At 35.0% G+C, this 141,499-nt stretch overlaps 13 protein-coding genes across 20 annotated transcripts in view; 11 read left to right on the top strand and 2 right to left on the bottom strand.

Annotated features, from left to right (window-relative positions):
* Positions 1–7,369, top strand: part of LOC145613205 (very-long-chain aldehyde decarbonylase CER1-like) — a 10,210-nt gene extending 2,841 nt beyond the window's left edge. The window contains exons 4-11 of the mRNA XM_081668267.1: positions 78–300; positions 521–896; positions 995–1,102; positions 1,202–1,242; positions 6,190–6,349; positions 6,434–6,535; positions 6,786–6,959; positions 7,064–7,369. Of these exons, the coding sequence (XP_081524393.1) occupies positions 78–300; positions 521–896; positions 995–1,102; positions 1,202–1,242; positions 6,190–6,349; positions 6,434–6,535; positions 6,786–6,959; positions 7,064–7,231 (1,352 nt within the window). The 3' untranslated portion in view covers positions 7,232–7,369. The remainder of the gene's footprint in view (positions 1–77; positions 301–520; positions 897–994; positions 1,103–1,201; positions 1,243–6,189; positions 6,350–6,433; positions 6,536–6,785; positions 6,960–7,063) is intronic.
* Positions 7,370–13,763: 6,394 nt separating this feature from the next.
* Positions 13,764–17,770, top strand: LOC145613142 (very-long-chain aldehyde decarbonylase CER1-like). Its single transcript, XM_081668207.1, has 10 exons — positions 13,764–13,898; positions 14,525–14,745; positions 14,887–15,119; positions 15,267–15,486; positions 15,632–16,007; positions 16,115–16,222; positions 16,337–16,537; positions 16,635–16,748; positions 17,239–17,412; positions 17,567–17,770. Exons 1-10 carry the CDS (start codon positions 13,839–13,841, stop codon positions 17,729–17,731), a joined length of 1,872 nt encoding a protein of 623 aa, XP_081524333.1. The 5' UTR covers positions 13,764–13,838; the 3' UTR covers positions 17,732–17,770.
* An 8,620-nt stretch (positions 17,771–26,390) lies between these two features.
* Positions 26,391–32,289, top strand: LOC145615206 (very-long-chain aldehyde decarbonylase CER1-like). Its single transcript, XM_081670275.1, has 10 exons — positions 26,391–26,550; positions 27,389–27,609; positions 29,729–29,961; positions 30,077–30,296; positions 30,395–30,770; positions 30,921–31,028; positions 31,122–31,322; positions 31,459–31,560; positions 31,680–31,853; positions 31,946–32,289. The coding sequence occupies exons 1-10, from the start codon at positions 26,491–26,493 to the stop codon at positions 32,117–32,119; spliced, it is 1,869 nt and encodes a 622-aa protein (XP_081526401.1). The 5' UTR covers positions 26,391–26,490; the 3' UTR covers positions 32,120–32,289.
* A 1,241-nt stretch (positions 32,290–33,530) lies between these two features.
* LOC145613530 (transcription initiation factor TFIID subunit 5-like) lies at positions 33,531–41,407 on the top strand. 2 transcript variants are annotated; one of them, XM_081668650.1, is made up of 19 exons: positions 33,531–33,870; positions 35,843–35,924; positions 36,489–36,567; positions 36,688–36,785; positions 36,890–36,946; positions 37,425–37,512; positions 37,625–37,734; positions 38,437–38,547; positions 38,633–38,778; positions 38,926–39,036; positions 39,144–39,213; positions 39,299–39,338; positions 39,445–39,609; positions 39,724–39,800; positions 39,989–40,105; positions 40,297–40,562; positions 40,672–40,767; positions 40,868–40,940; positions 41,038–41,407. In XM_081668650.1, the coding sequence occupies exons 1-19, from the start codon at positions 33,692–33,694 to the stop codon at positions 41,089–41,091; spliced, it is 2,019 nt and encodes a 672-aa protein (XP_081524776.1). In that variant the 5' UTR covers positions 33,531–33,691; the 3' UTR covers positions 41,092–41,407. The 2 variants fall into 2 exon arrangements, with proteins under 2 accessions (XP_081524776.1, XP_081524777.1); XM_081668651.1 differs by having other exon boundaries at positions 33,532–33,870; positions 38,437–38,544.
* An 8,284-nt stretch (positions 41,408–49,691) lies between these two features.
* On the bottom strand, positions 49,692–50,582 carry LOC145613558 (uncharacterized). The gene has a single exon (XM_081668671.1). The coding sequence runs from the start codon at positions 50,580–50,582 to the stop codon at positions 49,692–49,694; it is 891 nt and encodes a 296-aa protein (XP_081524797.1).
* Positions 50,583–73,591: 23,009 nt separating this feature from the next.
* On the top strand, positions 73,592–89,040 carry LOC145613101 (NAD-dependent malic enzyme, mitochondrial-like). The gene is made up of 19 exons (XM_081668157.1): positions 73,592–73,916; positions 75,032–75,128; positions 75,649–75,767; positions 76,529–76,696; positions 77,266–77,394; positions 78,148–78,208; positions 79,321–79,424; positions 79,518–79,601; positions 81,031–81,137; positions 82,100–82,211; positions 82,767–82,880; positions 83,298–83,363; positions 86,587–86,659; positions 86,766–86,852; positions 86,991–87,045; positions 87,125–87,196; positions 88,022–88,084; positions 88,165–88,279; positions 88,549–89,040. The coding sequence occupies exons 1-19, from the start codon at positions 73,746–73,748 to the stop codon at positions 88,615–88,617; spliced, it is 1,866 nt and encodes a 621-aa protein (XP_081524283.1). The 5' UTR covers positions 73,592–73,745; the 3' UTR covers positions 88,618–89,040.
* A 1,483-nt stretch (positions 89,041–90,523) lies between these two features.
* LOC145613306 (phragmoplastin DRP1E) lies at positions 90,524–96,822 on the top strand. Its single transcript, XM_081668388.1, has 15 exons — positions 90,524–90,817; positions 90,900–90,963; positions 91,058–91,165; positions 91,882–91,983; positions 92,097–92,147; positions 92,253–92,314; positions 92,898–92,988; positions 93,085–93,149; positions 94,206–94,400; positions 94,502–94,621; positions 94,708–94,778; positions 95,139–95,364; positions 95,519–95,569; positions 95,662–96,033; positions 96,457–96,822. The coding sequence occupies exons 1-15, from the start codon at positions 90,677–90,679 to the stop codon at positions 96,583–96,585; spliced, it is 1,848 nt and encodes a 615-aa protein (XP_081524514.1). The 5' UTR covers positions 90,524–90,676; the 3' UTR covers positions 96,586–96,822.
* Positions 96,823–96,990: 168 nt separating this feature from the next.
* Positions 96,991–101,877, bottom strand: LOC145613307 (UPF0481 protein At3g47200-like). 3 transcript variants are annotated; one of them, XM_081668390.1, is made up of 3 exons: positions 101,518–101,877; positions 100,509–100,933; positions 96,991–98,069 (listed from the first exon to the last, which is right to left on the bottom strand). In XM_081668390.1, exons 2-3 carry the CDS (start codon positions 100,927–100,929, stop codon positions 97,003–97,005), a joined length of 1,488 nt encoding a protein of 495 aa, XP_081524516.1. In that variant the 5' UTR covers positions 100,930–100,933; positions 101,518–101,877; the 3' UTR covers positions 96,991–97,002. The 3 variants fall into 3 exon arrangements, with proteins under 3 accessions (XP_081524516.1, XP_081524518.1, XP_081524515.1); XM_081668392.1 differs by lacking the exon at positions 101,518–101,877 and having other exon boundaries at positions 96,991–98,060; positions 100,509–101,288; XM_081668389.1 differs by lacking the exon at positions 101,518–101,877 and having other exon boundaries at positions 100,509–101,287.
* A 3,100-nt stretch (positions 101,878–104,977) lies between these two features.
* Positions 104,978–107,018, top strand: LOC145613557 (UPF0481 protein At3g47200-like). The gene is made up of 2 exons (XM_081668670.1): positions 104,978–105,374; positions 105,437–107,018. Exons 1-2 carry the CDS (start codon positions 105,042–105,044, stop codon positions 106,601–106,603), a joined length of 1,500 nt encoding a protein of 499 aa, XP_081524796.1. The 5' UTR covers positions 104,978–105,041; the 3' UTR covers positions 106,604–107,018.
* Positions 107,019–108,618: 1,600 nt separating this feature from the next.
* Positions 108,619–120,277, top strand: LOC145614529 (uncharacterized). Of its 5 annotated transcripts, none has more exons than XM_081669585.1 (15): positions 108,619–108,768; positions 108,901–109,005; positions 109,214–109,353; positions 109,453–109,573; positions 109,667–109,731; positions 109,832–109,945; positions 110,949–111,023; positions 111,150–111,188; positions 111,819–111,890; positions 112,600–112,713; positions 117,808–117,879; positions 117,970–118,006; positions 118,988–119,100; positions 119,315–119,521; positions 119,737–120,277. In XM_081669585.1, the coding sequence occupies exons 2-15, from the start codon at positions 108,924–108,926 to the stop codon at positions 119,827–119,829; spliced, it is 1,344 nt and encodes a 447-aa protein (XP_081525711.1). In that variant the 5' UTR covers positions 108,619–108,768; positions 108,901–108,923; the 3' UTR covers positions 119,830–120,277. The 5 variants fall into 5 exon arrangements, with proteins under 5 accessions (XP_081525711.1, XP_081525713.1, XP_081525710.1 ...); XM_081669587.1 differs by having other exon boundaries at positions 109,217–109,353; positions 119,737–120,275; XM_081669584.1 differs by having other exon boundaries at positions 108,623–108,768; positions 108,889–109,005.
* A 556-nt stretch (positions 120,278–120,833) lies between these two features.
* LOC145615049 (signal recognition particle 9 kDa protein) lies at positions 120,834–123,620 on the top strand. Its single transcript, XM_081670127.1, has 4 exons — positions 120,834–121,016; positions 121,130–121,198; positions 122,716–122,809; positions 123,165–123,620. Exons 1-4 carry the CDS (start codon positions 120,945–120,947, stop codon positions 123,239–123,241), a joined length of 312 nt encoding a protein of 103 aa, XP_081526253.1. The 5' UTR covers positions 120,834–120,944; the 3' UTR covers positions 123,242–123,620.
* A 6,803-nt stretch (positions 123,621–130,423) lies between these two features.
* On the top strand, positions 130,424–136,075 carry LOC145613556 (uncharacterized). The gene is made up of 9 exons (XM_081668669.1): positions 130,424–130,427; positions 130,559–130,649; positions 130,735–130,799; positions 130,894–130,965; positions 131,079–131,150; positions 131,251–131,322; positions 131,429–131,494; positions 131,580–132,461; positions 132,750–136,075. The coding sequence occupies exons 1-9, from the start codon at positions 130,424–130,426 to the stop codon at positions 136,073–136,075; spliced, it is 4,650 nt and encodes a 1,549-aa protein (XP_081524795.1).
* Positions 136,076–140,057: 3,982 nt separating this feature from the next.
* LOC145615679 (uncharacterized) lies at positions 140,058–141,165 on the top strand. The gene is made up of 2 exons (XM_081670737.1): positions 140,058–140,149; positions 140,425–141,165. The coding sequence occupies exons 1-2, from the start codon at positions 140,069–140,071 to the stop codon at positions 141,037–141,039; spliced, it is 696 nt and encodes a 231-aa protein (XP_081526863.1). The 5' UTR covers positions 140,058–140,068; the 3' UTR covers positions 141,040–141,165.
* The last annotated feature ends 334 nt before the right edge of the window (positions 141,166–141,499 follow it).

Raw genomic sequence — 141,499 nt, 5'->3', positions numbered from 1 at the left:
TTAGTATGTACTTACATATTTATGATTTTTTTTTTTTTTTCAATTTTTATGTGTTCATTGGTAATTGTTGTGTGCAGCGGTGATTCATCCATTTGGTGAGCACATTGTATACTTCATTCTCTTTGCCATACCAATGGTAACAACTGCTATATTTACTCAAACGGGCTCTGTAGTTTCCCTGTCCATCTATGTCACTTACATTGACTTGATGAACAACATGGGTCACTGCAATTTCGAGGTTGTCCCTAAATGGGCGTTCACCATATTTCCTCCACTCAAGTATCTCATGTACACCCCATCGTAAGTCTTTCTCGACTCTAATTAAAAAAAATCAGTACGCCTTAGACATTTTTCATTCTAGTTGTCACAATCCTAATTTAGCTGTCACATTACTAGTTCAAATTACACTATTAACGTGACAAACTGACAACTATTTTAGTGTCATTTTACTTTTATCAACGGCCTCACTCTTATTTTTATTGATTACATCAGTTTGATCATAATTTCTGTGGTGTTACAGGTTTCATTCTCTGCATCACACTCAATTTAGGACAAACTACTCACTCTTCATGCCATTCTATGACTACATCTATGGAACTATGGACAAATCGACGGATACTCTGTACGAAACTTCTCTTAAGAAGCCAGAGGATGTGCCAGAAGCTGTGCATCTTACTCATCTGACAACACCAGAATCAGTCTACCAACTTAGGCTAGGATTTGCTGGTCTTGCCTCGAACCCCCTGAAATCCAAATGGTATCTATGGCTCATGTGGCCTGTTACGTTATGGTCCATGATTTCGGCATGGATATATGGTAGTACATTTATCATCGAAAAAAATACCTTTAAGAAGATCAAGGCACAATCATGGGCTGTACCACGATACAAGATACACGTAAGTAGTTCAATTCGTTTTATGTACACACAGATATTAAGTTGATAGTTAGCCCCTATAAAAAATTGGTTGAAATTGGTTGTATTTGTTGGCTGTAGTATCGTTTACAATGGCAGCGAGAGGCTATTAACAAGTTGATTGAAGAAGCCATACTCGAGGCAGAGGAAAAAGGGATAAAAGTAGTGAGCTTAGGACTTTTGAATCAGGCAAGTTTACTTATGATTCTGTTATCTTCTGTTATTGGTGTTATATAAAACCAATGCATATATAGCTAACTACTTATCTTATGATCACTGTTGTTTTAGGGGGAGCATTTCAATAGAAACGGCGAAATTTACTTGGAAAGGTATTGGGATCATTATATCCTTGTAAATAGTTTTTATTACCCTTAGTTTATTTAGTGCTTTGGGCTTGTATATTATATTTTGTCTTGTAATTAAAGGCCCATGTGTTGTACTTTTAGGTTGTAATATATTAGCCTTCTACCGACATAGAAAGAAAAGAGAACATTTTCTATTTCTCTACATGGTATCAGGCCATTGCGGCTAGGGCAAATTTTTTTTTTTTTTTTTTTTTCTCTTCTCTATGGCAGAAGGAGACAAGAACAAAGATGCTGAGCGAATTAGCACTACTTCTCCTTATTATCTTGGATCAAATGATGGTCCAGGAAACATCATTACTCCTATTGTTTTTCGTGGGAATAACTATGAGGAATGGTCGAGATCAATTCGGCTTTCTCTAATGTCTAGGCGGAAGTTTGAGTTTCTTGACGGGTCGATCGAGAAACCAACAAATACAAAGCATCTTGTTGATTGGCGATGTGTACAAGCTACGCTAGTACAATGGATCTTAAACACAATTGATCCTTCGGTGAAGAAAACGATTCCTTACTTTGAGGAGGGTAAGCCCTTGTGGGATGTTTTGAAGCGTCGTTTTGATGTTGGCAATGGACCAAGGAAGCAACAACTTAAGGCAGCCTTGGCAGAGTGCAAGCAATCTAATACAATGTCTGTGGCTGATTACTTTGGTATGCTACAGCCTCTTTGGGATGAGTTGGCTACATACAATCCCCCTCCGACGTGCAAATGCGGTAAGTGTACTTGTGACTTGGGTGAGCAGTTTCTGGCTCGTTTGAATGAGGATCGTTTCCATGATTTCTTGTATGGAATCAATGAAGAGTTATTTGGTACAGTGAGGTCCAACCTCTTGGCACAAGACCCACTTCCATCCCTTGATCGTGCTTATCAAGCAATGTTGCAGGAAGAAAGACTAAAATCTTCTTCTCGGGTAAAGGCCGAACGTGATGATGTGATGACTCTTGCTGTAAAATCACACCCTCAATCTCGAGGTATGAATCGCTCTACTTATAAAGAAAAATCTGATTTATTGTGCTCATATTGTCATAAAAATGGGCACCTAGTTGCTAAATGTTTTGTCAAGAATGGGTATCCCGAGTGGTGGGGTGATCGTCCTCGTGGTGGTAAAGGTGTGGGACGTGCAGTGGTTAGTGACAGAGGGGATAGTGGAGGTGATGGCACTGGACAACACTCTTCTGGTTTGTCTATTGGTCAAGGACGTGGTGCTGCAGAGGTGTATGCTGTTGGGGCAGCATCATCGTCGTCTTCGAATACATCAGGTGCTCCAGCATTTCCAGGGATGACAACTTCTCAATGGCAAACTTTCCTTGACATGCTTGGTAATGCAAATAAATCAACTGATGATCGATTAATTGGTGAGTCCTCTAATACTTGGATAATTGATACGGGGGCCTCTAATCATGTAACGGGTAATCTTAATCTATTGACCAATGTGACAGAGATGACGGAGTGTCCAATTGGACTCCCTGATGGTAAGAAGGCAAGTTCATCAAAATGTGGCAAAGTGCATTTGGGTCATGGTTTGACCCTTGATAATGTATTATATGTTCCAAAATTGAATTGCAACTTAATTTCTGTGACCCATCTTGCTGATGATATAAATTGTGTTGTACAATTTGCTAAAAATTTGTGCATTATACAGGACCGCATTACCAGGACCCTGATTGGAGTCGGTGAACGACGGGATGGACTCTACTACTTTCGTGATGTTCCAAATATTCGAGCTTTAAGTGTGGATGGGAAGATATCTTCGGAGTTGTGGCATCAAAGATTGGGACATCCCTCCGATAAAGTAGTTCGGTCTCTTCCCTTTATTGCTAGTTCTGGTTATGTATGTGATAAGGCATGTAATGTTTGTCATCAAGCTAAACAAACTAGAAACCCTTTTCCTATTAGTGATAGTAGGGCAAATCATTGTTTTGAAATGATACATTGTGACCTTTGGGGGCCATATCGTACCCCTTCATCTTGTGGTGCTAAATATTTTTTGACTCTTGTCGATGATTATTCTAGAGCTGTTTGGGTTATTTTGTTGATCAATAAAACCGAGGTTTATCAAATGTTTACATCTTTTTTTGCCATGATTAGTAGACAATTTAATGCCAAAGTGAAATTTGTTCGGAGTGATAATGGTACAGAATTTAATTGTATGAAGGGTTATTTTGCCGAACATGGAATCTTATTTCAAACATCTTGTGTAGATACCCCTCAACAAAATGGTAGAGTTGAACGAAAACACCGTCATATTTTAAATGTGGGACGTGCTTTGCGTTTTCAAGGTCATTTACCTATCGAATTTTGGGGGGAATGTATTTTGGCAGCAGGGTATCTAATAAATCGTACTCCATCTAGTTTGCTTGACTATAAAACTCCTTATGAAATCTTGTTTGGTACTCCACCCTCTTATGCCGAATTACGTGTTTTTGGGTCATTATGTTATGCTCATAATCACAAATCAAAGGGTGATAAGTTTAGTAGTCGGAGTAGGCGATGTGTTTTTGTGGGATACCCTCATGGTAAGAAAGGATGGAAATTATTTGATATTGATACGGGTGATTATTTTGTTTCTCGTGATGTTAAGTTTTATGAGCATGAATTTCCTTATGCCACTGTGTTGAGTAAACAAGAACATGATCATGTTATTAGTCCTTTGATTGGAACTGTTGATGATGACTTTGCATATGAACCTATTGCTTTTGATGATTTAAGTCATGATAATGCAAATGCACGTGGGCCACATATTGATGAGCAAGTTCATGTTGATAATAATGGGCATATTAATGATTATCATGATCAAAATATTGATGAGGGGGGTGCACTTAGTATTGAAAATGTGGGTGATATTAGTGGAGAGGTAACTAATGGTTTGGGTGGCAATATTGCTGCCACGGAGATGGTAGGCAGTACAGGGGGCTGGCAGCCTATAAATAGTGAAAAGGGGATTACAAAGTCAGTAGAGGAGGTGTTGAAAGAGGCGCCTAAGGAGGGTGATTTAGGTCGTGGTTTAAGGACTAAGAATCGGTCGGTGAAGCTACGTGATTATGTTGTTAAAACTGTGAGAAAAGTGAGTCCATCCTCGTCCGCAAGTTCATCGTCTTCATGTCATTCCTCAGGTATGCCTTATCCTATAGCACATTTTGTAAATTGTGACCGATTTTCTTTGGGGCACAAAAATTTTCTTGCAGCTGTGACAACAGGTTGTGAGCCTCGTTCTTTCAAGGAAGCTATGAAAGACCCAGATTGGCGTGTTTCTATGCAAAAAGAAATTCAAGCTCTAGAAGATAATGGGACATGGAGTATGGAGACCCTTCCTCCCGGGAAGCGTGCTCTAGGTAGTAGATGGGTCTACAAGGTGAAATATCACTCTGACGGTAGAATTGAGCGACTTAAGTCGCGCTTGGTAGTGTTTGGTAACCATCAGGTAGAGGGTATTGATTACACTGATACTTTCGCTCCTGTGGCCAAAATGGTTACTATTCGTACTTTTCTCGCCGTAGCTGCAGCAAAGAATTGGGAGTTACATCAGATGGATGTACATAATGCTTTTTTGCATGGGGACCTCTCAGAAGAGGTGTATATGAAATTACCTCCAGGATTTTCAGGTGGAAATTCAAACCAAGTGTGTAGACTACGGAAATCATTGTATGGGTTGAAGCAGGCACCTAGGTGTTGGTTCTCCAAATTGGCAACATCTTTGAAGAAATATGGTTTTCGTCAGTCTTATTCTGACTATTCCTTGTTTACTCTTCATCGGGGTAAGGTTCAAATTAATGTTCTTGTTTATGTGGATGATTTGATAATTTCTGGAAATAATTCCGCTGCTCTTTCAGATTTTAAGAATTATTTGAGCTCTTGCTTCCATATGAAAGATCTAGGAGTGCTTAAGTATTTTTTGGGTATTGAGGTGGCTCGTAATCAGGAGGGTATTTTTCTTTGTCAGCGAAAATACACTCTTGATATCATTTCTGAGGCTGGGATGTTAGGGGCTAAACCAGCAAGTTTTCCAATGGAACAGAACCATCAATTAGGTCGTAGTGTGAGTCCATTGTTGGTGGATGTTGAGAAATATAGGCGTTTGGTGGGTAGACTTATTTATCTTGCTTTCACTCGCCCAGATTTGGCTTTTTCTGTACATATTTTGTCTCAATTTTTGAATGAACCACGTCAAGATCATTGGGAAGCAGCTTTACGTGTGGTCCGATACTTGAAGGGGACTCCTGGTCAAGGGATTCTTCTTCGTTCGGATAGTGATCTTTGCTTATCTGGTTGGTGTGACTCAGATTGGGCAAGTTGTCCACTTACTCGACGATCGGTTTCTGGTTGGTTGGTTTTTCTTGGCCGTTCCCCTATTTCATGGAAGACTAAGAAACAAGTGACTGTTTCTCGATCCTCGGCTGAGGCCGAGTACCGTTCTATGGCAGCAGCGACATGTGAGCTTAAGTGGCTCAAAGGTTTATTGGATAGTCTCGGAGTTCGGCACCCTCGTGCCATGGCCTTGTATTGCGATAGTCAGTCTGCTCTTTATCTTGCCAAAAATCCCGTTTTTCATGAAAGAACAAAGCATATTGAAGTAGATTGTCACTTCTTACGGGATGCTATTATGGATGGCACTATTAGCACCTCTCATGTTTCTACGAAATTGCAATTAGCGGATATTTTTACTAAAGCTTTGGGTAAGCAACAATTTGATTTTCTTCTTAACAAGTTGGGCATTTTTGATTTGCATGCTCCAACTTGAGGGAGGGTATTGGGATCATTATATCCTTGTAAATAGTTTTTATTACCCTTAGTTTATTTAGTGCTTTGGGCTTGTATATTATATTTTGTCTTGTAATTAAAGGCCCATGTGTTGTACTTTTAGGTTGTAATATATTAGCCTTCTACCGACATAGAAAGAAAAGAGAACATAATTAAAGGCACCCTAAGCTCAAAGTGAAAGTGGTAGATGGTAGTAGCTTAGCTGTTGCGGTGGTGCTTAATAGTATCCCAGTGGGAACTTCTCAAGTTCTGTTTAGAGGTCGGCTCTCAAAGGTTGCTTATTCAGTTGTCTCCGCGCTTTGTCACAAGGGCATCCAGGTAACTACACTGATCTTACATGATAAATTTCAGAGCAAATGTATCATATTACTGTATAACCTATGCTTTTCATTCCATACTCAGGTTACTACCATCAAAAAGGCTGAATATGAAAAACTTAAAATGTTTCTGACTACTGAAGATAGCACCAATTTGGCCCTTTCAGCAAAAGGTTACGATCAGAAGGTAGTTTTTTTGCTTATTCAGTAGCTTATTAAATTGATTTTTTCATTGTATCAGTAATTGATTGGATGTTTTACTTTCAGCCTTTCAAATAAAAACTACTTGTATGTAGAAATATAGCGAAAACAACTTTTAAAGATAATGAGCTAGCCAATTGACATGGTTTAAGGCTCTTGTATTGGGCTAAAAGGGTTGAATTCTGTTTTAATTTTCTTATTAAGGGACGAAGGGAGTAATTTTTCTGTGAATGCAGGTATGGTTAGTAGGAGAAGATTTGACAGAAATCGAGCAGTCTAAGGCGTCGAAGGGAACTATAATAATCCCCTTCTCTCAATTCCCTCCCAAGAAAAAAAGGAAAGACTGCTTCTATCTCAACACACCATCATTAGTTGCTCCTAAATCTTTTGGAAACTTGCATTCTTGTGAGGTTTGTACATTATTTTTCACATCTCATTCAATTGAATTTGACATACTAATTGAAGTCCGATCCATTTACTCATTATTAGTCCATGTTTTTACTTGTGTAAGCAGAATTGGCTGCCAAGAAGGGTGATTAGCGCGTGGCGTGTGGCTGGGATAGTACATGCCCTAGAAGGATGGAATGTACATGAATGTGGTGATAGGGTCTTCGACGCAGACAAGATTTGGGAAGCTTGCCTTCAACATGGATTTCGGCCTTCCGCCTTTATCCCTGCTTAGTGCTTAGTTGGTTTAGTTGTGATAAATTGCTACTAGTGTTTTATGCATATGAATTTTAATTAAGATGAACAAGCTCAGGAGGTCCATTTCCTGTCCTTCAGAATTTGTCAAGGTTTGATATGTATTTATGTTGTGAGTTGTGAGTTGTGATTTGTGAGAGTAAGAAGATCTTTGCTAGCTAGGGTAATTTAATTTCTCTGTATGTTTGATTATTGTAAGCAGTAACTAAGAAGGGTTTTATTATTAGTTTGATCTTTGCCCATTTGGTAGCTCCTGATTAAAAAAAAAAAAAAAGAAAAAAGAAAAAAAAAAAAGAAAAAAAGAAGGGTTTTATGTTCCTTTTTTTATTTATTTTTTTTTTTTTTTTTTGAGGAAAGGGTTTTATGTTCCATAGTTGTGTTGGTGTGTGTAATCAACTCGGAAAATCTGTGTAAAAAAAAAAAAAAAAAAAAAAAAAAACTCGGAAAATCGTCTACATGTAAGGCTTTGTTTGGTTGGACAACTTAATATAATAACTACTTTCACAAAAAAATTAACCCGTATATTGAATGGGCTATATACTAGTAGTTAATATTAATATGTGAAGTAGTGCTACTTTTTTTTTTTGATGGGAAGTGAAATAGTGCTACTAGTTTAGTAGATTAAACGAAAAAATAAACACAAACATATTAATCACAATTAACTTAATTCCCGGTTATAAAGTCTCCCTTCTCTAATCAAAATCATAATGTCAAGGGGTTCAATTATTTCAATTATCCAAACTATATAATTGGTGAGTTGTAATCTTATTAAACGCAATCCATGTGTCCAAAATTACTTACTATTAGTAGTTATCACGCTGATAGTATAATTTCAAAGTAATATATAACCTTGAACCCGCATCAATTTGATCCATTCAGAAATGAGTTACAATATTATAAGGTATTTTATTCGGAATTAGATTAAATCGATTGTTAGCTAGCTAGGGATCGGATCAAATTAAATGGACGAACTAATATATACCAAGTACATTGCACCTTTTATACAGGTATGGTTAGTTGAAGACGATTTGAGTGAAGGTGAGCAATCCATGGCATCGAAAGGCACACTATTTTCGCGCAATTTCCACCCTAGAAAACTAGGAAAGATTGTTTAATTTGACTGCTCCAGCTATTTGGCTCCCAAATCTTTTGGTAACATGCATTCTTGTGAGGTTCGTTGCACAAAACATATCGCGATTTTTTGTTAAATTATTGATGTACATCCGCTACATTCAACTAAAACCCGTTTTTTTTGTATGTGTTAGAATTGGTTGCCAAGAAGGGTGATGAGTGCACCACGAGTAGCCGGAATAGTGCATGCCTTATTGCCTTAGAAGGGTGAAACACCAACGAATGTGGTGATAAGACCTTCGACATAGACAAAGTTTGGGAAGCTTCCCTTCGACATGGATTTCGCTCATTCTTGACACTTTCCTAATAAACAATTAATTAGCTTATTTTGAATGTGTTGTGTTTTCATCATTTATGCCTACCCATATTAGTTAATTATATGTGCTCTTATGTCAGTTATGACGATCTATCCTTAGCTATATATGGGATCTATCTAATTATTGTTATTTTAAAATCTATACATAAACTATAAAAGAAGAAGTAATTACAAATCTATTGTGTGTAAACTAAATTGGGATACTCCGTTACTTTTTGTCTACTTTTGTTTTAAGAGGATTGAGTAGTGTACATTATGTATATATGCATCTTTCAATATAATATAAGATTTGGTTTCAATATATATATATATATATATAATATAAGATTTACTAAATCAAGGGTCAAAAATCAAAATCATTATCGTATGCGTTTTTATACCAATACATCAAAGTGGTACTCGTATAAACAAAGGACCCTAATCAGACTTTAATTATCATGATATTTTTGTGAGCGAGACACTTAAAAACCAAATTTGATACATCGAAGTGGTATAAACAACTTTTATGTTATGTATGTATGTACAACGTAGTTACATGTATTAGACAACGAAATATATAGTATCTACTCCGTATCTATTAACCCAAGGGGGGCCGGACCGACCCCTTGCCAGCCCAGCAAAAGTCTGTCATTGGGCTTAGTGGTACAACCCTGGCCTATTTCAAATTAAAGAGACCAAATTTGTCCCTAACAATTCATTTTTGTGGGGTTTATTTATGATAGTAAATCATCAACTTGAAGAATATAGCGTGTCAAATTTGCAACATGCATGTTTAATTAGGGGAAAGTGGAATTATTACTTGATTTGGAAATTCAATATTCATGTTCATGCATATTAAAGGCATATTATTTGTTTTAACCCTAAATAATTGCCTAACTGCAAATTAAAGGCAATATGGTTTGGGTCGGTTAAATAATGGCTCGACTGTCTTAAAATCAATATTTGATATTTATATCATTTGCAACCCCAATAACACAATTCGAACAAACTTACACCTAAAATGTTAGTACAACCGCCCTTCTAAAGGACACTCAAAGGACTATAACCAAATTTCAAATATCATCATTGAAGTTGACAATCTCGTAGTCATCAGCGTAGTAAAAGGTCTTGAATCCCCAATAAAAATTATAATTTGTCATTATTAATAGATCAATAAAGCCATCGACGATTGGATATCAATAAATTTTATAAGATCTTATCCATAGATCATGTAAATATGTAATAGCCAACTACTCAGCCGATTATTAATAGTGATCAAATGCATCGGCCGAGTAATCCATTCAAGAGAAGGGCCTCCTTGCGTAAATATAATTTCTTATATATCATTAAAAAAAAAGGTTATAGATATTAAAACATGTACAAGTACAACATAAAGTCTAAGAAAATGGCAGGTGAGGATTAGGTCCCAATCAAATAGTTACCTTTTATAAATTTATGTCACTGTTTATTCTAATTATTATTGCCTTTTATATGTATCACCTAATTATCTACGTGGGGTTACATGCATGGCTAGCTATAAAGACAATAAATTATCATGCAGTACTACGTCCTAGTCAGTAACTTTAAATGCAAACAAAAACCAAAAAAAAAACACACTTTTCGGTTATGTACTCCATAGTAAATAAATATTTACCAACATATATTAGAAAATTTGAATGTATTTTGCTTCCATAGTAATTTAATTTGCTTATGTACTCCATAGTAAATAAACATTTACCAACATATATTGGAAAATATGATAAGCTAAATTATATGTTTAATTTGTTTGTTTGTAACTTGTTTCAAACTCGTTCAAAAATAAATATACCCGATGTTGACCCTTATGAGGTTTTGATGATGATACTAAGAATTGAGCAAACTTCCTTTTAATAAGGATTTTCTAGTGTTGTGATGTTGGCAGGTTCAGTAAGCGTAGAGCGCTGAAGTAGGAACTGGAACAAAGGAACTTTAGAAGATCCATGAGGACAAGTAATGAACAGAAGATGAGTTCCAGCAATGGAACTTCCCGAAGTTTCTCAACAGGAACTTCAAACGGGTTGTAACGACCTGGTTCTGGTGTAATGATGGGGCAAGCCTCAACAATCAAGGATCAACACAAAGATCAAGATATCAACCGAAGAAGATGGACTTCATGACTTATAGTTGTGTAAAAGATAAGTTTGTTTTCGTAGGATGATGTAAACATATAAATGATTGATATGCATGGAACTTATTAGAAATCAGATAAAGCTTGGCAAACTAATTAATTCGTAAAAGATAATTATAAGTTTTATGAAAAAGTACTTAATTGATTTTATCTTATAAAATCTGGTTTAACTTGGTTTTATCTTTTTCATAAAATTCTATCTTTTAACAAAAACAAATTTGATAAAATTTGGTTTTCATAAAAACGAATTTGAATCTGTTTGGATTCGGTTTTAAAAAGGATAAGATCAGGTTTGTGTTTGATCTATCTTATTTGCGAAAACCCTAGTTTGAGAAGCTGAGGAACTCCTATAAATATAGAAGTATTTCAGCTTAGCAAAATGAGAGTTTTAAGCGTGAAAACCACTTAGTGCTTAAGAGTAAGTTTGCCAAAGGTTTAAGCTTTATCATTTTGATTTCGGGTTTCATGTGTAGCTTTCCATTTATGTGTTAGAGTGTATTTTTGAGTTGTAATTGGTTTTGGGGTGAGATCGTGAATTCTTTTAAATTCACACAAGTGTATGAGTTTGAATTCTCTAAAATTCGAGTGGTAGCTGTGAGTGCACAGTGAGTGAAAGGTACCTGAGAAGTGTCTTGGGTCACCTAGGAAGTGTCCTGGGTAAGGGGAGAAAAAGGGTCCTGAGAAGTATCTTAGGTCTGGTAGGAAGTGTCCTATCATAGAGTCAAGTGTCCGTGGTGGAACTTGCAAAGCAAAGGTCTGTGTAATAGGTTGTACTAGGAGAGTTGCCTATTATAGTGGAATTTGTTTATAAGTCCCAATAGGGCCGAGGTTTTACTTCCAGTTAGGCACTGGATGGTTTCCTCGTAAAACTTGCTATGTGCTTAAGTTTTCTTTACGTTTTAATTGTTTATTTCCGCTTAAGTTCCGCGATTGGAACCTACTACTATTCACCCCCCCTCTCGTAGTAATTCATCTAAACTAACACCCGAACTTCCACTCTTCACTACGATTTTTTGCTACCATGATTTGCATGTACATAATTGTATGTACATTATATTGTATGTACATGCTTGATCGATCTAAACTCGATCCAAGCAAGCCAACCTTGAGTTATTGAATGAAACCACGATTATGGAAGTACCACGTATTAACGTATATCTAACAAGCAAGCTCATCTCTAACAGAAAATTTATTAGGTACGGCCAAATATAGGTGATAGTCTGATTATCATATTATATGCATGCTCTGAAGCTTCATGCACATGTCGAAATAATCCAATTAGTCTATTAGCTGTTTGTTTACACTTTGTGCTTTATTTCAAGTATAATTACTTGTAGTAATTTCATAATTTGTGTTAGTTATCTTTCTTATCAATCATAACAAATATCATACAAGTGTACACTGCCTACTAGTCTACCACTATGTTGTGGTCCAAAATACACGTGGAAAGCAATTACTACACCATATATTAATATTTTACCTGTTTTTATTAAATTTTTGCCTTGAAAATATCCTTATTATCATTTATTTTCGATCATTTAAGTTTTAATTATGCTCAATTACTATTAGATACAACAAATATCGGATCTAAATATCAGATCTAAGTACGATAGTTGGAAGAATTTGTGAGACTTTTCATGTGGGATATTTATATCTTTTTATAGAAAAAGACAAATGTTTGTTTAAGAGTTTAATTTGGTTACGCAAAGAGGACTAAAAAGGCCCAAACAAGAAACAAAAGTGCTCCCTCCGTTTGTTTTTGTTTGAGATATTTTATGACAAATCAAAACATATTTTTTTGGTGAGATCTCATTAAATTTGTGTTTTCAAATATTTAATTTTTATGATATATAGTTGGAGATATATGTAATATAATATCGTAGTATTAAAAAGCAAATATATATATATATATATATATATATATATATATATATATATATATATATATATATATATATATATATATATATATATCAAATAAAGTAGTATAAGTAGAATATATAGCGAAAGAGGGTAACATGTTTAAAAGACTTACTTTAACAAAAATAACAATCGTTAAAATAAAAAGAATAGTAAGAGTAGTCGAAAAGTTCTTGAAAAAACCTAGAATCTAAGGTTCAAAATCGAATTGGAACAAAATCGATTAGAATGAAAAATTGGAATCATACATTTTAGTGTAGCAAGGATCGGACCCAAAATTTTTCCAGCAATGTGTCTTTGGTTCGGGTTTGTCATTTAAAATTTTAGAATTTTTTATCAGTACTTAAGTATCTTTAATTTTAATGTGATATTATCCTGTACTCAACAAAAAAGCCAATGATGGAAAAAAAAAGTAACATTTTCAAGTTAAATATTTTATAACGATGTTTCAAAAATAAAATTTTATAACGAAATTGAGTGTAATAAATAATGCATAACTTTAAGCTAGCTTTACTAATTTTATTGTTTAAGGAAACCGAGTCATTGGCCTAAATGGGAGTTTTAATTTTGATTTCACTTGATTTTTACTTATTCGAACTTATATGAACTTATTAGAACTTATTTTAGTTGTAATGAACTTGGATATGTAACCCTTATTATCAAAACTTATTTTTTAGTGAATTAAATTTATTATAACTTAAACGAGTTTATCATAACTTAACTACTAGTGAAAATAAGGTAAACAAAATAGGTTCTTAGAGCCAAATTTTCTAATAATGAAATTATGTTGAAAGACCAAAAATATCAAAGCGGAATTTCTCATATAGTAAGGTACGAATAAAATTTTGCACACCCTTACCTGCCCAATTTACTCACATCAAGACTAAAGGCCAAGAGATGAACGTACAACCCAACCTTTAATTACAGCATTGCCTATCTCTATATATAGCTAGTGCTCTTGTGCTAGTATCATCTATAGTCTATACATCGTGCCTTATTATTGTTTATAACGACTAACATTGTCGTACGTCTGGAGAAATAAATCGTGTATTACATTGAGAGAAAAATAGTAGTATGGCATATACTCCTGGTTTCCTTACGCACTGGCCATGGGAGCCTCTTGGCAACTTCAAGGTTTCTCTCGTTCTTTAATTAGTTTCTCCCTTCATTCTAACACTTAATTTTTATTATTTAATATGGCGTTTATATTTTGTATATATCACTTGTATATGTCTAGTAGCTACTAGCTAGGTTATCTTGCATGAATTTGCATGCTACTGTTGAAACAATAATAATCTCATTTTGAAAATTAACTTAATTGTTGCTTGTTTTTATTGTTTATAATTATGATAGAGGCTAGGCCATGTCAAGTAAAAAAAATTAACGATTGAGATTGAAGAGGCCATAATGCAGGATGGAGTGGCTTGCCATTCACTTCATTTTCGAAAAACATTTTATACGAAGTATATGTTTTGGGGTCTTATACTGTCAATTTATTGATTGAGGTTATACGAAAAGAGAACTTTTGATCTCCTCATTAATGTAAAAATTAACCTAATACGACATGTTTATCTTGTGGTGAAGGGAATATATCTTTAATTTGGATGAAAATGACCCCTCTCCTATTCTTAGATTCATTTTTTCTTGTACATTAACGAATGATAATTATCTTTTTGAATTGTGGTAACCTTAGCCAAATTAATTATGTTGCTGCTTAGTTACTAACATTATGTTGGTTGTGTTGTTTGTGTGTGATGAAGTATATATTAGTGGCACCAGGTGTGATTCACAGCATATACTTATACGTAATAAAATCAGAGAATCGAAGCCTTTTTTACCTTATCATCTTCCCATTTATGCTATGGAGGATGCTTCACAATCAGATATGGATCAGTTTGTCACGCTATCGAACAGCTAAAGGCAAGAATTTGATTATCGATAGGAGCCTCGACTTTGAACAAGTAGACAGGGAAAGAAATTGGTACGTATTATTATTCATGTTCATACAAATAATCTGATGAAATCATACCTACCATGCATTATATATATATACTCGATATTGAATACCACCTTTTTTAATTAATTAGCTAATCTTGAATAATGAAATTGTTCAATATATCAGGGATGACCAAATTCTGTTAAATTGGATCATACTTTACGTAGCATATTGGAGTTGGGACGCGGTAAAGCAACCGCCCTTCTGGAGATTGGATGGCCTCATTCAAATGTTCTTACTTCATACCGGTCCTGTTGAATTCCTCTACTACTGGCTACACCGAGCATTGCATCATCACTACCTCTACTCGCGCTACCACTCCCATCACCATTCTTCTGTCGTGACTGAGCCCATTACATGTAAGTTACATGTGCAACACACTATAATATGTCATTTCTCTATCGATAATGTTATGTATGTTTAAAAATTCTACAAAACTCCTAAAATAGACAATATATATGTCTATTATATGATACCTTAGCTTATATGATTTATTTGTTTTACAGCGGTCATTCATCCCTTTGCTGAGCACGTAGCATACTTCACTCTTTTCTCAATACCATTGCTAACGGCATCATTCACTCGAACTCACTCAATGGTTGCCGCGGGTGTCTATATTACTTACATCGATGTGATGAACAATTTGGGTCATTGCAACTTCGAGATCATTCCTAAATCGGTGTTTACCATATTTCCTCCTCTCAAATATCTCATGTACACTCCCTCGTAAGTACGATGTTTATCTAAACTCTATCGATATATATATATAGCTTCTCGATGAGTAGTCTAATCTAAAACAGTATTTGTACACATCTTCTTCTCGAGACCTTCTAATTATACTCCTAATTTTATGATTATTACAATATAATAGGTATCACTCTTTGCATCACACCCATTTCAAGACGAATTACTCTCTTTTTATGCCATTCTATGACTACCTCTACGGAACAATGGACGAGTCCACGGATTCTGTTTACGAAACGTCTCTCAATAAGCCGGAAGATGTTCCTAATGTTGTCCACCTTACACACCTAACAACATTGCAGTCAGTCTACCAATTAGGGCTAGGATTTGCATCCCTTGCATCAAGGCCACTTAACTCAAATTGGTACTTGTGGCTCATGTGGCCTGTCACATTGTGGTCCTTATTCGTCACATGGGTCCATGGCCGAGCATTTATCGTCGAAAAAAACACCTTCCAAGAACTCAAGTCACAGTCCTGGGCTATACCGCGGTACAAAAAACAAGTAAGTTGTAAGGAACAGAAATTTCGCCTCAATCATTAGCTTAAGCTTTTGGTTGAGTTAATCATTTGAAAAAACTATTTAACTAACATATTTAGTGTATGTATTAGTATCAATTACAATGGCAAAGAGAAGCAATAAACAATTTGATCGAAGAAGCCATACTAGAAGCCGATAATAAGGGAATTAAAGTAGTGAGCCTTGGACTATTAAACCAGGTAAGTCATGATTATCATCTAAGCTAGTCCTTGTTACGTTCAATAATATATCCCTTCTAAATTATTAAGGTCTTTGAGATCGAGCTAATTTTAATTAACTTCCCGTTTCTTCAGGGAGAGTTCTTAAATAAAAACGGCGAACTATACTTGGAAAGGCACCCTAAGCTTAAAGTAAAAGTGGTAGATGGTAGCAGCTTAGCTGTCGCGGTGGTGCTTAATAGCATACCTAAGGGAACTTCCAAGGTTCTCTTTAGAGGTAGCCTCTCTAAGGTTGCTTATTACATTGTATCCGCGCTATGTGACAAGGGCATCAAGGTAATATTCCGATCCAGCCGGCTTGTTTAGGATCTTCATAGCTTTATTTCCCCTATGTTTGGGTTTTACATCCATGCTTTTTACATCTTATATTCAGGTAACCACCATAAGGAAGGATGAACATGAGAAGCTTAAGGCGAAATTTGATCTAATGAATGAAGATAGCACCAATTTGATATTTTCATCATCAAAGAGTTACAATAATTATAAGGTAGATTTTGGCTCTTAGATTCTATTGCAATGTGAAGAATTTAAGCTTTCCAACATAATATTATAGCTATTGATATCAAAATTAATACGAGTATGTAATTAAATCAAGATTTAGAAATTATATAGAGACGAATCATAAAATGTCTCATTTCACATTATTCCTTTTTCTAGAGTATAGATCATTTATAAGATGATCAAAAGGATATAAATAAATTTATGAATATTACAAAAATCCAAATGTTAAATTACTTATGAAATGGGGAAAAAAAATAATTTGATATATAGGCTATCACTAGACATGGTTATTAAACGACACCGACTCGGCCCTTTCAAAATCCAGGCCTAATTATTAGCCTATTACATCATAAGATTACATATTAGTTGTGAAATGACCAAACATTCATTACTGATGTTAACTTGAAAGCACCCTTAATTGTGAAAGAGTAATTCTAATTGGAAGAATGTATTAATTGCACCTATTTTTTATAAAGGTATGGTTAGTTGGAGAAGATTTGACGAAAGGTGAGCAATCCATGGCATCGAAAGGCACACTATTTATTCCATTTTCGCAATTTCCACCCAACAAAACTAGGAAGGATTGTTTCTATTTGACTGCTCCAGCTATGTTGGCTCCCAAATCTTTTGGTAACTTGCATTCTTGTGAGGTTCGTTGCACAAAATTTATCGCGATTTTTTTTTTTTATTTAATCACTTATGTACATCCGCCTATATAGGCCCTCCGTCCCTAAATTAGGGACGGAGGGAGTATATACTTTAATTTCTCTAACCAAAATAAACCCTTTCTTTTTCGTACATTAGAATTGGTTGCCAAGAAGGGTGATGAGTGCGTCGCGAGTAGCCGGAATAGTACATGCTTTAGAAGGGTGGAACGCTAGCGAATGTGGTGATAAAATTTTCGACCTAGACAAAGTTTGGGAAGCATCCCTTCGATATGGATTTCGACCTTTTCTAAGTTGTAATTAGTTACTTAAGCTCAATCGTACAATGTTAAACGGTTCTTCATTCCTTTTTGTTGCAACGTTTTTTTTTTTTTTTTTTTTTTTTGGAAAGTTTAAAAATACTACAGTACTCCGTATGTATTTGCAACAATACTTTATTTGTTTCTCCCCTTTTTATGAATTACTCTAAACCTCTGCTCATCACAAATATATTTTAATTTACTTTTTTCTACCCTTTTTATAAATTGGGCATTGTTCATTGTAATTAAAATAAGATTTGTTTCTCTCTCTCTTTATTTTTATTTTTTTTAATCCAATACTTGTGACACTATTATGTAATGAATATACTATCAAATAATAATTTGTAGATCAAAGTTATAAATTACTTTGCTTTTATTTATTAACATATTTAATTATGTGTTGTATTATGGTAAGGAAAATAGGAAATACTAGGAGACTCTCCTCATGAGGGGAACTCCTGATAAATTATTAATAATAATCAATATATTTATGCCATGAATATTCATTTTAACCTCCACAACTTTACATATTATTGTGTCATTTGAAGCAATCGTTGGAAATTATATTCCATAAAAATAAAAATAAATAAATAAGTAAAACAAACATATATCAAACGGGATTAATTTAGTACTACACAAGAGATAATCTCCACTTCACAGACTCTCAATCTCCCCTATCTTACCTGTCAAAAAATAAAAAAAAATCTCCCCTATCTTAGCCCACCAACGCAATTCTAAACTTCATGACTTGGGTAGTTGGGTGTTATGTAGAATGCCAACATTGGCACCCTATATCTGATTGTTCAACAATGTATCAAACTAGGCCATAGCCCGGCCCACATGCTAAGAGAAGCGGGTGTCTTATGTCTAATTTCACTATTGCTAAAAGAAATAATAATAAATATATGGAAAATTTGACAATTACCACCTTATGTTATGTCCATTTTAGCAATTACCACCTTGTATTTTTTATTTTGAAAATTACCACCTTCTATTTTCAAAAACATCAAAAGTTACCACCTTCTTGCCCCTTAACTACCACGTGACGTCATTTTGGGCTCATTCTTTCCCTTTCTTCTCTATTTTCCTCACATTTCTCATTCCTAACTCGATTCTCATCCCCCCTTTCACTTCTTTTCCCCCAAACAATAAAAAACACTTCAATTCACTCCTCCAAATCAAAATTGATGAACACTTATTGGTGGTTTGGGGGAAAAAAAAGTGAAAGGGGAGATGAGAATCCAAATAGGAATGAAAAATGTGAGGGAAATAGGGAGGAAAGGGAAAGAATGGGCCTAAAATGACGTCACGTGATAGTTGGGGGGCAAGAAGGTGGTAACTTTTGATGTTTTTGAAAATAGAAGGTGGTAATTTTCAAAAAAAAAAAAATACAAGGCGGTAATTGCTAAAATGGCCATAACAGAAGGTAGTAATTGTCAAAATTTCCTAAATAAATAAATAAATAATTCACATATATTAGTTAAATCGGCAGGTTTTATGTGAGGCCGGTTGACACACACACCAAAACACTGATTTGGTAATCCCTGATCAAGTAATCCCTGACCGATCGAGCAACCCCTAACTGATCGGGTAATTCATGACCGATCAAGTACCTCCTGACTGATCGAGTAATCAATGACCAATCAAGTAACATCTAACCAAGTAACCTCGGCCACACAGTGTGTTCAGCTACATATGTATGTAACTTTGTGTAGCTCAATTAATCAAGATATGAAGTAGTAAAATTTTCGAAGTTTTTCTTCCATATATAACTTCCAATATCAATATATATATAGATATAGGCTAAACTGTTAGTTTTGCATCTCTACTTCTAGAAAGAGATCAGATAAGCTTAAGATATCGAGAATTATTTCCTAGGTCCGAAAGTGAGCACTTGCCTACAACTTCATCCATCCATGAGCTATTGAGCTCGTGCGGGTGGCACATTACGCATCACTCGTGCATGTCTCAATAATATATAGATGCATCAATTAATTAAGTTCAATTAGAGTAAGTTGCTAAAATCTAGCCAGGCTTAAATGCGTTTTGACATTCATGCGCAATAGCATGATAATTACTACTCGTACTAGCTTAGTATCTACCTTATCTTGCTTCCCATCGGCATCAATGATCATAATCTCTTGTGTTGTATCACTCGTACGTTACGTAGTTGCGTGCTATGCCGTGAAGTTTATTATAATTGTATCTGATTTAGACATAATTGTTTTTTTTTTCACCCTTTAGGCTAATCCGAATTCGAGGATCAGTTTTGGGTGGTTAGGTTCCAGTCCCCTCCCAATTGTTGTTGCGGGGGATCAAACACGGGTCCTCCCTACCAAGTGTAGTCCCAATCACCACAACACTAACAACCAATTGGTTATCTAGACAAAATTGTGAGTGTACATATAGCTTAACTCCTATATATCATCGATTTGTGTTTTTGGTGTTTAGAGAGCCATAAGGAAGGGGGTGAGAATCGATTCCAAGATCTCTTGAAATTGAAAGGGAAACTCTAATCACTTGAGTTATCCTTCACTCTCATATATCATCAATTTGTTTCCTTTCTTTGTCTAACCATTTAAGATTAGCTTTGTCCTTTTGTTAGGATTAGTTTCCGTTTAATATTTATTACTTCGTACTTGTGAATTGAACATCGCTAGTGACAATGTCACATACGACAAATTCTTTATACTTAACGTATTCAATAATTTTAGAAATTTCTATAACATTCTAAGATTTCTAGTGTATGATTGTATATATGTATAGGTACATAGGTAATATAGTCCAATAAAAATATTAGAGTACATGTATATTTAGTGATTATAATTAATTAAATAGCCCCGTGTATATGATTTTGTACCAATTATACTTGGAACAAAATTATTTTATCAAAGGGAGCTTTTCATATGCAAAGAAGTGAAATAAAGGAGCATGCATGTAGAAAAGATGTTTAATTTATTAATTAATACACGTCTAACCAAATCCCACGACATAAATTACTATTCAAATAAAAAAAAAAAAAAAAAAGACACACACACAAATTGTGCTTATATATGTATAAAATATAGTCGAAAAGCAATTATACTAGGAGATCATACGAAAACAAACTACAGATTTTGGTCATTGGTAGTTGGTAAGCATGCATTTTGCACCACAATTTGTGATAGTGGGATTGGTTTATTTAGAACTTTAAAAGTTTACAACCCCTAATTTAAAGTCGGCATACTAAGAAATTAAGTTATATGTTATTGTCTAAATTTATGTAACATAACAACTTTTTCTAATACTAGTAAGATTATAGTGTGATTAATAATAAATCAAGGCGGTGGGAATACTAAGCTATAGTTTGATACTCTTTCCGCCTCTTTCTGTTGTTCCTTTTAACTTTATGCATTTTAAAAACTCTTTTTGTTTTCATACCGGATGTACCATGTCAATTTCATAATGTAAGAGTAACTTTATTGCGTGGATTTAGGTTTGGTAAGCTGAGGTTTACGCATCATGTAAAAGTAGGGTTGAAAAATCAGTGCAATGTACATTTTGTTTTGAATCAATCAATCAATACCTTAATCCCATAACTATTGAATATCGATGAGTAAGAATTTATGGTGATTTGAGTGAGATTTTTTATGTCGTTAAACAAGCATATTCAAATTAAATTAAAGATATCATGATTATCAGAATATCATTCAATGATAGGGAAAATTCTCTCTAAATTTATTACTTGTATTATCAGAAGCAACCCAATGATGTTATTTCTAATAATATTGAAATAAAATTAAATAAATTCTCTGTTTCATTACTTGATTACTATGATGAGTACTATCTGATTTAAACCAACAAATCACGTTCAAAAATTGGTCTAATTGAAACCTAGCCATGAAAATTGATTACTACAACATATATGTATGGCCCATATGTCTTGCTAACATAATGTTTGTATACATGATTTTCAAAATGAAATAAATTGTTAGTATATATGTGTCTCATTGCCTTTCACCCCTTTTCAATTTGGTCCCCCTTTTTTTCCACATACAAAAATCAAGATTGGATTTAATTTTACCTTATTTACGCTAATAAGCTAAGCTCGTTTTTTTTTTTTTTTTTTTTTGAATAACTTATCATGTTTCATTTCAATTTGCAATATAAACAAGACAATAAAAGAAAGTAGTTATATCTTCCCGGACTCTATTTAAAAAAATTATTCTCACTTTCTATTTAAGTTTGTTTGATAAAGTAAGTTCCTCGCTTTATAAGGAATATTTTGAGTACACTCGGTAATTAAATAGACAATAAATAAATTCGACCAACCTTATAATAAATGTAGAAGAATGGTATTTCATAAAAATGGGCGATAAATATTAATATCATGAAGTAATTTATGTTGTAGTCGCAAGACTCTAAAGTCACAAGTCTCACAACCCCCACATTCATGATGATCCCATGTACTATAAAAGGTGGATCATAATAAGTGTGTGGTAATAATGCATTAGTACATCATTCATAAATCATAATGTAAATTCAAAATAATGTAATAATGTAATAATGCTATTAGAGGGGAAAAAATACGGTATAGCAGCAAATTTATATTAGTGGGGGCCTGTGATTGTGAATTTCTTAAGCAATATAATTAATGCATATGGTCAAATTGTCAGCTAGGATTATTAAAGAGTCGTAAATTAAATTGAGAAAGAGCCTTAGCCAATTGATATTTTGATGTTTACTAACAAGATCTATCATCACTATGTATATTAATATACGAACGAAGTATTCATATAAATATATATAGAATACGACGTGATGATGAATGATGACCTAAAGCTATACCATAATTCATCGCAAAATAATATTTTCAGTAACAAGAAATTTTTGACAACAAAGTGAAAGAAATTAAAGCTCGTTTATCAATTATTATCAAATTTTTCATAATTTTAAACCAAAGTATCATCACAGTAAGTTATTAGTAACAAACTAACAGCCACGCACTCTATTTAATTACTTCCATTACCATGTAATTTTTAGGCTTTTCTTTTAAAAAAAATAATGTTTTAAAAATAAATTGGATAGCATTTTTCAAGAACCTTTGTAGTGCGACTGGACAATACATATATTAAACGTGGGCCCGGGCCGCACCCGCAAACCAAGAGAGAGAGAATCCGCTTCACAAGTCTAAGGGGGTTCCATCCCAAAATCATATGGCAATAGGAGGAGTAGCTCCTTAGCCTTATAAATTATTTAACTCTTCTTCTTTTATCAATGTGGGACTCTTACATGTGGTACCAGTTGAGAGGTTTATTCTTCAACAAAATATCACAATACTAATTGGAGGAATTCTAGGACTCTAACTAATAAGGGCATATCCATCCATTCACTTTTACCGCACTTGGAAAAAAAATGTCATAACACGCGTTGGTATTTCATTGTACTTTAGATGGTACATATCATCGTGATACCAACTACCTTATTCAGTGATACCAACAAATGCAAATTTTTTTTGTTAATATCGATATAATTTGTCGTTGCTATCATATGAAATACCAACGTGTGTTATTAGAGTCATAAATGATAAAATGAATAAGATCAAAACAAATACGGTAATTGTGCTTTTGAGCAGTACAGCGAGCTAGACAAAAACTTAATAATTAAGGTCAAAACTCATAAGTACATGAACATGATAAAATCAAGCTCCTTAAGTGATTGAGTATAGTCAAAATTGAACACCTTCATATATATATATCTTGCTTGCTTGAATCTGTATAGTGTATGCATTTGTTCATTTTCATTTTTGTATGTAAGCTCCTTCTCATTTATTTACAAATCATTCAAAAATCAAACTAAAAAAGAAGCAAGCTCAATCTAGCTAGCATTCTAAACCATAAAAGCAAGTGATGTACCAGTAAAAACAAATAAATAAATAAATAAAAAAAAAATCAAAATCACAAGATAGGCCACCTCATTTAATTTATTAAGCTTGATTGGAGCTCAACTCGAGTTTGATCTCAAACAAATAATTGAGCAGATGGTCCAAACCACGAGTTGAACTCGTTATGTGTAACTCGAATCCACTCAAAGGTTATTAGCACATTATATTGGGTTTGGCCGACCCTACGCAACTTTGCAAAAGGGTGGTAAAAATGTCATTTTAAAGGGGAGGCAGTAGCATTTGCGCGGACGCACAAATTAAACAGGAGCGTCTGCGCAAAGGGGAAACTGAGACTTGCACAACCGTGCAAAATTCCTCCGCCCCAATTTTTTTGCCTTGGGGAGTAATCTAAGGGGTTTAGAATCTTTATGTTTAAAAAAAAAAAAAAAAAAAACCATTGAGTTTTAGGTTTCATTTAGCAAATTAAGCCATGCATTTTAGGCTCCTTGTATATTTCTCTTGTTCATTGTGTGTTTTTGTTTATTTTCTTTATCACTTCTCTCATATATTATTATTCATTGCTCTTGTTCCGCACAAATCAAACCCTATACCGCTATTTCATAACAAATTTTAAATAAGATATCTAAGACTAACAATATATTTATTTGATTGAATGGTCTCTAGGTTCGTTGTTAATTTTAGCTAGAGTTGTGCAATTTACAACAAAGCATTTACTTCTCATCTCATTTCAAGTTAAGACATTACAACGAGTTTGAAAACAAATAAAAATGTATGTATTCAATTTAAGCTTACAAATGATTGTTTTCATTCAATCAATATTATCCTTTACAAAACCTTCTTAAGGAATTCAATTTAGCTACCCGCATTTTCAATACAGATAATTAAATTTTCATTAAAGTCAATCCTAAAACTTAAATAACACATATAATCTCTAGTAATTTCGAGTTCCTCAAAAAGAGACGGTATTGTACAAAACCCTAGTCAAATTTCTATGACGTGGTATGTACAATCTCTAGTGATAATCTAATTCATTAGTCATCTACATGCATAATAGTTGCATTATTGTCTTGAATTATTGAGTTAGAGTCCACTGAAACAGCTTACTTATTAATTGGCATCGCAATTGAATTGTGAACATATCATTATTCAATTGAATTAAGAGGCTAAGCTGCTATCTGCTAGGCTGCTGGTTGTTTGTAGTTGCATACCATTAATACTGCGGTATTTCTCTCGGTCAATACCTTTTTTATAGGTAAGAATCGTAAGATATATAGTCATGCATATTACCAAGTACAATTGTGATTTAGTGGTCCACAATACAAGTGCTAGCTATAAGTACAAAGTACTCCATATTATTTTCGCCTTTTGATATCTCACCTTGGCCGTTAATTTCTCTACCGTGTCTTTATATCATCCGTGTAAAAGTGGTGGAAAAGTTAAAATGGTCAAGAATAATGCCACGTAGGTGTAAGAATTATGATGTACGGAGTACTACTATAGATAAAGTAAATGATAATAAGTAGTGCAAGAAACTAAATATTGTCAGGTACTTAAATGAGACTATATAAAGTTAAAAAAATAAAAATAATTTATCGGAGTAGAAATTAGTAAAAGAAAATGAAAGGGAAAAAAAAAAATTATTGTACTAAGCAGAATTAAGGGAAGGTGAACTAATCATAATACGGAGCATATTCTAAGAGTATAATGAATAAGATGCATATAATTTTAAATCAATTTCGCAATACAAAGTCGACTGCTATAATATGTATACGGTAATTTGAAAATTCTAGTCATTATAATTTTATAGTATTATATTTTTTTTTTATAGATTACATACAACTTATATAAATTATTTAGAGTGAACAAGCAAGTTCATTAATTTCTAGTCCTTTTTCAATAAAATATCGAATTATTGCTATGTATGGCATAGGAACTTAAATTAAAGTCTAATACGTATAAGAGAGGAAGCCAGCACCTACGTGTCAGTTAACGGTTTGTCATTCGACTGATTTAGGTTGTTGCAACCCTAGTAGGTCTCGGGCTTTATGGTGAAAATGACGGCGTCGTTTTGCCCATGAGTTGGCCCGTATATTTAATCGATCTTACACGTACTCCAATTCGTATTAATAAACCTACATATGTAATTTGAAGATAATGTTGATTAATATTTTTTTTGTTCCATTTTAGTTGTAATGTTGGCTTCTTTCAATAATGTCAATGTGTAATTTAAACAAAATTTAATATCTAACAATAAATAGGTATAAAAAAAACTTGATATTCAATACTTGTATTATAAATATATACATCCAGAGATTTGAGACAAATCTAACAAGTTTGCACATAATTATATATTGTCGTATTATTTGTACTACTATATGTTTTCAGATTTTCAAATGTGGACAAATGAAACAAATGAAAAGTGTATTTGAATAGCGCTAATTAAGAATCTATTTTGTTCAGTTCACTTTATTTTCACTCATTTTAATTCTAATAAGTTTAGATAAGTTCAATTCAGAATAAATAAATGTTAATAAGTATAAATAAGTTATGTAAAATTCAAATAAGTGAAAATTAGATAAATATAACACACCCTAAATTTAAAATATTGCAATTAAAAGCAAGTAGTAAAAGTCGAAAGTAAATACATTATATTGGTGCTGTTGTAAAGAAAAAAAAAAAAAAAAAAAAAAAAAAAAAAAAACATGATATTGGTTAGGAGTATTAAATAAGTTTAGGCAAATTCATGGCCTATATATAGTGGTCTTGCATTAGCAAGTTTTATTTTGTGTCTCAAGTCTTATAACTTTATTGGTAATATAATATATAGTTTAGGGAGAGAAAGAAATATATATTTTAGAGAGAGAAAGAGAGAATTATATTATGGCATATACCCCTGGTATTCTTACGCATTGGCCATGGGAGCCTCTTGGTAGCTTCAAGGTTTCTCTCTCTTTCTCGTCTTTTTTCTGCTATTTCTTACTTGCATGGATTTGCATGAGCTGGTATAACGCCCAAATTTTGTGATCTTAATATACACGATTATACATATATTGTCATTGTATTGTACAAGTTTCTATTACCATAATTTTATATGTGGCTGGCTACACCGTATAGCCGAAGTTACTCTAGTTACTCAATTAGGGGTTACTCGATTTACTCGTTCAGGGGTTACTTAAAGGGTTCAATCATACTCGATTTTTTGTACGCATTATTTCAGTCTTGTTTTAGAAGAAAAAACTTGCATTGTTGATCGTATGTACTTTTTTGGAGGTTGTGAGAAGGTCAAGTAACATGTTGTCATATCGTATTAAATTGTTATTACCACTGTATTAAACAACAATAATTTCACAGTTTAATAACTTTGTTTTGCAAATATCATTTATATAATGCATATATAGTTTCAGAGGTAGAAATTATAATGGGTTTTCCTTTATATAATAATTTTCAATAATGCCTGGCTAATAAAATAATAATAGTGCATCTTTCAAATAGTTAAATAGTGAAAAAAAATGGATCCACTAACAGTGAATTGTGTTTCAAATAATGTAGTAGTAAGTACTTCTGGTAATTAATTAAGTGTACCTCTATCATATATCTTGTCTATTATATTTTGGGAATTAAAAAAAAAAAAAAAAAAGATCGAAACTTGATCTTCAATCGAGTCTCCATTCTTATTTAAATGCTCGTGTAATTTGAGTCATGAATAAGTTAGCTTATATATCTAATTTGAATTTGGTGCTCACAAAATGGTTGATTTTACTTTATTGCTTGGCAAAAGTATATTGTAGTGGCACCTTTTGTGGTACACAGCATATACTTATATGTAGTAGGAGCAGAAGAGAGAAATCTAGCGTACTTTGCTATACTCCCATTCATGCTATGGAGGATGCTTCACAACCAAATTTGGATCACCATTTCGCGGCATCGAACAGCCAAAGGCAACAACCTTATTCTTGATAAGAGCCTCGAATTCGAACAAGTTGATAGGGAAAGAAATTGGTACGTATACATACATATACATAAATTTATTACAAATTTACGACTCGAAAAATCAATCTTCACTATCTTCCCTTTCTCACTTAGCTTCTATAATTTCTAAATGTTGAATAATATCCTTCTAAGTGTGTGAAAGTTCGTTATAATTACTAGTAGTTGGTATGGGAGTTTGACAGAGTTAAATTCAATTTAATCAATCACGGGTGGGTGCACGAGTAGTTTTTTGTTTGTCTCATTTGTCTTTTTACATGCAATTATATCAGAAATATACTCTGTTGTATACATGTGTCATATTAGTGATTTAAATGTACGTGCTCTTAAGTGTAATTTGCAAAATTATACGAGTATGTTTGTTCTTAAGAGGAGACGAAATAATGGTCCCCAAACTTTGATGGCCTAATGGGCAAAAGGGTGTGTATACCTCGTGATGATGATACATTATCTTGCCACTCTTTGACAGCCTTGAAGATAATCTTCAATTCTTGAACATGATGTGCTAGGATTTTTGGTACCACAACCGATCGATAATATTTTGACAAATTAAATGAACCGATTTAGTTAGTATACACTGAGTTGTAATCTCTAAATGACCTGTTTAAGATACCAATTTTTTTTTTTAAATAAACCTTTACTTGTACTCCGTAGAACATTAGATTAACTAATGATCAAAAATTCAAAATTGTACATTAAAATAGCTATTTAAGAAAATATGAAACATTCAAATTAAATACAGAGATTTCTTAAAGAACCTCATTCGTTAGACTAAACCAAAAAAGTGGGGGAAAATAGGTCCTAGATTTCTTAAAGTATCCATTATGAGATTTATGACTTCAAAAATATGTCCCTATATATCAGACCAGTTAGATAAAAGTATCCTTTACGAGATTTATTATGAGTAGTTGACTACCGATCATTTAATCTATAGTTGTTGACAAAGATAGCGAATAAAATTGTTTCTAACAAGTTTGTGAAAATAACTCAATTCAAGCTTGCATTATACGTTGTATATAGTTGGGGATTCACCTTATAACCTTGAGGTCAGTAAGTCATCATTAAAGGTGAGGATCTCTGGCCTTATTCTTTCTCCTTCTTTTAAGTGTCTAATAACTTTCAAATACTGAATCGATTAATCGTGAGGTTTGAAATCTAGTCAGGGTCGTCGTCTTCGATCTTTAGAGTGTCGACCAAACACTACACTAGTTGACAACTTGACAATCAATACTACGAACCTGATTTTGTCTATAAATGCTTTGATGTGGAACTTTAGTGGCCTGGACTAATAGACACTACGAGCAACTATAGTACATACCCCCTTTTTAATTTTTTTTGGCGACCGTCCTTCTTGGTGGGAAATTGAGAGCTTGGATTTTCCTATCTTAATCATCATTACTTCAGATTAAATCTTGTTCGCTTGATCTGATCTAATTCGATGTGATATAATTTAATAAAATTCACTTGTTTATTTAACTTGAATGAAATTGAACATACGGAGTACCTTTTGCCTATTGCTTAAAAGTTGGACTGAACATATATATATACATATACCCTCTGTGGTATATACAAGTATATGGGTACAACCGTACAAGTCTACGTGGACCATCCAATCCGTTGTAATTGGATTTTAGAACCCGAGTTAATTAAGGTTAACGAATTGATCACAAAAGATTATTTTGATCAAGGAGAGGTTTGAAGGAAGGGATGAAGAGTGACCAATATATAGGTCAATGGTCAGTAAAAATTAAAGAGTTCATCTAAGGGTAAGATGAGTAGTTCCATAAAATATTCAACAACAGAAAAAATTAAACAATTACTTGGTGACTCATCATAAGACCTGTGAACAAATCTTGTGTACATTTTTATGTCCTTTAAGTTGTCCCAACCCAAAAAAAGAAAAAAAAAAAGAAAAAAAAAAACATGTTAAGGTCAAAAAATAATTCTTCTAATTGCATGTATTACTCATAATTTTAATTTACATATTTCTTTGATAAAACATAAAACATAATCCTGGACCTCAATCGCTTTTGGTTGAGATGATCCTTTAACATTCTTGTTACATGCATAACATCACATACCATACTTGAAAAATAAAAATTGAACCATTGTTGTATGTTGAATAATATAGGGATGATCAGATACTGCTGAATGGGATCTTGTTTTATGTTGGCTATTTGGCGCTAAAAACTGCAAAAAACTTGCCCCTTTGGAGAACTGATGGTCTAATTCATATGTTCCTGATTCATGCTGGTCCTGTCGAGTTTCTCTATTACTGGTTCCATCGCGCTCTCCACCATCACTACCTCTACTCGCGCTACCACTCCCATCACCATACTTCCATTGTGACCGAGCCCATTACTTGTAAGCCATATCATTACTTACATTTTTACTTGTAACACATCATATATTATGTATGTACATGTACATTTGTGATTATTTTCTCATTTAATTTTTCATTGTTGATTGTTGTATGCAGCGGTGATTCATCCATTTGCTGAGCATATAGTATACTTCATTCTCTTTGCCATTCCAATACTATTTTCAGTAATAACTCGAACCAGCTCTATAGTTTCCATAACAATTTATGCTACTTACATTGACTTGATGAACAATATGGGTCATTGCAACTTCGAGGTTGTTCCTAAATGGTTGTTTACCATATTTCCTCCCCTCAAGTATCTAATGTACACTCCCTCGTAAGTGTATTTTACCTCTATCGACGTAAAATCAGTATAAACTTCGAGGTTGTACCTAGATGGATGCTAATACATGTCTGTATTTGGTGTGGTAACAGGTTTCACTCTCTGCATCATACTCAGTTTAGGACAAACTACTCACTTTTCATGCCATTTTATGACTATATCTATGGAACTATGGACAAGTCCACGGATACTCTATACGAAACTTCTCTTAAGAAGCCGGATGATGTTCCTGATGTTGTTCATCTTACTCATCTGACAACACCACAGTCTGTTTACCAAATTAGGTTGGGATTTGCTGGTCTTGCCTCGAATCCTCTGACCTCGACATGGTACCTCTGGCTCATGTGGCCTCTTACACTATGGTCTATGATCTTGACATGGATATATGGCCAAACATTCATCGTTGAAAGAAATACCTTTAAGAAGCTTAAGGCTCAGTCATGGGCTGTACCGCGCTACAGGATACATGTAAGTATATTACCATTCTACAACAGGATGTATGTCAGTTTTTATGTTTTCACAGGAAATGAAAGTTCTTAACTCCCTACAAAATTATGTCTATTTTTTTATGTTGAAAGCGAAAACAAATTGATTTTGCCTGTCTTTGTTGGCTTGTAGTATCTTTTACAATGGCAACGAGCTGCTATTAACAAGTTGATCGAAGAAGCCATACTAGAGGCAGAGGAGAAGGGGATCAAAGTAGTGAGCCTCGGACTTTTAAATCAGGCAAGCGAAAAAATTCAATCATTCTTTCCCTAATAGTCTTGTTAAATATAAAAAAGCTAGCTAACTTCTATCTTGTGATTTATGTTCCTTCAGGGAGACAATTTTAACAAATATGGTGAAATTTACTTGGAAAGGCATCCTAAGCTCAAAGTGAAAGTGGTTGATGGTAGCAGCTTAGCTGTCGCGGTGGTCCTTAACAACATCCCAACAGGAACAACTCAAGTTCTGTTTAGGGGTAGGCTCACTAAGGTTGCTTATTCCATTGTCACCGCGCTGTGCCACAAGGGCATCCAGGTAACAATCTCATAACATTGGGACCATAACAAACCTATCAAGTAGCAATACCGGACCATGTACCTTCAAATTATTTCACCTTGATAAAGTACTTGTATTGGTGATATTAACCTTATGCCTTTAATGTATTATTTAGGTTGTTACCATCAGACAGGCTGAATATGAGAAGCTTAAAAAGACAATGACAGCAGAGGATGGCGAGAATCTGTCTCTTTCAGCAAAAGGCTGCAATGAGCAGGTAATACAAGGGGAAAAAAAAACACCATCAAATTAATTTTAACTTCATGATGTTATGGACTAATAATACAATTGTACAAAATATGCATGATGTTTTACTAGTGTTCTTATTTGATGCAGGTATGGTTAGTAGGAGACGATTTGTCAGAAATCGAGCAGTCAATGGCATCGAAGGGAACTATAATGATTCCCTACTCTCAGTTTCCTCCCAAGAAAACAAGGAAAGACTGCTCCTACTTGAACACTCCATCGATGGTGGCACCTACGTCTTTTGGAAACTTGCATTGTTGCGAGGTTTGTTCTGTTTTCCAATTTATTGAGTCATATATATTCTAAGTTAAGTCCTTATTCCTAAAAATTGCTCTTGTTTTTGCTTGTGTGAGCAGAACTGGCTGCCAAGGAGGGTGATTAGCGCGTGGCGTGTGGCCGGAATTGTACATGCCTTAGAAGGATGGAATGTAAACGAATGTGGTGATGAGCTCTTCGACGTAGACAAAATCTGGAAAGCTTCCCTTGAACATGGATTTCGCCCTTCCCCTGACCCCTGCTTAGTTAAGTAGTGAAAGCATTCTATAATGCTATAAGCATATGATTGATTATGAAATGAAGAAGCTAGCTGAAGTTCTATTTTATAATTTTGTCATTCAGAACTTGGCAATATGTGCTACTTTAATGTTGTTGTGACTTGAAATTCTTATCCAGTTAAATTGGATTCTCTGGATTTGGTTTATATATATCTATATATACACAAATACTATATTATTTTTTTTTTTTTAAATGTTGATTATGCTATTTGGTCTTTGATTGTTGTAAATCAGCTTAACTTGTGAATATACTAGCTGCATTTGCTCGTAATACGTATTTTTTTTTTAAAAAAATTGATTTATAAATAAAATGTCATATGACAATCTACAAACAAATTTGTATCTAATATATACATAACAATTGAATCAAATGAAAGTATTCTTTCAACAAAATTACGATCATTGTTGCAAATCATACATTTTTCATACTCTTTTTCATATTGATGTAATTTACAAACTTTTTCGACAAGAGAAATCTATCGATCTGTTGTAGCCGTGAAGAAAATTTTCGTCGGATTCACCTCATTGTAATTGAATGATTAACCTTTTTTTTGATCTCGCTCAATTTTTTTTTTTTTTCATTTTTTCCCCAAACTTGATATTGTTTTAGATTTTTTTGTTCCCAAACTAGATATTGTCCTGTTAAAAAAAAAATTTAAAAAAATTGATACTGTCTATTGATACAATATGATTTACAATATTCAATCATACGCCCTAATTTGACTACCAAGAATATTGTTATAGCTCATGTCGATTTTTCAAAAACAAATAGTATGCACACGCCTGGTCATGTGGCGATCCATGTCATGTCAAGCCAAGGGTTGAGTCGTGGACTAGGCCTAGCCAGCCCCTAACTCACCATATCAAACTGGATATTAGAGGTGTCAAAAACTGATCCAAAATAAAACCGATTCAGCTTTCGACTCATATTAACACAATAATTTAACGTGACTCAACATTAAAATAGACTCATTCATCTCGTCAAAAAAAAAGACTCATTCAATTCGATCAAATCCGACATGACGTCACTTAGGGCCTGTTCACATTTACTGAAATGAACTGATTGAAGCTGAACTGAACTGATTGAAGATGAATTGAACTAAACTGAATTGAGCTTAAATGAATATTTTATGAGAGAAGAAAATTAAGAGCGGAACTGAACTGAACTGATTGGAGCTGAACTGAACTGATTGGAGCTGAATTGAACTGATTGGAGCTGAACTGAACTGAAATTAAGTTGGAGTGAACAGATCCTTAATCCTACCCAAATATCCGAATGGACACTTCTAGACACAATCCGCAACCATCATTAACAACAATCTAGATCTAAAAATCCACGAAGTCTTACACAGTCCAAGCCCAAAACCCTTTATATTTGATCATCTTCTTCCCTCTTTCGCTACTCTACTTTTTCATACAGTACTTTCACTCCTTCAACTACTGGAAAATTTCGCAATTCGCCAATTTCAAGTTGAATCTGCAATTGATTTTCCAATCAATCAATCAATCGAAAGAATAAACCTGGTAGCATTAATCTAAGCAGTAACAATGGACGTAGAATTGATAGACAAAACAGTGTTGGAGTATTTGCAGAAGAAAGGTTTCAAGCAAACTGAAATCGCTTTTCAAGAAGAACAACAACAGCAGCAGCAACAATCGAAGAATTCTTCGTCGAATTCTCATACTGACCTAGATGTGGCTAAGCTCATTCTAACCTTTACTTCCGAGTACTTTCTCTCTCCTCTAAATTATAGTTTTTTTTGGTATTATTTTTTGAATTTCTGTTTATTTGAGCTTAATTTTGTTAATTTTGGTGATTTTTGGGGTTTGGGAATTTGGGTTTTAATTGATGAGCAGTTTGCGCTTGATTTTAGGTTTAGGGCATATTTAGAATTTTTGGAATTTGAATTCTTGTGAATTTTTGTTACATTGTTAGTGTGTAAGTTTAGAATTTTCTATGGGTTGAAGATAATTGTTAAGGTAAATGTATGTTTGAGCGAGTTGGCTATGAATGATAAATTTACATACTACATTACATACCTTCATTTGGGATGAATAATCTTTGTTGATGACGGCTGGAGGTGATGTATTTTGGTTCACGGAGCCGATCCCATCCTTTTCGGCTTAAGGATTTGATAATGTTGTTGAAATTATGGTGTTAGGGGTAAAGAATCATATAGCCTTTTTTTTTTCTTGTGATGAGAGGGGTTTTTTAATTGATCCTTGATCCAATATGCGACAATCTTTCATTACTTGGATAGATTGTCATTGGCTCCATTGAAATTTATAATTAAGAATGGCTTCCTGCAAAGGATTGTAGAACTAGACAAACAAGACATGTTTAGATTAAAGGTAATGTGAGTAAGAAAATGAAGGTAAGTAATGGCGATGATTAATGATATGAGGTGGTGGTTATGGCAATAAGGTAGTGTTAGTATAAAACGAGGGAAGGATCTTACTCCCAGTCTTTTATTGTTTGCAACATTTAATTCAAACATGTTGCAAACAATTAGGGACAGAAGGATTAGGGTTTATTATCTTCACCCTAAGATTACTATTATCCTCCATATGAGTGTACCAATTTTCCTTTCTCCTTTTTCTATAGCACCTCTATAGCTCTATTACATCATCATTCTTGCAACCACCTCTTCTCACCTTCTCTTACCTAGCTTGACTTTTATTACCCCATAATGCATTACCTTCAATCCAAGTATGTCGTCAAGGTTTTAAGACATAATGTGAAAAGCCGAAAACTATTTATGAGTTTGAAAAGGGTACTTGATGCTCTAGGAAAGATGATAACAAGCTTTAGTGTTGAGTTGAGTGGCATGTTGCAACTAGTTGATGCCCTAGCAAAGACAGTAGTGAAAAGTTGCTTCTCAATGATATCAATGCCCCCCACCCTGGGTCCCTGGTCTTGCCATTTTTAGTTTTGCAGAGTCAAACTATGCATTAACAATAAAGAACCAGTAATGCAACAGGCAATATTCCGATTCATTGCCCTGATGTTGCTAGGATATAACCAGCTTTCCTAATCTTAGGATGAGATGAACTACTGGAGAATCACAGTGGCAAATAAAGTGATGCTAAAATTACTAAATTAGTATATTGTGGAACATCTAGGAGGTTTTAAGTTGTGTATGCAGCTTTTCTTCCACCATTAGACACATGGCATCTGACATGTCAAAGATATAAAATGAAACTAGCATCAATTATCTATTTGATATGTCAAGATAAGTAATTCACATCTCTGAGTTTGATTCCTTGGGGCAAAATGAAACCTGATTGCAGATGGATGTTACTCACACCCAATCCCCCATGCCTTTCTGTTAGAGAGGGGGCAGGATCCTGAAATTTTGTCTTGTGGTGGTGGATGACTCTATATTGACAACTGTTTTAACATTAAAAACCTTTTTTCAGCCAAGTGTCCCTTTCTTCTTGTCATTTTCATTCCTATAGGATGAATGATCTTTAGAAAATGTTTAGCCCCATTTTGCTGTGAGTTACTCCGTACATAGATTAGGCCAAGCTTGGAATCCATGTGAAATTGAGGTGATGATACATGTTATATGATGAGCATAAAATTTCTGCTATTTTTCTTCCAATATGTTTACATTTATTCAAATGATATTTTTTTATTCGGTAAAAAAGAAAATGACTTCACATGTAATATGTATGCTTGGTTTTTGTGCTTGTCAGGTCAGAGAGCCTTCCTGCACAATATCATGATGGGTACAGTAAGCTTAGATCATGGGCTCACAATTCCCTAGATTTATACAAGGTGATTCTTGCCTGGTTTTTACTTTGCTTGAAATTTTTGCAATTTATCTGGATTAATAAAATTACCTGTGCATTATATTTATGACATTTTTTTTAGATATTTTCTGCTGTTGTACTTTTAGAGGTGGTAAATGTTGTAACCCATCTAATAGCAAGATGGGGTTCCACAATGAAGTCATAATGTAGGTAGGATCCTTCCAAGATTAGGTCTTTTCCTTCTTCTTTTTGGTGTGTGTTGGGGGAGGGGGGTGTTGAGAGGATTGGAAATTTGGCGAGTTGGGTGGTTTCCTGCTTGTATGTCAATAAATTCTTATGGGTGGATACATGCAGAGTTGCAGAGATTGCTACCCTTCAACTTGAACTTTAACCAATTAATTCCCTTGTACTTGCTCCAAGTAGCAGACTAGTAGTTTGGGATTTTTAAAGTTGAACTCTCTGAGGTGTCTTTTTTCATTCTATTCCTCTCTCCCCCACCCCCCGAAAAAAAAAGAGAAGACTTCTTGAAAAGATGTTATGTAAAGAGAAGGCTTACTCTCTTTTTGTCCTTTGTTCTTTTTCTGGACAGCATGAATTGCTTCGAGTGCTTTATCCAGTATTTATCCATTGTTTCATGGATCTTGTTGCAAGGGGCCATCTACAAGAAGGTGAGATGTCAAATTGTCAACTAATCTTCATAATTTCTTGAGTTGCTCAGTGCTTCTTGTTTGAAGAATTCCCCAAATGGTGCCTAGTTTTTTTTTAATTTATGTTTTTTTTTTCTACAGCCCGTAATTTCTTCATTACCTTCCGCGAAGATCATGAAACTATGCATCAGAGAGATCTGCAGAAGCTCGAAGGAGTTCTATCACCCTCTCATTTGGAGGTTAACTGCTGTTTTAAACCTTTCAAACTAAACGTTCAGTTTTTGAACTTTTCTATGTTTATGAAATTTTTCTCTTTTTTTTTTGCCTTTGATCCCCTGTTCAGGAGATGGAGTTTGCCCACACTTTAAGGCAGAGCAAAGTAAACATCAAGATCTGTCAGGTTCTTTTTTGACTTCTTTAAAGGAAAGATTACTTGCATAGGTTTTTCTCTGTGTTACCAGTAAGCAGCTCATAGATGTTTTTTGCATAGGAGGATCACCATCCTACCCTCCCTCCTTGCATGATTTATGAAGGCATTAATTTTTAGCTACGTAGTGCAATAGTTTTGAAGTTAATCACATACTAGAAAGAAATATGTTGTTTGTTCCTGCCCTTATTTTTAAAGTTCTCCAGTAGACTCTTTGCCTCTACTGCATTGGTTTTCAGTAAAATAAGTTATTTTTTATTAACTTAAATTAATTTAAACTGATATTAAATCATGTCCTGCCACCCATGTTTTAAATTATCAATAGCATTTTACCCTTTATATTTTATTTTTCCCATTTACACTTTATTAACATTATGATCAACAATTTCTCATACATGGCCAATTAATTTAGATAAATTGGTTGAATATTGGTTTCAAACTTTTCCTGCAGTACTCGTACGAGCTTCTCCTCCAGTATCTGCATAACACTCGGTCTATTACAATGCTTGGAGTTATAAATGAGCATATCAACTTCCAAGGTGCAACTTTATTCTGTTTTTACTTATTTATTTATTTATTTATTTTTTAAAATAAATTTCCCTTTCTACACATTTGATGACATATCTGGGGCATTTGCATGTTGATTCACAGTTTGCCCTGGTCAGCCTGGTTCAATATCAGATGACGCTGACGCGGTGACTCTGGTTGATGGTGGCCAAGATGCAGCAAATTTAATAAATCAAAAAGAAATCCTGTGGGGGGTAAGATCCTAAGATATCAAGTTCATTGTCACATACAGTTCATAATTTTATGATGCTAAAGTTATGAACACCAGTCTATTCTCTACTGGTTCCCTCAAGTAGAAAGCTACTAATGGTAGTTATTACGTACTAACTGCTTTTTATATACTTTCAAACTTGAGTGAGGGTTAACACTGTAGATTTACAAAGTTGAAATACCAATTAAGACATTCGTGTTGGAACAAAATGCAGGAAGCAAAGGAAATCATAGTTTTAGTTTTACTCGTCCTTGGAAAATGACATGATGCTTTTCTATTATATATGCATTTTTGTGATGTGACCAAAACTAATCCGAAAATCAAATTTATTTATTTATTTTTTTAATTAAAGATTTAGAGTACATAGTCAGGATAGTGGATTGTGTTTTCATTTAACAGTTGTACCTATTTACTCCATTTAGTAATGGTCCAAGTATCCCCTGGATTTTTGCTTGAGCCTAAGATTTGTCGTTTATTTTTGAATTTAACATTTTGAGACCTCCAATGTTGACAATTGATTGGTACCGAAAACTTAAGTCTTGTGTGATGATTGTTCTACACAAAACAACTTTATATTTGTATATATTTGGCTGTTTTGCAATGACCTATCGACTTATGGAAATGCCAACACTGCCCTAGTGTCCTATATTCAGCATAATTATGTAGTGCTTTTTCTTTTGCTCAGATGCTGGAAGATTCGATAGAAGATCGCTTGGAGAAGGGTGGAGGTTTGCTCTTAGACTCTGAAAAGGTAGATGGGGAAAACAAGGAAGGGGAGAATGAAGAAAATAAGGTAGTGGTGCTGCTTCCCCTGCATCCACTTCTTGCCATCTGTGCATGCTTATATCTGGTACTGATAGATCTCTGTGGTTTATGTATAGAAAAAATCTGCTGACGGAGGAAAGCAAGGTGCATCAGTAAAAAAGTCCAAAAAAGATAAAGTTGGAGGCACTGGAAAAACTGCTCGTCCAGAAGCCAACACTCCTATGGCACCAAGAGTCAAACCAGAGCTTCCTTTGCCTGCAATGTATATGCCTCATATATTCTCATACATTAATAACGTAAACTATGGAGTTAATTGTGTGATCTTCTGAAGAGAGAAGAAGATGAGAGATAGTTTAAAGTTAAAACCCCTTATTCTTGTTATTAACAAAAGTTTCATACATCGATGTAGACCAATTGAAGTTGAACATTCTATCCTGGAAGACCTTCGTAATCGTGTGCAGTTGAGTAGTGTGGCCCTGCCATCTGTAAGCTTCTACACATTTATGAATACACACAATAGGTAACTTGTTTGACCTTATGCCCTAGCTAAATTCATTTTTTCTATCTCTGATTTCCTGCTGGCAACTAGCTTCTGACTAGCTTTGCATTACTTCATTTGTTTATTAGTTTAAACTGTGCATCAATTTCACATGATGGATCCTTGGTTGCTGGTGGATTTTCCGACTCTTCTTTAAAGGTCTGATGATTTATCCCTAGATACTCTCTCTTGATATTGTATAAAGCTGATCAGTTATGCTAATATGAAGAATTTACGTATATAGGTCTGGGACATGTCACAGCTTGGGCAACAAACGAGCACTTGTGAGTAAATTGCAGAATATTTCCTTTGTTCCTGCTTTCTTTGTTCTTAGATAATATTGTCATTCTTGATTATTAAATTTGGTTTCATTCCGTTTTCTGGTTATAGCTGCTCTACAGGGTGAAAAAGATGCAGCTGGAAATGAACAAATGCTTGGTACAAATGGTGTTAAAAGACCCTATACTTTGTTTCAGGGTCATTCTGGGCCTGTTTATTCTGCTTCATTTAGCCCCCTTGGGGATTTTATACTCTCTTCTTCAGCAGATTCAACTGGTGTGTTCCTAATAATATCTTACATTTGTCTTTGTGACATTCTTTTTTTGTATGTTACGGATTTAATGTTGCTCTTGCCCACATTTCTCTTATTCTTCCATTAATGAACTGCAGTGCGGCTTTGGAGCACAAAACTAAATGCCAATCTTGTTTGCTACAAGGGTCATAATTATCCTGTATGGGATGTGCAGGTAGAACTATATACTGTTGACTGTTGACTGTTGTATTTATAAATTCATGAGCTTTAGCTTCCGTACTTTCCTTCTTTTTTCTCACTGTATATCTTTGCTCTTGCTCCATATCACTGGTCGTCTTTCAGGCTTCATTTATAAGCTCTGATTACCCCTTGACCAAAGTTTTTTCTTTTTTGTTCATGCAGTTCAGCCCCTATGGTCACTATTTTGCTAGCTGTTCTCATGATAGAACGGCAAGGATCTGGTCCATGGACAGAATACAACCTCTAAGAATCATGGCTGGGCATTTATCAGATGTTGATGTAAGTTTTTGTCTCCCCTTCTCTTCGGGTGGCGTTGTCCCCTTTCACAGCCTCCTGTTTATTTGATCTTCGGCGTATTATATGTGCCACTTGTTCTAGTCTTGTAGTATTCTCATATATCAATATGCTTATATCCCATGATTAACCTTTCTCATCTCGTGAAATTGATGTTGCATTTACTTTGCCTGCAGTGTGTCCGGTGGCATGTAAACTGTAATTACATAGCTACTGGATCTAGTGATAAAACAGTTCGATTATGGGACATTCAGAGTGGGGAGTGTGTCAGGATATTTATTGGTCACAGGAGTATGATATTGTCCTTGGCAATGTCACCTGATGGTCGGTATATGGCATCTGGTGATGAAGACGGTGCAATCATGATGTGGGATCTTGCTAGTGGACGTTGCATTACCCCTTTGGTGGGTCACACATCATGCGTATGGTCACTTGCTTTCAGGCAAGTACACTTCTCTCTCTTGAGCTGTGCTCATTTACATGACTTTTTCTCAATTGTATAAACCTTTATCTATTTTTGGCTCAAGTTCTCCTCATGTATGATGCATCAGTGGTGAAGGCTCACTTCTTGCCTCCGGATCAGCTGACTGCACAGTTAAACTGTGGGATATCAATGCAAGCACAAAGACATTGAGATCTGAGGAAAAGTAAGCTCATATGGAACTGGCAAAGATATAATTTTTTTATATTTTGGAATTTTTAAAAAGGGATTATACCATTTCTTACATTTTCTGTCTTCACACGCAGAACTGGGAGTTCAAACAGACTTCGGTCGTTGAGGACTCTTCCTACCAAATCAACACCAGTTTACTCTCTGATGGTAAAGTTGCAAGTTTTCATCATCTATTTCAAGAAAATTTAGAAACGTGATTCAATCAACCCTGATATCTCTGATTATGTGCTTTTCTTTGCTGCAGTTTTCAAGAAGGAATCTGCTATTTGGTGCTGGGGTTCTTTCTAAACGTTCATGATTAAATTAGCAGATAATGTAAGCAGTAGACGTAAGCAGATAAGGTGAGACGCCCTTTTGATCATTCAATTTGTTATAGTTTATATAGTCACATAGATTAGACGTAGCTGTTAGGAACTGCTTTAGTTGGGTATTCAAGGTGGATTAGAAGTATTAGTGTTTTTTTTTTTTTTTTTTTTTTTTTTTTTTTTTTTTTTTTTTTTTTTTTTTTTTTTTTTTTACTGTAATGCTTCTATTCAGTAGCTGCTGATTCTTTTATCATGAAAAGACATGATTTTGTCATATATTGTTATTGTAAAAAATGTACTTTAACCTAATTGTATCAGGTTTTGTTATCATAGCCATGAGTAAACGTTATACATACAAGTATTTCCCAAAGTAATGTTAAGTTGAAGATATATGACAAAATCATGGGTTGTACACTGTTATTACATGTTAAGTAGTGTTACTATTCTAAAGCTTGTAATGTCTTACTGACTACATTTAACATTTTTCTTCTACTTCGTATATTTGATAAGGTAAATTAAAATTTTTGATGAGTTTGTATTGAGGAAGGATGGTGGTGAAATTCTCTGGAAAGATGGAACAGGGAAGGGGTTCAGAGTTTTTTTTTGGAATATATTACCAATAATATGAGTCAATTATCCTAAGTTTTTATGCTAATCCGTAAATGTGGAGTGTATGTAATATGCAATTGCTGAAAACACACACATGAATTGACCGAAAATTTTATTAGTTGCACACAATTAACAGTAGATATTTTAGTGACTTGTAATATGAATTCCATATGTGAGCCATAGCATGAAGTCCACAATCTAAAGATAGCATGGCACTGCTTTGGGCTGGTACGAGATAAGACATAGCCTAGCTTGTTAAAAGCACAGCACGGGGCATGAGTCAAGCTTAGCCACACTGTTGATCACCCAGGAGTATTTAGCCTTGCAATGTGGGTGGAGTATTTAGCCTTGCAATGTGGGTGGGTTTTTGGGGTTAGCTCACTTGCGGGACCCGTGACCCTTTGTCCTTACCATTGTAGCACATTTGCCGCCGTGATTCTTTTGGAGAAGCACTGTAAGGCAAGGCATGCCAGTGCTAATTAAGAGAAAATTGCCCTAGGCACGTGAGCACGGCAATGTAAGGTGGGCACATGGGTTCAACTATGTTTGAGCCGGGCCTTTTGAAAATTGTGACATAATACTTAGGTGTGCTGTTGGCCGGGTTTGGCTATCCCCAAAGCTCTTGAGCTTCTCACGAGTCACGACACAATTCAAAGTCATCTTTAAATCAGTACGTTGGCATCTTGATTAGCCACGCCAAACTTTTGCCTGGCTGTATGTGCGAAATATAGCTGCTAACTTTTAATTAAGCATTATTTTGAGATGACAAATAATATTCCGTACTATTGTTAAGATATATCTTAATGCTTTTGCTACAGGACATAAATCAACCACGTACATATTCGAATTCTAATTAGTAATTGATAGTTGCATTATTGGCAATTTGCATCCTGTTAATTTAACCGTTAATATTCAACTTAGTCAAATCATATAAATAATGAAGAATCAAGATTAAGGTCAACTAATCATGTGGCCAATGAATGCCTAGCAGCATAGTACTATATCACATACTCCCTCAGTTATTTTATTACTCATTTCTCTTTATGATTCCAAAAATAAATTTGGCCATTAATAATTCTTTAATTTTCAAGTGATAAATTGTACAAGTTGACATAACATACGTAGACAATTATATCTAGATTTCATATGTATAATAAACTCCCATCATATACTTGACGAAAGATTATCTACGACTTCTTTTTTTTTTTCCTGAGTAATTAATGAGAAAGTCTTGCCAAGATACAGATTCTCTCATTGATCAACCTGGCCTAGGTTAACATGCAAGGCTCTTTGAGAGTGGGAGGGGTAAGGTCGTAAGGAAATCTCCACCCTATAGTGTAATCTAGCACAGTTTAATCCTGTAACCTCATTCCAAAGGAACATGTATCAAAAGTTTAAAAGTAAGCCGTGAGTGAAAAATTACGGAAGGAGTAGTATAACCGAGTCATTGTTTACTCATCGACATGAATTTGAGCTAGTAGTAATGTAGTATTCTATAAGGTTTTCCCATATTTGGCGCTTGCATAAATTGGTGTAGGGAATAATGCTAATCCCTCATCAACTCCGCAAGTCTATTGTATTGTGGTGTTATTACAACTGTTTTTCCTGAATAAGATAAAATGGCTAACACTATTCTCTCCTCATCTTCTTTTCTCTCTCCATCAAATAGAATCAAATGACACTTGACAGTCCCACATCTTCCTATTACGCCACTTCTCCTTTAATTAAATTATTAGTTAATCATTGAAAAATTAGTAAATTAATAAATGAAGCTTAATGCATGTATTCACCAAATTAAGGGTCTGTTCATATTTACTTAATTTCAGTTCATCTCTTAATTTCCCTCTCTCATAAAATATTCAGTTCAGTAAATGTGAACAAGCCCTAAATCATAATGTGTGACATACTTATACCAATAGATATTTGATGTTCATGCTAAAAGCCTTCTTAAAATTAATTGTTTAAGTTTTGTCTTTTTTCTTAAGATTATATCAATAATTATTGACATTAATATGAATGCAAAAGTTTAATTAAGTGATGTTGATTAGATTAGATTATAGTAGTACTACTACTTAATCGTAGCATTTTCGGCGGCCTTCGGATGAGATTAAAAATACCATTAATGTACAATACAATATACATTTTTTTTTTTTTTACATACACTTTTAAAACTTTTAAAACTATAAATAAACAAATGAGGATGAAGACAAAGTCACAAAAGGCCAACTATAATTAATATACCAATTTAATATTGACAATTGGCAATAATATTAATAGATTTTACAATAATATAGTTCCAAAGTTTCAAACCGTGTACAATATTTTGTCACACCCGCAAATCAAAACAAAATAAAATAATAATTAAACACATAAAAAAGCATATAACACATACGAGATTGTAATTAGATTCAATCAATTGAACACATTATTGGCTACCACATGATTAATGAAAGAATAATTGTATATTTGTCCACTTTCTGCTGACCATTAAAGATTTAAAGGGGCTTTCAATTTAAATTAATGAAAAGAAAAACTTGAAAAAAAAATGCAAAATTGGAGAGAGAAAAATAAAATAAAAATACGTAGTAAAAGAAGTGGTGCTGAACTCAGGAAAGCATTGAAAGAAGAAAGGAGGGATTAATGAGTTCAACCCACCTACCTGACAATAGCATTTACATACTGTGCTGCCTTGCATTTCACAATTATGTGAAAGGAGAAAACAAGTGTTTTGGTGAATTTATGATGACAAAAACTTATTAGTCTATTACGGAGTACTGTTAACGTTAATGCTATATTAAGAACGGCTTTGTGGATGTTGATTAATCAATTTAGTTGGTTGAAGGTTTTAGTGGTTAAAGTACTGACATTTAAGATCCGATAGATTCGTGTAGATTATTTAGTCTTTATGGTTCTCATAACAAATTATATACTTCTATTAGCATTGAAAAAGACTTAATTTATCCTTTGAATAAGCGGCCTAGTTACGCTTACGCATGTTATGCTCATATGTTGGATGAACAAAGTACCTTTGCTATCTTAATTAATTCAAAATAAAGATTATATCTTAACCTTATCTTATTGTCCTCTGATCTTTTTGTCTCTCGATCTTGTGTTATGTAATCGTATCTAAATCTTCTCTAAGTTTTAGAAGGTTGATCAATTCTTACATAAATAAAACCCTCCATCCTTTACCCTCCAATTTCTTTTATGCAATACCATGCTTCCAATGGTAGGTTACTAGGTTTGAAGTGTTGAACTAGTGCCATGGAGTAATAATTAATTGTTTCAATGGTAGGGTTTCATCATATGCAACACAAGAAACATTGAATTACTTGCTTACCTTATAAATACCACTAGATTTTATTTTTCATATCAACAATGTTATGAAATACAATTATTTATTGAATATCAAATCCCAATCAATTATATAATATTTTCATATACTCGATTCACATACTAATCATCTTAACCATAATACACGAATATATCATAGATTTTAGATAACAAAACATCTTTTCCATTAGACATCCACCCAAACATATCATAATTCGACATAAAGAAAAGAAAATATAAATTCCATTTCTATATATTCAACTTTACAAACACAAAAAATCTCACATGAGGTATACTTAACAAATTTAAAACTTTTAATCATCTATAACTTTATACTAAAGGCAAAACCAGGAATGACATATGTCATTTCCTGGTTAAAAAATTTCCCCTCCAAAAGTTTTTTTTTTTTTTATTTTTTTTTTGGCCAAAGCTTCTTAGAGAAGTTTTTAATACAAACTATACAATAATAATTCACTTCCCATTTGATAAGTATATCTTATTTATATATGCAATAATAGTTTTCTATCTATAACTTTGTAATGTAATTCATAGTTATTTTTATTAGTCGTGCATATATTATTCTCTCTGTTTTCTTTAGTGTGATAAATTTTTTAATTATTTTTTTTGTAATTACAGAACTTTCATCCTATTTTGCAATTAGGTATAATTATTTTATAATTAAATAGCAGTCCTAAACTAATGATATGTATTAAAACTTACCGTGTATGGCACGGGACTTAACCTAGTTACAATTAAAGTTAGATTTGAAGAAAAAAAAATAGGAGGGTGGGACGCGGGAAGTACTGTTCAAGAGGCTTTAGAAAGTCATAGATAAAGATGATAAATCTTAAGCTAACTTATAATAAGTGAGTTTGTGAGTGGATATTACCTATAACGCAATTCTTTTTGCTTCTCTTTACATATTCATTCCATATTTCCATCTAATTGGTAGGAAATATATAGGGTGGGTCCTACCCATTTTCCACCATTAAAATTAATTCCTCATGTCATGTTTGGGTTCTAGATATTAATTTCATCATAAATACTATTATGATGTCATGCCACTATAGTATGTGGGTGAGGTGACCTTGGGGTTAGAGAGGGAACACAATCAATTCTAAAATAGATGTGCAATGATCTTTAGGATTATCCAAAGGAATGTTGTCAAACTCATATCTATTATTTGTTCTTAACTTAGTTGTTTACCAAATACAATTCTTGATTAAACAAATTACTTGTAATATAAAAAATTTAATTTAATGTAATATAATGTATATTTGTGTCACTCGAGTTTTCTTTGCTATATTGTAGATTCAAGACTCTACAACAAACAGTTGTGTGTTTAATGTTTATTATTAAGTACAAAATTTATCATTTATCTACATGAAAGTTAGTTTTGTTTGAGTACAAAATTACTTATTTATTCACAATTTTGCCACTTGAAAAAGAAATTTTGTTTAATCTAGGTGATAAACTTGTATTTTCTCGTTTTGTTTATATTACTGCTCTTAAACTTGATAGTAATAAGCTCTTTCATTAATTTTTTAAAATGCTTCCTATGGAGGAGATAGATTGACCAAAGAAATTAGAGGAGAGAAACAAAATTAAGCAAAGTCTTAAGCTAATTGACTATAATCAAGTCTTAGGAAGTGCTTCATATTTATTTAAGTCTATTATTCTCCATTTTTCAACTTAATTTCATGTGACTTCACCCTTTATTTCTACTCCTTACAGAGTATATGAATAAGGAGTGAGGAGTATGTAAGCAAGCAACACCACTATACACATCAACCAACGTTTAGCCTATTGGAAAGATTAGATTTTACTTCCACTTAGGATCTTTTTCGGTTGGAAATTCTCTTGCACTTCACCGGTTAATCTCACTCTTAAGGAGCTCTACTTGCTAATCCAAGCTAGATTGACATTAATTTCGTGTTAATATGGCATTTTCCTTGCCAAAGTTAAAAATTAATTAAACGAGTTTCAACTTTACTTCATGCATCTTTTTTTTTTCTTTTTTTTTTAATTAAAAAAAATTGTCAAACGAATGAGAAATTAGTTGTGATGCACCCTCTCTAAATCCTTGCATTAATTAATTACAGAGTAAAATTTAATTTAAATACTCAAATTATACAAGTCATATGGATTACTCCGCCCATAACTAATTTTCATAATTATGCTTTATTGTCATAATTATGATTTTAATTTATGCAAATTAAGTTGATGTCAAAAAAAAAAAAAAAATTGTCTATTTATTGGAATATTGGTGTTTTAAATTAACTCATTTCTCTCGTCAAAAAAAAAAAAAAAAAAAAAAAAAAAAAAAAAAAAAAAAAAAAAACTTATTTCCAGCGCTGACTTGGGCTTCTTGCAATGGGTGTTGGCAGGATCTAGTTGTACAACAATGACGACTCATGAATTTTAAAGTCAAACAAATTGCCACGTAACTCTGTTCTCCTCCATTAGGTAAATTATGATCTCAGTCAAAATACGTTTGATTACATAATTTAATCATTATAATAATTCCAATCAGACCAATGAAAGTGAACTTTCTTTTTTGAAAGCTACTTTTTATTGTTATTCTATTTAACTTTCATAATCTCTCTCTTTCACTATTACAGGATAAAGCTATGTAAGGTTACTAGTAAGTTGAAACTCATAAGATATGAAAGTTTTCGAAAATAACAGAAAAAGGCAGCTTAGTTTAGTAGATTATGACACAATCAGCCCAATGTTATAATCAAGGTTAGCAAGGAACAAAGGTAATGGTGACGATTTAAAGATGTTTTGAGACAATAATTACAAGGACTTTTACTGAATAGCCCGTTAATTAAACCTTATCTCCTTTATTACGCATAGAAAGAAAATAACCTTAGAGCATCTTTAACAATGAACAAATAAAATTATTTGTGTTACTATTGAAATAAAATAATGTAAAAAAAATTATGGAATGATGAATAGTGGGATGAACAAATGTGAATGGTTTGGAAAACCAAACCATTTGTGAAAATTATTTGTCTGACAAAACTTACTTTTATTGATTATTTTAATAATATACTCGTATATTGTATTTTAATTTTTAAGAAAAGATAAATTGAAGGTGGGGTAAGTGAATAGTAATATGAACAATATTGTTTTTTGGTTCATTGTTAAAAGGAGAATGTTGGAAATTATTTGTTTGATTCATGTATATGAGAGAAGAAAGTATTTTTTTTTGTGAATAGTAACATGAACAAATTTTTTTTTGTACATGAATAAGGATGCTCTTAGCTTGGTTGTTGTGCCATGTACAAGGTATAACATAATGTACATAGTTTGAATAGTTGTTTTCACCGTCTTTTTGTTTAGGAAAAAAAGAGAAGATTTCAATAATTGAAATTTTATCATAATAACATTGCTAAACTTAGTAAATTATAAATGCTAAACTAACTAAAGATTACGGATTACGAGTACAATCTTGTTGAAACTATGCCTTCTCCACCAACCCTTGAACCCTTGTTCAAATGCAACCAAGCAAATGATTTATGCCAATATGACACAAGGAGGGTTGGTCTTGTTGAAACTATGCTAAAGAAAGGGAGAATATAGGGAAAAAAGTGTAGTAGTTAAATATATTTGGTTCTACGTTTAAAATTGAATTATTAAGATTTGTAAGTTAGTTGAACTCCATAAGTTAGTTAACATTGAAAAATTCAACAACCAATTAGGAGTTGACAGGCACTAGTAAATTAAAGCTAGAAAACTTAATTACAAATTTACAAACAATGTAATGAGAAACAAGTCAACTTCAACCACTCGTATATGCTTACCATACACTTCAAATTAAGAGGGAAATTTTTTTTAAAATAGGTGAAATGAAAATGAATGTAACTTAATGCTTGTCAAACACTTCTAATTAATAATCGCAATGAATTACAAATATACTACTCCAATACAAGTAAAAACCCAATTTTAGGTTAATTACCTCAAATTGAGATTAGTGGCAATGGATAGAGTTAATGAAATGAGTGTGTTTATTATGCACGTACATTATCCACACTCAATTGATGTTCCGTACCGTATAAATTTAGAGCATAATTAATATGAAAGTAATATTTTTAAGTGTTTGTTATAAGTTGGCTAAAACATATGGAGTACTTTCGTTAAGAAATTGGGTTCCTATATATTTCTTTTTCTACGGAACGAGAAAATAGCTGGTCTGTATCACTTTAAATACTTAAAACAACTTCTCACTAACAGCCAGACAACCAAACAAATTGATACACTTGTAGAAGATTCAAAAAAAAAAAATGACACATTGACACTTCTTATAGAATATAGAGTATATTCAATTAAACGACCACTATATTTTTTTTTTTGACAAGAACGACCACTATATTCAACACGGTCAATAACTAAAATCTCAAGAAAAATACGTATACTTGTAATATTTGTCACTCTTTAATTTTCCAACGGCAAAAACTTCAATGTACATAGCAAAATGTGTCACAATTTTTTGGTATCAACATTTTAATCATAATACTAATAGAAAAAAAAATAAAAAAAAAAAAACTACAAAGGGCAGTATCGTACTTTAATATGATCGTCAACATCATGATCATCATTAATCCATCCAATTGAGTGGTTGAGTATGTAGGGAACACAGTCAAAGTCAACGTTTCCGATTTAACCTTCCAAAATCAGCAAGCTTCCTAGATCGATTCGCACAAAACGACGCCGCTTCAGACAAGTGCGGTTTATCATTAATATTTCCACCACTTTTATTATGATTATTATTACAACTGCCACCGTTACTTTTCCCGGTCACCGGTACCCTAATTTCGCCGGAAAATCCCGTCTCAACTCCCCAATGATACCGACTCGCCGGCGAAGCTCTCACCAATGGACTCAAACAAAACGCAAAACTCGCGACATTGTTCGCCATCAACCTCGCCGGACTCGCCTTGACTCGGCCCGGACTCGGCCGAGTCGTCGCCGCCGCCGTCGTCGTCGAGTCTCTTTCTCTCTCCTCCAACTCATTCCACTCGTTTTGCGGCGACATTCCTCGGTTACTGCACCGAGTTAACTCACCGGGTTCAACCACCGAGTTCGATGATGAACTCACGACACTCGATTTAGATCGGAATAACTTCGAGATAAGACTGAATTTCCCGCCGCTTTTCTTCTTCTGAAAACTAGGGTTTACTTGTGGAGTACTGTAAAACCGTTGAATTATCGGCTTCTTGTTGATGTCCGCAACGGCGGCGGCGGCGGCGGTTGTGGTGGTTGTTTGATCGGATTTACGCCGGGAAATATACGGCGAAACAGACCTCGGAAAAATCAACGGCGGCGGTTGCGACGGCGGAGGTTGTTGCTGCTTCTGATGAAGGTGAATTGAGGAGAGAGATTGAGAATGATGATTGGAATTAGGGTTAGGGTAATCGGAAATCAATGATTTAGGTTGAGATTGAGCTTCAACAACAGCTTCAAGACGAAGGCGAAGACAAGAAGCGCAAACGCCGACGCTACTACTGAAATCCGATACGTGCTTCTTGCACCTCATCTGAGTGATTAATTTTCTCTCTCCTCAATTTCTTCAAAATCTCCTCAATTTTCTGCGCTTTTAAAGCGTCGAAAATATACTGACATTTCCTTGTTTGATTTTTCTGGGTTGAATATTTCTGGGTAAGAAGATCTGGATGATGGTGAAATATAAAGAAAGAAAGAGAAGAAGAAGAAGGAGAAGGAGAAGATTCAAGGTTGTCTTCTTCTGAAAATGTGGGGTGTATAAGTATAAAAACTTTATATTATAAAGTTTCAGGGGAGTTTTTATATGATTTTATAATATAGTTTTATTTTGTACTACTGGTAGTAGTAGTAGTAGTTGGGGTTATTATTGATATAGTTACTCCATTAGAAAATGTGTTTTTATTTATGTTTTGTCAGATTAATAAATTTTATTTAGTGCTATTGTTGTTATATGAGGTGAAGTTTGGGTTGGATTGGGTTGCTTTTGAGGAGAGAGAAAATGTTAGGTTAGTATTGGGTTTGACTTGCCCACTTTTTTGTGTCAAGTGTAATTTTACTTCTTGTATTATTGATTCCTAATAGTGTTGCTTAACTTTTGGAGGAGTTTAGGACCAAAGTAATTATTGCTTAAAAGATGAGATCTTGTGGTTTGTATTGTAAGTGGTTTTTTTTTTTTTTTTTTTTTTTTTTGAAAAGTATTGTAAGTGGTTTTTATTGTGTCTAAATGCAATGTGTTTTTTGTTTATGATTGTGACCTGATTGCCGTTAGTGGGAATGTTTGTTTTCTAAAAGATGGTCATGACTTTATAACCGAGTAGGTTCCTTTGTTTGTGGCAGAAAACTTGCATTTTAAAGATAAATAAGATTGTAGAAATTGGAAAGAAGTATAATGGGGTGAAAGTAATTTTTAATGTGATTTTGGTGTATATAGACAACTTTGTATTTATGTAATAGCTACAATGGGAGATGGTTTAGGTGATTTGTTTCCTTTTCTAGAATCATTTGATAGTATGTGGATTCACCTCACTAGCTAATTATTTGAGTGGATAAAGATACTTTTGGATAGAGATGATAATTTTGGTTTAGTTTTTACTTATATACCCTTTACCATTTTGAATTCGATTATCTATTGAAATGAATCAGCATTGACAAAGTTTGGTTTATGTGATATGTGATACGACATTAAAAATGTCAACTCTATTTAAAATTCTAAAATCCAATGTTTGGTTTATGTGTTTAGGCCGATTTATGGACTGGAAATAAAGAATTTACAAAATCAACTAGTTATTCATGTCAATCCATAACTATTATAAAAATGCAAACTTTCTACTATTCCTTATGAATAGTGTTTTTTGGTGCTATGACATAGGTGCCCTTAAATTAAATGAAATGCCAACTTTGCCCTTGCTTAATCCCTTTGCTTTTGCCATCTGTATTGAACAGAGGAGGTGGCCTTCGTGTTTCTGTTGCAGTGACAGCTGTGTTGTAATTTTTTTTGTAACATAGTTACTTTGACTTTTGGGGATTTGGGTGCTCCTCTTGCATTTGGTTTGGTTTGGGCTGCTCTTGCATTTGGTTTGGTTGAATGATGAGGTGTGGAAGGAAGCTCCTTTCGTCTGGGTGCTTGCCTAGGAAGAATGGGTGGTATGCTTTTTGGTTTTCATTTTCAGGTTTGGTGTGTTATATTACCTTGCATGTTTGCCTCGATGCATTCCTTTTTTGTATTAGGCTGTCAGGATTGTGAATAGCTTCGGATTTGAGTGCTTTACTTGGCCGTCACTGCAATGCTATTTTTAATTTTAAGGAAAATTTATATTTTTTAGCGAAGAAGACTTTCCGATGACTTTGATGTACTTTGCTTGCTGCATAATTGTAGGGTTATTAATAATGGGTGCCCTTGTGTATCATAGCCTATATATAGAGGTATGTGGGTTTGTTCTGGGATATAAAATCCTCGTCTGAGTTTGCTCTGCAGAGGTATTCGTTTGAATGTTGCCGATTCCCTTTAATTGCAATTAGATTGTTTGTTGTACAGTCTTTCCTGTGTATTATGGACTGCATATCTTTCGGAATCCCTAACAAATTGAACTTACGATTAATGACTTGCCATTGAATCGAGATCGTTTACCAGGAATTGCGGTTTGCCTGTTCTATTGAAACATCGCCTGCTTTGTGTTTGATTTGAACTTAAGCCTAATGACTTGCTGATAAATCGAGTTGCTTAGCCAGAAATTTACAGTTTTCCTTTTCTATGGAGGCATTGCTTGTTTAATGTTTTAGAGTGCATTAGATTTGGTCTGTTAAGGGGGTTTTGGGATGAATTGGCTCTGCTCTTATTGGTTTGTACATGCATGCATTTATTTATGTATCTATTTTTTAGGTCCAGATAGCTGACTAATTAATTTGAAATTAAAATCGGCTCTAAACCATTCTGTGTGGTAATTGCATTGTAGATAGGGAATGCTATTGTCGCTTTGATGTACATAGTTGGTGTTTTGCCTCTGCACATAATTCGTTTTGGTGAATTTGCTGCATAAAATTTGACTCATTAAAATCAATTGTTTGATACAGCAAGTAGATAGATGGATTTATGTGTTTGCCCTTATTTGTTGTTGGATTACAGGTTTGCTGGTTTTATTGCTTGGTCTGTTGTCGGAGTTTATCCTGTTCTGCCGTTGTTAGAAAGTCTGTCAAGGTAATTCCTATGATTCCTTTAACCTGTGGTTTAAGTAGCTTATGATACCTTGTTATATGGAAATGTTTTGCTTTGGTGTGCATTTGAGCTTGTGAGTAGGGTGTGTATGGGTTTAGTGTTCGTTTGCTATGTACTTGCCTCTCATGTGTTGTATTCCCTGCTGCTAAGTTGCCTTCTGTAGTAATTAGCATCTCTCTCACGTATTTATTTCATGCCTTAGGCAGTTTATAATGCCTTATATGGTGGTGCTTTGTTTTAGTGTGCATATGAAGCTGATAGTATAATTTAGTGCGTATGAGTTCAGTGTTCAGTTGGTATGTGTTTATCTTTTGTGTGCTGTATGCAATGGCACTACGCTTTGCTTTGCTATTCCGTTTGTTGCCTACCTTAAAGCTTATTGTGGAGTTTTGCCTTTGGTATAGCTAGATTTGAGTGGTGTCCCTTAGGAGGTGAAACCCTGTGTTCTGAGTACTCTGTCCTGAACATCGATTTTGCCATTACAGGTTATGGCTAGACGTCCAAACAAAGTCTTTGTCCCTTTTCAGCCTCTTTTGGAAAAGGTTGTCGCTTGGCTGCATTTTCCATCTCCGGTGTATGGATTCATAGATGCTGATAAGAACAATGCCTTTGTCCGGGTTAATAAGCCGAATTCCCGTGCGCGGTTCATCTTCTACGGTGGAGATGCCAGTTCAGTTGAAGAGTCTCGTGAGAGAGCGGCGCATAAGGCTGTGAAGAGATTGATATGCCGGTTTAGAGTTCGGGTGTCTGATTTCACGCATGAGCGCATTAAGATGTATCACTTGTGTGTTAAGTTATATAAGAATCGATGCGCTGAATTAGTGCAGGACAGAGAAGACTTGAGTCGTATACGGTCCGAGTGCAGCACAAGAGAGGCTGTAGGATCTAACGACACTCATGTCTCGGTAGATTTTGCACAGTTTCTGGGGGTTTTAGTGAGAAAGACCGGTGTTACTGTGACTGCGATTGAAACTACTAAGTTAGAAGGGCATGGTTATATGTCTTGGGTCATGGTTACCTGCCCTCATAATAGTATTTCCATGGAATGCATTTTCAGTGACCCTTGTCCTGAGAAAGCCATTGCTGAGCAAAGGGTTGCGAAGAAAGCATGCTTCTTCATAGCTTCTGTGTTTAACCTAGAGATAGTTGATGCTAACTATGGTGGAGCTGTGAAGATCAGTGAAGAGTGTTCTTTAGTAAGGGAGAAGTATTTGCTTTTGAAAGGCCATATTGAGTGCTTGGAACGCCCTTCCAGCCAACCTGAACAAGCTACTTGTGTAGTAGATGCTGAATGTGTCACACCAACCGCTGAAGTAAACCAGATTCCAGTCCTAGCTCTTCCACCGCCTCTGTCGAATAAGCGAAAGACTTGTATGCCTGAGCCGTCTAATGGTGGCATTGAGGTCCAGACTTCTGAACGCCTTGTTACTGATGTGGAGGCTTTAGAAACCATCTACAAATGTGCTAGGATTAATTAGATGGTTGATTAGTTATGTGTTGTGAGGTTAGGTACCTTTTGGATTTACGTTTTTAGGCCCATGTATGTAGAATCTATGTTGTGCTTATGCTGTATTAGTCAGCTTTTTCTTATTAGGTATGAAAGTATCATGGACAGATAGTCCTTTGTGCTGTAATGAAATTGCTGTTATTGATGTATTGCCTAATATGGCCTCTTTTGATGAATGGAACTATTAATGCTTTACTGTTAATTGTTTCGTACAGCTTTTAGTGTTTTGGTTATCCTTTCTTTCATTAAGAAGTATACTCTGTTTATTGGTTTGGCAGATTGCATCGGCAACTGCGTTTTGGAACGTTTACTACATCCTATCTTTTACGGAGTGCCTTAAGAGTGTGACCATGGGTATTGTCTTAGGCTAATGCTTTTACATTTGCATCAGTTCTATAATGTCTGTGCTAGCATATTTTGCGTTGTCGAATGATTGTTAACTGTTGCATAATAGACTGCCATTATGGTTTGCCTCGCTTATCTCGGAGGTCTTGTAGCAGAATAAATAGAGTTACACAGAGACCGCCACAACCAGCAGGTGCTAGGTATATATATTTATTAGAGGTGCACTGTTTAGGATTAGCATTACTGTTTTCATTGGAAGGGCAAAACAAATTAACTATGCCTTTGCACGCAGCCCATCTTTACTGGACAATCAGTGTGCTGTGCAGTCTAGACAACGACGAACATCAAAGCGGCAGAAATGTATGCAGCAACTGTCTGGATCACAGCCAGTTAGGTACATGCTATTGCTTGCTTGAGTGCACTTATGTTGCTCTTTGCTATTGTGCACGTGGCTATTTGGTCTGATAGTGGTGACCTCTTATGCTTGCCAATATTGTTGCACTTGTTTGTATTGCTGGCAAAATAACTTAGCCTACGCTGTTTGCAGTGAAGTTCACAAAACAACACCTGCTGTTTCCAAGAATGTTTTACAACGCTGTCCTACAGAAGGTGAGAGGATTGGACAGAAATAATTAGTATATGCTTGCCTATCATTGTAGTTAGTAATGCCTTTCTGTGTTTATTTGGCTATATTTGTGTTCGCTTTAGATGTTCTTGCTGCTGCTACAACCCGCCTATTACCAGCAACACCTTTCACACTATCAGAACCTTCCTACTGTGATAAATGTGGAGCGAAGAAGTTTATGTTTGAATCTTTGCATTTTTGTTGTGGAAATGGGGACATAGAAATAGCTGCACCTGAGTATCCTTTTGAGCTTGTTTACCTGTTCACTGCAAAAGACGAAATAGCTGTGCATTTCAGGAAATATGCTAGATTGTACAATAATTTGTTTGCATATAGTTCTCTTGGGGGTCACTATTATGCAAGTACTTACAAAGGGATTTATGTCTTCAAATTGCATGGCCAGATGTACCATTTTGTCCCTCACTTATTGGCTAATGATAGTAGTCCGAGATATCTGCAATTGTATTTTTACGATGGGCAGCGTGAAGCGCAGAATAGGATAGATTGTTTCCCTATAGTAAGAGAGGATGTGGTTAGTATCCTTATGCATGTATCCCAGCAAAATCCTTATGCTATGTTCTTCCGCTCTTTAAGGGACAGAGGCATTCATGCGGACACAACAATCGTTCTTAATAAAAACCCAGTCCTTGATCAGCGTGTTTATAATGCTCCTTCTGTTGATGATGTTGCTGTGATTTGGCCGGAGAATGCTTCGTCTAGCCAAACTTTGGGTCCTCATATATTAGTAACTGGACAATCTAACGAGTCCCATAGAATCTACCATAATTATGGTTGTTATGATCCTCTTCAGTATCCTTTGTTGTTCCCTCGAGGAGAATGTGGTTGGACTCAAGGGCTTAAAAAGAATTCTCATCCAAATAGGAGAGCGGCAGACTCAATTCCTGATCCTATAATGTCTTGTGCTGTCCATACCGCTGCAGAGTTAATAGCTGAGGAAGAAACACGTAAACTCTCTTTTCTTGTATATGTTCGGTTATGTGTTAGTATTCTGGATCTTAATATTGCTTTCATTAATTAACTATAGTCCGGTCTGCTTTATACAGGTGCAAAGAGGCACAACACTAGGGCAGACAAGTTCATTTCTGCAAGAGAATACTATGCGTATAAATTACAGATTCGGCCGAATAACATGCTTTTGCGGGCAGGCCGCTGTTTTCAGCAATACATAGTTGATATGTATGTTAAGATTGAAAATACAAGGCTTGACTACTTTCGGAACAACCAGGAATCGATAAGAGCTGATCTATATAAGGGTATCTTGGATTCACTGGATTCCGGTGAAACTCTTGGCCATAATGTTGGCCGTAGAGTTATCTTACCTCCGACTTATATCGGTGGGCCTCGGGATATGAAGAAAAGGTACCTAAATGCTATGGCTTTAGTTCACCGCTTTGGTAAGCCAGATCTTTTTGTTACCATTACCTGCAACGCTAATTGGCCAGAAATAAAGGCTGAGCTTGCTAATGGTGAGACAGCACAGGATAGGCCGGATTTGGTTGCTAGAATATTCAGAGCAAAAGTACTCGCACTGAAGAAAGAAATCATGGAGAAAAAATTTTTTGGAGAAGTTGCTGCAATGGTATATGTAATCGAGTTTCAAAAAAGAGGCTTGCCTCACGCTCACTTCTTAATTATTCTCAAGCCTAAATACAAGTTGAAGTCTCCAGATGATTATGATCGTTTTGTTTGTGCTGAAATACCTGATCTAGCTAATCTTAGCTTAAGAAAAATTGTGCTTGCGCATATGATGCATGGCCCTTGCGGGGTATTGAACCCAGAATGCCCATGTATGCGCAAGGATGCCTCCAGGCTCAGTTGTAAGAATAAGTATCCTAAACCGTTCTGCAATGAAACAACTAATAATAGAGATGGTTATCCTATCTACCGTAGAAGAGAGACTGGAGAAAAGGTAACCATAAGAAGTGCACAGCTAGACAACCAATGGGTCATTCCTTACAATCCCTATCTTTCTTTGTTGTTTGATTGCCATCTAAATGTTGAAGTGTGTTCGACGATCAAGGCGGTTAAGTATTTATACAAGTATATATATAAAGGGCATGCTAGAATTTCATACAATGTTGTGCCTTCTACTGGTGAGACTGTAGATGAAATTGACCAATACCAATCGGGGAGATGGGTATCCCCTTGTGAAGCTGCATGGAGAATATTCAGTTTTGATTTGTTTGAAATGTATCCTGCAGTTTTACCCCTCCAAGTTCATTTACCTAATATGCAGACTGTTCACATTCATCCTCATGAAAGGCTCCGTTCTGTTGTTTCAGACTTAAAGCGGTCAAGAACTCAACTAACTGAATTCTTTGCAATGAATGCTGCGTCCGAACATGGACTAGGGTATTTGTACGGTGAATTTTGTGAGCATTACACATGGCATCAAGGTGACAAAAAGTGGAAACAAAGGGTCCAAAATAGGATTTCAGTAGGGAGATTAGCATTTGTTTTCCCTGCAGAAGGTGAACGATTCTTCCTCAGATTGCTCTTGTTAAATGTGAAAAGTCCTAAGTCTTTTGAAGATTTATGTACTGTCAATGGGTGTCTATGCCCGACTTTTCAAGAAGCTGCTTTAAAGCTTGGCCTTGTAGAAGATGATGATGTAGCTAATTCAACATTATCAGAGGCTTGTGAGACTCATATGCCTGCTGCCTTACGCCGCCTTTTTGCTACGGTGTTGTTGTTTTGTCAACCGAATGATCCTGCTGCTTTATGGAATACGTATTATTCTTCTCTTGCAGAAGACTTCTCTCACAGATTTCCAAATAAGCCATGGAAAATACAACAGCTTACAGCCCGAGCAATAGAACAGCACCTTGAGGCCATGGGAAAATCTCTTGCATCTTTTGGTCTGGAGGAATTAAATTCTCAATTTAGTGATGAGTTTAGGCGCACAAAAGACATTTTAGATGCTCTTGATGCGCCGATACCAGCAGATTGCCTCAGCTGTCGTGCACAGTTGAATGCTGCACAGAATGCTGCTTTTGAAAGCATAATGGAACATGTTATACAGCAGAAAGGCGGAGCTTTCTTTATTGATGGGCCTGGTGGTACAGGGAAAACTTTCCTTTACAATGCGCTATATGCAGAAATACGACAAATGAACAAGATTGTTTTGCCTACAGCTACATCGGGAATTGCCGCAGCAAATATTCCTTCGGGCAGAACTGCTCACTCCCGATTCAAGATCCCAATCAATGACGAAGTTTCTTTAGCATGCGATGTTCCAAAACAAGGTAGCTTAGCAGCACTGTTGAAGGAAACTACTTTGATAATATGGGACGAGGCTTCAATGGCTAGAAAACAGAATCTTGAGTCTTTAGACCTTTTATTGCAAGATATCTGTGGAAATAAGCTGTTGTTTGGAGGGAAAGTTGTTGTTTTTGGAGGAGATTTTAGACAAGTTTTGCCAGTAGTCCCTCGGAAAACTATGAAGGAAGCAGTTGAAACAAGCATTGTGACTTCGTATCTGTGGCCCGAGTTTATAAGATTTAGATTGACGGAGAACATTAGAGCACGTGAAGATCCATTATATTCTGCTTTTCTGCTTGCTTTGGGTAACGGTGAACTGCAGCAATCAGAAAATGCCTTTGTCGAGCTGCCAGAACAAATCGTACAGTGCGATGATAGTTCCAAAGAAATAGTAGCATCTGTTACAGCAGCAACATTTCCTGAAATTGCCCATGGGCGGTTTGATTGTGAGGTCTTTGCTCGCAAGGCAATTTTAACGCCCATGAATGATGATGTGGATTCAATTAACACCTTCATGATTGAGCAATTCCCTGGACATGCTGTAACGTACAAGAGTTTTGATGCAATTCTAAATGATACATGTAGTATATATCCTACTGAATTCATTAACAAGCTATGCCCTGGTGGAATGAGTCCTCACGAACTTATTTTAAAGGAAAACTGCCCAGTTATATTGTTGAGAAATTTGCTCCCATCTTCAGGGTTATGCAATGGTACCAGGCTAATTTGCAAGAAGTTTTTCCCAAATGTAATTCAGTGTGTTATAGCTGTTGGCCACTATAAAGGAGAAGAGGTCTTTATACACAGGATCAGCTTAAGGCCTTCTAGCTCTGTTAATTACCCTTTTATGTTTGAAAGGAAACAGTTCCCTATTAAATTGAGCTTTGCTATGACAATTAACAAGTCTCAAGGGCAAACTCTAAACCAAGTATCCATTTATCTTCCACGCCCGTGCTTTTCCCATGGGCAGCTTTATGTTGCATTATCGCGGGCCAAGAAATCAAAAGATGTTCGTGTTTTTACGAAAAATGCAGGAAGCGAATGTTCTGCAAATGCCATCAAGAATGTTGTTTCTTATGCACTTTTACGTTTAGCAGGTATTATTGATGCTGATGTAGGGCAGCGTGCCTGATCTGTTTCCTTGTTCGAAACAAAGTTCAAATGAATGCATACTACGACTGTGAAACTTTTACGATAAGAAATTTAAAGGTAGGCTATACTTTTATTGTTTTGCTCATCGACAGTATAGTTCACATTGGCTTTGTATACTATTTTTGACAGTTACCTTTCCAAATGTGCATGCCCCAAATTTTAAAATAGCTGTATCTTTCTAAATTATGCATTTTAAGTGCTTTAGCTAGATTATATTACTCTCTGAATGTTAGCTCTAAGATTAGCTGATATTCACCATGTGTGCAGTTCCATGAGTTCCAAATTGATAGTGCCTATAAGCAAAAATCAATCTCTAGGTGCAATAGACATGCGCTTTCCTGGAATGAACAAGGATGGTAAGTGACTTCTTCACTCATAAGTTAAGCTTAGTATATGTGTATTTGCTTTATTCCTTCTTATTACGTTACTTTTTTGCAGGTGCCCAGTCTTCATATATACATAACAATGTGATGCTCCCTCAGGTTCATGTACCCAACAACAATAATTTATGTAGGAACCATGATGAATCAAGAAAAAAAATATAAGGGGAAAAGACCATGCATTCACAAGAGAACTGTATTATTTTGTCTGCTGGTTGCCTTAGTTTCATTGTAGCATGTCCGCTTCTAATCTTTTACACTGTTGATGCTGCTTGGGTTATTATTGGAGGCTGAGCTTGCTGTATTGCACATGACCATACTACTATTTCTTGCACCTTAGAATGTGCTTTTTAGACCGAATATGGCATTGTTTGTTTATTGCTTTTCTTAATTCAACGCACTAACCATATTTTAGCTCCTTTTCATTACACTTGATTTACCTTACGGTTTATTACACTTACCTTGCTAGCTCTGCATTTGCTGCTAATGTGCTCAATGACAGGGATGCTTATTCAAAGCTATACAGAACAGTGTGCCTGATATGTTGCCTTGTTCGGGTCAGATATCGCACGAATGCAGTCTATTGTTAGTACGGCTTTATAGGTATGCCAAAGTAATATTTGACCATCTCAATCAATAAACATAGACGTGCTTCTTTCTTGAGTGTTTAGCCTTCCAATTAGCTCATTAATCTGTGCATCATATTACAATCAATGTTCTTCAGATCTGCATTATTTCTGAGATAATCTTCCGCTTTGCGTAGTTTATAACTGCATAGGCTAATGAAGTTTGTTGGATTTTGCTTTTCTTCTGTCATTCAGGTTAGTAGTTTGTAGATTTGTTGAGCCTGCATTTTATGTGGTCCAGTACACTTTATAAGATCTACGAGACAAACTAAATGAAAATTGACGTATAACATTAAGAATTATAGTATAATATAGGAAATAACATGTATTATTAGCTCACTTCATCTATTAAGCATCTAACAGGAGCCATTGGTCTTCAGGTACTTAGACTATGGATACCTTACTTAGTGATCAAGCTACTGCATTATTTGGTTATATGACAATGCATACTCACTTTGTAATACCTGTTGATGGAAGCTTAACTGCCATTTTGCAGCAGCGCAAACAAAAAACTTACAAAAATCGTGTATGGATTATGGTTTGCACATGACACTTATTGAATGGCCTGAAGCTATTTCAAAGAAGATGGATCTAATGATAAAAGAGGAAGGTTGGTCCTTCAGTTTCTGAGGTATATATTTTTCATACATAATCATTAAAGTATCCCATGCTTTGCAATGTTCAGGTATAAATTCTTTCAAATCCTTCGCTTAGCACACGGGGTCTTTCACAATACATGATGAGCTTTTGATAGCGGGGTTCAAGAAACACAAGTCTTTGGCTGCCTTCCCTAACGTTCATGCAGAAAATGGTGATATAGGTGTTGCAGAACAGAAGCAAGTGATGAAACTTGACATCACTAATCTTGAGGGACCTGCTCTTCCAAGATCTTCTCTGGTAATTTCTTAGCATTCATTCAACATACATGGATTTGTGAATGATTTCTGATTAGCTGAAGACTCCATTGGACTTCAATTTTTCGTATTTTTTCCCCTCTTCCCTATATCTGAGTATGCCAGAGGAAACACCAAATGTTATCCTACTTCTTTCAACTCTAAGAGGTAAGACTATCAGAACGAGAGTGAAAGCAAGGAATAGAAAGACCAGGAAAGAACAAAAAAGGCTAGCAATAAAAGAAATAATGGATAGAAAAAGAAGGCGCTAACAAAAAAAACTTAAGCATAAGATGCTTTCACCTATAGCAGTTGTTTTCCTATAAACATGTTATGATAAAGGTTGTAGGCCTACGTATTCATGAGTTCAATTATTATTATGCATTCACTTAGTGCATTGTCACTATCTATTTTGAGCATGCTCTTTTACAGATTGACGACCTATTTGTATAGATTTTCTATCATAATAGCCTCATATTGTATCACCTGTAATTACATATGCTAATATAAGTAGCAAAAACTTGTGGTGCTGAACCTGTTGTCAGTGTCTACTTTTGCTGCACTAACCTTCTAATGGTTGCTTATTTGTTTGTTTGTGATGTTAGATGCAGCAAGGAAGATGATCTCATCTCTGGAGTTATGCACTGCTGTGCTAGCTATCCCTCCAAGATAGTTGATTACAGTCCTCTTTCTTTTCCAAACTTTATTTTGCTGAAAGCCATATTCAGTGAGATAAAACAGACTGCTTTCACCATTTTCCTCCAGACGGCTGTTTTCACATCCATGGAATTACTTTCTGTTTATATACAATGCACAATATAATAGGATTTCAAACCCTAAGTTAGTTTCTGCACTATAATCAGCGGTTCTGATGTCCTTTTCTTGTTTACTTCTGTCGTAACAGATGTGATTTGTTTCCCGTCGCTGGTAGAGGCTTAAGATGTATAGTGTCCTGTGCAGTAGCCCAATGTAAGCCCTTCTTACTCATATATGTCGCACTGATTCAATGGCTCGAGGTACAAATAACCTATATTAGAATAGACTAAAACTAGCATTCCGAAGTCAATATTTGTTTTTCCAGGAAAAAGAAGGTCAAAATGTGTAGCTTTGAATAGTAGTCGGTTGTATATTATTAGCTATATAATTAGAGTACTATACACATAACACAATGTGTGATGCATCTAGGTACAGATAACATGCAACAGAAACTATAGCACATTTGAGCACCTATCAATAGTATTTTTTTCCTGTGCCACTTACTCTGGGCCTGGCTTATTACTAGAATAAAATAAAAAAAGGCCTTGTATAGTCCAGCCCAAACTAAAAACAGAAATGCTACAACTCTTGCATGAAAATATATATATCCACTAAGTTTAGAATTGGAGTCCAACTCATTGCATAGAAAAGATACCTAAAGTACAAGTCAATGCTACTATTCATGGTAAACTTATTAATTAAATATATGCCTTGTACTTTACTCTTATTTAAGCCACACAAAAAATCTGATATTTTACATTACCCAAGAATCAGTTTTGCCTTAACCACAAAAAAATCTACTTACTATTTGCTTATTACATAAGGAAGGAATTACCTTAGTAAAATTAAGTGACCTCTAGCTGTACACCAAAAAAGAACTGAACAGTAATCACCCTTTTACTACAGTGTAGCCCTACAAACAGCAAGGAAAACTTCCTCACCAACGTTTCCTATAAATACCAAATTAGCTTCTGCCTTCTAAACCACCAAATCTTTTCCTTCGTTTTCATTCCTTAGCATGGTATATCTGCCTTCTTTTTCCCCTCAATTTCTTTTTATAATTTTAATAGCAACAATGGTTACTGTCCATGCACTCATGAACTGATTTTCTATGAAAAAAAAAAAAAAAATAACACTAACAAATTAACTAATACAATTCTTTTTCCATTGTTATGATATAGCTCAGTTCTACAATGGCAGTACTGTATATATGCTGACTCAAATTTAGAATTCTCCCTTCTTGTCCTGCACTCACATGCTCACAATAGATGTCTCATCTTTTAGCAAGTGTTTCACTGTTTATTTTCACTTTTCATATGTTCTGCATGCATATAGGTTATGAATGAAGTGCTCCCTTCACTCAAAAACTGTAGGGCAAAGGAAATTCCTAAAATTTCCATGTAAAATACATCAGTGTGTGTCTTTCCTTTGCACCTGACTTCTACAAGAGTTTACAAACATTTTTGTAGCTATGTGTTCTGCTCTAGCATAATTTGACATGTTAGATCTACATCTACACTGTGCAATATATCTGTATTCAGTATGCTTATTGTTGTATTGCATGATCTGTTTTACAGACAATGAATACACCGCCTAAGATGAAGCTGGAACCTGTTTACCTAGACGAACTCACTGCACAGAGCAAGGACTACAAAGTGAAGGTTACTGTGACTGAAAAGGGAAGGCCTCAACCTTCGCCTAAGAAGCCTGGTGTCATCTTTCAGACGATAATCTTAGAAGATGAAAAGGTAAGCGTATCTATTAATCATGTCTCTTACAGAAATATAGATATGTTGTTAGATTATAGCAAATGAATTTTCCTATCAGATAAGCATCGTGTTAGGGCTATGTTTTGTTTTTGCTAAATATAGATACTCTTTTTATCCCAAAAAAAGTATGCTAGATTATTCTCATGTTACAAGAATTGAGTTATTAGACTAAACTTACGTACAAATTGGATCGGTTGATGGTATCGTACTAGATTATTCTCATGCTACAAGAATTGAGTTATTAAACTAAACTTAAGTAAAAATTGGTTTAGTTGATGGTATCGTAGTGCATAAATTTGAGCTTCGTGGCATAAAAAAAAAATGTGTTGTAGAGTTTGTATACGGTAGCTATATAAGCGAAAACTTATTTCATAAGATCACTTTTCCTGTTTGAGTTTTTAGCCAGATTACTTTTTGATCTTCTTCAACCCATGCATTTGTTTACAGTATACTTTCTTATAATATGTCTAACCAAGTTTCAACTGTTTTCTGCTTAGACATAATATGAATATACATGATCTTCTAGGAAAAATAGATATAGTACATTATTATCATACTATTAAGCTGCAGTAACTGCCCTTTGCTGCAAATTGAATTACTATTGTTCCTGCCTTTGCAGTTTAGTTATGAATATTAGAAGTATAGATTATCGCAGGCGTTTTTTTTCTCCCTTTTAAAAGAACAAGAGAAAAAAAAAGAGATGATATCGTTCACTATTGCCAAGTCTATGACATAGCCTAATGCAAACATATGCTCTCTTTCTCCATAATTTTAAAAACTGCCCACTGTGAGTCTAGCATTTTTTTTTTAAAAAAAAAGCAACAGAAGCAAAAAAAAAAAAAAAAAAAACAGCCTTACCTCATTGTAGCATGAATGAGTAACATTTTTGTTGTTTGTTTTTTTTTTTTTTTTTAATGCTCACATTCTGATTATGCATATCATTCTAAACTCATTCACTAAAACTCGCTTTTACATTGGCACATGTAATGAACTTACCTGTTATTATTCTAACCTGTATCACGCATTAATAACTAATTATATACAAAGCTGCATATTCATACCTTTTTACCCTGCTATTGCTTAATGCCCTTAATCTATAACCAGAAAAACAAAATGCGATGTGCTCTCTTTGGAGACCAAATCGAAGCATATGAAGACGTTCTTAAGTTATCTGGTCAGTACGAGATTTCTAAGGCTCCTATAACTGCTGTTGATGAGCAATACAAAGCCAACTTCAACTTGGAAGAGCTCCCTTACCAAATGACCGTTGGACAGCAGACTATTATTCAGCGGCTGAATCCTGAAAGTGGTCCAATCGAGCCTAAGTATCAACCTCTATCAACCATTCCAAGATCACCTGACCCAAATGCCAGATTTGGTATTGCCTATTATACATCTTTAAAATGAAAGATATAGGTTTTATGCTAATCAGAAAAAATAATGTTGTTTCCCACATTATCTGAATTCGATTTCCTGATTAAAACAGATATAGTTTGTGTGGTCCTGTTCGTTGAAGAAGCTCCACGAATGATACCTAACATTCGTGGACGTGATAGTCCAGTACGAGAGATCTCTGTTACTGACACAAGGTAACGAAATATTGTCACACACCAGTTTGATATTATACTTTTCACTCACTTAAATTCCTTAGATAACTTACACCATCAAATGTATAATCAATCAGCCAAGACCATGCTATGACAATCTCTGCTTGGAATGATCTTACTGGAAAACCTTGTAATGCTTTGAGTAATTGGGCTGAAAAATTCAATGTCGTTGGATTCACTGCACTGAAAACCCGTCATACAAGAGGTCAATCTAATTCTTTTGCTTTAGTTATGGCAATTAGCATCAATTATGAAATATCTAACCTATTTCTTGTTTGTTTACAGGATTTAGTCTGAATACGACTATGTCTACTAGGATTATTATGAATCCTAAAGGACAAAGGGCAGACATACTTCGCGAATGGTAGTTAATGCAGCTGCTTTATTATGCTTCTATAGTTAATTGGTGTTTGTCTAAACATCCTATTATGTCTTATGTCCTGTTTCAGGGTTAAGCTGTATCACCACGTGCTGCTAGACAGACAGGAAAGGATTCTTAATGTACGATATCCAGGCACTGAAAAAAAGATTGTGACAATAGCTGAACTAAGAAGCAAAAAGGTTTCGTCAATGTTCCCTTACCCTACATCTATTTCAGGGGAAAAAAAAAGAAAAAAAAAAGAACCACAGCAAGTAACACTTTCAGAATCTAGAATTGTCACGAACCGTCTTATATACAATCTCTGCCATTCATGCAGGCATCTAATGCGACTCCAGATGAAACAGCTTGGATCAAAGTGACTATACCAAATGCTGATTTGCAAAGAGTAAATGCATACATAGGATGTCTTAGCTGCGGGAAACGAACACATCTTGCTTTGGGAACTCACTTTCCTTGCATTTCATGCAAAAAAGCAGATACTGTGGCAACTCACAAGTATGATCCCACAAAAATACATGCGTTACACTTAATATTGTAAATATATTATAAAAGTGCATTTAACTTACATATGCTTGCTTGCAGGGTTACCTTCAAGTTTGAAGTTATCGATGACAGTGGAATGATGGCATTTACTACCTTCAGCGACGATACAGAAAAACTTTTCCGTATGACAGCCTCTGAAATCTGGAATATGAAAACTTCTGTAAGTGTCGATACCACTTATATACACTTTCGCTCTTCACAAGTGTGTTTAAACTCTGGATTTTCCTTTCTGTGCTGCTATAGTGCAGCTTAGTCTAAATAGTTTCATAGAGATTATAATTGTTATAGTCATACACCTTTGCTAATCACAATGATGCACGCCGGTTTTGTTTTCCCCTTATTCTTATTCTTGAGCTGTGCTAACTTCACAAACCATTGATCACCTTCCAAGGAACGCCTTATAATGTTTCTGCCTAAACTTAATTTATGCATCGACCCTAAATAGGTTTTTCTTAATCATGGTGTCACTGCATAGTCCTTGGTAAATACCAGAACTCAAGTCATATGCAACCTAACTGATTTACTTATTTCCTTTCAAGTTCAACCACCAAAAAAAAAGCTTACCTGAGTAGCATTGACTTATATGTAATCCATATGACAGTGTGTGAATTCATTGTGGCACGATTTATTCTTACATAACAGCCTTGCAATTGTAGGGAAATTGGGAAGCATTCAAAGCTGTGCACGAAACACTGTCAAAAAAGCCTTTCTTCATTCAGGTAACTCCAACTTTGGAGTTAGCCAGGAATAGTGTCCTATTATGGACTTTGAAGGCTGTTGAGGTAGAAGATGCACTGCCAGAAGTTCAAGTTCTAGGCTCATCATCTGCTGCTCTAGACAGGGATCAGACTCCCTTTACACCTGATAAGGCACACAGGGCAGACCAGGCATTCATCAATGAGACTGCGGCGTATAGCAGCAAAGACTTCAACATCTCGCCAAGCCTAAGTAAGGCTCATGGAAAAGCAGTTGTTCCTTCTACCCCAGACGGCAATGCTAATTACAGCCAGAAGAATACAGAAGCAAGTGATGAGGTTCTTGCTGAAATAGCACAGCTCCGTGAATTCAGCCTTGCTTCTCAGGCGTTTGACAAGGATTGTTTTGATGTTGCAATTCAGCAACAAAGCAAAGGAATTACAATTTCAGAGCCATTGGCTTCAGAGACTGAGCTGCCTACATGGAACAAGCTGACGCGCACACGCAGCAGCGCCAAGAACAAGGAACCAATTTCAGCAGATGGGATGCAAGATTCAGAAGACGAAGACCCTGTTCCTAGGAAAAAGCTCCGAACAGCCCTGTTCAGAGAATCTACTGAGAAAGAAACTTCTGAAGACACCGAGTAATCTGAAGGCATCCTCAAAAAAATATGAATGAAGCCAGCTTTAAATATATAAAGACTATGAATTGTCCGCTAAAAGAATCTTAGTACTAATGAATCTCTAGGATAAGGTAGTTTGCTAAAGTTGAAGAAGCTTTTGGATGTTTAAAAGGAACATTTTGGACATCGTGTGTTCCCTATAAACATCGTACATGTATATATAGTACTTGAATTATGTAATAGCGACTGCTCTGCATCAACAATAGTGTCTTTGACACTCTATTTAGTAGAACTTGGATCTTCTAATATGTATAAAGTAATGATGGCAGTTTAAAGCCTAGAATATCGTAAGTGAATTATAATATGTACTTGCTTGTATCCCTAAATAAGGATACCTATTTATATATGAAGTAACTTATTATAATTCCTTGTTCCAATTATTACCTTACCATCAAGAGTTCACTACTTTTTGATGTTACAAGCTATATCTTGTGAATCAAGGTGAAATGAACAAAGAAGCTATATCAGAATCCAAATTTCAGATATACCTGTTACTGTTTCCATTCTCATGCATTTTCCTTTTTGTGAACCTATTCACATTCTTTACTTCTTTCTTTTACACACCAGATAGCACACACACTGCCTAATACATGCTTATACGGTTAGAAAAATTACCTATTGAAAAACTATTCTCTGAAACCAATTGATCCCCTTTTTCGTATCAATACAGATAAGACAATAATGCTACTAGCAATATAAAAAATCAACCTAAATAAACAATACATCACTCAAATTCAACCCAAAAAAACCGCAATTCTAACGGATGCTTCGTGTTCCTGCAGAACCAAATAGCACAAATCATAACAAGTATAGTAACAAGTCAAGAAGGATTATCACAGCAAGAATAAGAGGAGTTTTCCTTGAGGCAGAAAGAGTATCGCAGCAAATTGGTTCTTATTGAAATCTGACAGTAAAAGAAGAATTCATAATTATGGACTGCTTGTTTGAGGCAGGTTTAGAAACTGAACATTTTTCAGGGTCACAAAGTATGCAGGTTAGACATAAGGATGAACCAGAAGATCCAACATTCAAACCATAATTCTGATGGTTCCTAACACGCTCTTAGCTTTACTAAAATACTGACCTCCTATAAACTCAGACAGCCTTTCTAGCATTATCTTCTTTGTTTACTGAAAATAATGAACAAGTTCTTCTACTAATATTATGATCTTAAATAGAGCTTGGGTACAGCTGAAAGAACTAAATCGCTTTAGCTTACAGACCTTGTATAGACAACACAGCTACAGCCTACACCTACACTTTAGAACTTTACATGCATATAATTAGCATCAGTTATATAGGCTTAGTATGTCACAAATGCATTATTAGTGAAATGCCATTTTTTTGTCCCTCTCACAAGTATAGATTCCAATCCCATTCAAAGAATATAACAAAGCAACAAGAATTTACATATACTGAATATATAATAAGCTAACACAATTAACATTTAAGTCATATTAATCCAACCATTACATAAAAGCATACCCAGAGCACTTTAGAGCGCCTACAGAAAGCACAATTCTTCATTAACTAAACACAAAGGCAAGATTACCTAATTACCTACACTATCACATAGCATAGTAACATTACATTATTGCATTGAAAGATCCTTAAACGTTTACTCCTCGACACATTCTATCCTAATACATTTAATTCGGTGCAAGCATAACCTCAAATAAAAGAGGATATCCTCGTCGATACACAACCACTGCACCAACACCACTAATAATACACTGCTCCTCGTAAAACATATTAACACCATTCCTTAGCGAGCAAGCAATGATTACATTCCCTTCTCGAGCTATATGAAGTTCAGCACACCACTGTTTGAACACCATTAAAAAAAGGCTTAAGTAGAAAAATGTGTAATAAAAAAAACCACATACTGCAGAAATTTGATTCCCTTGATCAATACTTATTACCCATTTCATTATAGCAGCTACGATTGCCTAATAAAAAAATTGCAAAGAACTTCAGCAAAGCATAGTAATTCTAATAAAACACTACCATATCTAATTATAAATGCTAACCTTACTAACCATACCATTATTCAGCAATGTACACTCATTTCTGCCACAAATAGCAGCCTATTATATACACAGATTTCCCAATACAAGACAACACATGACGATCAAAAGATGCATAGCAAATGTAATAATGTTACCCTTTGAACAAAGCAAACATACTCAGACTCTGCTAAGCATAAGATTCTCAATAATTACAAAGCTGAAACACACTTGACTTATAACAATGCAAAACCAAAACTACTACTATTCTAGATTCTCTATCATGACAATTAATGCAGCATACATAACTAATATCCCTGGCTCTGCACTGCGCATCGTTTAGCCAAAGTCTAATTATAGAAAATCATAGAAAGGCAAGACTTGCATTTGCACCTCTGCTTTTCCACATGTGTAGTTTATTCTATTCCAAAAAACAGAAGGGGCTGCAAACAGACAGTATATAGTTCTTTGTCACTCTATATGAAATTAGGCCACATGTGTACTTCAAAATCATTGTCTTGGCTAATACACATTTACCAAGTCAACTAAAGTACACATCACGTAATTTCAAGAGCAACCGAATCTACCATTTAAGTTCCAAACGCTAACAACATGTATAATATTGCATTCCATCTATATCTATATCGCCTACACAAAAGCGTGAATTTCACAAAAAAATAAAAATCGCGCATCACACTTATCTTGCCGTTGGGGGAGCACGCGCATCGCGCGTGCTCCAACAACTAGTTTGAATAAACATGTATCATATCAACTTTTGCTGCTTCTATTCAATGACAAGGTAAATTTCCTATGTAATAGATTTTATTAATGAGTGAATAGGCTATCTTACACAAGAAAGATGTTGATTAAATGGTGAAAATAAAGGAAAAGAAGAAATGTAAAATATTCCAAAGTTACAACAACAACAACAACAACAAAAAAAAAAAAAAAAAAAAAAAAAAAAAAAAAAAAAAAAAAAAAAAAAAAAAAAAAACGTGGGTAGTATTATGACAATTAAAAAAAAAAAAAAAAAAAATTAATATAAAAACAAATGAAATGATGGGCAATGAATGCTACTTCTTTTAAACTACTATTGTTTGTCGGGAAATTTGGATTCACACCTTTTGTATGTGAAGGAAATAGATGATTATGTAAATGATAAATATAATTATCTTTGATGTTGTTTTAATTAGATTACCCTTAAAAATGTTTAATTTGATCAATAACGGGAGGCGACTCCCCTTTATTGAGTAAGCGTGTAAAATAATTATCTCAATGTAATGGGTATGTAAATAGATAAATATAATTATATTCGAGGTTGTATTAATTAGATTACCCGTAAAGATGTTTAGTTTGATTAATAACATGAAGTGACTCCACTTTATTGAGTAAGCATGTACAAGAATTATCTCAACATAATTTTCAAAAAAAAAAAAAAAAAAAGAATTATCTCAACATAATGGGTATAGAGTGCTATTTTGTTTAAGCTAAATGACTTATGTATTAAGTTTGTTTCTTGAAGCCAAGTCATGTAAAAAGAATTATCGGTTTCAACAAATGGGCATTGGGTGCTACTCTGTTTGAGCTAAGATATCATGCTTGAGCAACCTTCTCTAATTGAGTCTAATGACAGAATTTCCAAATCTAACGTTTGGTTTACAGGTTAAGTCTAAACATGACAATTATCACTCAACAAAGATTATAATTTTCTTATGTGTGATGTATATGATCTTCCAAACAAAATTGGAGGAATTGATGCCAATTACAAAGGCATATGAAAAACATTCTTAAAAATAAATCCGCTAAATCTCAATATAGATTATCTCGATAAACCTTGAACCAATGGTTCTTGACCTTTTAATTTCACGTTCCTTATATTTGAGTGCATTAGGGTTTTTTTTTTTTCCACACAATTTAATTTTGATTATTCTTTTTAATTTTTCCTAATTTTTACTCATTTAAAAACTTTCAAAATCATAAAAAACCCTAGCCTCCTTTTCTCTCTTCTCTCTCCTAAACCTAGTCTCCATTGTCAATTTTCAAGGGGCTTCCATCGGATTTCACCGGTGGAAAGCCCCAATCTTTATTTTCTTTTAAGCCTTTTGTTTTAGGTTACAATAATGTCTCCCTCGAAAGAAAGGGTTTATCTCCTTCGAAAGGTTTTTTCGATCTCCTTCGAAAGACAAAGTTTTTCGTACTCCTTCGAAAGACAAGGTTTTATTTGTGCTTAATTTGGTCTCCGGTTGTGCGGGGCTACTATTGATTAGGGCTCGGATTCGGGTTACGGAATCAGCACAAGAATTAATTTTCTTACAAAATTGTGAAGCGACGACGGATCCACTCAAAAAGTTGTATAAGACAACGAATCGAGAATATGCCGAATTGTTATATTTATGTATTTGGATTCTTAGCCCTTCCCCGATTAATTCTTGTTTGGTTTTGTTAAATTCGTTTTCATTATCGTTCATCGTCAATTGTAGATGCCGTATGGCTTATATTAATGAAATTTAGTGTCCTTTGGGACTTCTTTCAAAAAAACAAAAAAAAAAACTTTCAAAATCATGGAACCTTTTTTAAAACTTTAATTAACCCATCCAAGTATCCAACCTACACGTAGTGTTACCAATTAGATACACTTGAGCGCATGATACTTAATTTGTTTGAAATGTTTGCCAATGTACTTTAACCTTTAGGTTTCAATGATATTCATCAAATAATACTTCATATATTTTTTTTCCCACGAATGTCTTATCTCATTATAGAAGTGAACCTCGTTCGATGTGATTGTTATCACATCAAAACAACAACTATTATGAAACGGAGAAAATAAAAAGTGTTGAAGTTTCAGGCAGGAGGGGGACTGGGGAGTGGGAAACACTAGAGGTACTTACTCCTTAGTACATTATTTATCTTGGCAATCTACAGTTACCCAATTGGTCTATCTCTAAGAAGAATAAGAATATTGTAATACGATTGGGCCATTTAGCCCAATCCACATTCTTAATACTTCTATCAATATCAGTGGGGTCCACCTTCCCAAAATAAAGAACCTTGTCTGACTTACACTTAAACGATCACACCATTATTTTGTTCCCAAACAATTAGGAAAGATTCTACCAATCTCATAAAATTCCCTTCCCCAGTAGAAGCTGCAGCAACAGTGAAGAAACTTCGCCGTTGAAATTCATTTCAAATTTCTGCAGAATTTTCTCTGAAGAATTTCAAGTTTAACGATGTCGGTGATTTGTAATCGTAGTAGATTAACATCGTCTTTGATCAAACGATTGAAGTATCAAATTGCGATTGTTTCGAATCATAGATCGTTCACTACTTCTGAAGGTCATCGTCCTGCTATTGTTAACAAACGTAGTCTCGATATTCTTCATGATCCTTGGTTTAACAAGGTCTATTTCTCTCTCATTTCGTTTTTCTTCGCGATTTTTTGGATTTTATTTTTTGATTTTTGATTGATTATTGTTTGTGAAATTTGATTGATCGAATTAGGTTTTGAAGTGTGATTAGCTTGTGTTTTGTGATTTGTAGCTGATTTATTGAAGTTTTAATGTGAATTTCATTTGTTCATATGCTGTTTAAGATAGAAAAAAAAGAGTTTGAATTACTTGTGTTGTTGATGTGTTTGTTTTAGTGAGGAGTAAGATTGTGGAAATTCTGATGATCTGGAATGGTACGGGAGACAGAGTTAGTTCGGGAGATACATAGGAAGAATGAATTTAGCTGAAAGAGAAGGTTGATTTAGTGTTTTAGCTGGCGGAGATGTAGTATTAGTGAAATGAAATTGATTGACATAGGAAGTGCAACAAGTTTATATAATTGATATAGGAGATACATTTGAAAAATGAACTTAGTTATATTGTTTTCGATGTAATGATGATCACGAACTTTCTTCATCTCATGAATAAGGTAATTTCAGGTTTCAATGTATATATTAAGAAAATTTCTTGTCTAGAAGAAGAGAGGTCATTTGACTACTATATCATTATATCTAGGTTTCAATTTATTTTACCTGAAAAACCTTTATCCAAAAACTAGTCTGAAGTTATATACTCGCATCTTTCTTTAAGTTGTGAGTTGGACTTCTTTTGAGAAACTTCAAGGTGGATAGAACAAATCAAGAGTACTCCATTGGATGGTGAGAAGTGAAAAGATAGGTCATAGGTGATATTGATAACATTGCCTTAATTTTATGAAACATAAATAAAGTAAAAGTTATACGGGCCTATATTTTTTAAATGGAGGGGAGCATGTACCTTTTTTTAGCTATAGTGAATAGTGAGATCATGAGAAACTATATAACTTAGTATTTGATTTGTCACGAGATGTCAAAGACTATATGGATTTGCTCTTTTGACAAGATGTAATCATGTAATTACTTGATTCTGATCTAATTGTGAAGTTTCTTGCTATTACTTTTTCGTTTGTCAAATCTGCTGCACATTTTTCCTGCGATTCTTCACGATTGACTAAAATTGTGTTTGTGATATGACTATCTGAATAGTAGGGCACTGCATTTTCCATGACAGAACGTGATAGGCTTGATCTTCGTGGACTTCTTCCTCCAAATGTTATGACTACTGAGCAGCAAATTACCCGATTTAGTTAGTATCTATCCCTCTATTAGTTTCTCATTTCAGTGTTTGTGTATTTTTCTATTATAGCTGAATGATTATAGCTTTTCACTGTGTGGTCTGATGCTCCTGTCATTTACATGGTATGGTAATTTGGTGATTCTTTCTTCCCTTGTCACATCAAATAAGAATGCAGTTTTTGGAAAGTGCAAAATGTAGTTTTGTAGGCATGTTTCAAGTATGTGAGGTTTTCGCCAGTTAAGAGAAATATGTAAAATCAGGTAGAATCGTGAATCGAACCGTATAGATATACATGAATCCTAAGATTCTAATATTTGAATCATGATTTTAAGTATACTGTTTGCATCCCACCCATGGAAATTAGTTATAAGCCTTATTTCTCATGTTTACTTCTTCAAGACACCAACAATTGGCTACATCCTATGTACTGTCCAAAACATTTTGCATCAATTTGCTTCTGGGTACTGCTTGCTGTGGATGCCTTTTTGTGCTTGAAAAATGCTTGTTATTAATTACTGTTACCAAACAGTGGCTGACTTAAGGAGGCTTGAAAAGCAAACGAAGGATGGACCATCTGATCCCTATGCTTTAGCAAAATGGAGAATACTCAACCGGTTGCATGACAGAAATGAGACAATGTACTATAAAGTGAGTGAGTACCCTTGTTATTCTTGTTGTTGTATTTCCATGCATTTAATGATTCAAGACTTGCAAGTTTCGCATAGAAAAGATTGATGCATTTTATAGTTTTTTAGGGCTGCCTAACTTTGTCTTGAGAGCTATGAACTGGTGAAATTGAATTAATTCAATTGGAATTTTTACTAGATTTGACTTTGTCCAGGTTATTTTAATAACTCAGTTATGATCAGATCCAACACTATTGTTGAAATTTGAATCATCCATTCCAGCTGAATTCTTTTGAGTGGAAATAAGTTTCCTGGAAATTGTTTAATTACTTAAATACGGAGCATTAATGCCTCGATGTGTTATGTACACCTTCAACTTTAGCGAAACCACATAGTCCTCTAGATTGTGGACAGTAGTGATTAGTGTGCTGATCAAATGTAATCGACAAATTTATTCCTTGTTGGGATTCCTCCGTAATTTCAATTCTTGAATATACCACTTCATATAGTTTGGCCTATTCAATTAAGAAAACTTTGGCCCCTCAACTTCTTTGATCACTTTAGTAAAGACTGAAACTGTTATTTAAGAACTTTATCAAAGAGGTGTTCTCATGTAAAATTTTGCATATTAGGATATGCACTTGACGTGCAAAGGTTGTTCAAGTTGACACCCGAATACTTGATGTTTGAGAAGCATGCCAAACTAAAACTAAATCTATGCTGTATCTGGTTAATGTCTAGATATGTTTAGTTGTTCTGACAGTCTTTTAATTGTTTGTTCAGGTTTTGATTGCAAATATTGCAGAATATGCTCCTATTGTGTACACTCCTACAGTTGGTCTTGTTTGCCAGAACTACAGCGGGTTGTATCGAAGGCCGCGAGGAATGTACTTTAGTGCTGATGATCGTGGAGAGATGATGTCAATGGTATACAATTGGCCTGCTGATCAGGTAAAACAAAATGATCCAAAACGTTATTTTGTATAGATAGTTCTCCAGTACAGTGAACATTTTTCTTCTTCTTCTTCTTTTTTTTTTTTTTAAATAAAAAAATTTAATTTTTTTTTTTATTTTTTTTATTTTTTTTTAATTATGATATTGACTCTAGCCCTATGTCAGTTCTTATGTCTTTTCTTTTCTTTTTTAGGATCAACTCTAACTAATGTTTGATTTGCCTAATTTTATGTTTTCATGCACCAGTTTCTTGCTTAACCTGTAAAATTTGAAGTCTTACTACTATAAGAAAATCATAAAACAAATTTCAGAACCAAACTGCTGTCATTAACAGCTTACCGAATACAGCTAGAATGTATTCTGTTTCAAATTACCTTATATATGTCAAAACACACTTGTGATACTCTGCATAATATGAATATCTTTATAATTTGGCACCAAAGTTAAGCTGAAAATAGGATTTCTGTCCTTTTTCTTTTTATGTTAGCAATTGATGATCCAAATCACTTGTTTTCTCCACCTTTGTTCTCCTGGCTTTATGCTGATATAATTTTCTGGTTTTGCAGGTTGATATGATAGTCGTGACTGATGGTAGTAGAATTTTGGGGCTTGGAGATCTAGGGATTCAGGGCATTGGTATTGCAATCGGAAAACTAGATTTATATGTTGCTGCTGCCGGGATAAACCCACAAAGAGTAATTACTTGACTTTTGAGTCATCAGTCATGTCACCCTTTTATGTCTATAGTTTAGCTTCTGAATCTTGCTTTCAAATCAAATTGCTCACCATTTTTTTCCCCTTATCTCTAACCTCAACTATTTTCACATTATCATCGTATTTAGTTTCTCTTTAGGTTCATGCCTCACGCTAGCGGGGCTTTTCTTGTTATGTCCCTTTCTGATGTAGTTCGTGATTGGAATCCCTCCGCCCCCACCCCCCCTTGTTTTTGGTTGAATATGACTCCTGATCCCTTGTTGTGAATACTTGTGATGATTCTTTCTATATCTAGTAGAGATTTTAAGGTGAGGTAATCTGTAGAAATCAGCACTTCCATACTTTCATGTGTCATTATATGCATTATCAGGTGAGACTTACAATATAGATGATTCTAAACGTGTAGCTGAGCAAGATTTCACTCTAAAGTGATTCAAAAATTTTCTTGAATGCTTTGTTTAAATATTGTTCTCCTTATGGGTTGGTAGGCATCTTATTCAAACGGTCAAACCTTCTCTGAAAAATATGTGCAATAGGTTTTCAGTTTTTTAAATTAGGGCGTGTAGATTGATTTTCCTATGCCCCCGCCCCCAACACACACACACACACATCACAGCCCTGCTGGTGGAGGCTTCTTTGAGAGATGATTTTGTTGTAGAGCATATATTACCCTTTCTTTCAGTCCCAACTCTTTGAGGTGAGCCCTTCTCTAATGATCTTTTTTTGGTGGGCAGGTGTTACCAGTGATGATTGATGTTGGAACCAATAATGAGAAGCTCCTTAAGGACCCTCAATGTAAGAATATAAATCCTGTCATGGATAGGGGTTTGGTAATTTAGTTTATCAGCCTCAGTTCATTTGAGATGATATTTTTTGCTCGTAAACATGCTTATCATGTTCCTGTCTTTTCACATCTAATGTCTGTTTTTACATGGTGTACTGAATGTAGCCTATGTTTCTTCATGTGAATGCTTTCACAGTCAATGTTTGAAAGGGTGGGCTCTTGCTTCTTTGGTGAAATTTGTTAGATCTCACGCTGCTCACCAATATTTTCTGCCTTATGACCATGCTATGATCTTCAAATATTTTCTTTTAGAATGAGTATGATGGATTGACTTTCCTTTTCGAAAATTTTAGTATTATATATTTCATAAAATAACCACTGTACTTTTCACTAGGTTTCCTCCTATAGTGGGGTTTAGGCCTTAAGGAGGTCTTATGCTCGCTGCTTTTGTAAAAGAATGTAGAGAGGTTAGTTCTACTGGTATTTGATTATGTTTGACACAATTGATTTCAAAGACAAACCAAGGGTGTATCTACCAACCATTTGCAAAGGAAAGGATGAAGTTATAAATCTCACACCTTTCCTTCCTAAGCGATCTAATTTAGCAAGTCTGTGAAGACTTACCGCTTTTCCAAATTAGTGAACTTTGTCACTGCTGATTATCTTTACGGTGATATTTTGTTGTTGTAGTAGTAGTAGTACAAATATACTTTTTTTTATTTTTTTTATTTTTTTATTTTACTACCACTTTTTTGCTGCTGCCGTTATCATTCTCTGTACTTGTAAGGTTACAGTAGTTAATTCTAGTTTTACTGATAAACGTGTTTTCTTCTCTAAATGGATTTATTTACAGTAATTAATTCTAGTTTAACTAACAAACATAGTTTCCTCTCTAAATGGATATATTTTTTTTATAGAATTTTTAGATAATTAATTTATTTTTTCTGTGCTACCTTCTGACTGGAGTTTATTGGTTAGGGTGAGGTTGCATACATTCAAACCTTCTTAGACCCTACCAACAACATTTGTTTATTATTTTTTTTAAGGGTGTTTTTTCTATGTACTTATCAAAGTGTGTGATTTGAATGTAAGAAGTGTAATGATCTATACTTCTTATTGGCAGATTTGGGATTGCAAGAAAACCGTCTTGATGGAGAGGATTATCTTGCAGTCATAGATGAATTTATGGAGGCGGTTTATACACGCTGGCCGAATGTTATTGTGCAGGTCAGTTTCTTTATGCTATGAAGCTACTGCAAAGCATTGGGAATTCTGTTATTTTTCTGTGTCATTTTCACCACCACATGCTCTCTTGTGCAGTTTGAAGATTTCCAAACCAAATGGGCTTTCAAGTTGTTACAGCGATACAGACATAATTACAGAATGTTCAATGATGATGTACAGGTATAAGTATGCTATTATTGCTGGCTGCGTCTTCAGCTCTTTACCTTAGAATTTTGTGTGATGGTTGATTGTTTTGAACCCAAAAGTCTCATTTTGTAACCCTCTTGTTTTCTGTGTTCCATCATAGTACCACAGTATTGGTTTTATATATTTGTTCATCTATTTTTTCCAGAAAGGGGAAGTGGGGATGACAACTTAGATAGCATCAGGCTCTTGTTAAGCACACTTCCTTGGCTTTGTGAAAATCCTGGATAAAAGTGATTCTATGTGCACATGCGATTGCTGAAATGCTGAGGAGCCCTTGTCTTGAAGTTTTGGTCAGCCTTTAGTTATTTCTAGTCATACAGCCTTGACGTATAAAAGTGCTCTTTGTTAGGTTCTCTGGAAAGAGTTTTTGATTGAGCAATCAAGTTGATGGTGGCTCAACTTTAGGATGCTCATGTGCTATGTTAAAAGTTACGACATGAGCAATCAATTACTTAAGGCTGGGTCTGTATTTTGCATATATACTGAAATATATGACACATTCCTCTTCTTCCACTCAGTATATATCATCATTCACCTTGTCTAAGTCAGTTACTAGTTTTAATTTTCAGTATCAGTCTATATCGTCACGTTGGTTTTATATGCTATATTCAGAATATGTTTTTCCTGTCGATCACCATTTTTTGTATGCTACTACAAACAAGGTCTTGTGTAAAGTTTGGAGTCACCCATATAGGAAACTTGAATACGTTTTGTAAGCAGATATTATAGTTCATGCCTAATGTTTTAACTACGGTTTTCGAGGCAGGATTAAGCCTCCTCACTAGGTGCTTTTTCTTCCCTTTTTTTTGAGGTTATTTTTTATTTATTTTTATTTTTTTTATAGGTTTGATCGTGTCTGTTGCCTTAGGCTTCTCCTCTTTTGTAGTAGTTAGATTGCAATTATTTCTGGTTAAATCTGCTTCCTCTTTTGAAGTTAATGTGACTTGAACTTCTGAAGAATGTTAATTTCCATATTTAATCTAGGCTGGAATGAAATTTGGATGATTGTGAATATGTAAGCGTTCTTTGTAGGTGCTAATCTTAAATTAGTTTCAAACCTGTAAATATTATAGATAAATTCATTTTACATAATTTTAGCCATAAATAAGATGGACTCAAATAAATAGATTCTTATTAAGCTTAAGTATCTTTTGATAAACTAGATTGTCATTGTTTGTGCCGTTGAAGTTACTATAGTCTTAAAAATTAGAATAGATACCAAATTAACAAATTGGGACTTTGATAATTGATTATCTTATTGCATGGCCTTTACCAAAATTCATTTAATACTTGGCTATTACTACCAACCATCTCTTTTTTCAGAAGTGCATGCTTGATTGTCTTTTGTTTGAAAAACGAGAACAGCTAGTAACATGCTTGATTCTCTTTCTATTGGAAACAGGGGACCGCAGGTGTTGCAATTGCTGGGCTTCTGGGAGCTGTAAGGGCTCAAGGAAGGCCAATGATTGACTTTCCTAAACAAAAGATTGTTGTTGCCGGAGCTGGAAGGTTCTCTTGTCTTGCCTTTTCTCTAGACTTGGTGTAGATTCCTTTTAACTAAGCTTGTAAATATTTCTAACTGAAAATTAAAATAAATAAAAAAAAAAAAAAAAAAAAAAAACTATTTACTGCCTAATGAGTAATGATTGAAGATTAACGTTTTTTATTCTCAATTCCTCACTCAACTTTGCCCCGCAATATCTGCTAATTTTTAAGTCTCGCATGTTTAATAAATTAGTATGATGGATGTTATGTCAACTATTAACTCTCTTAAGTCTTTTTCTCAAATATAAACTGCAAGTTGGCATCTTTACTCCTGTTGTTGGTGTCCTTTGTATTCTATGTTTGATTTTCTTTTTTATATAATTTTTTTGTTTATTTTACCTGCAAAGGGGGGGGGGGGGGGGTTTGGGGGTTGGGTGGGGTGGGGTGGTGGGGAATTGGGGGGAAGGAGGGGATTACCTTCAAAGTTGTTGCATGTATCGTGGGCTCGGAGGATCTTGTTTGTAGAAGAGTGGAGTATGGCTGTCTCAAAGAGTTCTCATGAATAATTCCCAATAGTATCTCATGTAGCGTTTGGTTTAAATTAGCAGGAAAGGCCAGGGAAGAAGATTGCAGGGAGTTAAGAGCTCATGATTCCAAGCAGGAAATGAATGTTAGCTTAAATTCTGAAACATGTCCTAAATGAGAAGTCAGAGATCTTATCTAGAGGGAATATAATGAATAAGGAAATGGATGGGTGTTTCCTCTTTTCTTGTCTTGGTTTTGCTATGCTTTAGAATCTTTTAGTTCTTGTTCTTCATCTCCTATATCTGAATGAAACTCTAATTATTGAGCTTGTTTAAGTTGTTTTTGTCTGTTTTTGCAGCTAAGATTAAATTTACGGTGTGCAGAACAATAAACTCATGATTCCTGCCAACATATGGAGATTTGTCCAGCAACTGACATTTTGGTTTTGTTGATTCTGACAGTGCAGGTGTAGGTGTTCTTAATGCTGCTAGAAAAACAATGGCTAGGATGTTGGGGAATAATGAGTCTGCTTATGAAAGTGCAAGGAGCCAATTCTGGGTGGTTGATGCCAAGGTGTGTAATCAATTATGTTTTGTCTGACAGTATACTGCATTCCTTGGGCACTTCATGCAGATTCAAGTAATTCAACACCTTTGACTTGTTGATGAACAAATAATTTTTATTAATAGAATACAGAATAAGCTGTTTAGGAAGAAAGTGATGTATTAGCTTGGATGTCAAAAAAAAAAAAAAAACCTTGGATGTCTAGATTAACTGTGGCTTTAAAGGGATTGTTACCGCCGAATTTTCAGACTTCAGAGGGACTGGATCCTTTGAAATCCTTTAATTGTTTTGGATATACCTTTAGTCTGTTATCTCTACCCTAAATTTTTTTAGAGATATGATAAGTTTTTAATTTCCTGTCCATGAGTAAGAAGGTAATATATTTTTGCCTTTATTTTTCTGGAACTTTATATTTTATATGTTTTCCCGCTTTGGTGATAATCAGGAGCGTTTGTCACTGAGTTATGCACTAGTTTCAATTTGTAAAGATAAGAGCTTTAGCTTTAACTTAATAACAGAGCTGTGTAATTGATCATGACTAAGGTGCTCTATTGTGCATATCAGGGACTAATAACTGAGGAGCGCGAAGATATAGATCCAGATGTTCGCCCTTTTGCTTGGAAGGCTAATGAAATTAATCGCCAAGGGTTGAAGGAAGGGGCAAGCCTGGCGGAAGTGGTTAGTGAACTTCTGCCCCACTGCTTACAACTTACAAGTTACAGAGTGTGCAATTTGTTTACACAGATATGCGACTCTTGCAAACTTGTACTTTTTGTTGATCCTGTTAAAATCATCACACTTAGCTTACTTCATCTCATTGATCGAAAAGCATAATAGAATCATACAGTTGGGCTCCATCTGATTCAGATGACTTATTTCTTACGTCAAAAATTTTATCCTTGAAAGTCAAAAATTTTATCCTTGAAAGCTACAATAATTACTTAATTTGTGGTATTTTCTTGCAAAGCAAAAAAAATTATTAATTTTTTTAATTTTAGATCTTGTAAGGGCTTATGCTCTTTGAACTTACCAAAAGTGTTGGACTTTTGGCTCCGTGATTTTGATGCATTTACATTTTGATCATACGTGAAACAGGTTCGGCAGGTTAAACCTGATGTACTTCTTGGATTATCTGCGGTTGGGGGTCTGTTCTCAAGAGAGGTATGAACTGATCAAGTGATTTAGTTTTTCTTTCCTGCTAAGAATATTGTTTCCTCTCTTCTCTCCTTTTCTATCACTCTGAGTTAAAAAAATTGAGCACCATTTACGGTTACGGATACAATGAATTAGATCTGATATGGTAATTAATGACATGTTGGTCTTGGCTCAAGACTTCAAGAGCATCCAGATAATAGATAGTGACCATCTGATAAGCCAGCAATATCAATTCAATATATGATTAAATATGACTACTAATTCATTAATTCTTTCACAAAATACATTTCTAAGCATAATAAAATCAGTATTTTGAAAATCTTTGGATACAAGTTTTCCAATAGTAAGTTACATATTTGTAATTTGTTGTTAAATAAAAATTTCGCATTGTATGTTTTCGTTATCAAATGATTGGTCAATTTGTGTACGAAGTTGTGCTTTTTTTTACTTTTCATTTTTTTTAATATAGTAGAAACGACAATTTTGGGAGGACCTAGACGAGGTGGTGCAGGGTGTCCACCACTCAGAGAAGTTATATATTGGAGGGGATCTAAATGGGCACGTTGGGGCGAGCCGAGATGGCTATGAGAGTGTCCATGGAGGCTTTGGGTATGGGCAGAGGGACGCCGGTGGTGAAGCTATTATGGATTTTGCCCAATCATATGATTTAATTTTGGCTAATACTTGGTTTAAGAAGAGGGATTCACACTTGATAACTTTTCGGAATGGAGCAAATGCAACTCAAATAGACTTCCTGCTCACAAGGAGCATAGATAGACAAAGTTGCATAAACTGTAAGGTTATCCCAGGGGAGAGTGTGGTCACCCAACACCGGCTATTGGTAATGACTATTCGTCTGAAAGAGAAGGCGAAGAAAAAAGTTAGACAAGAAGAACCAAGGATAAGATGGTGGACCCTAAGGGATGCAAAAGCTAAGGTTTTTACAGAAAAGGTAATTGAAGAAGCGGATTGGGATGGAGAGGTGGATCCGGACAAGACTTGGTTACGAATGAAGAACTGTTTCCTAAGAGTGGCCAAAGAGGTCTTAGGGGAAGTAAGGGGAAGAACTTCGGTACAGAGAGATACTTCGTGGTGGAATGAAGAGGTGAAAGCAGTAATTAAGCAAAAAAGGGAATGCTATCAAGCCTTAGGAAAATGTAGGAGTGATGAAACCTTTGCAGCGTATAAGGAGGCTAAGAGTAAGGCAAAGGCAGCTGTTCGCCAAGCAAAAGAAAAGGCATATCAGGAGGTTTATGAAAAGCTTGATTCCAAGGAGGGAGAAAGGATCATTTATAAGATGGCAAAGAGAAGACAAGAGGCAAGGAAGGATATTGGCATGGTGAAGTGTGTCAAAGATAAGAACCAAATGGTCCTAGTGCAAGAGGAGGGCATCAAGGACAGGTGGAAGGGGTACTTCGATGAATTATTTAATGGAAGTAATGGAGTTGTGATAGGAGATACCTCTATGAGTGATGAAGAAATCAACATGGAGTATGTGCGAAGGATTAGGAGAGTAGAGGTGGAGATTGCACTGAGGAAGATGAAACCTAAGAAGGCGGTTGGCCCTGATGGGGTACCGATAGAGGTGTGGAGGTGTTTGGGTAAGATTGGTATTGATTGGTTAACAAACCTTTTCAACAAGATATGGACGGCTACAAGGATCCCACAAGATTGGAGGAAGAGCACCTTGGTCCCGGTTTATAAAAACAAAGGAGACGCTCAAGATTGTTCTAACTATCGAGGAATTAAGCTTATGAGCCATACTATGAAGTTGTGGGAAAGGGTGATTGAACAAAGGTTGAGGGCATGCACAAGCATTTCAGATAACCAATTTGGTTTTATGCCTGGGAGATCTACTATGGAGGCAATCCATTTGATAAGACAAATGATGGAGTTTTATAGGGTAAAGAAGAAAGATCTTCATATGGTCTTTATTGATTTAGAGAAGGCATATGACAAGGTGCCAAGAGAGATACTTTGGTGGGCAATGTTGAAGAAAGGTATCCCACGAAGGTATGTAGACCTAGTTAAGGATATGTATCGGGATGTGTCAACAAATGTGAGGACATGCGGAGGGTTGACAAAAGATTTCCCTATTACAATCGGATTGCATCAAGGGTCTGCATTAAGCCCTTTTCTTTTTGCAACGGTTCTAGATGAATTAACTAGACCAATTCAAGATGAGGTTCCATGGTGTATGCTGTTCGCAGATGATATCGTTTTGGTGGATGAGACTAAGGATGGGGTTAATGTCAAGTTGGAGCAATGGAGGCAAAGGTTGGAATCTAGAGGGTTTAAGCTAAGTCGGAGTAAGACTGAATATTTGGTATGTCGTTTTGGCACTCAGAGGGGGACAAGCAATGAAGTGGTGAGTTTGGATGGAAAGGATTTGACCATGAGTGAATGTTTTAAGTACCTAGGGTCGATCATCCAGAAGAATGGTGACATTGATCAAGACGTGACCCACAGGATTAAGTCAGGGTGGCTTAAATGGAGAGCGGCCACGGGAGTGTTATGCGACCGCAGCATTCCCTTAAAGTTGAAGGGAAAATTCTACAGGACTGCCATAAGACCAGTGTTGCTCTATGGTACAGAATGTTGGGCTTCTAAGAAAGAGCATATTAAAAAGATGGAGGTTACGGAAATGCGCATGTTAAGGTGGATGTGTGGAAACACTTTAAGAGATAGAATCAGAAATGAGGTTATTCGCAAGAAAGTAGGTGTGGCGGGCATTGTAGATAAATTAAGGGAAAATCGTCTGCGTTGGTTTGGACATGTAAGACGGAGACCCGAGGGTGCACCGGTGCGAAGAGTGGAAGAGTGGGACCATGGAGGGATTAAACGAGGAAGAGGGAGACCAAAGATGACTTGGTTGGAAGGAGTGAGGAAGGATATGAAGTGCATGGATTTACGTGAGGATGAAGTTTTGGATCGTAAGGGATGGAGGAGAAAGATTTATGTTGATGACTACACGGAATAATCAAATTTGGTTCATGTTAGCCGACCCCACTTTTGGGATTAAGGCTTTGATTGATTGATTGATTGATTGATTGATTTTTTTTAATATAGTGCGATTGGCTCATTCTTCTAGTTGCTGTGGGAATTTTCCAATATTTTCTTCTGAAAAAAGATTCTTTTCTGTATTAGAAATATGACTATGCTGTGTTTAGCTGTGAACTTTTGCACACTTTCTGATTGAAAGTTAACCCAAACCTTAAATGTGGTTTAGGTCTTGGAAGCATTTAAAGGCTCAACATCAACAAAGCCTGCAATCTTTGCTATGTCAAATCCTACAAAAAATGGTATGCTTGTACTTCTTTATGGTGATATTCAGCTCTTCTTCAGCATTTTTTTATTTTATTTTATTTATTTATTTATTTTTTGAAATATATATTTTCCTAATGACAGCTGAATGCACCCCTGAAGAAGCGTTCTCTATAGTTGGTGACCACATCATATATGCAAGTGGAAGCCCATTCCAAAATGTGGATCTTGGTATGCATTCACTATTTGGCGTATGCCTTTTTCTCCCCTCCCTGGTCCCCCAAACCCCAAAAACTGTAGTTTTATTGTTTCTGAGAGAATGGAAAAGGGAGTATAGTAATTCTAATGGAACAATTTTTAATATGGTAGGAAATGGCAAGACTGGTCATGTTAACCAGGGAAATAACATGTACCTTTTTCCGGGGTATGTTTCCACTTAGCTTTTGATATAAATTGCCTCCTTCATTCTTCTTTACTAATGTCTTTTTTTTTTTAACAATCAGGATAGGACTAGGTACCCTTCTCTCGGGCTCTGAGATAGTCTCAGATGGCATGTTACAGGCTGCTGCGGAGCGGTAAGTGTTAACGTTTCTACTGAAAGCTTATGTGCAATGGATTATCATGATTTCTCCTTTGCCTAATTGTAGACCACAGATCCTACCTCAGCTGTTTCTCTTCTTTGGCGTATGCACTTCAATCATATTAGATCAACATATTAGCAGAATCTGATCACATATTATCAGTAGCAAAAAAAAAAAAAAAAAAAAAAAAAAAAATGTATTAGCATGGTTTCTTATTAGTTGCTCCTAGAAGTCATTTGTCAAGCCTGGTCCTTGTGATCCTGAAATGCAGTTGAAGGTACTGCAATGTGGATGCTAGCTCATTTTTGCTTCATTACTAAATGTTCTTTAAAGTTCTCAACCTCTTCAGCAATAGTTGCTACTTGTTAGTGAGAATGAAAGATGTCCTGACTTGGCTCATGACTGCAATCTCTAGCCATTGAAGCCTGATTGCAGAAATTGATTTTTACGCTCTTTTCATAGTACCTGTAAATGAAATTAGTGCCCATTTCCTCTTAAAATTTTGTGGCTGTATTTCTAGTATAGTCTCTCTCTTTACAATAGGCCACTTTAAAGTTAGCAAGTTAAAACTGAACTTTCACATATCACACGTTGCTAATAATGTCGAGGAGAGATTATTTGTGGTATAATAGTATATTGTAGACGGACAAAACTGAATAAATATGTTACTAAGGAGGTGAAATGCTTCTCTCAGTTGTTTGATTGATTTCATTACACACTCACTGAAAATAGGGGTTCTATTTTTCTCCAGCATGCTATGAAACACAGAACTGTGTTAATTCTTAGTAGAGTATGCTGATATTGGTCCTTGATTCACAGATTAGCTGGGTATATGACTGAAGAAGAGGTGCTCAATGGTGTCATCTTTCCTTCAACATCGAGGTTAGTTTTGGAGCATTTAGTTTTCAGAAATTCAGAATTCTAATTACATAGCGTCTCTATTTACACTATTTCCGGTGCAGAATACGCGACATCACTAAGGAAGTAGCAGCAGCTGTAGTGAAGGAGGCTTTAGAAGAGGACCTTGCAGAAGGCTATCGTGGCATGGATGTTAGGGAACTCCAGAAACTAAATGAGGTAATATTACAAACTTAAACTTATTATATTTTTAAAAGTTTATCATACTAACAGGCATTTCATCAATTGGCCCAAGATAATATTGTGAATGCCTATGATTTATGCTCTTATAAATGTATTTGTTTTAGTTGAAACCCTGTATCTGGTAGCTGGGTCACAAGAAACTGTTACTTGCTACCTTCCTTTTGAAGTCGTTGTTGTCTGGCATGTTACCCACTCAATTGGGATCCAGACTCTTATCGTAACTGAAATTTATTGTTGCCTTGCAGGAGGAACTTCTAGAATATGTAGAGAACAACATGTGGAACCCAGAATACCCTACTTTAGTGTACAAGTAGATCTGAAACCATATATAAGGGTGAAAGGAGAAATGCGTGTTGTATTGAGATTAGAGAAGCGGTTCCGTCCCCCGCCACTGTTGCCATCTTCTCTGATAGACACAAATCACACATATAATAGCTATTTTTGCTTGAAAGGGGCAACTGTCAGTTCTTGCTGCTTATCCGTTGCTTATATTCTAGTGTATTGCTATTCGCCCGTTTTGGTCAGGCTCTATTCACCATTATTGTTTCCATTCCAAGTCCGTTTTCAGGGGACTATGGCTTTAAATTGTAGAGGACAGTCAGGACACAAATGGTTGCACGTTGTATGTAATACGAAATATATTGGTTATCATAACATCTAAAAGGCTAACTCCTGTAACTTTATGTCTGTCAAATTACGTATATTTATCAATGTTATTGAAGATGATGTTTGCTAAATGTAGAACTTATAACTTCGGCTGGAAGCGTATTCTTGTCAGTGTTACGGATTTACGAAATACACCAAAATATTCTCTGCTTATTTATGGATGAAGGATATTGAACATTCAAGTTTTTAGGGAATTTAAAAAGTAATCTCTTTTGAGATTCATCAATGCAACAAGATGGAGAAAACAAAAAGAGGTGCTCTATGCAAACTTGATTGATAAACAACTCTGCCATTGAGCTACTGTTTTGTTCTTTCTAAAGTTTGTTTATTTTCTCTTAGAGAAATGGGGTGAGGAATAAAAACATATCAATACTAAGGAGGTTCAAATTTCTTGCTCCTAATCCTTTTTTGTCAACACTATTTTTTCGTTAATTCTTTTGCTAACTGTAATTATTATACTTCCCAAATCTCTCTCTTGCTTACTATCTACCTTTATACAATGTTATGCTTGATCGAAACCTTTCTCTCCTTCTAGTTGACATCAAGTAGGGGGAAAAAAATCGCTTTTTATATGTGTCAACATAAGTGTGGGTAATGATAAGGGGTATAAACTAGTCGAGCCGAGACCAATCCTAGGCAGGCTCAACAAGTTTGGGAAAATTGAGTTTGGCTTGTGGCTTGATCAAGGATTGTTAAGCCCAAAATTAGCTAGGCTCTAATGGTGCCCACATTCATTGTTTCAAAGACAATTGAATTTTGCTTTTTATAACTTTTATACTCTATCACTTGCTCCTTTCTTTCGATGAGGGATTATTACCTTTCTCTTTATTTCGTTGGCCTTCTTCTACATAAATAACAACAAAAACTATAAAGAAAAGCTCCAACACTTAGTGAAAATGCAAATTTGTGTTGTGAATAATATTGTACAAAACAAAGTTTATGTTTTAAAAAAAATATATGAAATAAAGTTTATGTTAATAATAATTAATAAATAATCAAGTTAAAAAATTAATAATATAAAAAAACTCAAGCTTATTCACAACCTTTTGAGCCAACCAAGGATAGCTTAGGCTTAACTCGTTGAGGTCTCGAGCCAAATCTGAACCCGAGCATTAACTTTTTTTTTTTTTTTTTGACGAAAAAAATAAAAGTTAATGATATAATGTCCAAAAAGAAAATGCAATTAAAAAAAAAAAAATTCGAGGGAGAACATCAGCTTAGCTACTCACCGCGCTTTCTCCAACGGCACCGAAGGCAAGAGAATAGAGACCAACAGTGGGGTGGGGACCCGACTTTTCCTCTTTCAAAATTTGAAACTTCAAAAAAACCAAGTTCAAAGACTTCAAACTACGGAGTACCATTTTTACGAATTTTATGATTTTTATAAAATTCTTTTTTTTTTTTTTTTTTTTGACGGCAGATTTTTATAAAATTCCACTACGTATTTAAATTGAATAAATAAAAAACAGACATTGGCTGACCAAAATATTTTCATTCCTTATCCCCTATATTTTCTCCAATTTAACATTAAATTAAAAAAAAAATAATATTTTTATTACAATACATTTCCAAACTCCCTCTTTTCTTCACCGTGTCAAAAATCCCCAACTTACTTTCTCTCTCCTCCATTTCTACTTCTCCACCATAACCAGAACCTTCTTCTTCAACACTCAAACTTCAATTTTCTAGGGTTTCAATTTCCCAAAGATGTCAACTATGGAGAGTTTAATTGGACTTGTCAACCGAATTCAACGAGCTTGTACTGTTCTCGGCGACCATGGCGGTGGTGACTCCTCCTTCTCTTCTCTCTGGGAAGCTCTTCCTTCTGTTGCCGTCGTCGGTGGTCAAGTACGGACTCAATTTCATGAATTTCTGCAGTTTAATTTCAACTTTGATTGTTGAATTTTGTATAATTTTGTAATTTTTGTAGAGTTCTGGAAAATCTTCTGTTCTTGAGAGTATTGTTGGCCGTGATTTTCTTCCTAGAGGATCAGGTTTGTTTTTTAATTCCTCTTTTTAAGGAGAATTTATGGTTATTTTTTTCATTTTTTTGAGTTTGAAGGTTGTGAATTTGAAATATTGTGGTAGGAATTGTGACGAGAAGGCCGTTGGTGTTGCAATTGCATAAGACAGAGGATGGATCGCAAGAATATGCAGAGTTTTTGCACTTGCCGAAGCGTCAGTTCACTGATTTTGGTATACGGAGTATAACTTATCCATTAAGATGATTTTACTTTTGTTGTTTGTTTTAAGGTTTATAACTGAAATATGATTTAATTAGTGTAATAAAATTTTGATTTGATTAGTTAATGATGAAAGGTTTGTTCTTGTTGAGTTTCTGCACTTGCCTCAGTGTTCGTTGGTTAATGGTTTTACTGTTTTGGTTTGTAATTCTCATTCTTTAGCATGTACTTTTGATTTGTTTATAATTTACGAGTAACATTTAGAGACAGAAAGAGTAGAATTGAAGCATGAGTCGCTTCGTATGTCTTCGTCATTTTGTTTTGATTAGTAAATGATTTGAGGTTAGTCCATACTGATAGGAGTTCCACATTTAACTTTTGTTTTAAGCTGTAAAATTAAAAATTCTACTAATCCTTGTAGCATTATTTGCACCGTTTTTAAAAAAGTAGCTAGTTTAAATATACTATATATTGTACATCCATTATATATGTAAATATAATACTCTAACTCTTGTATACTCCTGCTACTTGATCATTAATTTTTCAAAATACTTTAATATTTTCAATTTTAGGATTTAGAGTGTCTTGACATGACCTTTTGTTTTTGCTAAATGTGCTTTGCACTTTTTAATTAGTTACCTAGTATTACTGTTTTGCCATCTCTGACACTGGTTTGTGCAAAGGTTGTTTTTTTAATGATATTAATTTTTAATGTGTGTTCGTTTTTAGCCCTTGTTCGTAAGGAGATTCAAGATGAAACTGACCGAGTAACTGGAAAGTCGAAAATGATATCACCCGTTCCCATTCACCTCAGCATTTATTCACCTAATGGTAAAAAAGTTAATTTACATCATTTTTGTCCCTTATGCGGGAATTGGCCTATCTTTATGCTGTGCTTTGCTAGTGTTATTTAACATTACTCACTGTTTTCACTGCTTTTTTAGTTGTCAACTTGACCCTCATTGATTTGCCTGGTTTGACAAAGGTTGCTGTAGGTGAGCTTCCCAGCTTTTTTTGGAATATATATGAATATCTAAGTATATCTTTATTAGCTTGTTGTTGAGTTGGGTTATTTATTTATTAATGGTTTTTAATCCCAGAGGGTCAGCCTGAGAGTATCGTCCAAGACATTGAAGACATGGTTCGAACATATGTTGAGAAGGTAATTACCAACTTCATCATCGTGTCTCTATTTTTGGTCATGTCTGTACTCTTATCATAATATTCTGATTACTCATCATCCAGACCCTGTAATTACAACCTTTCTGTCCACCTCCATGGTTACCATGCAAGTTATATTTTTATTAATTTTATGGATTGCTTTGTAATCATAAAGCATCTATGCCTATGCAATATTTGAATCTTACATTCCTGTATGCTTTGATTTCTTTTACAAGCTTAGAGGAGGGGGCTATTACATATTGAATTACTCAGTGGGTTTTTGGTTAACACATTTTGGGAACTAAAAGTGGATTTGAAATAGATCATATCCATACTTGTATTTTAGTTCAGAAAAAATGCCTAAGTTGAAACAAGGACCCACTCTCCAAATCTCCTAGTTATGAAGTTCCTCCAACAAGCCCCACACTAGGTTTTTCTTTTCATACTGAGGATTCTAGTTTGAGTCTACGTGTGTGGATGACAGAGTGATATATTTGCTCTCAAAGTGGTAAGTGTATTTGGTTTGGAGTTGTTGAATGAAGTAGTATACTGTCACTCTAATGTTCTAGCATTTTCTTTTATAGCCCAATTGTATTATTCTGGCAATATCACCAGCAAATCAAGATATAGCAACATCAGATGCCATGAAGCTTGCTAAAGAAGTGGATCCCAATGGTACTTTGATTTTTCTTTACATGTGCTTATATTTTACCAATTGTTTTCTCATCTTAATATCTTTGTCCTGATGAGTTTTTAACAAAAATGTTCTAGGGGATCGAACCTTCGGTGTTCTAACAAAATTGGATCTGATGGATAAAGGGACGAATGCCTTGGAAGTATGTTACCTTTAGCTCAAATTCTTTTTCCTGTTCATTATATAGTTCCTGGTTAAACCAAAAACCAAGTTAATGGGTTGGATCTACTTATTTTTTTTTTTTTTTTTTTACTGTAATATATATTTAGTTCTTGGTACTATACTTTTACATAGGCCTGGTTGGTTCTGTGTGGAATTATCCCAATAAAATTATATTTTTGCTATTGCGTATGGATTACGCATTACCATGTGTGATTCTCTTTGTTACTTTGGTTATCCAAGTTATCTTATCATTTGAACACCTTGAATAGATATAGCTGGCTCAAGTAGCTACTGTAAACAAATAAAAAAAAAAAAGGAATTCTCACTTTCAAATAAATTCTATAAAATCTCCGAACATAAAGTTGTACTCCTTAAGTTTTATTGAAAACTAAAAATCATCCCCTTTATTCATTTTCTTCATTTTTTTTTTTGGTTATTTTGTAACTCGCTTACTTTTATTCAGTTCAGTTATAAATGAACTACAGAAGTCTTGAGTAGTCTACCTCCCTTCGAATAGGAATCCCCTTGAAAGAAAAAAGAAGTAACTTGAAATTTAGAAGGAATTTTCTGGTGTGTGTATTGCTGTATTGCCTATTTAGATCACGAATTTTCCTCAACGGTTCTACTACTATGCCTTAAAGCCTATGTATCTAATCTTGCTATGTAATCCTTGGAAATTAATGTGAAAGTATAGAAAACCTCAATATAGTCTTGAATGGTTCAACAAGTCAATTTTATGTGGTGTCTTAAGTGACATACTATTTAGTATCAAAGACATGAATAACACTTTGACTGAGTTTTACAATGTTAGCTGATAGTGAAAGGATTCCTCAATAGTGGGAAATTGCGTTTATTATTGGGGGTTGGGGACCAAAAAGAGTTTAAGCCACCACTTTCTTAAATCATGCTTTATGTTGTAGTAACCCTTCCTCTTGCCTGTTTAAAACATCATGTAAAGGCTTAAATTAAATACTTGAATGTGTGATACTTGTATGATTGATACTCTGATTTTTTACCCTTTCCTTCATTGTACAAGGTTCTTGAAGGAAGATCTTATCGACTTCAACGCCCCTGGGTGGGTGTAGTGAATCGTTCACAGGCAGATATCAATAGAAATGCTGATATGATGGCTGCAAGGCACAAGGAGCGTGAGTACTTTGCTACCAGCCCTGACTACTCACATTTAGTTAGTAGAATGGGGTCTGAGTATCTTGCAAAAATGCTTTCTCAGGTATAATTCTCTGGGCCACTCTATTCTTGATGAATTGATGGCAGTTATGTGTTGGTTTGATTTTGTATTTGCTGACAAATGATTTCTCTGTCTTATCAAAGCATTTGGAGTCAGTAATTAGGGCCCGTATCCCGAGTATAATTTCATTGATAAACAAAAATATTGATGAATTAGAAGCAGAATTGGATCGTCTTGGTCGACCTGTGGGTGTTGATGCTGGGGTGAGTAACTTTTCCAAAATTAATTTTCCATGATAGTAAAACGTATCAAGACAAACTTCTTCAGTAACTCAGACGTTGTATTTCAGGCCCAGTTATACACTATCTTGGAACTTTGCCGTGCATTTGATAAGATATTCAAGGAGCATCTAGATGGAGGGTAATTCCCCTGCCTTCATACAAGTTTTGAATTAGTGACAATGCTCCTTTCTTTACTCTCCAGAATTTATAATTTAACTTTGTTTCATGTGCATTTTTTGCTGAATTGAAGGAATTTTAAGTTATTGTTTTCGCTATTTTTCTATAACTTCACGCTTGAAAGCTCTTAAGCTTTAATAATTACCATCTTTTTATGGATATATATGTGTTACCACTTGTTGTACTTGTTACTACACATTTTGCATGGATAATTATAATTCATCTCCCTGGAAATCTAGGTTCTCTGTGTTAATGGCTGATCCTTGATTTCAAATTTCTTTATACTCATATAATTATTTTAAGGTGCCTACATTCTTTTTAGGCGTCCTGGCGGTGATCGAATATATGGTGTTTTTGACCATCAGCTCCCTGCTGCTTTGAAAAAGCTGCCTTTTGATCGATATTTGTCTCTACCGAATGTTAAGAAGGTGGTCTCCGAGGCTGATGGTTACCAACCTCATCTCATAGCCCCTGAGCAAGGTTACCGGCGTTTGATTGATGGTGCTTTAAATTATTTCAGAGGCCCTGCTGAAGCTTCCGTTGATGCTGTAAGTGCTATCTGTTCTGCATTTCTATTTCATCAATTGTCTTTATCTATCTCCTGCTCATTGTCACAACTGTCAAACACAATTGGTTTGAGAAGCTCAGGAATATTAACTCAGATATTTTTTTTGTTATTTTCTAAATATTTCTTTTGTACAGGTTCACTTTGTATTAAAGGAACTTGTAAGGAAATCAATTTCAGAAACTCAGGTGAGATTTGAGTTTATAATGTTGTAGCTTTTAGATTTTACTGGTTCTTTTTTTTTATGGGATCATTGAACTTATTTTCTTTCAATGTACAGGAACTTAAGCGCTTCCCTTCCTTGCAAGCTGAACTAGCTGCAGCTTGTTATGCGTCCTTAGAGAGATTCCGTGATGAAAGCAGGAAGACAGTTATTAGGTTAGTGGACATGGAATCTGCATACCTGACTGTGGATTTCTTCCGCAAACTTCCTCAGGAAATGGAGAATAAAGGGGCAAATCCAGTAGCCCCAAATGTGGATCGATATAATGAGGGGCATTTTAGAAGAATAGCATCAAATGTTTCATCGTATATAAATATGATATCAGATACACTTAAGAACACCATCCCCAAGGCGGCTGTTCATTGTCAGGTCAGGGAAGCTAAACACTCATTGCTGAATCTCTTTTACACGCAAGTTGGCAAGAGAGAGGTAATCTTGTGTTCTTATTTATTGTAAAAATTTCCATGTATGCATTTCATGATTCTGTGCTGAAAGCTTCGTTGTAGCTATGGAAAAATTGTTACACTCCTGCATGTGCACTTTTGTGTGTTTAATTTATTATTTACGGTTTAAATAGCATGGAGTACTTGTGCAGAAAAATCCATGAGGTAATGTTGTATACTTATATTGTTATTGGCCAAGTTAACCGATAGCAATCTTCACTGAATTACTTATGAAATTAAGTCTGAAATTCCCTGCAGTCGTAGCTCAGACCAGAGATAGACCTTATATATTCAAGTTTACCCGCCCAAGATCTCTTCTTATATTGGCTGAGTATTACTCCCGTCGTACTTCCTGAGTTATTGGTTCGAGGTGGATGAATCTGAAATATTTGATACCATTTGCTTTCAGGCTAAGCAGCTTGGACAGATGCTTGATGAAGACCCAACATTGATGGAGAGGAGACAAAAATGTGCCAAGAGGCTTGAATTATACAAGGCTGCAAGGGATGAGATTGAGTCCGTTTCATGGGTCCGATGACAGTGTGCAATTTAGTTGGTGCCTTGATTTTTAGTGTATCATAGCGCTGTTAAGTACTCCGTACTCTGTATTTAACTATTTATGAGATTGGTTTTATATGTTGATTTGGCGTTCTTCTGCCTGCCTCACTGCATGCTTACATTGTAAATTTCATACGCTAGTATCTGTAATTACAAATTACAACCAACTAACTGTTGGTGTGACGTTTGATGTTTTATCTTATGCTCATTCTTTTGTTGTCGGATGGAGTATATTTTTTGTTAAGCATGTAACGAGGGTGACCGAGGGCAAGATCATCGGACACATCGTTAGAGTTAAAGTCGTTTTTTTTTTTCAGGTAAGGCCAAACGCCAAATTTTACAAAACTTTAGGGCGAAACACCAGAATTTTCAATTGTCCTTGAGATATTTGAAAATTTTAGGCATTTTTCTCCTTTAGAATTTTCCACTTTTTTATACTATCTTCACATTCTATGGACAGAATGAATAAAGGAACGAGCGGAATTGCAAAAATTGGCGGGAGATGCGTTGTCAAAACAAAAGAAACAATAAAAAAACCGATCATTAATCTGATTTTTCCTAACTTGGTACGTGACTGTCGCTTCAATATCTCAGCCAGGCTGTGGCTGCGCTCCAAGTATTTGTTCACTTGATAGCACAGCTTTTTAAAGCAAAAATTGCTTGGCATATTCTTTGTGGCCAACCTTTGAAGCATATTTGGAACACCTAAGCCGTTTATTCCCAATTCATTGATGATGATCCCTTTGGCCTGGAGCAAATTAACATCCTCTTGATTCTGGACTAACTGGCTCATCAGAGCTACATATGATGCTATATTCGGATCGGTTTCCAGGCAACACTCAAAAGCCATAAGATTGCTCAAGAAGGATTCTGTGCAATCAGTCAAATGCAGAGGAGGGATCTTGAAAACTAAGTTGGCATACTCGATATCTGGCAGAGTCTTTTCCGGTGCCACTTGGAATATCATGCCACTGTTTTTAAGTACTGAGGCACTGGGGATAAATGCCATGGAAGGAAATGTGCTGTTACCTTCCATGTTGATGACTGTGTCATTACCTTTCGATATCTTGTAGGTGTTCAATAAAAGGTGTAGTAGATGGGTTTGCGATTCCCCAATACTCTGAATTGGTGTTGAAATGAAGCAGGCATTCTGCAGCAATGGTTTGAAGAAATCGAGTGCCATATTTGCAAGAAAGTCTTCTGGCAATTCATGCTCATACCCTGCAATTCTACCAAATAAAGTTTCAAGGATGAAGAAAGGAATCTGATTTTCTAACAAAGCCGAGTCAAGCCTGAGAACATTCTGTGTCCAAGATACGTTCAACAGCGGATCATCAGCATCAGTATTCTGTTGAAATATGGGATGATCAAGCCCTCCATTATCACCTTCATAACATCTTATAAAAAGCTCCAGTATGAAGCATCCGTCTACCAGCAGAATTTTATCCAAGTCATCTGCAGATCCTTGAGAAATAAGAATAACTTTCAACATTAGCTCATAATTATCAAATCATATGTATACATACTGAAAATTCTATGGTACTACCATTATACTAATCATCCGTACAAAGAAATTAAATCTTGCGCAATTATCTTAGTGGCTCATATAGCAATGGTAAGTAAAACATAGCTAATAAAGTGGGACAACAAACCTTAGGAAATGGGGGCAAAGCCAATCTAAGAAGGGGTTTTTTCGATGTATTATTTTCTAGGAATGGTAATTAAAACTTCCGCTTACCTATGATCTAGACAAGCAACTTCATTTAGAATTCAATTTTCTAGGAAGGGTGATTTCAGTGATTTTGCCAACCAAATAATACCACATTCTTCCCTAAGATCTACTTAATTTTATGATAATAGTTGGTTCGTGGAGGCGGATGCACGATCCACATAGTGCATCCGCTCCAAAGTACAAAAAGGCGGAATGAACATTCAGATATATACTAATGAACATGGTCATATAAAAGAAAATAGTAGTCATTTATAATGTACATGGACCTATACATAAAAGAACATAGTGTTCATTTATAATGTACATCAGTTTTTTATGCAACAATTTTGTATATATATTTTTTTAAAAAGAAATTTTGTATAATGAAATAGATAAATAGTACTATAATTATTTTTTTTTACCATACATTGATTACAAATCAATTCAATTTTTTTTACCAAAAGTTCACTTTCTCTCTCCAAACAAAACTCCAAACCCATTTAAATTCCTCAAACCTCAAACAAAATTTCAAGAAATTTGAAATTTTGAGCCCAAAATTGTTCAAGATGACAAATAAAAACGAAAGGTAAGACCAAATTCGACATTTATACTTGTTTATTTGACATTCATACTTGTTTATTTTGAGTTTGAGTGTTTGTTTTTTATAAATTTGATTGAAAATTGTAATATTTGATTTTATTGAAAATTAATTGCGATTTTGATATAATTTTGTTGTTGCAATGAGAAATAAAATGAAATTCTTGAAGAAGATCAACCGATTAATATATTTTGGAAGAAGAAAGCAAGCAAATAAACAAATTTAGAAAAAGTTGTAGATCCAAATAATACAATGTACATTAAAATACAGTAAAATATTCTTTTTTCATATACTTATATGATGCAAATAATACAATGTACATAAAACATGTAACCAACATTATAACATATATGTTCATTAGAATATAATACAATGTACATTATAATACAGTAAAATGTACATTTTCATATACATACATGATCATTTATACCAAATGTACATTTACTATATGAATAATGTTCTTTAATATTATCATGTTCTTTACTAATATTACAAATGTTCTTTAGATTTACAAAAAAAAAAACATATAAAACTGGATGTTCTTTATAAAATAGCTATATGTTCTTTACAAAACAACTATATGTTCTTTACTGAATAGCTAAATGTTCATTCCGCCTTTTTTTAAAGAACACTGGATGCACCAAGCATGGTGCATTCGCCTCCACAGAAAAAATTTCAATTTTATGATTTCCCTATAAAAAAAAACCTGGGCTACGAGCGTGGACTATATATAATTAATGATTGCAGAATAATTGAAGATGCATAGATGTAGAAAAACAATAAAGTGAAGAAAAAATTGTGGAAAATTAAAATGACTTTCCTCTAAACTGAATTTTACTTTATTTATCTTTTTGATTCAGCCCTTCTTGTGTGTTACAGGCCACACCGTGTGCCCACTTATAAAAAGAACAAAGTAACCCTAAAGCACTGACCAAGTAACCCCTATATTACTGACTGAGTAACCCCTTTAACACTGACCAATTAACACCTATTACACTAACGAAGCAATCCTTATAGTGGCCGGCCACATATAAAAATTTATTTGTGTAATCTAAACCTACTTTATCTAGATTTATTAACCCTTATATTATATGAATTTATTAGCCTTTAATGATTTTATCAATCTGAAAAAACTGACAACGATGTGAGGAGAAGTTCATAAGGAAATTCTTTTATAATGGTCATCCTAATTTGGTATGAATAATTAAGCCTCTAAGAAAGAAATTCACAAAATTGTGTTATTATGATATATAAGAAGAAAAAAAAAAACCGGTCCAGGCCGGTCCAAAACAAAAAAATTGTATTTTGCATAAAACTGATCTGGATCTCTTCGATCTGATCCGGACCGACTTTTAACACTCGTAAATTAGGTATCTGGTTACCAAACAAATACCAATAGTTTGATCTGGATCTCTTCGATCTGATGCGGACTGACTTTTAACACTTGTAAATTAATGAAACAAGAAAAAAAAAACATTATTGAAGCCAAAAGAAAAACAAAGCCCTAAAACATTACCCAAAAAGATAAATATTGTCAATTATTTTCCTTATTAGTACATAAAACATGGTAAAAGCAGCATTCTCACAATCTCACCTGGTTCTTGGGATGATAAAATAGGTCCGTAGCATTTCCGTACTTCTCTTTGTTGCTCTATGACTACTTTAGCACAATCCATAAGAATATTTTCTGAAGAACCGGATCCATTTCTTGTAAGAAAGCTAGCCAAGTATCGCAACTTTTGGATCTCCATGCTTGCAAATCTGGCATCTCCATGATGTTTGGGACCAATCGAAACCAGGCTTGGAGTGTAAGGATGTTCACTGGGACTGCTACATCTTAGCTTCAAGGGAAGCCGATACAAATTATGCTCGGAACTTGTATCGGCTTCCCAGCCTTCCCTTGAAGCTAAGATACTCCGAGCATAATTTGTATCTATACCTACTGCTGCATCCATCTCTTCCTTCAAAGCCGCTACCCACGCACAACCATTTTCTTCTCTCACTAGATCTGCCATCTTTCTACAACGCAAATTTCTTCGGAATTTAAGTTTCAAACGAGTTGCAGCTATAAAACTAAACACATACACGTACAACAATTACTTAATGCATTCGCTCTCTAACAGTACCAATCGAATATGAAGAAAATAAAGTTAATTAGGTAGCATTGCGTTACCCCTACTGGCCCTCTTTAAAAACAAAGATGTTTTACGCGTAATCAACAAACACATAGGTGTTATCAACAAACGCGTAGTATTAACAAACGCGTAGGCATAATCAACAAGCACATAGATGCTATCAACAAACGCGTAGGCATAATCAACAAGCACATAGATGCTATCAACAAACGCGTAGTATTAACAAACGCGTAGGCATAATCAACAAGCACATAGATGCTATCAACAAACGCGTAGAATTAACAAACGCGTAGGCATTATCAACAAACGCGTAGGCATAATCAACAAACACATAGATGTTATCAACAAACGCGTAGAATTAACAAACGCGTAGGCATTATCAACAAACGTGTAGGCATTATCAGCAAACACATAGGCTGGAAGTTAGTTACCTTTTTTTTAAAAAAAATAGAAATGGAAGTTACTTACCTACTTTGTTATCTTACATACGCGTAAAATTGTTTGAGCAAGTTACAACTTAAAGGATGGAAGTAGAAATGGAAGTTAAGTAATAACAAATGGAACTTTCTCAAACAATACCAAAGGATATTTTCACTACTTTATTATTACATCGGACTTTAGTAAGAATATACTATCCTCTCATTTTATTTTTAATTAACATATTTAATCTTCTAATTCATTTAATTACAAATTAAAATACTAGTTTTATTTCACTAGCATAAAACATTATGCAAAAGCTAGTAATGACTTTAATTAGATAAGGAGGAGTAATTGGTGTGTACCGGCCTGGACACACTTCTTTGTTTAAAAGACAACAGAAATTTAGAAGTAAAATATGGAAAGTGAGTTACCCAACCTCCTGGTAAGTCACAATTATCGTGATTATTATTGCAAAGCAAACAGCCAAATGATAGTGACTTTATGATACAAGTAGTCAAACGATTCGTAAGGCGACGTTAGGATAGATTCCAATATGGGGGCTGAGGCTGTACAAGGTCCAACAAAACATATAACGTGTCTTAAGAAATTTAATGTAGCAAAACAATGAGGAAACAATAATGGCCGCAAATATACATGTTTTTCAATCGTTGAGGATAAATATGATGATAAGGTTTTTTAAGAAAATAACAAATTTGTGGATTATCAGTTTATCACACCACAAAATTATTCTCCTCTATGGACATGTTTGTCATAATTGTATGATTTTGAATACTCCGTATTTTTTTTTTAAAGCAGCAAAAGATGATTTATTAGATATTCTCCTCGTCACCAAGAATAGCAGGCCATACATCGGGAGTACAGTCCTCCATTAAGAGTTTAAGACACGTAACTCATTGTGGTCGTCCAAAGAGGACTTAAATTAGCAATGAGGTGTGCTGCTTTGTTACAGTTTCTAGGACAGGAATCAAAATTACAAGACTCAAACATACTAGTCAAGCAGCTAATAGCATCAAGGACAATAAGTTGAGTTGCTGACTTCTCCCTTATACTTCCCTGGAGCATCTTCCCAAGATGAAGGGAGTCAAATTCCACCTCAAGCCTTCTCAATCCCGCATCATCGCCAAAGTAAGCCCAAACATAATGGCTTGAGCTTCAGCTTCTAAGGGGGAGCATTCAAGAGAAATACACATGCATGCTGGCAGATATCATAATATTATAAATTATTTATTAGTATTCCATAGTAGTAATATAAAAAAATTATTGTTTAAAAAAAATACATTAAGATAAACTCAAAATACTACAGACTGTATGGGGTACATAAATAAATACTAACTCGATGAAACCCGTGCGATGCACGGTTTGTTTGTTTTTTTTAAAAAAATATTTTTCATATTTATGTGTTTAAAATTGTTATTAAATTAGTTTTAAAATATTAGATAAAATTCATAATCTCATAAGATAATATTTTGTATTTAATTAATTTAAACTTAAAAATCTCATTCGTCGTTTCTCAAAAAAAAATCTCATTCATCAACTTTGTTTATGTGGCATTTGAATTATTTAATTGGAAAAGAAATTATTAATCTCTTATTTAATTGGCTACAACTTAAATTTATAATCCTACATGGCGCGCTAAAAAAATTAAATCTTACGTGGCTCTCAAAAAACTCGGGGAAAAAATTTCCTTTATATATGTATATATTAGATTTTTCTTACTACAAAAACTTTTATCAACAACATTTTCTCAACCTTCATAAAAGGTACAGAGTAATAAATTTAATTTGATGGACTCTAGGATAGAAAATTAAGTTTTCCTTAACTATCACAAATCTCTCACTAAAAACTACAAGTATTTATTAGTACTTCGATTTCTTGTCAAGTTAGTTTTTTGAGCCGGGGTGGTTTTTGGGAAAGGGGAGGGGGGAACCGGGGAAGTAGTGGAGTCTGCGGTTTTGGTGGGGTCAAGGGTGTCCGGTGGTTGGGTTTGGGCTATCGGCTGCTGAGGTAGGTGGTTCCGGTGGTGGGAATGGGTTGGGTTAGGGTTTAGGGTTTTTTTCTTTATTTTTTTTTATTTTTTATTTATTTTTTGAAACAAATCGCTTACAGACACGTATTTAGAGTGAATCCTACTAACAGAATCCACCCAAGAATCCGTTAAGTGATAGTTTTGACTATCGATTTTAAAACTCCCGAGATTAAATACTCAATCCGACCAATAATGACGGTGAAAGGTTGTTATCATTGGGTTTGGTTTGGGGAGACATTTTTAGGTGTTTACAATAGTGAAATCCAAATTTTGGGTTTTAATTATTATAATTAAAGTTTTAGATTTTGTGGTGTTATAATCTATTTTTTGAGAACGGCTAATTCACCAAATGCCATCGGACTTTTCAGAATTCACCAAATGCCACCCAGTTTTTTAAAAATTCACCGAGTGCCATTAATGACTAATGGTCGTTAAATCCGTTAGTCATTAGGGTTAATCATGACACATGTCATGATATGATTGGACCATTTATCTTAATTCATAAGAAATAAAAAATATAAAAAAAACAAAAAATTAAAAAAAAATCCCAAAATTTTCCCAGCTACCTACCCACCACCGCCAAACCCTAGCCCCTCCCCTTATCTCGTCGGAAAACGGTCGGCCACCACCTTAACCACCAAAAATTGGCCGGTCGGCCATTTAGCGCCCCACCTGACCCACCGTCGACCCCCAAAACCTCCCACACAAACTGCCACGACCCCATAAACCACCAACACGAGCATCCCCCACCCCAAAAATCACCCACACAACCTTCCCGACCCCGAAAACCTCCAGTAAAAATGCCCCTCCTCCCTTCTCCCACCGTCGAAACAACTGATTTCGAGGGTGGGGAAAAGGAGGAGGGGTGATTTTGGCGACAGAGGAAAGGAGAGGGTGCTTGAATAAAGCTCGTGTTGGTGGTGTTTGGGGTCGGGGCGGGCAGCGTGGATGGTTTTGGGGGTCGGCGGTGGGTCAGGTGGGGTGCTAAAGGGATGGCCGGCCGATTTTTGGTGGTTAAGGTGGTGGCCGGCCGATTTTTGGTGGTTAAGGTGGTGGCCGGCCGTTTTCCGGCGAGATAAGGGGAGGGGCTAGGGTTTGGCGGTGGTTGGGTAGGTGGCTGGGATAATTTTGGGGTTTTTTTTTTAAATTTTTTGTTTTTTTTTTTTAATTTTTATGAATTAAAATAAATTGTTCAATCATATCATACCATGTGTCATGATTAACCCTTATGACTAACGGAGTTAACGACCGTTAGTCATTAATGGCACTCGGTGAATTTTAAAAAAATTGGGTGGCATTTGGTGAATTCTGAAAAGTCCGATGGCATTTGGTGAATTTTTAAATTGCTCAGTGGTATTTGGTGAAATAGCCGTTTTGAGAAATTTGTGGTGTTATTTTCTATTATGTTTATCCACAACTATCGAAAAACATTTATATTTGCGGCCATTATTGTTTCCTCATTGTGTCGTGGGTGATTCTCTAAAATAATCTTATCAAGTTAGATCTTAAATGAGAGGAAACAATAATGGAGGCAAAAATAGAGCAAACAGTAAGGTGTTTGGAAGAGGAGCTGAAATCAGTGTCTAACAAAATCCAAAAATGGAGCATCTTTCGAATTCCCAAGAGACTCCGGTATGTGAATCCGGAAGCATATACCCCTCACCTCATATCCATCGGTCCGCTACACCACGGTAATAACAGCTTATCTTACATGGAAAAACATAAACAAAATTACTTATTGAGGAAGCCCCAGTTTCTCACCGTGAGAAACGAATTCGTTTCTCATGGGGGCATTTTTGTGAATAAATCAACAACTTTTTCAACTTTATTCAACTGTGGAGCCCAAAATATTGAAAAAGTTGTTGATTTATTCACGAAAATACCCTCATGAGAAACAAATTTTGTTTCTCACCATGAGAAACAGGGAATTTCCCTTACTTATTTGCTCTTTTGTCTAGAAGTGGGAGTGATTACTCTCAAGTGCTGCAGGCTTGTGTTCGTAAGATGATTGAAATCGAGTCTCAAGCCGAAAATTGTTATGCCGAACATATTTCTATTGATGGGTTAAACCTATCCAAAATTCTCATCACTGATTCTTGCTTTATCATTGAGTTGTTCCTTAGATACTACTGGGAGGTCGGCAAAAAGGGTGGCATTTTTAGATTAGGTGACTGTAAGTTGTTGTCCCGTCCTAATAACGCTACTTGTATAAATGATGATCCTATCTTCCAGTCCAACTGGATCATCTCAACCCTGAGGCGAGACTTAGCGCTGTTAGAGAACCAAATCCCGCTTTTTGTCCTCCAAGAACTGTTGAATACTCTAGCATCAGTTGCAGGCTGTCGTAATTCGCTCCCAAATAATGTACTTGCTGGATTGACATTCGAGTTTTTTAAGGAAGATTTGTGTTCCAGCTCTGAAAGAAACCGAGAAGCTGCACCCTCGCAACAACACAAACATCTGCTACATCTGCTTCATATTTTTCATCTTCCCGGGGGAAATGGACAAGTACAATCTGGTGACTGTATTGGTGGAAAAGCGAAGTTCATCGACACTAATGTGACAAACCTGATAGATGTTGGAATAAAGTTGAGGGTTAAACAAGACGGCGGCTTGTTTAACTTCAACTTTGACAATGGAGTGCTCGAGATTCCCCAACTTCGAATCCATGAGTGGAGTGATTCTCTCTTCAAAAATCTCATGGCTTTCGAGCATTGCTTCCACGGAGGAGGGCAGTTCATTGCTTCCTACATAAACCTAATGAACTGCCTCATCGAAAATAAAGACGATGTCAAGCTACTCAAGGGAAAGCAAATCATAACAAACGAGCTAGGAGGAGCGGAGCATGTGGTGGACTTCTTTAAGGAAATCTGCGAGCAAGTGGTCATTCAAGACTTTTACTTCCACGATTCGTGTGACAAGATTAACAAGTATTATCGGTCGCGCTGGCGGAGGTATATTCATGATCTTAAGAAAAACTATTTCGCTACTCCTTGGACGACGATTTCCTTGAATGTTGCTGCTTTGATTCTATCTCTTGCAACGGTTCAGACTGTCTACAGCGCACTTTCATACTACAAAAATTGAAAGAGTAAGTAATTGCTCAATGAGTATGATGCAATTTGGCTGACGTGAACGAACACAACAGCTTAATTATCTATTACAAGTCGGGTCAAAACCGGTCAATTTGGCCTTTAAAGGTCGTCAGGTCGAGTCATGTGGAGTTGGTTCAATATTTATGTATTTTTGTTTTGGTTGAGTATATGTCGAGGCATATCTAGCCTTGGGTTTGTTTAGGTTTGATCGGTTATTTCGGTTTGGGTAGAGATGGTTAACTTTAGGTCATGTAATTTTTGAATTCGAGTCATTTTAGGGTAAATCATTTTTGGTTTTGAATCATTTAAGTCGAGTCATCATTGGGTTAGAGCCACCTTAGATCGGATCATTTTTCAATTCAAGTCGTTATTATATTAAAATCAGATTATTATTAGGAATTGTTCTAGATGTGAATTATGTTGTATTATCTCAAGTCAACTTGGATGTGAATTTTGTTAGTTATTTGGTGATCAATTTACTGATTTGAGAAATGATTGTGTATATTGTACTCGTATTGAATAAATATGGAACGAGTATTTCTATATCATTAATTATGTATTTGTTGTACTAGGTGTCGATTATTTGATGTAACCTGACCTATTTGTATAAATGTACATCAATTAATACACAATTACTCCACTAGTTTCGAATTGACGGTTACGTATGTTGATTTTACGCAGTTATTAAGAAAAACAACTAGTGTGTATCCCGGGTGTCGGGCGATGCCCCGGGATGCTAGTTCGTGTATGTACTTCTTGCTTTATTTTAACAATTATGGGCTTGTCCGCTTGCTCACATTTACTGAACTGAACTGATTGGAGCTGAACTGAGCTGAAATGAATATTTTATGAGAGAAGAAATTTAGGAGCTAAACTGAACTGAACTGAACTAAACTGAACTGAACTGATTGGAGCTAAACAGAACTGAAATTAAGCTGAAGTGAACAGGCTCTATATTCGACTATATGTATAGTTAGTGTGTGTAGTGGTTCGGGCGTTGCCTCGGATGTCACTTTTTTTACATCATATATATATATATATATATATATATATATATATATATATATATATATATATATATATATATATATATATATATATATATATATATATATATATATATATATATATATATATATATATATATATATTCTAATCTTGTGAAAAATAAATGAATTTTTTTACTTAATAAATAAAAGGAATATATAACATTATTATATATATATTAAAATCCATGGAAATAACTGTAATCATGCCACGTGTCATCATTATTGCCATGTGTCGTCATGACTTGATAAATGATGTATGTGGGGTCATGTGACTCATATCATATTAAGGGTCTGTTCTCTTCAGCTTAATTTCAATTCAGCTACAATCAGTTCGGTTCAGTTCAGTTTAGCTCCAATCAGTTCGGTTCAGTTCAGTTTAATTCAACTCCAATCAATTCACTTCAGTTCAGCTCCTAATTTCCTTCTCTCATAAAATATTCATTTCAGCTCTATTCAGTTCAGTTCAGTTCAACTCCAATCAATTTAATTCAATTCAACTCAGTTCAGTAAATCAGAACATACCCTAAAACCGATCATCAATGTTTCCTCACAAAAAATTATGTTCATAAATTCTAAATTTTTAATTGAACTTATATAAATATGTTAACAACAAATTGATTTCAACATAATCTCATTCTTTCGTTTACTCATCCATAATCCACTTTATACTATTTATGATGTCACTTTTACCCCTTAACCCACGTTTAACCCTTAATTTAGCAATTGAATGACCAAAAAAAAAAAAAAAAAATAAAATAAAATAAAATCCCTCCGAACCCATGGTTACCCTAGCTCGAAACTCTCATAGGTCTTTTCAGCCCGAGTTAGCGGGTTAGACACTCTAGGTATGGGGAAAAGGATAAGGAAATCCCTATCCCAAAATATCTCTACTTCTCTAGTAAAGTTTGATCTCACAACCTCATAATTATGAGATTCAAACCTTACCTATAGATCAAGCTATGCTCGGTATCCTAGTGATTAACTAGGTTTGCTCGTCGTATAAGTTAACTTGAAGATGATGTGGAGTAGTACATTGAATCAATAGTCAATACTCAATACACCCATCCCTTACTTTTTTTTGCGAGTCTCAGTTGAAGGTCTACACTGGGTAAACATACTCAGCTCCCAACTTTAGTCTTCCCCAAATTGATTGGAAATTCAATAACATTTCTCTTTCATATTATAAATTTATAATACTTTCATATTCACAATATTGTTACAATTGAAGCCTCTTTTTCAGCGTTATCGCTATCCATTAGAAGAATGATGGGAGCTTCCAATATGCTGGAATTATGGCGGATTCCTTCTAACAAATTGTTATTCGGGACTACCAAATTTATCAAAAGTACAATCTTTTTAATCCTTAATGTTTAATTGAAATGTTCATAGTCTAGGTATTTCTATACTAATTTGCATAAAAATGAAGAGGGAATCTTTTATTTTGCTGCTTAATTAAATAAATTAAATTCATTTGATTAGTTTTGCATTTACTGGGTTTCCAATTTTATTACTTTGTTCCAATTTCTGAGAAATTTGCAATGTTTCTGAATTAGCAGGTTCTAGACAATTACCGCAAAGAGCATTTTATCCTATATTGTGTTTATGCAAAGAGATACAGACCACTACTGCTGAAAAAATTATGGGTGCAAGTTATATTCCTGATACCAAATTCAAAAAAGAAATTAAATTGAAGGTAATTTTTATATTTTTTAGTTTAATTTTTTCTTGTTTCTGTTCTAAATATTGTCATGTTTGATGTTTGTAGCTGATGTTGCTATTTGAAAATTATTAGGTTAATGAAACCATGAAATTCGAAAGTATAGGTGCTTTTCAAAAGCTGCCCATGGTAATGCCATCTATTGATATTATCCAATCTGCAATAAGGAAAGCTAAGAAGGTTTCAGCTACAAAGGGTAATTGGTTGTTTATGTGATTGGATTGAATTTCTTTGATATTTATGTTTTATGTGGGATTAATGGACTTAAATCTGATTTTGTGATTGACAGGAATTGCTAATATTGCTAAGCGAGAGAGGAACCGGGGTGCTAAGCAACTTGACGCGCTGATGAAGGTAAAATTTTCGATTTGTTATGTTGTTTGCGTGTTTTAGTTAGTTATTTTTATCAAGTTGTAGTTTAGTTACAGTTTATCTACTTTCTTTGTTTGTTTAGGAATTGGCAGTTCCCCTTAGAACTTATACAGAAAACTTCCCTAACAAAAACCATTTGCATCCTTATGAGCGTTCCCTTATCGAATTGACGCTTGGAGATGGGAATTATGAAGAGGTAACTACTCCGTACTAAGTTTTGATATTTACTCTAATTTTTTTGTCACTCGGGGTATTACTTTTGTTGCTAGATGTGTCTATGAATCTTTAAATTTGTTGAGAACATGAATTCATTTGGGAGAATGCCTTAATTCTTGTAATATGATATTAATAGTGCAGTAAAGAACTTATTACAAGAGTATTGTATGCAGTTAGCTCAATCTATATCCGTAATTAAGACTTTCTAGGACCAATTGGTATTGACTCTAATTGACGATGTTCAAATTAATGATTTTGAGGCCCCTTTATTGTATAATGAGTTATGTAAAAGCAGAAGAATAGTTTAATTTATGAAGGAGAGAACTTGTTCCTGAAAATTACAGGGATTGGATTGATGTTTCTGCAGGAGGAATATTCTTCAGAATTTTCTTCCCTATATTAGTTAGAGTAGAGTGTACCTGCCATGTTCTTTTATGATGATTTTCCTCACATTTCTAAATTTCAGATGAACTGAGATTTTTTGGAGAATAGATAACCAATTACATAGGTTGCATAGGGGAATATAGATGTTTCACTGATACACTTATGTCAATTTTCCTATTATTGTTGTTCATGAATTCAAGTCACTGAAATCTTCTATCAGGATAAACCATAAAAGAGTCAAGGATAAGTGGATAGCCTTTCAAGATATCAATGAGAGTCTAGGGACTATAATTGAGGAATTCTGGTGCTGTGCTTTTATAGAGGATCGTTTTCTTTGGGAAAGTCTACTTTGTACATTGGACGGGTACTGATGGAATAACATTATTTGTAGTTTCTTAATTCTGACATCTTAGGCAGTGAAAGTGCACAACATCATCAATCTTTTTGTCTGTTGGGTGGCCTTCTAGTTATTGAATTTGATTCAAAAGTAATTTCCTAATATCAGTGTAGAACTCCGCTTGTGATAATTTGGACTCTATGTTTGTAGTTTATTCTCTAGCTAGCATTTTTATTGCTCATGGGTCCTTGATGTTCTGCAGGTTTTGTTGAAGGTAAACAATCTGCGAAAGAAGGTTACATCTGTTGGAAAGGAACATGCTTCTCTTTGTGCCAAGGTTGATTAGTTATTAATTAGAACTTTGTCTTATTCATCATTAATGCCTTTCCTTATATTTTTTATTTATTTCTTTTCGTAAGAAATTATGAATAACTTAAATAATACTGAAATTTGTGCATTGCAGTCGTTGACAAAGAAAGAGGCAGAGGAACGGTTGAATGAGGTAAATACGTGTGTTCCAAGTTTTAAACTACAGTATGTACTGTGTGCAACTGGTTGTGCTGTGCAAGGAATCCCCTATTATGTTATGGCCATCATTGAACTTCCTGTCACCTATTATTACCTTTTAGAAAAACATCATATCAGTTATCAAAGTTATGTTTCCATATTTGTTTGTCACTTAATAATCCTTTGCTATTGTTACTATTTGAAAAAAAGTTCAAAAAATAATTTTGGTGTCACATCTTCGAATCTAATATAAAAAAATGTAGTTTCTTTGTGTCATTTATTTAAATTTTGGTAAAATTCTGTAAAAAGCTCTATTATTTAGTATACAGAGTATTTGTGTCATTTATTTAAATTTTGGTAAAATTCTGTAAAAAGCTCTATTATTTAGTATACAGAGTAACCCCCCCCCCCCCCCCCCCCCCCCCCCAAGGTTACTGATGTTAATGAATAGCAATGCATTACCTAAATTCCTCTTTAGTAGTGATCTTTCTTAAGTCGTTACTAGATTCCTCAGTACATGCAGCTGTAGCACAGTGTAACGATGACACCCAGTACTTGAAATATAATTTGTCATGCAAGCAAGTTTGTAAGTTGCTGTTCTTGCATTTTTTTAAAAAAAATTTAGGGTATGAAAAGAGTGGAAGAAACTTATTACCGTGAAAGAAAGGCCGTCGATGATTTGCTGGATATTGCCAAGGTATGAAACTATGATCCCTTAGTGATTAGGTGTATACGTGTTTTGGTTATTCATCTTCCTAAATGTTTTCTGTTATCAACTCCTCTGCATGCAAACCTCTTGGCTCAAATACGTAAATGTTGAAGACTTTGATTATTGATCTGTCATCAGACTTGTGTCGGACCAATGGAGTTTTAAAAACTCTTGGTTGACAATTGATCATTTGATTAGTATATTTACCCCCTCTGAACTGTGATAATCTCACCTTGGAATCAATGGTTGACTGGCAGGTCCATTAGGATGCAAATACACATCTAGTTGGCAAATTTCCTATTGTTATATTTTACCTTCACCTTTTGATATATTTGTATGTTGTTGGATGTATTATGAGTTTTCTTCTCATTTTCTTTCAAAATTTGCCTTTAAAAACAGAGATGCGACTGCTCACTATGGGAGCCATGCAGGTCTGCTCATGCATTGGATTTATAATTATTTCCAACCAATTCAACCAAACTTTTCGGTGCTTGTTGGGGTTTTTACATAACTTATTTAAGCAAGTGCTTCTTTTATTAAATGTTGGACAAAATCTTCTACATTTTTCTCACACCCTTGCAAATCTGATTTATGTGGTTCTACCTTATCTTTATGAATAATGTATGTCTGGATCCTTGTGCATTGATGCTAATAAATGGCTGCTAGCATCTCCCCTATGATTCATGTTTCTTTGCAGACATTACGAGCTATGCCAGTGGTTGATCTGGAAACTCCAACACTGTCTCTTGTTGGAGCCCCTAATGTTGGAAAATCATCTTTAGTTCGTATTCTATCAACAGGAAAACCTGAGGTATTCAGAGTGCTTATAATGATATTGATTAATGACTGCTTTTAGAATTACAACTTTTGTGCTCCAGTTTCTTCTTGTTCTTTCTGTTGCAATTAGTACTTGTTCTAAATTTAAAATATAAGCAGAAAACTAATTGACTATTCCAGTGGTGTTCGAAATGACTTGGGGTGTGCAGAGGCAACAGAGGCTCTACTGCTCTAGAACCTAGGTACAAGAAATGGGGAGTGCACTTTGTCAAAGTGAGGCACACTTCCTAATGCCATAAAGATTTTGCCACTTATACAGTTGTACCTAGAGCAGTCAATTCGGGTATTCAAGTCGGGTTTGAGTCGGGTCAAATTAGGTCTCGGGTTAAATCAGGATCAGGTTATGTTGGGTCAATCTAGCTTCAGATCAGGTTCAAGTCTGGTCAATTTCAGTTCAAGTTATAATGGGTCGTTCACTTTTTCAGATATAGGTCGGGTTCAATTCAATTTCAGGTTCGAGTTGTGTTGAGTCGGGTTTGGATGGGTTAACAAGATGGTACATTCGGGTTCCGGTTAGTGTTGAGTCGGGTTCTGGTTCAAGTTCAATTCTAATAAATATCGATGTGGCCAAGTTGAACTATATAATTACGCCTTCCATAATTTGATCAAGCATCATCAAGATTTTATTAAACCTATATACGAGTAATAGAGAACAAAAGTTATATAAGCTGAACAAAAGATTTTATTAAATCGAATTGAGGGTTTACAGAATTATACCAGTATATAAGTTAAATAAAAGGTATATAAAATTTTATTAAACCTTTTATGACTCGGGTTCATGTCTTAATTGGTCGGGTACTAGTTCAAGTTCAAATTGTTTTCGGGTCTAATTAAATCGGTTGACGGTTACTATCAGGTCAGGGGTGGGTTCGGGTTCAGGTCATAAAGTATTGGATCAAATGGGTTTTCGGTTAAGATCAGGTTACCGGTCACTAGTTTTACCCCATTGTTCGAGTACAGGCTGGGTTCAAATCTTTGTTCACTAAGGTCGGGTTCTCGGGTCGGGTCAGTTTATGACAGTTCTAGCTATAATCCACACTTTTTGAGGGAATTTTGAGGTTTTAGGGCCTGATGGCAAAAAGTGTTGAGACCTTAGGGGATATATCTCGAGGTCATATAATGCCGTTTGAAACCATATATGATCATTATATGTTGTCATAAACGTACGTGGTAGGCTTGAGTTTACGAAATCAATGCAAGTTGTGAACGTGTAAAATGACCGTTTAAAGGCATATTGGATGGTTCCACGATACCCGGGGGGTATTAGAGACCATGGTAAACATCTCGGCAATTTTTATTTCCAGGCGAAAAAAGGTCAAAAAATTACAAAATTGAAGGCTATAATCCAAGTTTTTTGAGGAAATTTTGAGGTTTTGGGGCAAGGTAGCGAAAGGCCTTGAGACCCTAAGGGATACATCTCGAGGTCATATAATGCCGTTTGAAACCATATATGATCATTATATGTTGTCATAAACGTACGTGGTAGGCTTGAGTTTACGAAATTGGTTCAAGTTGTAAACGGGTAAAATGACCGTTTCAGGACATATTGGATGGTTTCACCGACCCAATTCGACTCCCGGAGGCTATTAGGGACCATGGTAAACATCTCGGCAATTTTTATTTCCGGGCGAAAAAAGGTCAAAAAATTACAAAATCGAAGGCTATAATCCACGCTTTTTGAGAAAAATTTAAGGTTTTGGGGCCCTGTGGCAAAAAGTGTTGAGACCCCAGGGGATATATCTCGGTGTCATATAATGCAGTTTGAAACCATATATGATCATTATATGTTGTTATAAACATCTGTGGTAGACCGGTAGGCTTGAGTTTACGAAATCACTACAAGTTATGAACGGGTAAAATGACCGTTTAAGGGCATATTGGATGTTTCCACCGACTCAATTGGACTCCTGGAGGGTATTAGGGACCATGCTAAACATCTCGGCAATTTTTATTTCCGGGCGTAAAAAAGGTAAAAAAATTACAAAATTGAAGGCTATAATCCACGTTTTTTGATGAAATATTGAGGTTTCGGGGCGCGGTGGCGAAAAGCCTTGAGACCCTAAGGGTACGTCTCGGGGTCATATAATGTCGTTTGAAACCATATATGATCATCATATGTTGTCATAAACGTCCGTGGTAGGCTTGAGTTTACGAAATCACTGCAAGTTTTAAACGGGTAAGATGACCGTTTAAGGGCATATAAGACAGTTCCACCGATCCAATTGGACTCCTAGGGAGTACTAGTGACCATTGTAAACATCTCGACAATTTTTATTTTCGGATGAAAAATGGTCAAAAAAAAATTACAAAATTGATGGCTATAATAATCCAAGCATTTTGAGGAAATTTTGAGGTTTCGAGGCCCCGTGATGAAAAGTGTTGAGACCCTAGGAAATATATCTTGTGGTCAAATAATGCCGTTTGAAACCATATATGATCATTATATGTTGTCATAAACGTACGTGGTAGGCTTGAGTTTACGAAATCACTGCAAGTTGTGAACGGATAAAATGACCGTTTAAGAGCATATTGGACGGTTCCACCGACCCAATTAGACTCCCGGAGGATTTAAAGGACCATAGTAAACATCTCGGCAATTTTTATTTCCGGGCTAAAAAGGTTCAAAAAATTACAAAATTGAAGGTTATAATCCACGCTTTTTTTTAGGAAATTTCGAGATTTCGGGGCCCGATGGCAAACAGCTTTGAGACCCTAAAGGATACATCTTAGGGTCATATAATGCCGTTTGAAACCACATATGATCATTATATGTTGTCATAAACATCCGTGGTAGGCCTAAGTGTACGAAGCAAGTTGTAGTGAACGGGTAAAATGACCGTTTAAGGGCATATTGGATGGTTCCGCCGACCCAATTAGACTCCCGGAGGCTATTAGGGACTACGGTAAACATCTTGGTAATTTTTATTACCGGGCGAAAAAAGCTCAAAAATTTTTACAAATTTCAAGGCTATAATCCACACTTTTTAAGGAAATTTTCAGGTTTACGGGTCTATGGCGAAAAGCCTTGAGACCCTAAGAGATACATCTCTGGGTCATATAATGTCGTTTGAAACCATATATGATCATTATATGTTGTCATAAACGTCCGCGGTAGGCTAAAGTTTACTAAATCGGTGCAAGTTGCGAACGGGTAAAATGACCGTTTAAGGGCATATTGGATGGTTCCACCGACCCAATTGGACTCTTGGAGGGTATTAGAGACCATGGTAAATATCTCGACAATTTTTATTTTCGGGCGAAAAAAAGACAAAAAATTACAAAATTGAAGGCTATAATCCACGCTTTTTAAGGAAATTTTGAGGTTTTGGGGCCCGGTGGCGAAAGGTGGCAAAATTGAAGGCTATAATCCACCCCATTGTTCGAGTACAGGCTTGGTTCAGATCATTTTCGGTTAAGGACAGCTTTAGGGTCTCAACACTTTTCGCCACCGGGCCCCGAAACCTCAAAAGTTCCTCAAAAATTGTGGATTATATAGCCTTCAATTTTGTAATTTTTTGATCTTTTTTCTCCCGGAAATAAAAATTGCTGAGATGTTTACCATGGTCCCTTATACTATCGAGAGTTTAATTGGGTGGGTGGAACCATCCAATTTGCCTTTAAATGGTCAATTTACCCGTTTTCGACTTTTCGTACATGCCTCTTGTATTGTCTATAAGCTTTCACGGGGCTTTTACGTCGCCGGATAATGGTCATATATGGGTCCACACAATATTATATGATCCCGGGATTCATCCCGTAGTGTTCCATGAAATTCCAACACTAGCTCCCGACACCTCCTAAATCGCTTCGATTTCGTGTATTATAGTAGAGTTGTCGATTCGGGTATTCAAGTCGGATTTGGGTTGAGTCAAATCATGTCTCGGTTAAATTAGGATCTGGTTATGTCGGGTCAATCTAGCCTCATATCAGGTTCAAGTTCGGTTTGGGTCAATTTCAGTCGAGTTTATTCTGGATCGTTCACCTTTTCGGATATATGTCGGGTTCAATTCGAGCCTAATTCAGATAGGATTCAATTTCAGGTTCGGGTTGTGTGTGAGTCGGGTTTGAGTGGGTTAATAAATGGTACATTCGGGTTCGAGTTAGTGTTGAGTTGGGTTTTGGTTCAAGTTCAGTTCCAATAAATATTGATGTGCTCAAGTTGAACCTATATAATTACGCCTTCCATAATTTGATCAGCTTTATCAAGATTTTATTAAACCTATATATGAGTAATAAAGAACAAAAGGTATAAAGGTGAATCGGATTGTGGGTTTACAGATTTGTACCAGTATATAAGATGAACAAAAGGCATATAAATTTTATTCGGGTACAGGTTCTAATTGGGTCGGGTACTAGTTCGGGTTCAAATTGTTGTTGGGTCGGATTAAATCGGTTGAGAGTTACTCTCAGGTCGGGAGCAAGTTCGGGTTCAAAAGTATTGAATCAAATCGGTTGTCGGTTAACATATGGTCAGGTTCAGGTCAGGTTACAGGTCACTAGTTTCACCCCATTGTCCGGGTATAGGTTGGGTTCAGATCATTGCCGGTTCAGGTCGAGTTCTCGGGTCGGGTCAGTTTTTAACAGCTCTACTTGTACCTATACAACTCGCTGAAATAGACTATTAAACCACATTATTGTTTAACACCTTGGTGCACCCTTCTAAACCCTGCTCTTGAGTCCTGGAGCGGAACTTTCAGTGTGAACTGTGAAGGAAAGCACTGACATCAAGTTTAAGAGGAAAATATGATTTGTGTAACCTAAAGTATAGACTAATGAGCTATCTGCATGCGCCAAATGTGTGGGTAAGAGCAGATAGTTACCTCGTGATTTGAACCAAAGATACAACTTACATGTTTTGCCATTGTTTGTTTAGGTGTATTTAGTTAATGGATATTTCCTACTCTAATTAAAAATAAATGCGTGCCCTAGCCCTGTTCTTCAAAGCTCTTTAGTATGTGTCTATGTGTAGATTGTATGGTAGGTATTCTATTGCTGTTGAGTGAGACATAAAGAATTATGATTTTTAAGTTGTGTGGAAAATAACTATCCTTTCTCACTCTTTCTCCAGATTTGTAACTATCCATTCACAACCAGGGGAATTTTGATGGGTCATATTGTTGTGAACTATCAGCGTTTTCAGGTCTACACAAAAGTGTAATGTATTTGTTGTATGTTAAATTGTCATTTATAATATTGTTTCCCATAGTAATTTTTTTATTTTTTTCAAAAGGTTACAGACACTCCGGGTGTACTCAAGAGATTAGATGGTGAGTGAAGTTATGCTCTGCGTTCTCCCTACATTATAATTTCTGCTGAACTTCACATTGGAATTTGTGAATGAGAATAGACAAAATATTTATGGTCTGTTAATGGAAGCCATGTGGTTTATGAGAAGTTTATCTTTGGAAATAAGAAGGGTCCAAAACCATGTGTATGAGGATAAGCAAGGGCCAAACTGGAGACAACTCTGCAAATAGGATGGCTTTTACTCTTTTAGCACCAAATATGATTAGTATTGGGCCTATTTTGTTTGTTAACATAGACTTGTCTGCCTATTTCTGACTGTTTATACTTTTTTATTGTATTGTCTTAGACGGTTCTTCTTCTAAATCCAAAATAGCTTAGTTTCTTCCGAAAATATTGTCAACAACCTGTATAGGCATAAAGACTGATTTTGGAAAGTATAAAAAGTAACCACCCGTATAGACATAGACTAGACTGATTTAGGTAAAAATATACCAGTATAGACTCAAACTTGACTGGGAAGGAATTAAGCTAGACCAGTTTTAGGCTCCTTGGCCATGAAAATGAAATTTTTGGGCAATGTGAATACATTATTGCGTTTTTTTTTTTTTTTTTTTAATCTTACTAGCTAATTAACCACGTGTTTCCTAGAGCCTAAATTGTCTGTGGTAGAAGACTAAATGCCTGGATGAATGTACGTCTACTTGTCGAGGACCATTAAAAATCTAATATTCAGAGTACATGGTTTCGATTGATTGTTTCAGAGCTTGCAAATATGCATGCTCACTTTACATTTCACACGGTGGAAATCGGTACTTGGGGGTGCTAAAATCATATGTTTTCTTAAACTTCTGTTCAGTAATCTCATGCTGTGCTATATTATTTGTTAGCTTATGGCACTGTTCAAAATGATTGGAATTCCCCACCTTTTTCTTGAGTTTGCCTTCCTTAAACTGCTCATATAGGAGTTATTTTTTAATTGCTTCCATTTGCAAAATCTGAAGAGGAGAGGAACAATTTGGAGAAGCTGACTCTTGCAGTCCTCACACATTTGCCAACAGCAGTACTTTATGTTCATGATTTAACAGGTGAATGTGGAACTTCAGCATCAGACCAGGTATATTATTTTTCTTAAGAAGTGACTTGCATTTAGTCTGAAGACAAGCTTAGACGGAGAGCATAGAATGGTTCATTTATTAATTTACTTTGGATGCCCTCTTCTTTTCCAATTTTATTCGATTCAGAGTTCAATTATTCCTTGGATGTATGTAAGTTGTTCCATTACCAATTAGTGATTGATAATTATTTGCTTGATTTTGATGATTATGCAGTTCACAACGTACATGGAAATCAGGGAGAGATTCAGCAATCATCTTTGGATTGATGTTGTTTCCAAATGTGATATTTTGCCTGAGTCCCCTTCCTCCTTCATAACTGAAGACTTGGCTGCTGATAATTCGGATTTGGCAAGATATAGGGTATATGGGCCTGAAGGAGCCATTCGTGTATCTGTAAAGAGTGGACTTGGTCTCGATGAGGTATATATAACTTTGTCCGTGCTTAGGTTCTACATACAGTCAAGATCAAATAACAAGTCTGGTGGAAAATATAGAGAGACAATATGCTTAACCTTGGTCATTCAAATTTTATTATTCTTTAGGCTCCTTTCATTTCCTATGCTACTTTTTCTATAATTCTTGTTGCATCTGATTGACAGATTCTTAGAGCCATCTCATATACTTTCTTACTGCAGCTGAAGCAGAAGGTTCACAATATGCTCATCGCCCAATCAGCTAGGATCAAAAGCCAGATAATAGACCCAGAATGTGCTGCAACTCCTACATGAAAATTGTTGTATTTCATACTAATGTCTTAGTATGATCCTGGTGTAGATTAAAGAAGCCAAGGTCACATAGTGCCCTCTGCAAAATTTGCTGCTCAGATTGTGCTGCAATGAAACGTCATCATTTATAATCAAACTGTTATAATGGAAGAAAATCAGTGTTTTGCTTGTTTGGCACAAAAAGAAGCTCCTCTTTTTGGAATTTATCTTATGTGCAGGATGATCCCTTTCAACACTTCCCCCTCTCCCCGCAGTCTTTTTTTCTTTCTTTTCTATAGGCTTTTGGAGGAAAGAAAGGGGTTTTGCTTGTAATTGTTCTATAGTGAGAAATTGTAATATAAAGAGATGGTGAAAAAGTTGCCATTATTTATGAGCTGTAACATTGTACAGAATCATGAATGTAGTTCAATGAGTAATTGACTATTTTTTTCACAATAATATTGCATTTTTGTAGTGAATGATCCAGTTGTAAAAAAAGCTAGCCTGACTTGTGTTGGGTTGCACAAAAAGATAGCATTACATCAATGTGTCCAAGGTAAGGGTGTGAAGACTAGACAACTAGTCCAAATCTCATGCTTTGTGGAGCTAGTTGTGAGGAGTGAGGAGGTGGAACGCGCACTAATGGGGCTTGCTTAGTCAATGATGGCTTGTGACTATTTTGCACAAGCGCAATCAATTACTAACCCTGAGTTAAATATCAATACACTTTTTTATCGATATCAATTAAAGATTAGATTTTGTTAATACTAACGACTTTTGTATAATATTCAATCTCTAAAATAAATACAAGTTATTTTGGATAGATACTTTTCTCATCATAGTTAAAATATGTAAATACGGATTAATTTTGAAAACTTATATATATATATATATATGAGTTTTTTTTTTTTCCCACTTGAATTTCCATATACTATAACTTTACCCAAATCTACAAAAAAAAAAAAAAAAAAAAAAAATTCCAATAAACATCACTCTTTGAAAAACAAGCAAACCTCCAAAAACCCAAAATCAAAAGCCTAATACAAACGTTTACTGTTGTCTTCTCTGCAAACGACTTGCAGAAAACAAAATCACAAAAACCCTTCGAAAAATTCTCACTTTCTCTCTCCAATTTCATCATGGTCTACGTAACTTCGTGGGATGAATTCGTCGAGCGATCTGTGCAACTATTTCGCGCCGATCCTGAATCTGTAAGTCCTGTACACCATCATTCAATCTTAATCTTTTTGTTTTTTCACGATTTTTAGTTGTTGGAATTTTGTTAAATTTTGGGTTTTTGAGTATAATCCTCATTTCAATGCAGACTCGTTATTCGATGAAATATCGACATTGTGATGGAAAATTGGTTCTCAAAGTTACAGATAATAAGGAGGTATTGCTCGATTTCTTCATGCTTTTTTAATTTTTTATTTTTTGGGAATTTGACGTGTTTTTCTGTGTTAGATTTCGAATTACACCCTTTTTGCAATGATTCTGAACTAGCTAGAATGGCAGTGTTCTGAATTTTCTGTGGTTTTTGTTATATATTTGAATGATCATGCTCAATACCCATCTGGATTTGAAGCTTAGAATGTGCCAATTGAGTGTAGATTAGGGCAAATGATGAAATTTAGGGTTTTTATTGTTAATCTGGTCCCAATTTGACTGTGTGAATGATAGAAGTGATGTCTTTAGAAAATGTTTTGGATGGAAGATATTATCGATATGATGCTTGTTTGAAAATTAGCAGATAAAGGTTTTATGGTAGTAGAATTGATCAGCAGATTGCAGATGGTAGATTCTGTAAAAGTGTGGTGATTTAGGAATTTCTAGTGTAGTGTTGGGCCGTTTTGGATTTTTTAAGTGTCTTACAAGGTCATAACTGCATTTTACGCTAGTTAGTGGCATTAGAAATATGGTGTATTATATTCTATACTGCATTTTGCTACAAAGTAATTTGTACTAGTATTAAATAGCACATTGAAATAGGTTAACTCAATTCTGCTTAACGAGAACATCACCGTGAAGGGTTATAGTATTGAGATCAAGCTATTAGTATGTTGATGATGTCTTTTGGGGTTATGTTGTAGTACTTTGTTAGATTATATCAAGTCTTGTTAAGGCTAGTTACTTAAGGTATTAGGTATGTTTTTTGAAGGGTGCAATTATAAGATATATTGAAGTGAGAGATTAACTGGACATGTTTTAATTTTTATAATTGATACTCTTTTGTCTATAGAGGGTCTGACCTATTTAGCAGAACAGCTTCTTTCTTTGCAGTGCATGGCTTGAGCAATAAGAAGTGGTTAACAATATATGCTCCAGAAGTTGACAAATGTTGCTTAAATTGATTTTTAATTATGATGATTTACTTTATATGTAAGATGTGATAAAAAAAAAAATAAAAAAAATAATCTGGCTGTCTGCTGTTACCAGCCTTAGTTGATTACTACCACTTTTAAATTGGCTGGTTTAGGGGATTTTTTCACTGAAGTGATAAGGAATGTTGACTATGGTATTATATTTGTTATTTCTTTCTACTGCGGCTCGTGTAGCTTAATTGCTGTATCATTGGCATGGTAGGAATACGTTAGTAGCTACACTTTTAGCATTGTATGTATGCATGCGTTTCACTTCACATGATCTCCTGGTAATTCAGTTGGTCTTTTATGCATATGGTGCGCACCGAACCTTGTAGAGGTACTTTTGAAGTACACAGTGAAAGAAAAAGGAGGGGGGGGGGGGGGGGAGGGGGAGGGGTTAGGTATTTTTCTGACTGTTTTTAGTTTCTGGATCCTTGTTTTGACTCGTGAATGTGAACCTCATTCTCTAGTGTTTGTCATTTATTATGACTTAGTTCATGGATCCTTGTTCTGAGCCTTGTTTTTGCTTTTGTGATCTCTTTACTAGTGCCTCAAGTTTAAGACTGACCAAGCACAGGATGCAAAGAAAATGGAGAAGCTTAACAATATTTTTTTTGCTTTGATGGCTCGAGGTCCTGAAGGTACTAGTCATTTTCTGTTCTATTTCTTAACTTCCAAGGGGCGCAATCCCCTGAAGATAACTGTGATATTTGAAATAATTGATGGAGTATGTATCTCTAATTATATTATTGTGCTTTGACCATACACGTATTGACCTCCCCTCTCCCTACACACACACACTTTGCATTGGATATTATATGTGTTGGATTGATTAACCAAGGGAGCAGTGTTCAGTATACAGAAAAATGAAATCATTGTAGACCAAAGATGTTACTACTTGGCAACTTGCTACCATTTATGATTTTCTTACAATTTAGGGTTGCTCTTTGTTTGTCACATTTTGCTGATATTAAGTTCCACTTCTGTATTCTGCAGTGGATATAGCAGAAGTCACGGGGAAAGAACAGATGGAGGTTCAGCCATCAAAGAAAGGAAGGGGAAGAAAACAATGATTTGGAAGTTTTGATGTTTGGCTAGAAACTAGGAATTGTAGTTGATCACGGTACCTTACTCTTGCAGTACGAGATATTTCTGCAGATTTTTTTTCATTGCTTAACAGATTTTGTCATGATGTCAATATTATTTGAACCAAAGGCAATGGATATTAGTAATTTTCACAAAGAATGGCTCCTGGCAAGGTGACTTCTTCCTTGCAAGTTCTTCTAAGATTGTTGTTACTATTGCTCGGAACAAGTCTATGACTTACAAGGAGCATTTACTCATTTTTTTCTACATGAATATGTAGCCTATTTTCACTTGCTCTGCAGTTGATTAATGGCATCAACTATGAAATTATGATATAGAAAAATGCAAAATCATTTTTACTTTGAAGATTGAAGATGGCCTATGATGCTAAATTGCTAAGCGAAGTTGTCAAGTAACTATGACAGTCAAGATTACCCCTTTAAATTCTCAATTGCAATAGTTCATCCCTAAGTATATTGCCACATTTCAATAGTAATGACTTGATTTAGAGATTTTCTCTCTTTTTTTTTTTCTTTTTTTTTATTTTTTTTTTATTTAAGAATTTGTGGGCTACACTTTTATGAGTAATGAGCAAAAAATTAACTGGACTCTCAGTGCAGTAACTCATCTGAAGCCCTGAAGATTGCCTCTGATGGGTGGATTATAATAGAAAATAATAAAATGTTAATTAACTTGAGCAAGCAACCATGAAGCACATAATTTTGCTCTACATCATAACTAAATAATTGAAATTTTAGTCTACAAATATGATCCCGTTTTCTTTTATGGTATCTAGGACAATGCCAAGCTTGCCCTCAATACGCTCATCTTTCCTAGGCTCATAGGCCAGCGCATATACATCGGCATCTTTTGATCGCTCAGCGATGAGCTTACCCACCACTCTACAGGCATTATTATCAATTAGAGATGGCAAGGTAGTTCTTAGATCCTTGGCATTAGTGGTGGCAACAGAAATCACTTTGCTGGTTCCACGGTGCATTACTTTAGCATGAATGAATCGCTTTGAGAAGTAAACATTCAGCAGAAAAGGTCTTAAGTACATATCAGTCCGTTGTTTCCATGATTTCCTCCCGGTTTTCTTTGGTTCTCCCCGAGATCTCCTGGTCCAGGCTGCTTGAACGACAAAGTCCTACATAAATAACTGAAATTCAGGTGGGAAAATGAAAAGGCAAATAAAACCTTTTTTATGAGAAAAGAGCATATATTTCTTCAAACAACAAAAAATCTAAGTCAACCGCTGCATATTTTAGAATGTAGGATTAAAAGGCCACTACAAGTGACATGTCTTTGGCTTTCATTGAGAACAAGTATAGATTAATACGAAGTACAAAAGAATACATCAGTCCCAAGAAACTGTTGGAACAGGAAAGTATATGTCTCTCACACAAAGTTGAGCTCAGTAACAATGATACACCTTGAGATTTGGCAGCAGAATCATATTAGAAAGATTAATGCAAACACAATTACACCATCTACTTTCATCATGATCCAGCTAATTGCCTAACAATTAGTCAACTAACATGGTACTCAGATATGCGACATCAATAAAGCCTTAACCCAACTTCAACTATAGTTCACTCAATAAAAGTATGTACTCATCGTTGCCTTAATAGCTAAAGACTTTTTCTTTCTCTAAGCCAGAATTGTTTAACGTTCTGCTAGTAGAGAATGCATACCAAATCGATCATTCTGATTAAATATCAAACCGGGCTGGTATCAAAAGAAGATATTAAACTCGCTGTTTCTCAACCAGATAAGCACAACATTCTGACTGACGACTAGCAGAAAATCCAACCAAAATATATACTTGTATAATGCAAAAGAATCCAAATGACTAGCCTCCTCCTAAAAGAATCATATATCATATGCTTGGAAGGATGAAGATACACGATCTCATTTTGTATATGTGTGACATGACAAATCCATTTAGTCCAATAAGCACAGTTAAAATGTAAACCAAATTCTCAAGCATACTTCTATTCCAGTCTTTACACGAAAGGCCACATTTGATATTGTTACTATAATGCTTATTCCCACATCAAAAAACATAGATGATAATCTCACACATACTAGCTAACAACATCTCAAAAAAAATCCACATCAAAGTTAACTTTTAATATCAAACTAGGTTAAATCCCGTGCCATGCACGGTCATAATTAAATTTTACAACAAAATTTATAAAGAATGGTGTTAATTCAACAAATTTATCCAAAAAAAAAATATTTGTAACAAAATAATAGTCTCTAATTAAAGATATGATGGTCAAAGTTGTGTCTCAACAAATGTGCAAATTCAACCATAACTTATATAAAAATAACGGAGGAGCATAATATAATAAAATGATTTTGTTCAGTTGTTCTTATAAACGTTATGTATATTTGTAAGATTTATACAAAGTATCCTACCAAAATTATTATTCCTATTTTTAATTAAAATAAATTTTAAGTCGGAGGAAAAAAAATTATAATAATATTATGATAATCTTGGATGATGATATATGTCAATATCTTAATTTTAAACTATGTTAGTATATTTGTAACTAAAAGATTTATAGTATATAAAATATATGTTGAAAAATAATTAAAAAAATTTAAATTGAGTATGATTGGATTAAGTGTGTTGTCAAAATGGAAATAAGTATTATAGTAGGTTATAAAATGGAAGTCATTAAAATTTGGCAAAAAAAAAAAAAAAAAAAAAAAAGAAGGAAAGATGAAAAGGCGGGAAAATTTTTTATAACATCGTGACAAGTGTCACTTTAGGTTCGCTTTTAGTATAGGTTAATTGATTTCCAATTGTTTTGAGACAAGAGGAAAGGAAGTAGGAAGCACTACATTAAAACAATAACGCTAGAAAGTGAAGAGCACAACAAATGAATAAAGTATAAACCATATATATAATGGAACTCAAGAAAAGGCTAAACATTCTACCTCCACCAGAAAATAGTTGAAATTGTTCGTATAAATTTAAACTAGCAATGAGACAACTAAATCCAACCCGAGAATTCAACAGCACATACATACGAACATACTTAAAAGAGGAATTATGAAGCAAAAATAGTACCTGTTTGGGAAAGGAATTTGACAAATTAGGTCTGGAATTGAGTGAAAGATTCAATTGGGGCATAGAAGAAGACCATGAAAGCGAAGTGGGTTTGTTCATTCGAGGTCGAAACAAGTCTGATGATACCAGAAATGCACAAGACGATATGCTACAAGCCATCCTCTTCCAGATTTACTTATCTATTTATTCCTGTAACTTCAAAACATTATTTGCTGTGATTATTTCTACAAAGTACTCAAATGCAAACATATAAATCCCAGATGAGTATTATCCAACATTATAATAGCTTCAATTTCAAAGCAATAAAATACATCAATTCAATGCAAGAAAGCAAAATTGGGTATGAACTGCAGTATTTGATGAAAACAGAGACATTAATTCATATAAACATTGATTTATTCATGTAATTTCAGCGCATAATTTGCTCGAATATACTTCTAGAAAAAATAAACAAAATTGCAAAAGTTGAAATTCCCAAATGAGCAGGAAATTAATCAACCTTGTAACAAAATTCAATTGCAGAGCAAGAAATTGCCACAAAATTCAGTGAATAAAACGCAAAATTGGGAACAAATTGCAATATTTGTTGATAACAGAAACACTAAATCAGTAAAAAAAAATGTAAAGAAAGAAAAAGAAAAACATCTATAAATAGAAAGGAGAAGAAGAACAAACCAGAGAAATGGCAACAAATAGCAAGGATTACTCAAATGGAGAGAAATGCCATTGCAAATGCTTCACTTTGATATGTTGAGCAGAGCTTGAGCTTCCCTTTTTCTGCAGATAAAAAAAAATGAAAAACCATAAAAGCTTGATAAATTGGGTTGGATTGGGTTTGATCCATATCATTATTCGGTTTGGCCCAATTCAATACTCCATGTTTTATACTAGTATTATTTTTTATTGTAAATTTTTAAGAAGAACTACTAAAGTCTAAAGGACACTACTAATGAAAAGCCATAAAAGCTTGATAAATCCCTAACTCTTAAAAAGCCCCGAAGCACCCTTGCTGTTGCACCCGAATTGCTTCTAATTTTACTGTTCATTAGGAACAGTAAAATTACGCCTCTGCCCTTAGTTTCCCTTGCTGGAGCACCAAAATTCTAGGGGTAGGATTGTCCTTTCGCGTTTTCCCTTGCTTGGTGTACATTTGTCAGCTGCTGTTGGCCACGTATACAGCTATGCTTCTTGGGAACCATATTTCTTTCTTTATTGATGTAATAATCTTTGATGTAATTAGCCAATTTATTTGTTAATTGCGTTTTCTTCTCTTCCAGAGCATATTTCGATGGCTTTTTCTTCTCTTGCAGAGCATTGTTCAATGGAGATGGTTGTTGCTGCTTTATATATGGTGCTTATGGATTATTATAAGGTGGGTTTTCTGTTTTTTCTCCTTTTTTTTCCCCTGTGAAATTAAACTCTCTTTGATTTATGGTTGGCTGTGTTAGTTTGCTATTTATTTTGGAATTTAATTTTGTATGATTTATGTTAGTGGTAGAGGTTATGGTGCTGTTAGATAAGTTGGTGTTTAATTACTGTGATTGGGAAATTGGTCTGGGCTTTTTTTAATGAATTGTTATTGCAATTTAGTGATTAGTTAATTTAGTGATTAGTTATTGCAATTTGTTAATTTAGTGATTAATTATTGCAATAGGAAAATTGGTTTGGATTGGATACTGTTGGTCTACAGTGTTTGCAAAAGGAATTATGTGGCCAGCTGTTTGGGTTGTACTGCAAAATTGCTAGAATGATTATTGCATTTAGATATACTGAGTAGAGAACATATTTTATTTTCAAGGCTTAAAATACTTTTGTGATGTACTTTTTTTTTTAATTAAAATATGTATAGGTGTGTCCTTTGGTTTATTTTTTTGCCTTTTATACCAGCACATATTTCTCTTATTTCTTGTATGTATTTGTTTGTTGTTCTTCATATGCTGTATGAGAAAAGGTTGGTGCTATGAAACTTTGGCTGAGGCTGTTTTCTTTTGGCTAATTTTGATGGGAACACTGTATGATAATGGAACATATTTCACTGAAACTTAGTTATATAAGCAGATTTCTATATTGACATAGTGATTCTTGGATTAAATGAGTACTTGACCTTTTGGACTATATAAAGGAATGTAAATTAACTTGAAATATGAACTACAGGTTATAGTTTAGTTCTTAATTAGTTTATGTACTTTTGCTAATATTGTTGTATTTTTGAAGATTTAGCTTAAATGTTGTTGCTTATGTTGCTTTTTTTTGGGTGTTTTATGTGTTTTCTTTTGCCTTTTTGCCCCCCTCTTCTTGATGAAATAAAACAGAACAATAGGAAGCTGCATCTTGGGTTAGCTGTGGTGGTGAATCTGCGCAATACTAAAATTAGTAAGTTTATTTGATGAATTTGGGCTTGAATGTTTTGAGTGTATGTGGTTTCTTAGTTGCATTGCTGGTAGATTTTGTAATTTGCTAGGTGTGCTTGAAGACTATAAAATAGGTGTGCTTGAAGAAATAAAATGAAAATGCAACACATGTCTAAGCATACACAAAAAATAATATTTGCTGGTAGATTTTGTAATTTGCTAGGTGTGCTTGATTAGTTGGTGCTTGTGTTGCTTTAATTAAGATGCTACTTTTTACCGGTTACAGGTTATGGCCATTCATCCAAACAAAATTACCATTCCATTTCGACCTTTATTAGGTCAGGTGGCTGAATGCTTAAATTTCCCTGAACCAGTGTATGGTTATGTAGATAAGGATAGGAACAATGCTTTTGTTCGTGTTAAGACTGAGTGTGGCAAATCTGAATTTGTATTCTTTCGTGGGGAGGCTAATACAATTCAGGAGTCACAGGAAAGGGCAGCTCAAAAAGCTGTACAGAAAATGATCGGCCACTATGGAGTGCGGGTGAATGATTTCACAGCTGATAGAGCAAGAATGTATCAGTTGTGTAGTAAACTTTATAAGCATAAGGTTGTTGAATTATGTCGTGAGAAAGGGTTAGAGATGCCTATAACTGAAGGCAATTTAGGAAGGAGAACAGCTGAGGATGTTGTCCATGTGACGATGAATTATGTTGGCTTTTTAGGTGCTGTTGTTACAAAAACGGGAGCAGAGGTAAGTCCATTGGAGACTATTTGGGCTGAAGGTTTGGGATTTGTGGCTTGGCTAACTGTGTCTTGCCCTCACAATGGAACTGGTATGGAATGCATTTATAGTGATCCTTGTGCTGAAGTAGCAGCTGCAAGACAAAAGGTAGCTAAAAGAGCAGTCCATTACTTGGTCACCCAGTATAACCTTGAGGTTATAGATGCTAATTACGGCCTTGCTTCAGAGAAGGGTGCTGCTTGTTCTGATTTAAAGGCTAAGTTTTATCATTTCAAGGAACGATTAGCTGCTAGAGGTGATCGCTTTCCTGAAGGAGACTGTGTGACTCCGACATCTGAAGGGTTTCAGATTCCTAAGCCTACTGTACCACCCTCTGCTCCGATGAAGCGCCGCTCAAGTGCAGCAATGGGCACCGCATCTTCTTCTTCTGTCAGAATTACAGAACCTTTGGTTTCTGGCATTCCTGAACTTGAGACTGTTTGGAAGCGCACTAAGTTTGCTTAGTTATTTAGTGTTATAGTTAATAGGTGCCATGGCATGATGTTTGCCTTATTATTAGCGTTTATGTTTAGTGTGCACTAGGTCTATTATACGAGCTTATGTTCTTACTTTTCTGTTTAGACTTAATGCTTCTTTTGAGTATGTAGAAGCCGCATGAAAGAAACCGTATGTATGATAAGGCTTGAATATAATGTAATGTACTTTCTAAATGAATGAAAGCAGCTTTTGATTGTCTTGTTTAGGTTTACATTGTTTTATGTTACTTACAGACATATTATTTGTCCTTTGCCTATTGTCTCTGAAATAGGTCATCGAAATTAATTTTATTTTCTATCAGGCCTGGTTAAATGTCGGCAGTAAGGTGGATCCAAAAAGTAATATTGGATTGTTGGTTGTGGTTTTGTGCAGAAATAAAAGCACAAAAAACGCAAGCTTTCTTACTACCGTATATCAGATCTAGAGGTGGTTTCAGCTGTGCAGGTGTTAGATGGGTGCGTTTGTGCAGTTAAATATTTTTTGCAGGAGAAACATATTTCTTATTAATTTTGAATATTGTGTTGTTGTGTACCATCACCTTAATGAATAGCTGCTTTATTGCTGTTTTACAATATTTATGTAATAGTTGAGGCGCCTTATGATTTTAAGAGGCCATCAGCTCAAGGTCGACAGTCAAAACGAGCACTAAGTGTATCATTGCCGCAGAATTGTATCAGGTACTAGGTTATTATGACACCTATGATTATGTCGGGTATAATTATGTAAGAAAATAAATCCACCTGTCTTTTATGCTTTGTATAGTGAGGGAGAGCAACCGAAAACTAAAAAGGCTAGAGCAAGGCCTTCGACATACATTACAGTTGGGAGTAAGCGTTTTGTTTTTGTTTATGGCTATAAAAAGGACATATATGTGCATCAATATAATAAGGTTTCTTTCTTTTTATTTATGATGCATGACAGAAAAACCTAAATGTACTAAAGCAACAGGTTCATCTTCGCGGAGTTCAGAGCAGTTAGAAAAGACGCCAAAAAGTAAGCATTGGTTTACTTTTGGGAGTTAGCGTATGTGTGCTGCTGTGTCGGGGAAATGTTTGGTTTCATTTACTTAGTGGGTTTTGTTCTTGAATTATTTTTGCATATGACAGAAAGAAGCAAGGCTACTCAGACAGCTCCATCATGTGCGCAGAGTTCAGAGCAGTTACAAAAGGCGCCTAAAAGTAAGGATTGGTGTAGTGCATGTGTGCTGCTGTGTGGGAGAAGTATTTCGGTGCATTTACTAAGCAAGTTTTGTTTTAAAATTGTTTTGGTATATGGCAGAAAGAAGCAAGGCTACTAAGGTATCTGCATCATCTGGACAGAGTTCAAAACAATTAAAGAATTTGGCGAAGGGTGAGATCATATTGTAATTACGATTTTCAAAGAAAATCTATATGTGTTGCTGTATAATATGTTGTTTACTACTTTCTGTTCTTTTTTTAATGTTATAATTTTACAGGGAAAAATAAAGCGCCAGTATCTGCATCGGCACAAACTTCAAAGCAATTAGGGGATGCGGCTAAAAGTAAGTCTTTATATACGGTTGCAGTTCATGGGATCATGTTGTTGTGTGATGGAATTTAACAAGTTGTCTTATGATAATGTTACAGAAACGCCTGTGGCTGCTGTAAGGAAGCCACTTCCTACACAACCATTACAGTTAGCTGCTTCTACTTGCTGTGCCAAATGTGGAGCTAAGAAATTCCAGTTTGAATCCAAACATTTCTGTTGTGGTGATGGAGATGTCAAGATAGTTGCTAATGATTATCCCCCAGAATTAGTAAGGCTTTTTACTTCAAAGGATGAAGATGCTGTGCATTTTAGAAAGTATGCTAGATTATACAATAATTTATTTGCTTTTAGTTCGATTGGCGGTAAATACGAAAGAGAAACGCATAAAGGAATATATGTCTTTAAATTACATGGTCAGATATATCATTCTGTACCAGATTTAATTCCGAATGAAAAAGGCCCAAAATACTTGCAACTGTACTTCTATGATGGTCAAAATGAACTTAAACATCGAGCAGATTATTTTCCTGAATTAAGACAAGATGTAATTGACATATTAATGCGAGTAACTAAAGATAATCCATATGCAAGATTCTTTCGTTCTTTGAAAGAAGTAACTGTCAATGAAAGTACTAACATCATAATAAACTCAAACACTGTGCCAGATCAGAGAGTGTATAATGCTCCCACTTCAGATGAAGTTGCGGCTATTTGGCCTGATAGTGTTTCGTCAAGCCAGAGTTCATGGCCGCATATCATTGTAACTGGAAAATCTACAGAAATTCACCGAATTGCCCATTATTATGGGTGCTATGACCCTCTACAGTATCCACTACTCTTTCCAAAAGGTGAATGTGGTTGGCATCAAGGCCTGAAAAAAGTTTCGCACGGTAGAGACAGGCAATTGGCCACTGAATCTGATCCTATTCAGTCTTGCGCGGTGCATACTCCAGCAGAGTTTCTGGATGCAGAAGTCGCCCGTGAGTTTGCACAAAGACTTTAATTTTTAGCATTGCTTTTATAACATTGTTTCTTTTATATAGGCTTGATAACTTAATGTTTATTATTTCCTTCGGTTATTGCTTAATTACTAAATTAGTATTACTTCTTTGGCTCTTCCCATTGGCTTTTATTATTATTATTATTATTATTATTATTCCTTTGGCTATTTCCTCTAGCATTGCTTAATTATTTGATGTTTTTTTTTTCCTTTCAATGATCATAACATTATTTGTTTTTGTTGATTAATTACTTCGTGCTTATTATAGGTGCTTCTGGAAGGCATACTAGGGCTGATAAGTACATCTCTGCAAGAGAATACTATGCCTACATGATTCAGATCAGGATAGGAAACATGCTTCTAAGGGCGGGTCGTGCTTTCTTGCAGTACATTGTAGATATGTATATTAAAGTTGAGAATACTAGATTAGACTTTTTTCGGAGGAATCAAGATACAATAAGAGCTGATCTATATAAAGGGATTCTTGATACTGTCGAAAGTGGAGAAACAAATGCAGCGAATGTTGGACATAAGTTCATTTTGCCACCGTCTTTTCTAGGAGGGCCTCGTGATATGAAAAGGAGATATCTGAATGCAATGGCGCTTGTGCAGAAGCACGGGAAACCTGATCTCTTCGTTACTGTGACGTGCAATGCAAATTGGCTAGAGATAAAAGCTGAACTGTTGCCAGGTGAAGCTGCTCAGGATCGGCCAGATTTAGTTGCCAGAATATTTCGAGCAAAGTTGATTGCGCTTAGGAAAAAAATCAAGAAAGAAAAAATATTTGGCAAGGTAGCCGCTATGATTTATGTTGTGGAATTTCAGAAAAGAGGGTTACCCCATGCTCATTTCTTGTTAATTCTACAGCCACAGTACAAGATGAAGTGTCCTGCTGATTATGATAAATTTGTTTGTGCAGAAATACCCTCTGTGAATCAACCCGAACTCCGTAAAATTGTGTTGCAGCATATGATGCACGGACCATGTGGGGAATTAAATCCAGAATGCCCTTGTATGAGAAAGAAAGATAGTGTATCTTCTTGTAAAAATGGGTATCCAAAGCAATTCACACCACAAACAACAACAAATAAGGACGGCTACCCATGCTATCGAAGGACGGATACTGGAGAACAAGTCAAGGTTAGGGGTGCTTACTTAGACAATCGATGGGTCGTGCCTTATAACCCTTATCTGTCTTCACTTTTTGACTGCCATTTAAATGTTGAGGTTTGTTCAACTATAAAGGCAGTAAAATACTTGTACAAATATGTTTACAAGGGACATGATAGGGTTGCCTTTAGTGTTTCAGCTGAGGATAAAAATTCTGCAGATGAGATTGCTCAGTACCAATCAGGAAGGTGGGTATCACCATGTGAAGCAGCATGGAGAATTTTTGGCTTTGACTTATTTGAGATATATCCACCAGTAATGCCTCTCTCAGTTCATATGCCAGAAATGAACACCGTGTGTGTTCGGCCACATGAAAAACTAGATGTGGGAATTGCAAGTGGTGTTTATGCAAAGACTCCTTTAATTGAGTTTCTCCGTTTAAATGCTGCTTCTGAGAATGGTTTGGGGTATTCTTATGGAGAATTTCCAGAGCACTATAGATGGGATGCTACTGCAAAAGCATGGTTCGGGCGGAAACGTAAAACAAAAATGGTAGGCCGTTTAACCTTCGTAGCTCCTTCTGAAGGTGAGCGCTTCTATTTGCGGTTGCTATTGCTGAATGTCAAGAGTCCTAAGTCATTTACAGATTTACGGACAGTTCACGGGTATGTATGTGCGAGCTTCAAGGAGGCGTGTCTTAAAGCTGGTATCTTAGAAGTGGACGATGCTGCAAACATCTGTCTAGCTGAAGCAACTGAAATTCAGCTGCCAATAGCTCTACGCCGCTTGTTTGCTACTGTCCTTATATTCTGTCAGCCAGAAGACCCTGAACAGCTATGGTGCAGATACTATGCTGCATTGTCAGAAGATTTTGCAAAAAAAAATCCTGGTGCAGAAACCAAAATTAAAAAGCTCACAGTGAGATCAATTGAGCAGCATCTAGAAGCTATGGGAAAGTCATTGGGTGAATGTGGTTTGGGTTCCTTAAGTGATAGCACTGATAGCGTGATTGACAAAACAAAGGATATACAAGACGCATTAGATGCCCCAATTCCTCAGAGCTGTATTGACAGTCGCAGCCTCTTAAATGCAGCTCAAAAGGAAGCATTTACGTCTATAATGGAGCATGTAACGCAAGGAAAACCAGGAGCCTTTTTTGTAGATGGTCCAGGTGGAACTGGCAAAACATTCTTATACAATGCGCTGTATGCAGAGGTACGCCTCATGAATAAGATTGTTTTGCCAACAGCAACCTCTGGCATAGCTGCAGCAAACATTCCTTCTGGTAGAACAGCACACTCAAGATTCAAAATACCAGTCGACAGTGATTGCTCACTAGCATGCAGCGTTTCTAAGCAAAGTAGCCTAGCAGCATTGATAAAAGAGACAGCTCTTATAATATGGGATGAAGCATCAATGGCAAACAAGCAAAATTTGGAATCCTTGGACTTGTTGTTGCAGGATATATGTGATAATAATATTGTATTCGGCGGAAAAGTAATTGTATTTGGAGGGGATTTTCGACAGGTGCTGCCTGTTGTTCCTAATAAGTCTCAGAAAGAAGCAGTTGATGCGAGTGTGGTGAGTTCATATATATGGAATCATTTAAAGAGATTCAGATTGACTGAAAACTTAAGGGCCAGGGAAGATCCTGCATTCAGTGACTTCTTGCTTGCATTAGGAAATGGAGAATTGCAAGCTATGGAAAGTGATCTTGTTCAGTTACCAGCACAGATAGTGAAGACTTTTCCGCCAGAAGAAGATCCAATATTAGAATATCTAGAATCGACTTTTCCAGAATTGAATTCAGGCACTTTGGATCCTAAATTTTTTTCGAGGAGAGCTATTCTAACTCCAATAAATGATGATGTCGATTCTATAAATTCGTTCATGATTGATAAGTTTCCAGGGGAAGCAAGAACATATACAAGCTATGATACTATTTTGGATGACACTGGCAACATATACCCTACAGAATTTCTGAACAAACTGTGCCCAGGCGGAATGAGTCCTCACAACCTTGTGCTGAAGAAGGATTGCCCAGTGATACTGCTCAGAAACCTGTTACCTTCTTCTAGTCTGTGTAACGGTACACGGCTCATATGTAAGAGATTTTTCTCGAATTTAATCGAGTGTGTGATTGCTGTTGGACAGTATCAAGGTGAACATGTGTTTATACCACGAATTAAGCTCAGGCCACCAAATTCTCAGAAGTATCCTTTTCAATTTCAGAGGAGTCAATTTCCAATCAAATTGAGTTTTGCGATGACTATCAATAAGTCTCAAGGGCAGACACTAGACCAAGTGTTGGTCTATCTTCCTCGATCATGCTTTTCACATGGTCAATTATATGTCGCCCTTTCACGTGCACGAACAGCGGAAAAAATCAAGGTCCTGTCAGTTGCTCCTGCTATAGAATACGCCCAAACATCTATTAAAAATGTTGTTTCGTACACTGTCTTAAAACTAGCAGGAGTGATCTAGGTAAATCTGCAAACAAAATAGCCTATAGTTACATATTAGCTTGGTTGAGAAAATATATATGCATTACAACATAAATCCTTAATTCGGTTTCTTTTACATGTTTACATTGCAGGAAATCCGGTTTTAAACGACCTACATAGAAGCCTGAAGCCATTTTCTGTATATTTCTGAACACCTTTTGAGCAATAGCATTGTACTCTTTATTATTTTGATTTTGATTATATAATATACATATGAAGTGCTCCTTCTTAGAAAGCAAAAAATCATTTATATCACTTATATAAATAGCTAATTATTATATTGCAATAGTAGTATCATAGAGTATGCTAGAAAACTTAAGCTATCTTTTAGGGTGGCTTTTAGAGTGGCTTAAGATCTGACAACCTATCATAGACTTTTCAGCCAAAATTTAGAATTTGGACTATATGAAATTTCTCCAATGAGTACTTTATGTTTAAAGACTTTTTAAAAAAACATATAACTTATTATATTCTTACATGTAAGTAGAAAATCAGACATATCAAATATAAAAAAAAACATTTTGAATACCTAACCAAAGCATAGAATGTGCAGTCTAATATTCAGAGTACAGAATTGCAAATCAGAAGTATGGGATGAACAGTATAAACAGTAACAGCAACATTTTTTTAAAAAAAAAAACCTCACTGGTTATTTTCCAATAAATCTCTAGAAGTATCCAAGGTTATTGTAGTCAATTCAACTGTGATTTTAAGGACTGAAGGTTTTCCTAAAGCACTATAAAAGCATTTGTTGCTAGGTCATGCGTTTTTTTTTTGGGTTTACAGAAGCAAATATTCTCAGCATTAATTCCTAAACTATGGAAGGTATGGTTTTTTCTTTATGCAATAACTACTCATCTGAATCTTTAGAATGCTTCTTTTCGTTTACCTTTTCTAGGAAAGTTATTGTTATTTAGTTGTTTGTTTTTCTAGCAAAAAAAAAAAAAAAAAATTATTGCAGATTCTATTTACAGTTGATAGTAACCATGAAATTCTGTACACATTTATATGCACAGAGTTGAAATTCAGAGCAACTAGACACAAACCACAGTATGCGTATTTGAATCAGTTGAATGCATCAAGCAAGTCTTACATAGTCAGAGTAGTAGTTGCTGAAAAAGGAAGGGACATACTATCTTCCAAAAAAACTGTCAGATTCCAAACTTTGCTACTCAAGGATGAGCAGGTATCTATTTTTTGCTTTAAAAGATTAAAAGTCCATATTATTTTAGGTGTGTTTTAAATGTGAGAATCTAAGTGCTTGCCACACATTTTTGGTTAGGTTGTTTTGATGTGAGAATCTGAGTCCTTTCTAAGTACAAACCTTTCATTATTATTATTGTATGTTATAGTCTTACTAATTTAGTGTTCACTTTTGCTCCATATAAAAAAGAGAAGAACATAAATTAATAAAAAGTCAATGGAAAATAGGCAAACACTTCTTAAAGATTTTAGACTAGGAAAAAAAAAGGGGAATTGATCTTCCTGTTACAAAAATGCTTAGACAATAAAATCAGAGTATATGATGCTTTTAACATGCTGCTTAGTTTTGTAAACTATTGACTTATTTTGATCAAGGTAATAGTAGGTGCTATATATCCATGCTGCTTTAGGTTGCTGCTATGTATTATATTTGTCTATGATTGTTTTAAAAAGACTTGGTCATAACTCTAATGTCCTATTATGTTGTTTGATTCCAATTATACATTCTGAAGTATGATACATGTAATTTCTTTGAATAAGTTGTTTTATGCACTATATTCTACGAGTCATGAGCATAAATTGCTATTAGTGAAATTGTTATTTGCTATTTTGTGCACTTTATTCAACGAGGTAAGAGCATAAATTGCTATTAGTAAATATACATGATCAGTTGTTACTTTGAATCGGATCTTCTTATAAAATAATCAATAAGTTGATAAGCGACATCTAGATTGATCACATTTTATACTTACTCTGTTAGTATCATTTATACCTATCCATCAGCATTTGTTATCACCATTCTATTAATTAGCTATAATTTATCAGCACACTTGGTTATGAATCAAAGCTCTCCTTCTGCTTCTCAGCTCGATCTGTGCTTTATCTGCTGGTACCTTTGAAAAAGTACAGATGAAGCTGAGAATTATTCGGATTTCCATTTGGTTATCGGCACACGATAATTTGAGCTGGTCTAAACAAAACAAAAAAAAAACATTATCATTATATCATAAATTTATTATAATTCGATCTTCAACGAAATAGTTGCTAATTTCTACAGGAGAGATGCATTATATAATAGGATTATTCTAATACGTTAATGATAACATTTTTTTTGCTTCCAGGTATGAAGATAGCTATTTATATTTATAACTTTCACTTGCACATTCAGACGAATGCATTGGACTAACTAACAAGCAGAAGCAGATTGTTGAATCTTCTTTACAATGAGATGCTAATAGCATCGAGTGGCTTACAAGTTTTTGTTGCAATATTGTAGGGCAACAGGATGCGAGGTACTTTATTTGGAGATCAGATTGAGGCTTTTGAAGATGCACTGCAGTATCTAGGAGAATATGATATTTCATCTGCACCAATCAAGTTTATAGATGAAAAATGGAGAACTGACCTTGATCAGTTTCCTTACCAAATGACTTTTGGCAGTAGAACTGTAATTCAGCCAGTTGATCCCGAACTTGGACCAGTTTTACCTAACTACCATCTCATAGCAGCTATTCCTCGTGCAGTGGATCCAGATGAGAGATATGGTAAGATAATATAACTTCACATGTTCGAAATAACTCTATATATATATTAAAAATACTAATCAGCATTGTGTAATAACAGATGTTGTGGGAGTGGTTCTTTATGTAGAAGACGAACCAAGAAGAGTTGTAGGGAAGGATGGAGGACGAGATAGTTTAGTGCGAGAAATAATCATCACTGATCAGAGGTTACTTTACATGACACTCAGTATCAAACAAAATATAAAATTTTAGTTAATCATGTTTGTGTATATCAATAATTAACTATGTGTTTGTCACAAAACAGCTGCGATCAACCACTCTCCATCTCTCTGTGGAATGACTTGACAGAACCAAGATACTTCGACAGATTAAAGAACTGGGCAGATTCGTTTCAAGTCATAGGATTTAGAGCACTCAAACCATATACTCGTCGTGGTGAGGCATAAACTGCTATTATTAAATAACTCAACATTTTAATGCCATGAATATAATATTGCTGCTGCTTTATGTAGGATTTTCAATGAACTCGAGTATGTCTACTCGCATTATATATGAACCTAAAGGAGAACGTGCACGTGTGCTGCAAGACTGGTAAGTCTTTTTTTTTTGCAAGAGATGATTCAAAAATAACAGCACTATAAATCATGTTATTTGCTAATTCTGTTTCCACTAAAACTTATGCCAGGGCAAAACTCTTCCACCAGAGAATAGTTGACAGGCAGGCAATGGTATTAGATGTCAAATACCCAAGTGAAAACAAGAAGATCGTTTCAATTGCTGATCTGAAGCGGAGAAAGGTAAGGCATTTCTCTTACTGTTCATTATCATATGTCTAATTCACACCTAACTAAAAGTTAGATATGTGAAATCTAACAAATATTCATAACCTATAATATGTTCATAGCCAAGCAACACCATGCAAGAAGAGATTCTTTGGATTGAAGTGACTATTCAAAATGCTGATTTAGAGAAGGTGAACGCATACACAGGATGTTCTAATTGCTCAAAGCGCACCAATCTCCCATTACAGAAGCGTTTCACATGTCCTTCTTGTTCAAACAAAGAGAGTATCTGCTCAGAGAGGTATATGTATAAGGACTTATAAAACTAAGTTCATTTAGTAGCATTATGAGCGACATTTAAGTTCAAAATTAGACTCTATTTAATGTTATTATGCTTAATAACATAACCTTATTGTTTATACTAGAGCAACGTTTAAGTTCGAAGCTAGCGATGACACAGGAAGTATGGCATTCACTACATTCAATGATGATACAGAAAGACTATTCAGAAAAACTGCTGCAGAAATCCATGCTATAAAAGAAGAGGTATATAACATTACAATGACCACTTTAGCTCTTTAGTTTCATATTATTTTACTTTAAACTGAGAATATACATAGAAGAAGCACTTAAGCAACTTCTTCTTAGCAACTGTTTCTTATCATTAAGAAATTGCTAATCATGCCCAGTATTACACTTGCCTTCAAAGAGCACACCACATAAAAAGTCTTACAAACCTGCAAAATCATAGATGTAGCTTTTACCTGTTACATTTTTAGAGCTTATTTCTAATATATGCTGCTATGATGCATTCAATACAGAGTGATCGCGACACATTCAGAGCTATTCAGAATACGCTTAGCAGCATCCCGTTCTATATTCAAGTAGGGCCAACTTTGCATCTGGCTCAAAACAATGTCCTAGAGTGGGCACTCAAATCTGTGCAGCTGAAAGAAGATCCTAACACACAGGAGATTACAGCTGAAACCCAAGGAGCAAATGAAACGCAAGTGACCAACATCATGACTGAGATGCAAAGTTCTGAGCCATTTATTCCTATGCCAAACCTGAAAATCTCTTCAGGGAAACATCCGCAGCTAGATCCTTTTACTGAGGAGCTTGAATCACCTCAGCAAAGTTCTGAAATGAACAAGCAAGCAAAATCTGCAGGGAAAAGGCCCATGGAAGCTGAAGCTGAGCAAGACACATCACAGTTGCAGAAATCACAATCTGCTGCAAGTAAAAAGCTTTGCTTTGGTGGAATGTCTCCACAGAAGAGCAGCAAGAGTCAAGGCCGAACCACATCTCTGAGAAGAGGTAATGCTGAGGATGCTGCTGAATTGACTGAACCTGATCAGAAACACACCACACCTATCACTGTGAAGACTGAAAAAATCAAACATGCCTCCGCTGAACCAGCCACTGATGGAAATTAGTGCCCGATATATCAGCTACCTAAAGAAGACGAAGCAATGTATGTAGTAAGGTGATCGACTATCTAACATCGACCAATTAAGGTGCATTTCCTGCACACCTTTTGAAAATTAAATATATTGCTGCTCTCAAGTATCTAAGTAACCATAGCTGTTTCCTTTTGCTATGTTAAAAATATAACTGCTCGAGTTTATCTAGCAAATGGCACATTAGGTGCCTCATGTTTTGTCTCTAGCATCTTCTAAGGATCAGCTTTAAATAGGTCCTTATAGTTTTATGTATATAGATGAAGGATGCTGTAGAAAGATGTCTTTTGAGGGGTTTCCTAGAAACAATGACAGTGGTTATTGTTTCTAGCAAACAACTGATTAAAACTCTGCCTTATGTCCTCCTATTTATATAAATCTATATAAAAATATGTTTAGTAAAATTGAACTGCTTATCTTGCTATTACACTTATAT

This window comes from Chenopodium album, chromosome 25 (genome assembly GCF_948465745.1).
Source record: "Chenopodium album chromosome 25, dcCheAlbu1.1, whole genome shotgun sequence".
NCBI lineage: Eukaryota > Viridiplantae > Streptophyta > Magnoliopsida > Caryophyllales > Amaranthaceae > Chenopodium > Chenopodium album.
The sequence above is the reverse complement of the archived record's forward strand: the minus strand, read 5'-3'. Positions and strand labels throughout refer to the sequence as shown.

What these genes read in the sequence shown, in the direction of transcription:
- LOC145613306 (XM_081668388.1), top strand. Translation starts at nt 90,677, where the DNA reads ATGTCAACTATGGAGAGTTTAATTGGACTTGTCAACCGAATTCAACGA. An exon ending in AAGGGACGAATGCCTTGGAA is followed by an intron (nt 93,150 to 94,205) that starts GTATGTTACCTT and finishes TCATTGTACAAG; the next exon opens with GTTCTTGAAGGAAGATCTTA. An exon ending in AAGGAGCATCTAGATGGAGG is followed by an intron (nt 94,779 to 95,138) that starts GTAATTCCCCTG and finishes CATTCTTTTTAG; the next exon opens with GCGTCCTGGCGGTGATCGAA.
- LOC145615206 (XM_081670275.1), top strand. Translation starts at nt 26,491, where the DNA reads ATGGCATATACCCCTGGTATTCTTACGCATTGGCCATGGGAGCCTCTT. An exon ending in GTTGATAGGGAAAGAAATTG is followed by an intron (nt 27,610 to 29,728) that starts GTACGTATACAT and finishes TGAATAATATAG; the next exon opens with GGATGATCAGATACTGCTGA. An exon ending in GCCTCGGACTTTTAAATCAG is followed by an intron (nt 31,029 to 31,121) that starts GCAAGCGAAAAA and finishes ATGTTCCTTCAG; the next exon opens with GGAGACAATTTTAACAAATA.
- LOC145613142 (XM_081668207.1), top strand. Translation starts at nt 13,839, where the DNA reads ATGGCATATACTCCTGGTTTCCTTACGCACTGGCCATGGGAGCCTCTT. An exon ending in AGCCTCTTGGCAACTTCAAG is followed by an intron (nt 13,899 to 14,524) that starts GTTTCTCTCGTT and finishes TGTGTGATGAAG; the next exon opens with TATATATTAGTGGCACCAGG. An exon ending in TATGTGACAAGGGCATCAAG is followed by an intron (nt 16,538 to 16,634) that starts GTAATATTCCGA and finishes TCTTATATTCAG; the next exon opens with GTAACCACCATAAGGAAGGA.
- LOC145613558 (XM_081668671.1), bottom strand. Translation starts at nt 50,582, where the DNA reads ATGAGGTGCAAGAAGCACGTATCGGATTTCAGTAGTAGCGTCGGCGTT.
- LOC145614529 (XM_081669585.1), top strand. Translation starts at nt 108,924, where the DNA reads ATGATGGGAGCTTCCAATATGCTGGAATTATGGCGGATTCCTTCTAAC. An exon ending in ATTTGCTGGATATTGCCAAG is followed by an intron (nt 111,891 to 112,599) that starts GTATGAAACTAT and finishes GTTTCTTTGCAG; the next exon opens with ACATTACGAGCTATGCCAGT. An exon ending in TGAACTATCAGCGTTTTCAG is followed by an intron (nt 117,880 to 117,969) that starts GTCTACACAAAA and finishes TTTTTTCAAAAG; the next exon opens with GTTACAGACACTCCGGGTGT.
- LOC145615049 (XM_081670127.1), top strand. Translation starts at nt 120,945, where the DNA reads ATGGTCTACGTAACTTCGTGGGATGAATTCGTCGAGCGATCTGTGCAA. An exon ending in AAGTTACAGATAATAAGGAG is followed by an intron (nt 121,199 to 122,715) that starts GTATTGCTCGAT and finishes TCTCTTTACTAG; the next exon opens with TGCCTCAAGTTTAAGACTGA. An exon ending in GATGGCTCGAGGTCCTGAAG is followed by an intron (nt 122,810 to 123,164) that starts GTACTAGTCATT and finishes TGTATTCTGCAG; the next exon opens with TGGATATAGCAGAAGTCACG.
- LOC145613101 (XM_081668157.1), top strand. Translation starts at nt 73,746, where the DNA reads ATGTCGGTGATTTGTAATCGTAGTAGATTAACATCGTCTTTGATCAAA. An exon ending in ACAATTGGCCTGCTGATCAG is followed by an intron (nt 76,697 to 77,265) that starts GTAAAACAAAAT and finishes CTGGTTTTGCAG; the next exon opens with GTTGATATGATAGTCGTGAC. An exon ending in GGGGTCTGTTCTCAAGAGAG is followed by an intron (nt 83,364 to 86,586) that starts GTATGAACTGAT and finishes AATGTGGTTTAG; the next exon opens with GTCTTGGAAGCATTTAAAGG.
- LOC145615679 (XM_081670737.1), top strand. Translation starts at nt 140,069, where the DNA reads ATGGCATTCACTACATTCAATGATGATACAGAAAGACTATTCAGAAAA. An exon ending in TCCATGCTATAAAAGAAGAG is followed by an intron (nt 140,150 to 140,424) that starts GTATATAACATT and finishes CATTCAATACAG; the next exon opens with AGTGATCGCGACACATTCAG.
- LOC145613556 (XM_081668669.1), top strand. An exon ending in GTTAGAAAAGACGCCAAAAA is followed by an intron (nt 130,966 to 131,078) that starts GTAAGCATTGGT and finishes TGCATATGACAG; the next exon opens with AAAGAAGCAAGGCTACTCAG. An exon ending in ATTAGGGGATGCGGCTAAAA is followed by an intron (nt 131,495 to 131,579) that starts GTAAGTCTTTAT and finishes ATAATGTTACAG; the next exon opens with AAACGCCTGTGGCTGCTGTA.
- LOC145613307 (XM_081668390.1), bottom strand. Translation starts at nt 100,929, where the DNA reads ATGGCAGATCTAGTGAGAGAAGAAAATGGTTGTGCGTGGGTAGCGGCT. An exon ending in TTTATCATCCCAAGAACCAG is followed by an intron (nt 98,070 to 100,508) that starts GTGAGATTGTGA and finishes TTATTTCTCAAG; the next exon opens with GATCTGCAGATGACTTGGAT.
- LOC145613530 (XM_081668650.1), top strand. Translation starts at nt 33,692, where the DNA reads ATGGACGTAGAATTGATAGACAAAACAGTGTTGGAGTATTTGCAGAAG. An exon ending in AAGGGGCCATCTACAAGAAG is followed by an intron (nt 36,568 to 36,687) that starts GTGAGATGTCAA and finishes TTTTTTCTACAG; the next exon opens with CCCGTAATTTCTTCATTACC. An exon ending in ACATTGAGATCTGAGGAAAA is followed by an intron (nt 40,768 to 40,867) that starts GTAAGCTCATAT and finishes CTTCACACGCAG; the next exon opens with AACTGGGAGTTCAAACAGAC.
- LOC145613557 (XM_081668670.1), top strand. Translation starts at nt 105,042, where the DNA reads ATGGAGGCAAAAATAGAGCAAACAGTAAGGTGTTTGGAAGAGGAGCTG. An exon ending in GAGCCCAAAATATTGAAAAA is followed by an intron (nt 105,375 to 105,436) that starts GTTGTTGATTTA and finishes TCACCATGAGAA; the next exon opens with ACAGGGAATTTCCCTTACTT.